The sequence below is a fragment of the Talpa europaea genome (assembly GCF_964194135.1).
Source record: "Talpa europaea genome assembly, chromosome: 1".
NCBI classification, from domain to species: domain Eukaryota; kingdom Metazoa; phylum Chordata; class Mammalia; order Eulipotyphla; family Talpidae; genus Talpa; species Talpa europaea.
In genome coordinates, this window is record NC_140073.1 from 151,645,156 (window position 1) to 151,789,334 (window position 144,179).

General features: G+C 40.7%; 1 protein-coding gene across 1 annotated transcript; it reads right to left on the minus strand.

Moving 5' to 3' along the window:
- Positions 1-11,428: 11,428 nt before the first annotated feature.
- On the minus strand, positions 11,429-96,469 carry SPHKAP (SPHK1 interactor, AKAP domain containing; the record flags this gene model as incomplete). The annotated part of the gene is made up of 11 exons (XM_084227861.1): positions 11,429-11,572; positions 19,346-19,530; positions 19,621-19,673; positions 21,896-21,982; positions 23,729-23,914; positions 29,780-33,515; positions 34,618-34,873; positions 40,439-40,573; positions 42,113-42,172; positions 75,038-75,145; positions 96,311-96,469. 11 exons carry the CDS (start codon positions 96,467-96,469, stop codon positions 11,429-11,431), a joined length of 5,109 nt encoding a protein of 1,702 aa, XP_084083987.1.
- Positions 96,470-144,179: the final 47,710 nt, after the last annotated feature.

Genomic DNA, 144,179 nt, shown 5'->3' on the forward strand with positions numbered 1-144,179 from the left:
AATGGCATGTGAAGAGCTCCCTGTGTTTGGAGTAAAGAGAGAGAGTTGGTCATGCTGCCTGAGTGATGTTGATGGTCTGGGTGGAGGGGTTGTGACATGACCCTGCAGGGCAGAGAACCCATGAAGTAATTAGACTGAGAAATAAAAAAATGAGTGTTTATTAAAGCTATCGAGGTGCTTGAAGTCACCTTCTTGGACTGCATTCGAGGACAGGCACCAAGTATGATTTATCCTAATGACAAGCAAGGGTATGTTGCAATAAAAAAGTCTTAAATTCTCAGGTTAATAATACAGAAGTTTATTTCTCACTTATGCAAAGTCTGCTGTGAGTCAAGTTTAGGTCAAGTTCCAGGACAGCTGTTGCCTCTGGATGGCTCTTAGTAAGATCAAGTCAATTAGGGCTCTTATCTCTGCATGTTGCTCAATGACTGTCACATGGCAAGGGCTTACTAGGTACTCAGGAAATTCACATAGCACCTTTTTTTGTTGTTTTTACACCTTCTGTGTGATTGTGAGTGTATAGGTATGTGTGTGTATAGTGGATCTAATTCTCTCCAGGTAACTGTTCATCAGCTCATTAACTGCAGGTTTATAGCTCCATAGGATGGTCACCTGTGGGGGTGGTGGAGCAGCTGGGTCACCTCAGCTGGGGTCACAAGGACCTGCATGATCCTAAATACAGTGACTGTGTCAGTAAAGAGATTCTTTCCAATACCGTCTGACCTTCAGTGCTTCAGCTTTTTTTCTTTTAGACCCAAGAAAAAAGGCAAAGAAACCTTCTATATATCACCCTGTTAAAAGGTGAGCCTGGGTAAATTCTCTGGAGAAACAGTAATGCCTGGATTTCTTCTCTTGTCAGATGAATATCACTGGCAAGCCCTCCCTGGCTCTGAAAAATGGAAGCTGGACTGGGAAGGGAGGACAGGCTGCCCCAAGGTCCAGGCATCTGGAGAATCTCACCAGTGATCTCCAAGCTGCTGCATTTCCCAGGCTGACTGTGAGGTGTCCACCTTGTAAGGAGGTTCATTACTGGAGACTTCCAGGGGGCGAACTTCCAAGGACCCTCTCTCTAGATCCATGAAAAGGAGGACATTTTTGAAGCAGAGTTGGAATGGGGGTTGACGTATTCACATGCTAAATTGTCACTGGATGTACTTGATATGTATTTAGAGTTCACAAAATTTCCAGTTGAAAAACTTAGAAGCCCGTATCTAGGTATTCAGTCATAAAGTTGTTTAAGAGCTGCAGTGAGGCCAGATAATCACCTTTCGTTGAGTGTCACGCCCACGTTTGTGGACCTGCTCATCTTCCTTGGAAGCATTGATTTGACTTTCAAGCAAAAATACCTGTTTCAAAATGACATTTGTCCAAGTTAGGTAAATTTGTTCATTCTTGTATTATCTCCAGGTTATTAACATCAAATTAATAAATAAAATGAAGACTTCACTTTCAGGGACACATAAGTCACATTTCAATAGCCTTAAGGGACCAGTAGCTATTGTATTGGCAAATGTAGGTGTAAAGGATACTCTCTCCAACTCATGCAATCAGGTGTATTTTAAGGTGCTGCTTTGTAGCCAAATCAAGGCAGTGCTGCCGTCAGGCCAGTTAATAGCATTTACATTTTCTGGGCTTGGCTTGGATTCTTACTTTCTATCGGCTTATTGACACTAGTTTGACTTAGGCTAGCAGCTGTCAGCCTCCTTGTTGTTCAGGGCCTGCAGATGGCACTCAATGTCTTTCTAGTGGGAGACACTGAAATGTTGGCTCAGTCATTACTAACTACTTCTTTGACTCTGAACTTGTTTTACCTTGAGTGATTTTTTTTGTACCAGCTCACTGAAAAGGAAGATTGAAGTGCTCATTAACTCTTCTGATTTGCTCATGAACTTGATACACTTGGTCTTTTGTATAAATTCAGCTTTGTGCCTAAAGAAAGTTAATTCAGGATCGATGAAGTATTCTAGGCAATGTTGAACTTGGATCTCTTGACTTCATTTTTTTTTTTTTTTTTTTTTGCTTAGTTCAAGTCTCTTCCAGCTCTAAATTCTCTGGTTTAATTACATTGGAAATATGTCAAAGAGGGGATTGGTACAATTTTAAAGGAACTTCCAATTTTAAGTGCCTTTTTCCAGAAGCTTGATAAATGTAGTTTTGATTTTCAAATAAAATTTTAACTATCAAAATACAGTGACAAATACAGTGACAAATGAGTAACTATGTGGAAATGCATATCTTGAGGGAGGTTGCTTTAAATCACTTTAGCATTCTCTTTTGATATATCTTCAACTACTTGTGTATGTTACTAAAAGTTCAACAAACAGGAAAGATGTTTTATCTGGGTTGAAGATTTTAGTCTTAATGTAAGGGAAACAGGTGAATAACAGAATTTTTAGATATAGCCTGGTCTGACTAATATGGCAGAGACCTGCTAGAAACTTCTCTTGTGTTTGGGTATCCTAATAAGAAAGCCCTGTGTGAAGCAATGGATTCATACACCATTGTTTGTGCTCATTCATGTCATTTTAATGGACCATTTTGTATCAAGAGGTAGCATTTCTCCTTAGAAAACATCTACCTTATACACACACACATACACGATATAATTATTCATTTGAACATGCTGCTGAGAGGTGACACATCACTGACCATCATAATGAGAAGAGAAAAAGGAGGAGAGAACTCCTGTAGTCCTTGATGTACGAGCCATTTGTCAGGGCCAGCTTTCAAGCGCTGCAGTTATTGTTACACAAGCAAGCTTATCTGGGACATGAGGACCTTGTGCTCAGTTTTGGTGTTCTAGGGCAAGGCTTAGGTGTTTGTTTAACAATTAAAGTGGCATTCAAGTTAAATCTCAGTCCAGAAGCCAAGTCCACTGTCAAAGGATTAAGCTATCCTTACAGTCCCTCTAAGGATAGTTCATGCGGGATAGTTGAAGCTAACACTTTTATACTTCTTTCTCCTAAGCCTATCAATCTTGAGATTGTCTCCTTCCCCCTACCTTCCCTTCTCCCTTCCCTCCCCCTCCTCACTCTCTATATTTATATGCACCTGACAGAGAGGCCTATATAAACCAATCAAAATTTCTCTTCTTTATTACCTGAAAAGGCTCTTTAGGTGGCAGATTTCTTCTCATTTATATTTTTCTCCTTTACTGGAATACTTGAGAGTTGAAACTGCTACTAGCCAGGTATCTTTGCAAGGGTCACCTACTGTTTTCCATGAAAGAAAATATATTTTCAGGCCAGGAATGCCAAAGAGTTTGAGGAGTTACTGTGTATGCCCCCACTGATTGCCAAAGTCCCTTCTACCAAATACAAACGTTGTTTAAAGTCACGCTGCATTCACTCAGGAGAATCTCTTTCCTACTAAACTGTGTCTTCTATGTAGAGATTCTGGAACTGTCAGTGTTTGCATGCTCAGCAGAATATGTGCTATAATATGTATTGTTTCCAAGCCCACTTTAGTATTTTCCAGTATAAAAAAGCATCCTCCATCATGTTCAGAGTTTTGTTAATTGAGGGCATCTCGAAGGCCAATTTGCCAGTATACATTTCAGTATTTAAAGTGGATTCTGAACTTAAACTTAGCATGTGGATTCTGAATAATTATTTCCAGGAACTCCAGACAAGCACCAACATGTGGTACTGCTGAGCTAAATAAACACACTGTTCTAGGAAGAAATACTTCATGAATTATGATTTCACAAATGATCATTAATGAATATGTCTGGACTGGCCAGAGTGAGAGCAAAGGAGGAAATTATACTCATATTTTGGCATTTATATCTTCTCTGGATAATAAACACTTTGATCGATTATGCTTGCCATATTCATATTAAAAGGAGCCTGAGAATGACCTACTTTAAGGATAGGGAAGCTTATGTTTTCCTTTGGTTATTAAATAAGAACAAAATTTATTATTTAATTATTCCAAATCTGATTGCATTGACTCTGGAATGGTGCGACCAAATACATCACTGCTCTCAGCCTGGTGCATCCATTTTCTAAAAATGGAGTGAGGAGAAGAGAGAGCATCCGCGTCCGCACTGCTTGCATTCCTGGGCAACAGACACGCTGACCTTCCCGCATATCTTGCCCAAGTGTTCTGGATCTTCTGTGATCACAGTCATAACTGGATAAAGCTGTGACTTGGGATTCAGACACATTTTTAAAGTTGTTGATACTGAAGGAAAGGAAAACTGAAGATATTTACATTTATCATAAAGTATTGAATATGTGGCAAGTAAGTAATTTGTAATGGTTTTTACTTTTAAACTTCACAAAATCCTTGGAATTTAAGAATTTAAGTGAATGACCCAAAACTGACCCAGCTCGTCATGAGGGAAGGGAGTTGAACCCAGAAATGTCTGCTTCAATACCATGCATAGTTTCCAAAACAACACTCCACCTCCATTAATTAAGAAATACCCTTCATGGGCCTCGCCTGATGGGGCAGGCTGTTGAGCACCATGCTGTGAAGCTGTTCGCAGTCTCTGCAGTGCTGGTTCGATTGCCACCAGCCAGGGCGATACCCACATGGCGTGGCAGACTTCTCCTGTCTCACCTGCTGCTCTCCTTCGCAGTGTATTTTATTAGTCTGCCTGTTCTGTTCCCCACTCTGTCTCTGGTGAATCCTCTCACCCTCTCGCGTGTCTGACCTGTATCCCAGTTTTTGTATGTATGAATAAATAAATCTTTTTTTTAAAAAAAGAAATACCCTTCATTTGGGAATTTAATGTATGTGGCCTCTAGATGCCAAAAAAGAGCTCAAATACCCTCTATTTATGGCTGTATCTTAAAACAAAACTCAATATTAATAGTAATGGCTCAAATTCCACCTCATTTTAATCTCCACTTATATCCTGCAGGAACTCCATCGAAAATCTCTCAGTTATTTCTAGGAGTCCCTGGAAGTGTCTTTGTCAGCTCAGAATTTACTCATGGTATTTTGCTCTGGACAGCCTTGCATATGTCCTTGGCCTTGAGGGAGGCCACACGCTTTGTAAGTCATTCATTCAGGTAATGTTTTGGAATACTTTGTACCCATCACTGGGAGTAAGTCAGTGTTTGGTTTCTTAAAGTGTCCAAAGCTGGAAGTCCTCATGATGGTAACTGGCAGCCTCTCTATACCCCGACATCTCTCATTGACCTCCTGAAAACAGTTCCTTCAGCTTTCGTTGGAAGATCCACCCCCCCACAGTGTTTAGACACCTGTTCTCCCAGAAGAGTGTGGGGCGGGGATCATAAATTGTCTGTATTATCTTTCTCAGTCTCACCCCTCGGCTCCCCACTCTTTACAAATGGTCTCTATTGAGGTCTTGCGGTGGCATCAGGTGCTCTCTGAGTGTCTCCCTCTCTCCAGCATTTGTATGTCTGTTATAAAGGGAAAGTTTAAAGCATGTTTGACTTGGCATAGTTGATTGTCAAAAAAATGACACTTGAAATGCATTTTGATGAGTTCTAATCTTCCAGTCTTCCTAGCTAGCTCTGCCTATGTTATCTTTTTCTCTTGACCTTCAGAGTTTAGCTTTGCTATCATCTGGGAACTTGTTAAAAATGAAGAATTTGGGGGCCTCCCTGGTGGCACAGGGGTTAAAAACAGTGCTATCACCAGCCACTACAGCATGAGTTCTATCCCCAGCCAGGCAGGGAGTGTCCCACATGGTGCAGCAGATCTCTCCTGCTTCCCCAGATGCTCCCCTCAGCAGTGTATTTCAGTAGATCTGCCAGTTCTGTTCCTTGCTTTCTGGTGAATCCTGTCACCTTCCCCTCCCCCCACACCTCTGGCTTACGCCTGAGTTCTTGTATGCATAAATAAATGAATCTTTAAAAAAATGCAGAATTTTGACCATCATTCTAAACCTACTAAATCCAAATCTGAGTTTCTACTGATAATCCCACCATTTAACAAGGACCAGTGATTTGTATACATGATAAAATTTGAGAAAGTCTGGTTTCTGATAGCCTCCCACTCACTAAATTTATGCTTTAGGTAATGGCGAGCTAGGTGGCTTTTCCCAATCTCCAAACATTAAAAAGAACTAAATAGAATTGAAAATGAGCTTGAGTTTATTTTTTAATTTAACACACATGGTCTTTAGATGCCCTCTAAAAAGCTAAAAAAAATTGGACATAAATAGGGGTATCTCTCTTACAGTCATGAATTATTGCAATAACTTAATCAAATGGGTCTGATTTGATCTTTATGTCATGTTGCTGGGTATCTATTGTAATATATTTATAGGGATACTAGTTACTAAGGAGAGAAGCCTGGCTTAAGTGCATTTCATTCCATAGAAAGATACCAAGATAATTCTTCAGAGAGCTCTTGAATCAATTTATTGACTGCTGAGCTTCAATATTAGGTAAGGTGTTTAAAAAGATCATGAGAAAGATCTTTCCACTCCTAATTTTTGATTTGAGGAAAACTCAATTCAGTAGAACTCTGTGTATATATATACATGTGTGTATGTAACACACACTCACACACACACATACATAGACATGTGTATATACAAATATACAAATATGCATTTACCTACATGCATGTGTATACATAATAAGTATATGTGTGTACCACAAATGCTTAGTGAACAAGCCACAAGTATGGAAAAGTAAGTAAATGGTTGCATTTATCCCAACAAATCTATCTAGTTAAACTACAGTAATCAATCAATACTTAATTAACAATCTACAATCTATACTCAGTCACATATTCAGCCCTAAATCTATCACTGTTGCCAAGGAAGTAGAAAGCAGTGATTGGATTAGCGTAGGGCATGCATTAACACTGCTAAGCTGGGGAGTACCAGTGTCCTTTGAAACAAGGAGATACGAGGATGGAATGGGGCAAATGGGGCTTTCCTAAAGCCATTATCATGTATCCATGATAGAAGAATTTCAGTCTTAGGCAGAGAAAAGGGCTTGTGTGAGGTCCTTCAAGGTCATGGATCACTTGCAGGGGAAATGGCAAGCAACTGTTATGGCTAGAGTAAATAATATCTAAAATCTCTGACCACTAAGACCACAAGAACCAGACCATAATTATGTCGCACTGAAGCAAGTATGAAATTGTTTCATAATCAACACTCTTTCAAAATAAGACATGTATTCTTACAGAGTTGAGATATGAGATCTGGAAGATACAGATAATCAGAGTTTAAATGCAAAAGTCTCAAAAGAGTTTCACATAAAAAGACTTATGTTCTCAAAGATCTTAGCAATTCTTCTTCCAGCTAGAGCTGACTACCCTCAATTATAGGTTCTATTTGTGGGTCCCTGAACTTGATACTTGAAAACTTCCCTTGAGAATTACCTGTCAAAAGCATGCTTTGTCCAGCTCAAAACTAGGTTTATAAATACTTCAGCCTTTTTTAACACTGCCTCTGCAGAGTCATACACCACTTTTTTAAAGAAGTCATCAATTGGGGTGACCTTTTCAAAAGAGTCAGGAATTCAGGAATCAAATTAATTCTGTACCTTGGTAGTATTGCTAGTTACAAAGCATGTTTTTGAAAGATGTCAAATAGAATACTTAACAACAAACTCTGTAATGAAGGTATATTGATGTTTAGTTATAGATCATAAACTGATACTTGAAAAGGTGAATGATTTTCTTTAAAATACACAGGTGCTCAGTGGCAAATAACCCTTTAGGTTAGAGACCCTAATCCCAAATCCAATAATTCTTCATCTGTGCACTTTCCTATCAGGAATAAAGTGGACTTTAGCAGAAACCTCTCATTTATTAAAACATAAATTGAATAACAGAACCCAGATCATATTTTAAACTACTCAGTTGTAATTGGGATTGTGGCAATAGTTTATTAATATTGATGCCACTAAAACATTAAAAAATATGAAGAACACACTTTCAAAATAAATGTGGGTAAAATGTCATATTGTTTGGATGGATCTCACGTTTTATTTGTATATCCAAGGTCATTTACATTTGGGCTCCAACCACTTCCAAAAGCCCTCCCATTGCCCATGCTGTGTTTTTTTTTATTAATTAACTTTTAATTGAGGCAATATTTGCTTCCCCCCATCAGGTATTACCACCCCATAGTCCAGCACCACAGGGAGATTAATGGAGTTTCTGTCTCCCGATTCAGAGAAATGTCGGGTGACCCCACAGGACCTTTCAAACCCCACACAGGTGTCCCACAGAGAGAGCACATGTTTGGGTGCCCGCAGGTAGCTTAGCTAGAGCAGCCGCCATGATCAGGTGAGAACTGCAGATGCAATTCCAGATAAAGAAAGAAATATTTGCTCTGCTTCCCTCCCCTCCCCCATAGTAGCTGCCACTGACAGAAAGAGAAAGGCAGGGGGAGAAGGACAAAAACAGCGATGAAGATGGAGTCCCTCTGCCTGGCTCCAGCTCCTTAAGCCAGAGTCAACATGGGGGCAGTGGTGGTGCAAGAGCGGGTTCACGCATGAGTCCCCCGCTGCTCAAACCCTTGCAGGTGCCTACACAGGCCTGTTCCAGGTCTCACCCTGGTGGCTTCTACGAGCTAAGATCTGCACACTGGATTCGCGTTAACCTGACAAAAACCTTGGAAAATCCATTCTGGGCCTCATCCGGCATGAACTCACCCTGTGTTTCCACTGATCAATTGGAGCAAAGTGCTTGCTAGCCCAACTTTACTTAAGTTTCAGGCCCATCCTCAGCCTCGTCCATCCCTCCTGACAACACCTGAGCTCGGGATAAAATGGTCTGTCTTCTGCTGTCCCAGCCGCCCTCCACTCACTCATCTCCACCCACTCCCCACAGCAGCTTCTTGCTAGCTCTGTGCACTCCTCTATAAAAGATAACGCCCTGTGCCCCCGCCTTGACACCACTGCAGAGTGCTCCCGCTGATGCCATAGTCCTTCCCCAATGCCAGGCCCTCCCCATCTTGTCCTAACTCTTTTAAATAAAGTCTCCCCTTGCTAAAGTCCAGAGTTTGTTTTTACATGCCACTGCCCTCTGGCTGATGGGAGAATTCTTCTTTACATAAACCCATCATGCCTTCTTACTAGTGAGGAGGAAAGCACCCTTGTTTCCCATTGTCTTATATTACATAAATTCTAATGATTTACTTCCTGAATCCTAAGAGCAATGATTCATTCACCTCTAAGCCTGGGGGGTTTACTTGCCTCTTGTTGCTTTAGCTCCAGATCTGTAGACTCTTTGTCTTGTGCCTCTTTCTCCTTTTCCCCAAACTTGCTGTAAAGGCCACAACCCATGGGTGTCCTTTAAAGGAAGTGGGGAAGGAGAGGACACAGGATGCTGGTCTTCTGGTAGCCTCTGGGTTTCCTAGAGTAAAGCTGCAGGCTGCTCCTCTTTACCCTGACACCCCCATGGCCTCAGTGTCTGCCACTTAGCTGCATTATTTATATCAGGGTTCTTCAACCAATGATGGCATTTGCTCCCCAGGGGACACTGGTGATCTGGGGAACAATTCTAGCTGTCCTAATTGCTAGGAGGTGGTTATTGGAATCTAGTGGGTAGGACCCCAGGGTGCTGCTACACATCTTTCAGTGTCCAGGACAACCCTCTTGACAAAGAATTATTCAGCCCCAATGTCAATAGTGCCAAGCGTGAGACATGCTGATTATTGATGCTGGCAAATTTAATCAAAGAACACTCACTTTTTCAAGAACTGAACATGGGACAGAAACATTTATCTATGACCTAGATGTACCTTCATTCCATCAATCTCCTATTTTTTTTTTTTTTCTTCTTAAACTTTTTGGTGAAACAAGGATCCACAATTATGCAACAAAAGTTTATTGATAAGTTTGCAACATTGGGTACAACATATATAACTTCATCACGTGGTTACAATCCAGTATTTGTGCTTTGCAGGATAAGTAAACTCATTTGAGCACAACAAAAGTCTACACACGATATTCTGGGGTTGTTTAAAAAATAAATATATCATTTCCATTTAGTCACACAAAGAACTTCCAGTTTGAGATGATGGATACATTTTAGAATTTGATATTTGGTTAATGTGTCACTGAAACCTAAATTTGTGCCATTTGTCATAAATGCCTCATGAGCCCTGGCAATGATTCCCAGGGGGGTGACTGTGTGGGGCGAGCTTCCTGATATTTCAGAATGTGGATGACATACGAGGTCTGCATCAAGGGAGCCGGGCCTTGTTCACAACTACAATTACTTCAGAACCTTTAAAAAAGTGTGAAAACAGTATCTCAGGAATTCTTTAATAAACACCTTCTTTGATCAAGAAAATAAAAGCCAATATAGCTTATTTATTGGAAGGGACAGAAGACTCATCAGGGAGATACCTTTATCTTTCAAAAGAGTAAATCTGTTATTAAAATACTTAAAATATGACCCAGTTTTCTTTTTTCCAAATGAAATGCCAATAGCTTTGCACCAGGAGAAGTCTATGATCCTAGCTGGTCATATCATATCCTGCATCCATCATCCAAAGACCAGGTCTTCCCTGTGGGTACCACACACTGATGAAGCAGGGGCTGCTGAGCTCATGTCAATATCTGACTTCAGGTAAGAATCCCCTCATGTGAACCTTCAGTCAACTATATATTATGTAGGATAACAATCTCTCTATCATTTACAATAAAAATAAAATGGAAGTTTATGCTTTATATAGTTGAATACACAAGCAACTTTTTTTTCTCAAAAGACTTTTTTTTTTTTTTTAAATAAGAAAGAAAGCTTTCCCTTAGGGTAAGAATTCTATAATCATGTCATCCAAGCAATGAAGAGTCAGAAATGACAATCTTTGATTGATCTTCCTCTCTTTCTCACCTGAAGGCAATAGTTTCATGGGCTGCTGTTGGGGAGATTCAGAGTTTTTATCAGTGTGCTGAGTGAGTAAGGGAAATCACCTCAGTAGAAACCATTGATAATTCTCTTGCTTTTCTGTTAATGTCCACTGAGGTTGGTCTCAAAGTGCAATCATTCACATCAAAATTATGGAAATTTGTCAGCTATATCTTAAGACTTTATTTGGGCTAATGCCTCCTTAAATTGCTCAGAAAAGCAAAGTCAAGGTCACAAAATTATTCTGACCAGTGACTTTGTTTCTAGTTGAGTTATATAATTGGAGACATGACATATCATTTCATATCGTCAAAAATATGTAAGTACAATTTCCTTGGTGTTTGGACCTCGTTATAAGCTTTTAATTTGAGTCCCATTAAGATTTCATTAAGGTCTGTTTTTCCAGACATTCTAATACAAGCTATTTTGAAATCAGCCACAGGTAGTATTGATCTGTACAGACCTATATTTTGATTTTCTTCACATTTTTCCATGTGCAATAGTCTTGAGAAGCAGATTTTTTTTTATAGCTCTGCTAATGTGATGTGATGTTTTGAGAAAATTTAGAGCAAATCACTGTAATCTAAGCTGGAATAAAGGAAAAGAATACTCTACAGATAGCACTGCCTTATCCCAGCTCCAACAGCCAGTCGAAGAGACTCGGGGTGCCTTCCTTTTGCTCCTCATGCATTTTGCAGTACTGGACAACTGCGTGGAAGATATCCCCCACTTTCCAGGACTTCTGATGGACCAGACGCACGACATCTAGAAACTAAAATGAAGCATAGAGTTAAGACACACATATCACAGAGGATCCTCAAAATCATCTCATTCAAACATCCTTCCAGAGGCAAAAGCTCTCCAGGCTATTTTTGAATATCATTAGTGATGGGGGACTATTTTCCAGACAGTCTGTTTTCTTTTTAGACAGTTCAAATTATTAAAGAGTTATTTCAACTGAAGTCTAATTTTCTTCACAACAGTGGTCATCCATGTGGGATACAAGTTGGAATTCTTCATTCCAGACTAATTCTTCTGGATACATGAACAGTTTCCGCAGGCCTACTTTCTTCTCTGGGTTGGACCCTTTTTGAAAGGACTGTATAGCATGTACAGCATGATACCTGGTCCCTTCTATCTGTATCACAGATAATCTCATTGAATGTGTACAGAAAGGCCAAATAAACAAAGTGACAAACATTTGGGTTTGGTCACCTTATTCCACTTTGAGAAATTCCCTTCCCCACCATCAAGATCAAAAGAGATTGGATTTTCATTACAAAAGGAATTGCAGTCAACAGTCCTGTGAAATGGTCACTGACTAATGAAGAATGAGAGCTTGAGAGATGAAAAGTTGGGATTTGACATCCACATGTTCTTCTAACATCCTGTATAATGCTCTTTGTTCTACAGCACCCTATGTATGTAAGTGGTAGGAGAATATATAACATTGATATTTATTTAGAACATTGGGCAAGAAGATACACTGGGAATCTGGTACAGTTTTCTGATAAAGAAAGATCTATTTGTTAAAAAAGATGAACTGTTGTGATTTAGTTACTTTTCTTCAGTATTTCCGTCTAGGACTTTTTTTGCTCTGTTCTTTTGTGTTTGCTCAGACTTTCAAGATGAGCCAGTAACTAGAATGTCAATTTTTTTTCTGATCTTTTCCCTCTGTTCAGCTTGGATTTGTTAATTCATTTCAATTAATGGGAAGCTGTCACATAGAGCTACTATTAAATTGGGCTTCTTCTCCAGCTGTGATGACACTACTTGCACAGTTACAGAAATCAGCACTTTATTGTACATGCTTGCTTTGTGTTGGCTTAATCAGAATAAAGAACTTTTTTAGGTTGTAAAATGAAACACTTAACTTTTTACATGGAAATATAAACACTATCTCAAAGAGTTTTAGGATGATGTAAAAAGGAAGACAGATGGCAAGCCAATAGCAATTATATTACAGATTGTATTCTCACTGGGACAGGACAGCATCTCAGCCATCATTCCATATCTTGTGTCTGCACCTAATAGGTGCTAAAAAAATTTGCTAATGACAGAAGGAATGACAAAATGTAAATTAAATACATTCAAAATGATCAAGATTATTTGAAATGTGGAATACTATCCAGATTCATCAAGGTTGAACTTTGTCTAAGAATTTATCCTTGAGTTTTATGTATTTACACATCTATTCTAAAAATATGAATGGAGGTATCACAATCACAGATTTCAAACTACATTACAAAGCTGTAGTAATCAAAATAGCATGGTATTGGAATAAAACTAGACACACAGACAGAGAGAATGGAATTGAGAGCCCATAACAATCCCACACTTACATGGACATAACCTTTGACAAAGGAGCCAAGAGTATGTGATGAAATAAGGAAAGCCTATCAAAAAATGGTGTTGGGAAAATTGGACAGCCATATGCAAAAGAATGAAACTAAGCCACCTTCTCAAACCATACACAAAAAGTAACTCACAATGGGTTAATAATGTGGATGTAAAACATGAAACCATAAAATACATAGAAGAAAACATCAACAAAACACTCCAAGACATTGGCTTCAGAGACATATTTAGGGACTTAACTCCAACAACAGAGGAAACAAAAGCAAAAATAAACAAGTGGAACTACATCAAACTAAAATGCTTCTGCACAGCAAAAGAAACTATCATTACAATGAAGCACTACTCCTTCACCACGAAATGGGAGAAATTATTTGCATACCCTACATCTGACATGATCTGTAAGTCCAAGATTTACAAAGAACTCAGGCAATTGAACAAAAGGAAAACAAATAGCCCAATGGGAGGGGGAGGGAGGAATGGGCAGAAGAACTATATAGATATTTCTCTAAAAAAGGTATGCAGAAAACCAACAGGCACAGGAAAAAAAATAAATGTTCATCATCACTTATCACCAGGGAAATGCAAACAAGAATCATGCTGAGATGCCATCTCACACCTATGAGAATAGCCTATATCAAAAAGGCCAGAGATAACAAATTTTAACAAGAATGTGGAGAAAAAGAAATCCTCTTATACTGTTGCTGGGAGTGCAGACTATTCCGGCCCCTACCAAATACAGTATGGAGTTTTATTAAAAATATTAAAAATAGATCTACCATCTGATCCAGCAATTCTACTCCTAGGTATCTATTGGAATTATATTAAAACACAAATTTGAAGGGAAATATATACTCCTATGCTCATTGTAGCACTATTTATAATAGCCAAGTTAAGAAAGAAACCTTAGCGTCCAAGGGAAGAAAGTAGATTAGGAAGATGTGGTGTGGATACACAATGGAATACTGCTCTTCTACAAAAGATAAAACATTGTAATTTGAACCCATATGGATGGAGATTATATTAAGTGAAATAAGTCAGAATGAGATAGGCAAACAGCAGATGGTTTCACTCATATGTAGAATACAGAGGAAGAAAACAAAGGAATAGACAAAGGCAAGACAAATAACCCTGGAAATTTTATTGTAGCATTGAGGGTGTCAGAGGGAGAGAAAGGTGGGGAGCAAAAGGTGGAAGTATTCCAAAGGACTCTTGTAGGAACTACAGGTGCCTTGGTGGTGAGTATGAACCTATACCTCTAAATCATAATCAGTGCTTTGAACCAATGTTACCTCAATAACAAAGTAGTAGAAAAAAAAATAAATGAAGCTACTTTATTAAAAAAAAACAAACTAAAAATACACAGGCAAATTTTGGGGTTACATACTCAATAATTTTCTATTAATAGGGTGCTTCACAAAAATGACTGGAGACTGAATCTAGGCAAAGAAGAACCGAGATTGGGGCAATGGCACTAGAGAAGGGGCAAACATGGAGCTTGTCTCTTAGGGCACAGTGACTGGGTAAAATGATGTACTTTGAGAGGGCAGGACACTCTCTTTGCACTGCTCACTACAACAGTAATGGGGTGCCAGCTCCATTCAGTTCCATCGGCACTAGTGATAGAATTTCAGACACTATTAGTTATCCGATCTTCCTTGCCGAGCTTTAGGTCAGTCAGATTCCTGAAATTTTAGAAAGAGAGCATAAACCCTTTAGGTAAATGTTTTGTTTAAAATGCAAATAACTTCAGAAAGAGGAACTTGTCTATTATTAATTTATGGAGATTCATCTAAATAATTTTCTGAGCTGGTACTTATATCTTGGTGTGTATGAATGATCTGAGGCATAATTTTTATATTGGACAATGTGAGGCCTAAGAGAAAAAGAAGAAAGGCTAGAATGTCTTTACATGATTCAATGAATCATTTTCGTAGTTCTTCCTGGTTGTCTGGTGAGCAGGAGCTCTAGGTAAGAAGATCTGCCCATTGTTTCTTAAGTCTCATTGAGAGTTGTTCATAATCATCACCTTCTCTTCAGGATTTTCCTCAAGGTCACTGATGGCCTTATATGAGTCTTATCCCTTGAGGGTGTCTCTTATAAAGATGCCGTCAATACAAAGTCACAGAAACATAAAATTAGCCGTATCGCCTTTCATTATTCTTTCTGTAAACTCTGGTTCTCTGAGTCACCACATTATTCCCAAGTTTTGTCACTAAGTCATGGCTCTAAGAGACAATCCAAGCTTTGGGGAGATGCCAGTATTTTCTAAACCCTTCCCAGAAGGCTCTGCTGCAGACCTTTCTACAAGCCTGATACCAGTCTCTTTGCATCTATGTAGGATCTACTAGAGGAGGGTCCCCCTCTGAGGGAGACCACAGGATGTTGTTGACTGACCCAAAGTTGCCAAAATGCCTCATCCGTGAGCCCATCCTGCCAGTCATGTATGCAATGGTCCCAGGCTAGAATATGCCTCATGTTTTGACATCATTTAAATTTAACATAAGGCCAATAACCCAAGACAATTTCTCGTGTTTACAAATAAAGAGAATGAACGTCTCTGTCCCCTTCCCCAATATCATATACTGGAGCCTTAACCTGAAATGTGATGGGTATTAGGAGGGGGGTCTTTGGGAAATAATTAGGGTTAGAGGAGGTCATGAGGATGGGGCTCTCATAATAAAAGGGACACAAGAGCTCACACTGCCCTGTGAGGACACAGCTGTGGAACATGCCTGCACCTTTATCTTGCACTGCTGGGCCCCAGAGCTGTGTGAAATGAATGTCAGTGTGTAAGACACTCAGTCTCTGGTACTTTATTATAGCAGTCAGAGCTAAGACAGCCTAACTCTTCCTTGTTTTTCCTTCCTTTGTTAAGTCTTCAAAACTGAGATTTTAAGGGCAGTATTTTGGGAAATGTGTGGTTAACAATCAATGTTATCAATGTTTCCCTCTCCTTCTCCTTTCAGCACTTTGCATGTGGAATGGAGTCAAGCGGGGAGAGGGCTTGACAGGCCTTCTCAGAGGACTGTGGGAGCCGTAGTGGTGGGTGGGAAGTGGTAACATACATCTGAAGGAGTGTGATCCTACACCTCTGGATCATCTGTGGTGTTGTAAACAATGTTACCTCAATACAAAAAAGAAATTAGGGGGAGGCCACTCTACTTCTGACCCCCATTTTCTTAAGATAAGCAGGCATCTGTTTCCTCTCTTCATACATTCTGTTTGAGGCATTGCCTTTGAGGAAAACAAGTAATTCTCACAGCTGAAAGAGGAGAAAGGGCCAGTCAACAGCCCACTCCAATTCACAGAAACCCACTCATTTTAAATAGAAGGGAAAGATTTGTAAAGCAATGATGCTTCCTATCCCAAACATGAGACAATTAGCTGTAAGTGGAAGATGAGGTGATGGGTCTTATTGATCTAAAAGCTTCTTAAGTTCATTCTGGATTTATCATTTTCATAGAGTGAAGTAATGGTGGGAAAATACCAATTGGTGTCATAACTACTTGCTTTTTCCTTTTCTGTTCCATTTTTTTTTGTACCTTGAATCAAGTAGGTTAAATTTAAATGATGTCAAGGTCATTGAAAATTAAATTTGCAAGCTGTTTTAGATTTTTTAGGTGTTAGTATTCTCAACCATATTCTCCCTGGAATACAAAAAAAACACTTCAAATTCTGCCACTCTTGGGCCTCCCTGGTGGTACAAGGGGTTAAGCACAGCACTGTGAGGCTATCTGCAAACTCTGTAGTATGAGTTGATTCCTGGCTGGGCAGGGAGCTGACCATGCTGGCCATGGGGCAGCAGACCTCTCCTGTTTTGCCTGCTGCTTCCCTCAGCAGTGTCTTTCAGTCAGTCTGCTGTTGTGTTCCCTACTGTCTCTGGTGAATCCTCTCACCCCCTGCACCTCTGGCCTGTACCCCTATTCTTGTATGTATAAATAAATAAATCTTTTAAAAACAAACAAATTCTGCCAACTTTCAGGATATTTTCACTGAGGCGGTCCCCAGCTTTAGTGTTCATCAGAGTCACTTCATTTGAGGGAAGGTGTTAAAAATGCATATTTCTGGGCCCAATCCTCAATAACCACTAGGTCCAAGAAGGGGCAGAGGGGCATTATTGGTAAATAAGTGTTTCCTATGATTCTGTGCATTCGATTCATCATTAAGGTGTGATAAATATATTTTTTAATACGGACAAAACACAGGAAAGAGCAAGTTTGAAAGTGAAGATGTCATTTACTGGGTAGGAATGACAGTGCCCTGGATGGCTACAATATTTGGAATTTGACTTTTCAATGGACTCAAAGCTGGGATTAGTTACCAGTTGACTATAAGTGCAATTCAACTCCAAGGCTAAATTCATAGACAGTGGTGGGGAGGATGAACTGCTTCATTTTCATTTATGACATTCTCTACCCATTTAACTCTTGTCTGTATTTTCATATAGTAGGAGGATTAAAAGTTGGGAACCTATCAAGGGATATATGTTAACTAAATTAATCTATCCCCAAAATTCAAAATTCTTTTAAATTCCCAGGGTTTACATCTGTGAATGGTGATTGGCAGTTGAATGTTGGAGAGAAAATGACATTTCTGAACTTCACGGAGATGTTACTTTAACCTTCTCCAAGCAATGAATTGCTAATGAGACACTGTTGCTTTAGTCTGATAGTGTCAAGTAGGAAGCCACCTTCCTCTTAAAACAGCAATCCTTAATCCCTAGGCCCATGAATAAGATGAGATAAACATAGCCTTATTATGTTGCCTTAATGGCAAAATAAATTCTTTGGTTAACTTTGCATTAATCAAAAAGAAGACTATGTGATGGACCTAATCTAATTGCATGAATCTTTTAAAAATCCAAGAGTGGCGGTGGCTGAAAAAGTAAGAGATTGACAGCATGAGTACATGGAGGGGCCACAAGACATCTGGGCAGCTTCTAGAAGGTGAGGTTGGCCCCCAGCTAACAGTCAGCAAGGAAATGGGGATTTCAGTTCTACAGCCACAAGGAACTGAATTAGAACAATCACTTGAACAAAGTTGGAAGCTTATTTTCCCCCATAGTTTCCAGATAAGTGGCCAGCCAGGTTGCCATATTGATTTCTGTCTTGTTAGTCCCTGAACAGAGAGCATAGTAACATTCACCCAAAATCTGACCTGCAGAGTTGGGTGTGATGGTTTTAAACTAGTAAATTTGTGGCAGTTGGTCATGTAGCAATAGAAAACTAGTAAGCCAACATTATTATTATTATTCTTAAGTCTCAACAGCATCCTGTTATATTATGGAAAATTGATCTTGAACGCAGATGGATTTATGCCTTAATCTTATTAACTGAGATTGTACCAAAGTTAGTGGTAGGTCTTAGAGATATGGAATCAGTCATAGTTGGTATTAATCTTGATGTTGCTCAGGGCTCTGTTCACCATCTTCACATTTCTGGCAAGTGGAGAATGATAATGAAGAAGTCCACCTAATGTAAAGTTTGCTTTGTAAGAAATTAAAAATGTATTCTCCTGGGCCTTCCCTTGAGGTGCAGTGGTTAAGCGCTGGGCTGCAAAGCTGCCTGCAGACTCTGCAGTGCCCGTTCGATCCCCGGCCACTGGTGAGGGTCCCACATGGCACGGCAGACCTTTCCTGCTGCCCGCTGCTCCCCTCAGCAGTGTATTTCATCAGTCTGCCTGTTCTGCTCCCTGCTCTGGCTCTGGTGAATTCTCTCACCCTCCCACACTTCTGACTGTACCCAGTGCTTATATAAATTAAAAAAATAAATAAATAAAATGCATTCTCCTGACACCATGCCACATCTGTTTTAAACATCAGCGTGGCCTCACATTGATTTCTAGTATAAACCAATCCTTTCTTTCTACCTTGTATTTAAATGAATGCTATGAAGAGGTTGATTCCAGAGCACAGGATTATCAAGAACAACAGACTTTTTGATAAATTCCCACTGCCTCAATTTACTTTCTCACCATCACCAAAGAGCTGAGACAAACTGAGCATCAAAGAAATAGTAATCATGATTATATCTGGGCAGGTGGGAAGTATCATAGCTGAAAACAATTTTAAGGTTAAGAATTTGAGAATAAATAATGCAAATTTGAATGAATTAACTGGACAATTACTGAGTTTCAGCAGTGATTAAAAACACAAAGCTCTAGCAATATGCAAACCTGAACATGATACCTTTTCAATTCTGCTCTCCTGGGATTTCTTAAAGTAGATGGTGGGAATCCCAAGCTCAGAGGCAGCGATCCACTGCAGAGTGGCTCGAAGCTCAGCGTCAGGACACTCTGGCTCCAGGTCAAAGTTGATCACCAGCAGGCTGCCCTGGTGGCCAGCTGCTCCCACCGGGAGTCCAGGGGCCGGTTCTGCACACAGACACAACCACAGCCTCACTACACTTGCTACAGGGAGCTTGCAGGCAAATTGTGTGTCAGAATTACGGGAATGTGGCTTACCCTCTACGTTTTCTGACTGTCCTTTAAGAATCTCCTTCTCTTCTACTAATTCACTTTGGGAGAAAACAACAGTACATGATTGGTCATGTTTAGGAAGAGTAAGCTGTAAATGGAAGATGAAGTGATGGGTCTTATTGATCTAGAAGCTTCTTAAGTTCATTCTGGATTTATCATTTTCATTGAGTGAAGTAACGCTGGGAAAATACCAATGAGGCTATGACAAGGACTACTGGGTCTGTGATAAATATCCCCGCCCCTGTAAAACAAACAAAAGGAAAGGCCTGATAACCTAGTGGTTTAAGTTGGGATGATTGGCATGGGAGACTCTGAGAGAAGCATCCTTCTATCTCCATCATCTGTCTTCCATGATCCTTCGCAGATTTAAATAGTCAAGAGGGGATTTTGTGGGACACTAGCTCTGGGATGAAAATTTATATTTATCTCTTTCATATTTTATTGTCACTTAAGGGACACATGTTCCCATGTTGATGTCATTATTTTTTCAGAATTTGACAACAAACATTTCAGTTCAGGAGAACATGTTTTCTATATGTCTAGCTGGTCCTCTGATCTGAAATAAGGGGAAAAAAATCAACATACTGCAAAATAACTCAATTGCTTGAATTTTTTGTTTGTTTCCTTTTATAGAAGGGTGGAGTTGGCTGAAAGTAATCTAGCACTAGCGACTCTCAACAAAAGTGAATATTTCATTAGATTTGGTCACGTCCAATATATGAGATGTTTTTATAAGTGAATACTTGTTAGTGAGCCTTGTGTCCAGTGTGAGAAGCTATGACTGGACCTGACAGCAGGAAGGAAGGGGTAATCTTGAGAACCCCATGGTGCCCTATACCTTTGTCCTGGCAGCAAATGAAAGGACTGGGCCTCTTTAACATGTGTCTTTTTATGAGCTGATTCTCCCCTGTAGTCTCTGTTACTGCTAGGACCTGGCTGGTAAACTCCACTGCCTTTCTGATGTTGAGAGAAAGTGCAGTTGCTCTTTCAAGCATATCTAATCATTTGTAGAAGAATGCCCAACTCCCCAAGGGTCCAGCTCTTCTGCCAGGTCTCTATGCAAGTGACAAAAGTGAAATGACACATGGCAGCCATGGTTTCTGCTGCTAAGGAGCTGTAGGGTGCTGACTTGGGTGGGGGTGTTGATGCCATTATTTTTTTATACTGTGACAACAACATTTTTGTGTAGGAGAACATGGTTTTCCCTTAACACAGAGAGCCTGAGGGGTCCTAGGCTCACATGTGGGGATTATGGATTCAACAATAAGTCAATAAACATTTCCTGTAGGAGAGAGATAAAATCCCCCCAAAAGTAGATATTTGTTTCATTTTTTGGTTTCCTTTTAAAAACAATACCAACCCACAGCAAGGTGTACGTGCATCTTGACTTGTGAATAATGGCTCTGTGGAAACACAAAGGATGCAACACAGCTTGCAATCACTGAGGCATATCCTGCAGGTGGGATTCTGGATAACACGGTGAATTAGCAACACTTTAGCTATAGATAGTAACCAAGGAAACCAGACAGGGAACAAAATGAGTCCTAGATTTCATGTTCATTTTTGGGGGGGATTTCAGAAATCTCCAAATAATAAGGGAAGTCATGATGGTCAAAAAAAAAGATGTCAATTGATTTATTTTTCCAGAATAAGTACAAATTCTAGTTGAAATCCTAAACTCATGCTGCTGTCCCTTTTGGTGCCATATATTTTAATTTACTTTCAATTCTTGATCAAATTTGATGCTAGACCTATTGGGCTTCCCTAAGTATTTTTCTCCCTTGGTTTTTCAGAGATACCTTATGTGGTAGAGAGCAGAGTCCCTGGGTATTAATGATCCACAACCATCATGGCCCCATTTAGTAATGGGCACACTTGACATTACTAGCCCACATGTCTACAATTAAAGGAAGTCATTTACTCTACAGACATGTACTGAACAACGGTCTTTGTTGGTCATCATAGTAACATTTAAATGGACTTTTGCTTCCATGTGTTCAACTACATAAAATGACATATTTTTGATGGTATGGATAAGTTTCACCCGAAATGATTAGATCATCAGGGGCAGATTTGAAGTCCAGAAAGCAGGTGGTGGTAAAGTAGGGCTAAGGTAGGCCTGAGCTCTTGCTCCAGTGACATGGGACCACGGCAGTATGGACGTGATGGGATCAGTGTTGGCAACTGTGAATGATCAAAATGGATTGCCGATGGAATTGAGTAGCGGTCTCACAATCACTGCATCTCAGTGGCTACTTACTTAATCATAGGAGAAGATGGCATGCTTTCCTGATAAATGTCCAGGTCCATAATGCCAAGACTGCTAGTGGCACTACTGTTGCCATTGCTGACAAAGCAAAAGTTTACATATTAATGCCAGTCTCCAGCACCTGGCCACACTGCTGACACCGACATTCCAGCGTTCTCGGAGGTGGTTTCTCTGGTTCCCACAAGAATATGGCTTTTTGTCTAGGACTCCTGGGATATTTATTTCTGACTGAATTAAGGGGAATCCCAATAAAAGACATTTTTTGGCTCAAGCAGGTCCTCATCACCATCACCACCACCACCATTACTGTCATCATCGTCATCATGTTCTGGTTTCTGCAGTGATATCACACCTGGTGGGTCACATCTAGTGTCCTTCACTCTATCAACTGGAGAATCCTTGGGTTTACCCATAGAGACAAAGTTATCTAAGAATGTGGGCCAAGGGACACACTGGGATGCTTCTCTGCCTGATTCATGGCTTTTGACAGAAATCAGGGGATAAACAACATCCTCCCTTTACCATTCAGGAGATATTTTCCGAGGAACAGTCCGTGGGCTATCCACCTGACTCAATGTTTTCCTACAGCATACAGAGTTCACAAGCACACTGAAGTGCAATGCCAACACTTTATAGCTCCTGTATCTTAAAATCTTTGAGACGGAGCCACAGCTCATGCCTTAGTGCCATGGAGGGGAAGGGATGGAGTGCTGCATCTTTCCTAGATCACACAATCACCATATGGTCCAGCTACCAACCTGGATCTTAGATGATAATATCAAGACAATTTTGGTGCTCTGCCTGTACTTGCCAAAGGGAAGGCATTCAATTTCATGAAACCCACTGAGTTTTCTCATATTAGATGCCTCTGCCCAGTGAGGTCTTGGAAGGGTGAGCACTATTGTGTTGCGTGACGGGACCATCTCTTCCTGGAGGACAGTGATTAACCAACAGAACATTCCTGTTTTGATTTCATGTGGTGGGACTGAATAAATTCACTGCTTGGAATCTGGTGACTCAGACATTGCACTGGAGATAATTAACTCTATAAACTTCTGCTGAATCCAGAGAGTAAATTCTATTTGCTTTTTGTCTCTATATTATAACATTTGGCAACAGTTTTTTTTTTTTTTAATTTTAGACAAATTGTTTGGCATTGGGAAATTTTCCTAAATCTAAATAGGCTGAACTGCCAGAAATAATACTTTCAAGGAACCATCATACCAAGCTGCATCTGAAACCTATTTTCCAATAGACCTTTCTGGAAGGCCTGCAGACTTGGCCCAGTGCCAAATAAGACTTTGGGCAGAAAAGTGGGGATTCTTTGTGTTTCAACCTCACAGGGGGTATAGTGTTCAGTTTGTGCCTCCCGATTGGCTTGGACCTCCTTTCGCTAGTTTCCAGAGTGGTAATACAGAGGGCAGGACAGAGAAAGGGGAGGAACAGTCAGGCCCAACAACAGGCAGCGTGAGAAACACTTGCCCCAGCTAAAGCCAGCCTGCATTGCCTCTGAAATACAATTGAGCCAGAGAGAAAGACCAAACACACCAGGTGTAATAGCACTGCTTATTTAAAAATTCGTGGTTGTCATCGTGGAAGGCACTCACTGGGACTCGCAGAGAAGGGAGCTCAGGTGAGTCTTAACCTTGGCCAGGTGATGGAAGCCATACCTGGTGTTAAGACAGTGCTCAGCACGACTGTGGCAGGCAGGCGCCTTGACCTAGTGTGCACATTGCTTTTTGCTCGCCCTTGTACTGCAAGTGTGTTTTTTAAGAATCTGCCTCGAGACCTACTTCCCTGGGAAGTCAAGTGAAAAGCAGGTACCTCATGGATCTGTCACTGAGCTGCAGAAAGCTGCTGGTGTCGTCTGGGTTGTCCTCCTCGTTGGCGAGTTGGGACCAGCTGTCTGTGCTCTCCCCGCTGCTGCCCGGGGGGTTGGGGGACTCATCAGGGTCTCTGCCTTCTGTGGAGACTTCAGCCTCTGGGGTATCTCTGGTACAAAGGCTGTCACTGCAGGCAGCAAGATATTGTTACCAAGAGTGCAGGCGGGAGACTGACCCTTTCTCGGGGAACTCCTGGCACCGTTGGGCTGGCAACCTGGCCAGAGCAAGCATGATTTCCTTGGACACAGGTGAGGGGGGGTCTTTCTTTTGGGTTGACCCTTCTTCCTGTACCCAGGCCCCACATGACTTTTCAGGATCATTCCCCACCAGCTCCCTATCTCTTCATTTCATCTCTTTGCACCCCCCCTCTCCATTCATATCCAAGACACGCACACTGACCAGCACACAGAATTATTGAAGGGCAGCAATGTTTAAAATAAAGAAATCCAGAATACGCTCCTAGAGACCTGATTCAGTGGTTTTGCGGAGAGGCCCACAAAACTGCATTTAATAAGCACATCAGGTGATTCTTACGTAAGGAGCCCATGCTGGAGTCACCCCCCACCCCCCACCCCCCGCCCTCATTGGTAATTTACCAAGTCATTCTACCTATAAACACCTCTCAACACTTTCTAGTTGAGGTCACCTTTGCAAATCATTCCCTTTCCTGAAAGCTCTGATTGATATTAGCACAGCTTTTCTGGACTGGTGCTTTTTCAGATCACATATCTTTCAGAGCATTTAATCCTTGATCTGACAGGCCTTTCTCCTTGAATCCATTCTTCCTTGCTCTCCCATGAATATCTGCCTCTCTGGACAGTCCTTTTCTGGAAACTGTTTCTCGGTTTCCTTTAAGTGTGACAATAGCCAGCTCCGGTCAGTTCACTGCCCTTCCCTGCAGTCTGTCCCTGAGTATCACATTGATTCTCCTATTATGAAAACAGCTTCCAAGTCCGAATGCCAGCCGGGTCCCTCTTCCTATTTCTGGGGTTCTATTTTCTTTGCATTGATTTTCTGAACATATTCAATCTGTCTCATCAACATCTCAAAATCAGCATTTTACAATGAATTCTAACTGCTCTCCCATCCTCTCCCTGTTTCTTATTCCAGTTGGTTTTTCTAAGTGAGCCCAAAACCTTGGAGTGTTCTGCTTTCTTCTTCTTGACATTTGCATTCAGTCAAGATCGAGCATTTTCAGTTCCATCACATTTTGCATACTTATTTCCATTTTTTCTTTCTTTCTTTATATCATTTATTTATGCAAGAACCGGGGTACAGGCCAGATGTGCGGGAGGGTGAGAGGATCCATCAGAGACACAGCGGGAAACAGAACAGGCAGACTGATGAAATACACTCCTGAGGGGAGCAGCGGGCGAGACAGGAGAGGTCTGCTGTGCCATGTGGGTTTCTCCCTGGCCTGCTGGGATTGAACTGGCACTGCAGAGACTGTGGACAGCTTCACAGCGCTGCACCCAACCGCCTGAGCCATCAGGGGAGGCCCTCCATTTTTTCTTTTAATTATTATATTATTTTATATATTTTTACATCATTTTTCAGAATGTCTCTTATTTCCATTTCTGTGCTTTTGAAATTATCTTAATTTCCAACCTTCCAAATCTGTAGTGAAGAATGCAGAAGCCCAGTCAAATCCAACAACATATGGAAGGTAACAAGAGTTGGTACCACACATGAGACCTTGAGATTTGAGACATGTGGATATTGCTCTGTGCCCCTTGACCTGGACTATATTATGCTGAGCTCCTAATAGTCAAGCCTCATCACTTCTTTTCTCTCAGAACTTCACATTGTTTGAGATTAAGGTTTCCCACACACATCTTTGGCCAGTCAGTCAAGAACCTTCAAGAATTCCCTAAGGTGAAGCCTGTCCTCTATAGTCTTTCTAGTTTTACTGCCTCTACCCTCCTCACTAGACAACAAAAAAAAAACTATTTGATGTTCTGCAAACATTTCAGGGCATTCCTAACTCTTGGCTTTGGTCTCACTGCTTCCTCTGAACAAATGCTGCAGAACAGGACACAGTTTTTACAGTCTAATTACCACAGATTCCAGTTCTACCACCGGCCACCTATTCAACTTGGACTAGATAATAAAGTTTTCTAAGAAAACAAAACCACTTTACAAAGACTTTTGGAAGAAATTAATTAGAAAATAAAACCATTTATTGTATGCATGTTGCATAATTCCTGGTTCCTACATTCTACATTATTGAATTATATAATTGCACTAATATCCATAAGTTTAATCACACCCTTTCCTGAACTTTGCTCCTTATAAGCCATCAAATCTCAGCCAAGATGCTCACACCTGAATTTCCAAGGCTAGGGTCATTTCTTCTTCACCAATTGTCAAAGCAATTTACCTTTTTTTTTTTTTTTTGTTTTCTTTTTCTTTTTCCCACTGCTTTCCAGTTTTTTACTCTAGTGCATATAGTTACCTGAATATATCATACATTATTAGAATTGTTATTATTAATAATTGTTATGTTTCTATAACATCAGATATTCTTTAGATGAATATGTTCTTTTCGAAGTGTCCAATGTCACAATTAGGCCCATTCAACTATTAATTTAACTATCTCCACATCTTAAGTCCCAAATGGGAAAATCTGAGGTGTCACCTACTAGAAAATTAGCCATGTCCTGCTCACCATGGTATTGATGTGTGGAAGTTTCTAGCATACTTTGCTGCTAACCCTAAAGCTAATATGTTTGAATTTCCATTAGTTTGCATAGCACTGTAACACACACACACGCAAACACACACATGCACACACTGAATATGAAAGCTCTGGATTAGGGCTCAGGTCATTTATGTACTCAGAGTTGCTCACTTTGCTTAAAATTATAAGCAAATTCAAAAACCTTCCCTGGGGAACAGGGAAGAATATGCTAGGGAACATGCTAGAATATGAAAAAATAGCTCTGTATCTCTCTTGATGTCTCTGTATCTTTAGAGTTAGTACAAATTGTTCTTTAATCCTGGTGACCATGCTCTTTGCTCAGAATATCTCCAGTGTAGAGAAACGTAAACATATTCATGGAGTCTTTTCTCCTGATACTACCTACATCAAAAAACAATAGCATAAAAGAGGACAACAATAATGATGGAAAAAATGCAATATTTGACAAACAAAAAAGCACATGGTCCCCAATTTGGGATGCTTCTAATCAATGTATAATGGTTTGACTCATGGCTTTTCAGCCTTACTGAGGAGTGAAAGCAATACCATTCAGTAGGAACAAGAATTTTGAATTAATAATTTGAATTCACACTTTGAATTATGAATTTTGTTCCTTTTCTGGGCTGATGATATGCAGCAGGACTCTCTTTTTCCCTCTCCACTCTCTGAAACAGGGCAGCTAAGTTAAGAATGCATGGCTGCCCCCCAACAGGGTGCTATTTTCCAGGAAACCTACTCTGGATAATTTAAACTGCTCACACTTGAGGGATATTTCTGCATGGATGTGGTGACCTAAAATACAACAGGTGTTTTTATTGGGGGCTGACTTGCATCGTGAACTCTGAAGTTGCTACTTTTTTATCAAGTTAAAAAGTTTTTTATTTTGGTATATTTCTTTTTTATGAAGCTTTTAGTAAGAGTTATGAAAATGTTCCTCAGATTGTAGCCTAAAAATATCTTCAGGAAATGACATCCCCACCCCCAAGCAAAGCACCTGTGTAACCCCCCTCTCTCTTGGGTACCAGTGGGTGGAAACTCTTTTGCAGGGAATTAAGCTCTATATTTAGCTACTTTGACACATTAAGTCTCATGATAACAACTCTTAGCCAAGAAAAAAAAAATGAAGTAAATATGACTAATTTACACCCTTTGCAATCTTGGGAATACTCCTGTTTTTACACAGTGCTCATGATGTTCTGTAAGGTTTCTTTGGGAGAAAAAAATCTCCTGGAATAAAGGCATGCACATACTCTAACCTCAGTAACAACCACCCCCACAAAGCATACACTGATCAAATTCTTACAATGGTCAGAGACTTGACTATGAGACCATTGGATCATTTTTAAATGGAGTTTAGAGTGAAATAGCCTCTATTGATGCAGTAATATTATTCTTCCCATCAATTATATGAGTAAACTGAGAGATTATGGAACCTGATCAAAGTCATAGGATTATCTGGTTACTTAGTGGGGTTTATTTTCTATCACAATCTTCTACATACTCCACAAAGGAAACCATATTCCCTACCCAGTCCTTATACTTTGGAGACAGATAAGATCTTGAATGTCTTTCATTATGGGGGAAGCCAAACCAGAAATCTGTATCATCAGTTGAAGAACAGGTGCTCAGGTCATTATATAGAACATAAGCCTAAACCATCTGGAAGCTTTATGTATGCATATTTCCCATGTTTTTTGAAAGTCCCCAAGGTGTAATCTCTTTTAAATATAATATTAGTGACAATTACACTCAAAATTGTTTAATGAACTTTATTTAACTTCATTGCCAGTTGCTATTTGATGTGAACCTACGACTGGATTTTGTTGAATTAGTAGTTCATGAAAGCTCCAGACTATAGAACTTTCTTTGACTAAATTCACAGGTAGTTTATGATCTCAGAGCTCAAGGAAAGTCAAAGGCAGAAACCTGAAATCTAAAATAAGGTTTTTCCATTTTCCCTTATCTCACATTAAGGTTTAAAGAATTACACATTGGTCATTTCATTTCCTCAGCTCTTTGATCACATTTAAGTATGTGCAATTCTCCAGGCTCCCTAGAGATGGTGAATACTAAGGGGAGGTATGGTAAGACTTAAATAAACATTGTCTACAGCTAGAGAAGTATTGCATCTAAGACCTTTTCTTGGGTAGCTTGCCTCTGCTTTATTTGGTTTAATTTTGTGTTCTTTTGCTTGTGTGTTTTCATGCTTTCTTTGCCTCTTCTTCCTTTGGGCATTCTTCCAGGGTTTCATCCAAATAGAAAATTATACTCTAGGCACTAAATAGTTAAGAAAAAAGTAGTCAAGAGCCTCTGGACCACCCCCTGCTCATGTGCTATAAGCCTTACAACAAAGTGCAGGGGCATCCATACCTCTCTTTTGTTCCCCTGGGGGATGTGGGGAGGTGTGGGGGACCTTAGAGAGCAATGCCATTTGAGCAACGCTGTATTCAACATGTTTATTGTAGCTAAACATTTAAAAGTCACAGGCTCTTTGTGCAACAGGTGTATGTAATCTTTGAAAAGATTAAACCAGTTATTTCTCTGGCTTATGTTTTTCCTAAAACAGAAACTTAGGTTTTTGTTTGTTTGTTTGTTTTCTTTTGTCTAATTTCACTCTAAACTCCATTTAAAAATGATCCAATGGTCTCATATTCAAGATTCTAATGAAATTTCTGCAGAAAATGGGAGTTGTAAAAAACTAACACTGCTTTAAGCAACCTGAGAGGAAAAACTAGCAGCTTCAAGTTCAAGAAGCATTGTCACCCACATCATAGAAGAACTATTGAAAAAGCAAACCTTCAGTTTTGTTTGCCCTTATGCTGCCACGATTACACTAGGCATCTGAAGGGCCAGCACTGTGGAACACAGAGTCCTTGCAAAGCTACTTAAAATATGACAGAAAAGGAAAACTTGAAAGGAGAAACCCAAAGAACACCACATCAAAATACCAGGTGCCAGTTTTAAAATTTATTTAAATTTAGTCTTCTTCAAACGAATAAGTTGATATAATTTCCTTACTGGCTTGGAAACGTGCCATGACTTTTACAAGCTGGTATGCTGTGGAAGATTCTTTTTAATGGGAAGAACGATACCTTATTTCCTCTGTTATATATGTGAATTTAATTTGCTTAAGAAATTAAAAAAAATGCTTCCAACTTCCTATTATAAGTGCATATGAATAGAGAGGTTATTTGTTGTCTCAGAATTCAGTTCTTGCCTCAGTAAAGTCCCTATGATTTAGCATAAATCCTAACTAAGAGCCGGCTCCCCAGGGAGCCTGAAATCACTCACCTGTGTTTCTGGCAGGCACTCAAGGCCCCGTCTCCACCTCTTGCCACTGCTGCCCCTTGTTCTTCTTTCAGAGGCTCTTCTGCTTTCTCCAGGGGGCTGCCTTGGGAAAGGAAGCCTTCAGGGTCTCCAGCACACTCTTCTCTCTGATCTGCTTCAATCTGAATTAAAGGCACTTCCCTTGGGCAAAGTGATCTCCTGGTGTGGCTTACCTCGAGGCACGAGGAAATTTCCTTTTTAGAATCTAAACTGTGGCGAGTGGTAAGAGGAGCAGGTTTGCTTGGAGACGACGCGGGGTGCTGGGGGCTTTCGGCCACCGAGTCCCTCCTCGGGTGATCCACCGACTCCGGCCCGCGCCACCCGCGACCGCCCTGCGCTCTGCCCGGAGCGCCTGGCCCTGACGACTTGGCCGCGCGCAGTGCAGAGGCGGACCCCGCGGGCCTCGCGTCGTCCACGATGATCTTGTTCTTGCGCATGAGGGCCTCGATGGAGTTTGCCCACGTTTCGTGAATCAGCCTGCTGGTGATCTGGTCCGTGCCGCTTCTCCGGTACAAGCAAGAGTCCGATTTGCAGAGCCCAGACTGCCCAGCGCCACTGCCCAGCTGCACGCTTAGGAACTCCTGCGGGCTGTTGGCGGCAAAGCCGTCTAAGGAGCTGGCTTTGATGGGCGCATTCACGGTCAGCCTGGTGCCCGGGGATCTGCTGTCTGGCATGGAGGACTGTCTGTGGCACAAGGGCGAGCGCAGAGAGGGCGAGAGAAAGCCTGCCGCCCAGTCCTGGCTGCCCCGTCGGGAGGCGGGCCCGTCCCGGCCCTCCCTCTCCATGTCCCTCAGCATGTACCTGTAGAACTCCTCGGTGATGCTCTCCGTGCTCGACTGCTTCGAAGGACAGGTGGGCCTCACGCTCAGGTGCTCGCCTTTGCGGCAGGCCTGCTGCATGGCCGAGCTGAGGATGCTGCTGGCGTTCTTGCCTGCGTAGTAGTCCAGCAGCAGCTCGAAGCCCCGCCCTTCACTCTCCATCTGGCTCACCATGAACCTGGAAAACTCTTCCGTGATGCTCTCGCAGCTCGACTGCTTGGAGACGGAGCTGGCCCTGCTCCCCGGCTGGCTCAGCGCCCGCGCCAGCCCCAGGCTGCCCACCAAGGCCCTGGCCTGGGGGTCCTCCTCGGGGATGCTCTCGCAGCTGGAGGCCTTCAGCCGGCTCCAGCGCTCCCCGCTCAGCAGGCGGCTGCGGGGGCAGCCCTGGGCCTGCCAGACCCCGTCCACCATGGAGCATTCGCTCAGGTTCATGATCTTGGCGGCCACCTCATTGGCAAAGGCGTTGACGGCCTCGGGGACATCCTCGAGGTTCACGGACTCGTCCACCACTCTGTTCATCAGCTTCTCTTTCAGCTCCGGGTGCTCGTCGGTTTTCCGCTTGATCTCGCTGAGCCGGGGGGGCTTGTGCTTCCTCAGCGCGCCGCCCGCCTGGCTTTCCTTTTTCCTCTTCAGGGGTCGGCAGGGGACGCTCGGGGTCGCCAGAAACTCACTCCCTCTTCTCCAAGCACAAAACCAGGGTTGTTTTCCATTGGAGTTGTCAAGGCAAATCGCTGCGATTTCAGTTGCCATGGAGACGATGGTCTCGGCTAACTCTTCGGCGAAGTCTGCAATGCAGTAGAGGTCTGCGGGTCTGGCCTGCGGCGGGGCCAGCGTGGGCAGCAGCGCGCCCGTCCCCAGCAAAGACAGGCTGCCCGGACCCTCGTTTACAGGCGAGGCGCAAGGGGGCTGGTCGGGGGCGTTTGGCCAGAGGCTGCCCTGCTGCGCACCCTGTGAGCCCGCGCTGCACTTGAGGGCTGAGGGTGTCCTCTCTCCCTCCGGAGAGCCTCTGCACTTGCTCCCTGGTTGACTGAGCCTGCGATGGGCTCTGGCGTCCTCTCTCCCTATTGCTTTCAGGTCTGCTTCTGTGGGGGGTGTCTCCACAGGTGGTGAATCAGGCCCACTGGGACCACATGGCAACTCGGCTGGCAACTTGGGGCTCCTGCAGAGACCTGGCTTCTCTGGGCCTTTGGCATCTTGCTTTGGGTGCTGGTCATGTGCAGGGTCGTTGATAGCAAGGCTCGGGCGGCGGGAGCTGCTCAGTGGCTGGCCGCTGGAGTGTTCAGGGGCTTTCATCCACACTTGCCTGGCAGCTGGAGCAGGTGGCTGGGCCTCTCGTTCTGTTCCCCTCCACCCGATGGACTCCTTCGAAAGGGCGGTGGCACATTCGCCAAGCTGGACTATATGGTGCATCTTCTTGAATGTGGAGCATATCACATTGAAGAGCAGTTGGTGTGTCGTTTCCATTAAGATGTCTAATGTTTCCGAGGAAGGCCTGCCATTTGCGGGGCCCATTATTTTATTTTTCTGGTGAACTTCATCAATGGAATGCTTTAGGATAATACTGGACAGGGTCTGTGCCAGCTCATTCCCAAGGACATTTTCTGAGCACAAGGGCTGAGGCTTGGAAGCGGTTTCTAGGATTCTCCCGGTCATGGACTCCAGGAGGTCACCGATGCTGCTGTAGGTATTAGGCTTGGTTAACACCAGAGCAGTCTCCCTGAGCAAGGCCTCTGCCATGGCTTCCCTCCCCAGCTCCATGCTCCTCCCAGTGCTGGAACCACAGCCTGCAGAGAAGGTTGCAGAAGTCTCGGCTGTAGGTGAGAGGTTGTTTGAAGCTGCAGGGCACTTCACCTCTTCTGTGTCACCCAGGCCACAGACAGCCACTGCGCTTGCCACTTGAGTCATGCCACACAAAGCAGATGGAAATGAGTATTCGCTGATGGAAGGTTCCTGGAGTCCTTGCAATGTTTGCATTTGCAGAGGCTCATTGCCTCCCAGAGGATGGCTTGCCACCAGGGATTCTTGCTCCATTTTGAGTCTTTCTGTGGCCTGTGGACAGGAAATGGTCCCAATCACAGTGGCTGCACAAGCCAATGCAATTTCTAAAGTGCTCTGGGGGTGTCTGCTGGAGTTCTCTGCAGGGAAGACATCTGAGGTTTCTGCAGAGACTTCTGTCTCCAGCCACGAGGAGAGGCCTGACTCAGGGGCAGCCCCACTGCCATCTGGACTCTGGATGATGACAATTTTGGGAAGCTCATTCCAGGAGCGCGGGACCACTATGTCCTTTGTGGAACAACTGTTGGGTGACAGAGCACTTGCCACGGAACCACCGACTGTAGATTCCCGGGGTAGTGTTGGTTGAGATAATCTAATAAATGCATCTTGCAGCACGGATTCTGCTAAATTGGTAGCATATTCACCGGTTGTAGCTTCTCCAGCGGGAGGAACAGAGTTCATTCTGTACTCATGGTCTCCTGGATTTAAGTCGCTTCCATGTTCAGAGGCAAACCCACAGGGAGAGGGTCCATCTTGCTTCGCCATCTTGGAGAAATCAGCGTCACTTGCGGTATAGAGAGCTTGTGATTTTTTCATTTGACTTTTAAAAGCTTCTGAATAATAATAACTTGTGACTGGTCTCTCATAATCCACAGCTTTGCCTTTCCTCTCTGGTGGGTTGGCTAAGAGATCTAGATTCTGCAAGGCTGTGTCATCTGCTACTTTTTCCAGAGAGCCTTCTATTTTCAACAATGGTGTAAGATATTTGTTAATGTATTTGTCTTCCAAAGTATAAAGTGACTTTTCCTTGTAATTCCATTCCTCTGGGATAGATTCCTTTGGCTTACTTTCCAAAACACTGGCAGAGACATCTATATTTTCATAACCTAGTGACAAGAAAATGAAGGCCATGATTACTTTTGGGAGATTAGGTTCTTGTGAGTCTAAAATAATTATTTCTAAAAATGTCTTTTTTTTTAACATTGGGTATTTTTTCCCCAAATAACATTTTGTGCATTTGTTCAAGAAAAATAAACCTGAAAAGGATTTTGAGTTTCATCTTGGGATGACACTGGACAAAATGGCTTTCAGTAGGGGGCCAATGTAAGCCCTATGGTGGGAGAAGGCATGGGAGATGGGGAATGGCCATCATCCTGCAGGGGAGAGGAACCCCAACTTTAGAAGTACCCAGTGCATACAGAGGAAAGAGGCTTAGAGCAAACTTGATAGTGAATTTTTTTTTGCAAAGGTTTACCCAGAAGTTTGCCCAGGACATGCCCAGCAACAAGGCCCAGTAACATCTGGAATATTCCTTTCTCTGCAGCCAAGAGTGGGGAAGAAGAAGCCATTAAACCTCAGAACAGAGATCTCTATTCATGAGTCAGTCCAAAAAGCAAATAAAGAATAATCGGCAGATTTTGGGTTATTTTCCTTCTGTCCTCACAATAATAATACCATAAATATGTAGTTAACTACAATAAACACATAGTTAAATGTAATAAACGTAATAGTGTTATAGCATTACCATACTCCAAACTATAGGTCAGGAAACGGGGACTCAGAAAAATTAGACCAGTAGTTCTGGGGTTCATGGCAATGCCGAGGCTGTGCTGGGATTCAGGCCAGACTAATTTGGCTTCCACTCGTCGGTGGCTTTTATGAAAGTCTTAGAGAAACTTATTTTGCTTCCAATGATAGGATCCATCTCTGCACAGGCAGGAGCGTTTCCCCTTGAAACACACATTTGCATCAGCACCCCTAAGGCATCTTTATGGGGTCTGGAGCCACCTAAGCACTGAATCGGCTCGAGCATTAGTCATCCTCTTCACCGTGTCTGTGTCTTCTTCCCTCCCTAAACTCAGTAAGTGAAAATGGTGATGATGTGTCAGCCAAACTCATGTGCCCTGAAACGCTTCTGAAATTTCTGCCAGACATTTTATGGTGTGACTCACGTCAGGATGTACATTGGATTTATTGGCAAGTTCTCACCATCCCTGGATTCTTCCACCTCGCTCTCCTCCTCCAGGTGCTCCGAGGCGGTGAGAAAATCTTCCTCGATGGAAGATAAGGAACAGTTTGTGTCATCCTCCACTTTCAAAATGTTTGTTTCCAGGTGGAGCTGCCGCTCCTGCACCAGCTCTAGACCAATCAAGAATTTGTTGATTTCAAAGATGATGCAGTTGGTGCTGTTGGGTCTGTTCCCTCTGGCACACTGGACCAGGCAGATATCTGGCAGCCAAGGACACTGGAAGGGGAGAAAGAGGGCGTTTATTAAAAGAGAAAATGAAAAACTACTGCCTCTGACCTTTATTCTTCCACCAATCTGTCCTGTTGGAAGCAGTGGGAACTGTTTGACATATCTTCTGGGCTTTTATTGATGAACTGCTTGGAAAAAAAAAAAAATCAGGGGATGTGTGTTTGGGAACACAAGGTACCCAGGAGAAAGTTCAGCTTAGGGGAAAATAAACCATTGTATCATATGTTTTTGTTCTCTTCTGTGGAAACAACAATTGCATGGGGCAAAATGAAGCAGCAGAGAAGACTTTCTTCAAAGCTCTTAAAATAGGGAGAGAGGCCAGAACGGAGTTGGATCACAACTTCACTGAATCAAAAGGCAATGGAGACTTTAAGAGTGGTAGGAGGACTGTGGGCCATCTGTGTTTGCTAATTGGCTTTACGAAAAGGATAGCTAGACTTTCTGGTACCTTTATAGCAGGAGGTAGCTTTGCAAATTGGGACAAGGCACCTGCAGAAGTTAGGTTCCCATCCTGCCATGGAGCTCAGACACTATCTTCTTGATGATTGTATTTCAAAGAGAGGGCTCCTATACCCTTTAACCATTATACCTCCCATTAGTTTTATGAGAAATAATTTAAATATATCACTATGTAAGTTAAGAAGTAAGCACGATGACTTGATTTATATATAGTGATACAATTAACATGATACCCATCATCTCAGATAGATACAATAGAAAGAAAGTGAAAAAAGAGAAAAAAAAATTCTCCTGTGATGAGAACTTCAAATCTCACTTCACAAATTTCAGCCATCCTGCAGCAGCATTAACTAGAGCCATTAGTTACTCACGACATCCCTCATACTCATTTATCTTGTAACTGAAGTTTGTGACTTTTGACCATCTTCCTTCAATTCTTCCTATTTCAGTCCCACACCCTACCTCCGACCCTGGTAACCACAAACCTGATCTGTTTTCTGTGATGGTTATTTTTTTTTTGATTCCACATAAGCAAGATCATATAGTATTTGTTTTTCTCTTCCTGTTGCAAATGATAGGATTTTATTTCTTTATGATTGAATGATATCCCATTATAAATTTTATATATTTCAGTATTTTTCCTTTATATAGTTGGCATTCCATGAATATATTATATGTTTTATTACATATAGTGGGACATATTATATGTTATATATACTATGTTATTAGCTAATGGGGTTATATAATGATACACTTTCTATATAATAAAATATTTCACTTGAACAATAATATGTCACACTTTTTTAAATCTATTCATCCCTGGACATCATCATATGGACAGTTAGACTGTCCTTTTCTGGCTCATGAAACTGGTGAGAAACTTTTAAAAACATTTAAATCTCACAGGGCAGAGAATTCAGTGATAAGTTTTCTAAAGCAAGTGTTCTAAGCGAAGGGTGGTCAGGCAGGACTTAGAGGCATAAAGAAGATTGTCCAAAGTTTCATCAAGCTACACAGAGAATCAAAGCCACCTTGAGACCCCTCTTGTTTCAGTTGAGTCCCAGTTTCTCATACCAGTATCTCTTTCTGGTTTGGTGACATTCAAACTCTGTCAGCATTTCAGATGTGTTGCGAGTGTTCTATCAGCTACAGTAAGCTTGTGTTGTGCATCGGAACAAGCAGTCAAAATGAGATTTAAAGAAATCCCCTTCTAGAAGAGAACTCCAAAGTGCATTACTTTTCATCTAATCTCTAAAAGGCTGGTGTATAGGGAGGTGAGTGGTAAGGAGAACAATACTTGGATGGTGCCTCGTTTGACCTATTCATTCTGATCATTTCTAAGGTTATCAGTTCCCAGTTCTCCAACACCCATTTTACTCTCCAGGCTGTTGTTGGTTAGAACAGCATGAACATGTTCCAGTCGCTCATGCTGATCCCTGGGGAATGACCAGTATGTCTTTTCCATTAGGGTGTTTGTTTATGTAAGAGGAACAATGTGCTGATTTTTAATTTTAAGAGAAAATTTTAAGGGAGAATTTTAAGAGAAATTTTTAAGAAAAAATTATTTGACTGGAAAAAAGAGTTAATGGGCAGAGGGAAGATAAAAAATAAATCTCCATGTGAAACTTGAAATACTTTGTCTAAATGTCTTCTTATTCAAAAGGATTAGTGAAGTCATGATTATCTGTGGTTGGAATTAATTGGGTCTAATACTAACTGACTTGCCATTTTAGAATCTTTGAGTCTGAGTGTCTGTGTGTGAGTAGTGTGTAACTGCACAGACACAGGAATACAAGCACACAGAAGTTCATTTTGTATTCTGAAAGTAGTGTGTCTTTTTCTTACATAAATGTCATTTCTGAATCTCTTTCATTGAATATTCTAATGAGAGTAATTCAGGACAGATGAATAATATAAAATGACAAATCAAATCATTCTCCAGTGCTCTCAGAAACAGCATTCCTCTATTCTTACATGCTTAAGACTCTTTTTCAAGGAAAGAGCTCCGTGGTCTTGCTGTGTGTTGTAAACCAGCAGCCTCAGCTTCTCCTGGGAGCTCCTTAGAAATGCACATTCTCAGGTCCCACCCCCGCATTGACTAAACCAGAAGCTGCATTTTCAAGCAAACTTTTGGGGATTTGTATATGCATTGATATTTGAGAAACACTAGTCTATAGCCTGTATAAATTCACAAAGGATTTGTGATCCTCCAAATGGTAAGGAGTCACTGCTATAAAATAATAGCAGCTGACTTGATTCATTTTCTCTTTACTGAATTCATACATAATATACTGCCTTGAAATTTGTTAGATGCATGGCCTCCCTGGTGGTGCAAAGGGTTAAGACACAGCACTATGAAGCTGTCCACAGCTACTGCAGCACAAGCTTGATCCCCAGCCAAGGAGGTAACTCACATGGCGCAACAGACCTCTCCTGTCTCACCTGCTGCTCCTTGCAGCAGTATATTTCAGTGGATCTGCCTTTTTAGCTTCCCACTCTGTCTCTGGTGGAATCTCTCAAGCCCCACACCTCTAACCTGCACCCTAGCTCTTGTATGCATAGATAAATAAATCTTTTTTTAAAAAAGAAATTTGCTAGATGCTTTCTGAGGGCCTATTATATGCAAAGCATGGTGGGTATTCCTGTCAAAACATGAATCAGATAATTTCCCTAGGGTTAGTAGAGTATAGCATAATATACTATCAGTGAAATCAAACATCAATAAATATAAATACATGATTGAACCACATAAAGTTGCCATATTTACAGGTCAACAGGCTTGAATATTGGCCAGTTCATACGATTCAGATTAAATACACATGACATAAACAACATATATTGTGGTAGTGTAACAGGGTGGTCCCCAGGAAAGGGGGAGGTTCCCTGCCCCACCCAAGGGAGGGTGGAGCTGAGCAGGAAGAGGAGAAGCTGCAGAAGGGACTGAGGAAGGAAGCAGGATGGAACCAGGAGACCTGGAGGAGGCACATGGAGCCTAGAGACACGTGAAGAAACTGCGCTTGTCTTTTGATCATGGACTGGGTGACACAGATGTGGGTGAGACCCATGGGGAGGTGACAATGGCAGCTTTTATCTTGATGTTGATTTTGCTCTTTTCCTTCCGGGCTTGTCTGGTTGTTTCTGACCCTTTTCTGAGGGTCCCCACTGGAAGATGCTTTAGACTTGTGGCAGGCTTTGGGGCCTTGCTCTGGGCCAATCCCATTTGGATGGACTTTTACCCACGAGGGGACGGGTAACTTTGGGTGCTTCATTTAGAAACTAGATTATTTGCCTTTCCTGTATTGTTTCCTAATTGTATTAAAGTTCCTTCCCATTAAAGTCTCCTATGTTTTGTGTTGATGCGGCGGATGGCAGAACCCATTTAGAATAGGCAGGTTTGCGGGGTTTGGGCTGCCCCTCTCCCTGTCCTATAACAGATTGAGTCAAAAGGGATATTGACAAATCAACATGAATAGTTAAGTAGTATTTCACGACAGACTTAGAGGAGAGCTATTATTAAATGTGCAAATTTACATAGCTATGGTATGTGTAGAAAGAAAATAGATTTTTCTTAACAATCTTCTTGAAAGTAAATAAGAATCCTGCAAGTTCCTAGATAAAATAAGCCCTAAAAATGTAGCCTGCAAAATAATGGCAGATATTATTTTTTTAATGGAAATCTTTTTATGGAAATCTGTTAAGTGTTTTGCATATTTATTAATGCCAATGCAAACACTATTTCTGCGAGGTCTGTAGTGCTGTTACTTTGTGACAGGTGAAAAGTCAGAGGCACAAAAAGGCTAATTGGTCCTTTCAAGTCACATAATACGTTCATCTCATAGAAAGCACAGTCACAGATAAAGCTTACTCTTGTACAGAATAAGCATCTCAGAAAAAAAAAATGTTTTTCTGTAGAAAAATAACTGATTTTATTTATATTTCTCACTTGGCATTTAACTTGACTAATGGTTTTTGTAGTTATTATATTTTTGTTAAGGTTTTAAGTTATTCTGAGATTTCTAAATTTTATTCTAGACTAAGAATGGTTTGACAAGTCAAATCATTATCTTGGTACTGCTATCCTATGTTTATTAGGTTGGCTGGCTTAAATAAATAACACCCAGAATGAAGAAATTATAGATTCTAGAAACACATGATATGAGTTTAAAAATTGGTATTATTCCTGAAACAGAGGACACTTCTGTTTTTTATTATCTAGAAATCTAAAATGTTTAAATCATCTTTTTTATTCTTCAATAGTTCAAGCTCTCCAAACACTCACAAGCCCATCCACCATTTCTTTCTCTGCTCCAGATGCTTCATAAAAATCAACACACAGCCCATCTCAACTTGCTAATCAAGACTAGAACAACACATGAGAAAAACGAATGCTCCTCATTTTAATGTGTAGCTGTGTGTGTATCATTATCATTATATCTTATTTGAGAAAATTAATCTATATAGTGACCTTTAGAAATCTTTTATATATCTTTCTATAAATTGATTAAACAATTTACCATTTTTATTTTTCTTTAAAAATTATTGTGTATCTAATAACAGTCAACATTAATAGGTTGAGTGATAATAAAAATATTGTAATTTCTTCTTTCTAGTAACATTCTTTTCCTCTGGAATTTCATTCTTTGATTCCTGGAAATTCCCTTTCATCTTTGGGACTGCTATTCTCTATTTATTAGGTGGGTTGGTTTGGTACATCTTAAATAAACAACATCCGAAAAAAGATATTGTGGATTCTAGAAATACATGATATGAATTAAAAACTGGTATTGTTCCCAAAACAGAAGACACTTCTCTTATTGATTATCTAGCAGATTTGTAGAAAATCAAGCTGCCAGTCAATGTGTAACGTGTCTATTCTAGTTTAAGTGTTGCACTTGAAAAGATAATAAATGTTAGGAGTGATATAAGGGAAACTTGATCAATAGTTAGGAGACATACCCATGAAGGCATTCGTGAATACAAAGATCACTTTCATTTTGTTGCAATGGGAATTTATGTATAGCATCTATGAGGCATTTGACTTGATTTATCCTGAGAACTGACCACAGGTTTCTTAGAAGTGCTTACATTTCTTACCTGTGAAACTTCAAAATCAGCCTGGAGGTTTCCAGATGTTAACCCACTTAGAAGGACAATTTCATTTTCTTTTGGCTGTTGGACATTCATGGAGCTAATAAGTTTTGGAAGATCTGGTGAAACATTGACCAGTTTCTGTAGAGCAAGAATCTTTGTTAGCTTAGACGATTTCTTTTCATTTCCAAAATACTACACCAAAACTATGTTACTTCAAAAGTAATATACTCATTTAACTAGTTTGAGATTTTTAATCTACTAAGATTTTTATTAATAGATGGTGCGAAATTGAAGCACAAATGCTTGGATTGGAATAGAAAACTCCTTCCATGTAAATATTTAAAACTCTTTTCTTATAGATTTTCCAAAGTAAACATTTAATAATTACTGCCATACCGCAGATACAGATAGTAGTTTAGGAATTTGTTTTTCCTCCTAAGGCCTTGAATAAAAGACTTGTTGAGTAATATCCATGTGTTCTAATAAAGCCAATAATAACAAAATAGTGACTTTAAATTTGCTCTGTGTATTAGGTATGATGCTAAAGACTGCACATAGGTTACAACCCACCACATTTAAGCCTTACAATTCTAGGTACCACTGTTATGTCCTTTCTACACAAAAGTAACCTATAATCCAGAGAAGATTGGTACCTTGCCCAAGCTTATGTAGCTAACTCAGTGTCAAAGTGCTTGCTCTTAGGTCAGCAGAAGAGACTGTCTTAAATCACACACAGTTCTCAGGATGCCAACATTCTGTGACCCTTCCTGTTCTGTTTGATGGACTCTGCACCATAACTCCATCAAATAAAATTATATATACAAGTTCTTTTGAACATTCCTCTCATACTACAACAATGAGTGATATTTGGAACCCAGTGAAAATCTATAATGTAAAATCTCTTTGGGCCATTGGGTTTGAGAAACTTCTGGTGCAGCGTCATTGAAAAGAAAGTATTATAAGAATAACTGAGTATTTGCAGGTCTACTTATTTTTGTTAATGAAGCTTCAGATGTGACTATTACACACTGAACAGTGAATTGCAGCCATCTCCATTTTGTGCATAAAACAATAATCATGTCACACCCAAATAATTCTCTCCATTGTATCCACAGGCTTTGCTTCCAAGGGACAGACTGGGTCTTCAAATTATTGCATGCAGTGAAGGATTTATTTTAGGATCCTCACAACCTTGGATAAGCCTGGCATATGTGCCGCAGCAAAATGCAAAGATTTGAGCCCCAGGGGAAAGTAAGGGAGGGCTATCAGGTAAGAGATAAACCATTGGGTGAAAGAAGCAGGAAGGCAACAACCTGAGAGGAAGAGAGACTCTGGTATCAGGCAGGTTTTGAGAAAACCTGGGAAAAGCCATCAGAGAGGGTGTTTGAGAACAAAGAAGGGGAGAGCAGAATAAACCACTTTAAAGGCAGTGGAGGGGGCTGGGTGGGTGGGGGAAAGCCTCTGTTTGGACAGCAAGTCTGTCCACTTGGGAAAGCAGGTTTCACAAAGATAAGGAGGGCAAAGTGCTTGGGAAGGTGGTGGGTAAAGTCAGGGAAATGGACTGTGACAAAGTCATTAGAATAGATTAGAAAAGTCCCTCATTATTTGCAGATGAAGTCCTGGGGGGTGGGGAGTCTCCCCCTAGTGCAGCCAGCCTTTGTCAAGTTCCAGGGTTACCTGCTGCAGGTGTTCACAACTGCCCTCATTCTTGTTTACGTCCAGGTTCACAAAGCAGACCTGTGAAAGGAGCAAAAGCAGTCCATGAAGTGAAGTCTGGTGGTATTTCTCCAAAAAAGCAGGAATCAGTTGGGACAAATGATTTGAGAACCAAACACATTTTATACAGAGGATCTGGCATAGAAACAGCTATTTTCTCCTTGGATGTAGATCAGCACTGGAGTCATAATCACTGCTGGTTTCACAAAGTACTTTCTTCCTTTTAAGCTTCAACAGACAAAACCTAGTCTCCTTGCAGGGATCCGATGTCACAGACCCAACAGAACCTTCAGAACTATAAAGTTACCAGGACCTCATGAAGAAAAAAGATGGTGACCCTTTAGGTTAATGCTGATAATTAAAGCCATTACTTCTTTCCTCTTCCTTCTTTTTTCTTCTCATTTCCTGCTCTCTTTCTCCTCTCACTTTTAATAGAGTGTATGATAAGTGGAATTCTCTTTGCTTCACAGTTTGTTATTTTTAATTTATGTCCTCTTGTAGAGTTTCCCTCATTCTTAGTTATCTAATGTATAAAACACAATGCTTAATCAAAATTAGCCAATAAAAATTGTTATGATTTAAATCGCCAACACATCACATAGAAAAAAATTCTACTAGGGCTTTAAAATGGAGATAGGGAAGAGAAAACTTAAAATTTCAAACAGGTAAGACATTTTCTTGAAAGATGACTAGGATATTTTGGGTGGAAGGTGATAATCCAGGTTTTCACAGTTTGATACCTACAATTTTGAAGGACCTCATTTATGAAAAAGCATAACATAAATTGATAGTTCTAAATGAAAAGTGAAAGTGGAACATTTATCTATTTAGACAGAGCAAAGAAATCACAACAAATCTCAAATTTAAAAGGCTGGCAAATAGCACAAATATGACAACTTTCAGTAAAATAACATTGTAACATTGTAACTACCCAATACACCTCCAGAATACTTTTTTCCTACATGTTTAGTTTCTCTTTAATCATCTCTTCACATAACAAAAGTTTTAAAACATCATTTTTTTCCCCTAAAGATAATAGAAAGTTTTACTCTAGTAGGATTAATAGACTTTTTTTGAGTTTCACAAACTTTTACTTTTCTTTCTTTTTTTTTTTAAAGATTAATTTATTTATGCATACAAGAACTAGGGTACAGGCCAGAGGTATGGGGGGAAGGTGAGAGGATTCACCAGAGACAGAGTAAAGAACAGAACAGCAGGATTGACTGAAGTACACTGCTGAGGGGAGCAGCGGGCAAGTCAGGAGAGGTCTGCTGTGCCATGTGGAAAGCTCCCTGCCCGGGATCAAACTCATGCTGCAGAGGCTGCGGATAGCTTCATAGGTTGTGTCTTAACCCCTTGCGCCACCAGGGAGGTCCCTACTTTTCTTTCTTTGGAATGACACCTAGGAGTGGAATTGAGGGTCTTATGGCAGATCCATTTTTAATCTTTTGAGAAACCTCCCTACTGTTTTCCACAGGGGCTGGAGGAGTTTACATTCCTGCCTTTCTAGACCATAGTCTACTTCCCTTCACCCTCATTAGATTGTCAGTTCATGTGGCAGGCCCTGTTCGAACTGGATTCTTAGTGTTCAGCGTGGCCTGGTATTTGGTAGAACGAGTAAACGCTTGTTTATAAATGTCTGTCCATTACTCAGAAAGTGGCTCCACTTTATTCATGCACAGACAAATATGTGTAGAATTATTTCCCTTATTTAATGAATGTCGTCCAAATGATCAATAAACAAAGTTTTCTTCCAATAAAGATGTAACAGAATATAAAGGTTTATATACAGAGAAAGATATATGCCAGTTGTATGTAGTTTATATACAGATTAAATTAATACAAATAGCATATACTGTATATAATATACTATGCTACATATACTCTTTTTTTTTTTAGAGGCATGTATTTTCATTTATTTATTTATTAATTTGTTTGTTTGTTTATACATGCACTGGGTACAGTCAGAAGCGTAGGAGGGTGAGAGAATTCACCAGAGCCAGAGCAGGGAGCAGAGCAGGCAGAGGGACCGAAGTACACTGCTGAGGGGAGCAGCGGAGAGGTCTGCGCGCCATGTAGGACCCTCCTCCAGTGGCCGGGGAGCAGCCAGAGATCGAACTGGTGCCGCAGAGGCTGCGGGCAGCTTCGCAACCCAGCGCTCAACCGCTGCGCCACTGGGGAGGCCCTGCTACATATACTCTGTATATATAATATATATCTGCTATAGTATAATAAACTATATAATGTATATAAACAATATACAACTATGTAGATTTAACTCTGATATAGCCATGATATATACTGTATATAACCCTTTAAATCTATATATACACATATGTATGTGTGTGTATTGACACACACATATATATATATATATCTAGAGAGAGAGAGCGATAAAGAACTAGAGAGAAGTCTAATTGGGCTAATATTAATCCCACTATTGTAACTTCTTAGAAGACTTAAATTGACTTCTTTGTCCACTGAAAATAGTTTTGCTAAAAAGTAGAAAAAAGTACAAAGTTGAGAACCACAGCATCAATAAATGTACACAAAAGACAGTTCTCAGAACAGCAGCTCCTGTCCCTCCATGCAGGACACACAGTGTTGTGTCTGCACGTGCCCTTGTTCGGCCCATCTGTAGAATTCTAGAAAATAGGTGGAAACACTACCCTTGTTGAAAGAACACAAACAGCACTTTTCCTACCTATTTATCAAAACAAGTCTAGTTGCACAAACTTTTGAATTCATATGTATTTCTCCTATTGTTGTGGTTTGAAAATGACATGTAGGAATTAACAGTATGGACAAAATGATGCCACTTTATGTTTTTTGACTTTTACATATGTAATAAAATATTCTTTAAGGTTATTTATGTACAGCAAATTTAAATGTTTATAGGCAATATGCTCTTTTCTCTATTTATTATCATGAATGATTTAGTCAAGCTATTTCAATGATTTATTTTCTTTACAAGCCCCTTTTCATAAACGGAGGACCATGTAGGCAGATTTTAAATATGAATTCACTATGAAATTTCATTAGTGGTATAAAATATATTTTGGTGAAGGTTCTACTTTGGTAAGAGAGAGGTTGACATCTAATGAAATAAGTAAATAATTACAAATGGATTGTAATTCATTCACAGCAACTTTTGTGAGGTAACTAATAAATAGGTTATTTCAATACAAATGGAGTCAGACAAAAACAGTAGTGCTATGTCATTAAAAATATAGATTTGGATTTAAAATTTTTTTGAAGATTTATTTTTATTTATATATATATAGGAACTGGGGTGTAGGTCATAGGTGCAGGGGTGTGAGAGGATTCACCAGAGACAGAGTGGGGAGCAGAACAGGCAGATCTACTGAAATCCACTGCTGAGGGGAGCAGCGGGGAGACAGGAGGTGTCTGCTATGCCATGTGGAGTCAGCTCTCTGGCCGGGGATGGAACTCATGTGGCAGTGGCTGGTGATAGGTTGACAGCGCTGAGACTTAACCCCTTGCGCCATCAAGGAGGTCCAGGATTTTTTTTTAATATTCAAAGTGCAAGTTTATTATTAAAAAAGGAAAGGCTACTTGCACCAACATAGTGGACAGAAAGAGCCACCCCTGAAATGGACAGGTTTGTGAAAAGAAACACCTGCATAGTCACAGGCAGGCAGGAGAGCTGCCCAGGTATGGCGGTTCATGGGAAAAAAAGTGGAATGAAAGTCAAGGTCAAACTCATGTTGCATGTCAAGCTCATGTTGCATGTGGACATTTACCTTTTTTTGGTGTATTCATCTCAGTGAACATTTTGGAAGTTCGGATCATCCAGTGCAGGGGTTGAGAGGTGCCTTAGCCTGTTGTACCCACTCAGGGCAGATCACCCTGCAGAAGGCTCTGGCCGTGGGGACTCAGTGGAGGACGGGGGATGTTTGACTTCCTGTGCTGGGTATTTTTTCATCTTTCCTGAAATTATCTAAAACCATTTAAAGAAACCATTCTTATGGAAAGTTGCTTAGAAAATGTTAACAAAAAGCCTGCTGTCAGTTTGCCTTTAAAATCTGGGCATTTGAATGTTGATTATGAACAAATATGTACTTAAACTTTATCTTAGAAGAAGCTGGACGCCTTCTGCAGAAGCTCCTAACAATGCAGCCATCTGGCCATGTGGCGATGACAGAAACTCTTAATTTGATGGTCTCAAAATGCTGATCTACAAATCCTCCAAAGGAAAAATTGCCTCCTTTCTTTCCCCAACCAAAAGACTTCTGCTAGATTCAGGACCCTGACCAAAATTAGCTTTTGAAGAATAGACATTTCCCCTGATTAGTACTTTGGGCTGATGACAACTAAAATGGTAATTTTTACATCAGTGTTGTTATGCCATAGCCTGTCAGGCCCTTTGGAACACACTTGAGTGTTTGGAAAAATCCTGCATTGTATCCAGTTATTACTGTGTCGAATGATTACAGCAATCACTCAAAAGGAAATACACAGTGTTGTTTACACTTGGGATGGTCAAACTTCTCTGATTGTTTTATTGTCAATATTTTATAAAATTTTGAAGTGCTGTGTTGGGGATAACAATTCAAGCAGTTTGTGAAAAGAGATACCAGATATTTCCAAATGATTACAGATATTTTAACTAGTTCTACATCAAGCTAATTTTATTGATAGCCTAAGTTTTTTAAAGTGTGCTATGCAAGATATTTATTCCTTTTATTCATAATTTTTGTCATTTTAAAAGATTTCTTTTTGAACAAAAGGACACATATTCAATGTCTAGTAAACATTTTTCATTTTTTTAAAAAAGATTTATCTATCCATGCATACAAGAGCTGGGGCACAAGCCAGAGATACAGGGGGTGAGAGGATTCACCAGAGACAGAGCGGGGAGCAAAACGGGCAGACTGACTGAAATACACTGCTGAGGGGAACAGCAGGCGAGACAGGAGAGGTCTGCCTAGCCATGTGGGTTGCTCCCTGGCCGGTCAGGAATCAAACCCGTGCTGCAGAGGCTGCAGACTGCTTAGCAGTGGGGTGGTTAACCCCTTGCGCCACCAGGGAGGCCCAAGTAAACATTTTTCAAATAAAGAATGTATTAGATTTGGCCTGTTCTGTACTCTGCTCTGTCTCTGGTGAATTCTCTCACCCTCCCGTGCTTCTGACTATACTCAGTGCTTGTATAAATAAACAAACAAACAAATAAATAAATCTTTTTTTTTTAAAAAGAATGTATTAGATTTATTTGAAATCTCCCTTTTAAAGATTTGCTTGATTGATATATAATTCACATACTATGTGATTTATGCATTTAAAGGGCATAGTTTGGATTCAAATGTATCCACAGAGCTGTGCAGCCAGCCCCACAATCACTTTTAAAATATTTTCATCATTCATGAAAGGAAAATTGTATCTATTAGCAGTCAGTTTCCATTTTCTCCAGATAATTTGCCTACCCTGAGGCCACCACTAAGCTACTTTATATCTGTATATGTTTGCTCTTCTGGATATTTAATGAAACTGGAATCATGCTTTTCTGTGGCTGGTTTTTAAATCATAATGTTTCTAAAGTTCATCATGCACAGTGTTATCGATAGGTCATTTGCTATAATTGCTGAGTAATATTTCATTATATGGATACATTGCATTTTCTTTATCATTTGGTCAGTTTATGGATATTTTGGTTGTTTCCATGGACACATTATTTTTTTCAAATTTCGCCTGGTAACTTAAAAAATTAAAAATCACAGGATTAGATTTTTTTTTAACTCTTATTTTATCATTTCTTGACTCCTTGGTGCTGAATGCGTTCTCTTGTCACCTCCCCCTACTGAAAAATGTGATCTTTGGAGAGGGATGAATCAAGTTCCTCCTGGAACAAGAGTCTCCCTTGCTGTGTGTTTATATCTCAGAATGATGCACCAGGAAAACAGACTGGGAGTCCTGAGCATGCTTACTCCTGGAGTGCTCTGCAGGCTGACTGGAGGGGCCCAGTCACATCTTTGGAGGACCCTGTTGCTGTCAGTGTGCATTTGTTCCCTTCTCACTATCAATCCATTTCTCCACAAAGAAATTTTCCAATTTTTCTTGGAGTATATTTTCCAGCATTCTTGGATCTTGGTGGTATAAGGGGACTATGAGTATCTCATCCCCTAGTATCTGAGTTTAAACTGTTTTCAGTGCTGTGATTTTACCCCATGTACCACTATGGAATAAAACTTAAGTTGCACTAATCTTTTCTAAAAGTATTGACTGAGTACCTACCATGCACCCATCACTCTGTTAGCTGCTGAATGATAATGAATGAATGCAATGAAGTAAAATAGTGGCCTCTTATGTAGAATCCAAGAGGTAGTTGAGTTTTAGCTTTTTTTTTATGATCATTGCCAAAGTATATCTCTCCTTTCAGCATCCAACTTCATGTTTGTACATACTTTTTAATTAGTAATTTCTAACTACTAATCATTTCGAGATGTGAGTTGAAGACTTTCAGTGTCCTTAGCTCTGCTACAGCCTAGTCACTGGTTTTCCACTTTCTTAAAGGTATGACATCATTCACCCATTGTTCCATTCTCTTTATTTATTTTGGTTTTATACATTTTTTATTTTACTTCAAATTAAGGGTGGCTTTAGAGATGGTGATTGAGTCATATAATTAATCATCTATACGTAATGGAAATACCTCAAACATTTTTATCCCAACAAAGATATCCCCAGAATTGAATTTGTGCCAGTTATTAAGTGAATATATTTTTGTTCATTTGTTGCATTGGGATGATTACTTTGGCAGTGATAGGTAAAATGAAATAATTGGCTACTGGAGTAAAAGTGATCAAGGCAGTAGATTGGAAGGGAGTGAAAATGCACTTCAGAGGCAGACTCGAGAGGACTTGATGACTATGTGGGTAGGCATGAGAAAAATTTATATGGATTTAAAAAAAATTAAGCCAGGGTTATAGTAATAATAATAATATAATAATAATAATAACAACAACTACCTTCAGATAAAGTCCTTTGTCATTGTTTTCTGCATGCTATTACTTAATAGTAGAGAAATATGTCTCTATACTCACGCATTTGTTAAAAATGGAAAATTAAAAATACCAAGAGTGAGTTTTAAGAAAAATGATATAGAGCCCCTTTCTTTGTGAAAGTGAGTACTGGATCTCCATGTTGTAGATACAAAGCATATAGAAAAGAAACAGAAAAAAAAAATGATTTTGTGAGCTAATTCACAAAGAATTACATAGGCATAAAGAGAGACATGTGATGAAACAGCTGGTGAGCTGTAAAAAAGGGTTGAAAATTTAAAAGCTTTTGTTTTGGATGGGAGTGAAACAAATGATGCGTCTGTGGAATTAGTTATGCATTAGGGAAAATAACTTGTCTGGGCAATTGCTTTTTTACAGATGACAGGTTTATTAAACAAAGTCTAATAAACAGCAGAAGAAATTATGAGCGTGGCAGAAATTACGTGTTGCTGAACAAAAATAAGCTTTACAAACTGAATTCTAGCTGGAAATACTATTGGTTGGCATGTTGAAATAGTTGTTAACATTTTATTTATAATTTAAATGGAAAAGTTATTTGTAGCATCTGGTGAAAAACAGATTTATATCCATCAGTCCGTCCATCCATCCAGCCATCCATCCATCCATCATCATCCAATCATCTATCTATCTGTCTGTCTGTCTGTCTTGTATTTATCTCTATCTATCTTCTTGTCTATGTAGTACCACTCAGTTAATTATCTTTGTTCTTAGTGATTATGGTCATTTGATTTAACCAAAAGCTGTTGGGTTTAGTTGGCAGAATATCAGGAAAGGATTTATGCTGTTGAGAGAAGTTGAATAGCTTACTGCCAATGACTCAAAACTAGAAAAGGCGGTGTTGCTGCTGTGGTTGGTGTGTCACAAACTTACTATGAAACTAACAAACACGGTGGCAACATTTTCCAAAAATTCTAGAATTTCAGTTCATGTAGAAAGTTCATTATGGGCTAGTTTTTGTTTGTTTTGGTTAAAAAGTTAAAACTGGACAATGTTATGAACATAGCCGTTAAATCTCTGAATCAATATGCTCCTGTAGCTTGAGTCAAAGAGAGGTTGCTGGATGAGCTGGTGTGAAATACTCTACAGATTTGGTGTTTTGGGGATAAAGTGCTAAAGAGTTTGAACAGTTCAAACTTATTCCTGTATCTGAAAAGGAACTGCTAATCAAATGAAATCTTTCCTGTTTCCTGCTAAAAGAGTCATAGGTCTGGTGCAGTAAATAATGCAAAGTAAATGTAAACAACAAGTTTTGCCTCTCTAAAGCCTATCTAGATGAAATTACCTAACGGAGGTTACATTTTAACAAGGCCAGCCAGCCGCCAGCCAGGCTGATTGAACCTGTCTTTTGTCACAAACTTTTGTGCTTACTGACCGGAAGTTATCAATGTAAGATGGTTATGTATAAAAGAAACCCTTTGTCCCTAGACAGGTGCTCAGACCTTATGGGGTTACCCAGGTCTGAGATCTCATGCATGAGTAACAAAGCTTCTCCTGATCTCACCATTCCTGAAGTATGGCTTGTTCTTTCCCTGCCTGGGTAAAGGCTAGAATTTATTTCTGCAACATATCCATGATTGCACTGAAGATTTGACCACTTCATTTGCCAAGACAGCTCATCTACTCACTGAAAGTTGTCAGAATACACAAGCTCATTGATCTAGTCACTGGGAAGTTACAAATTTGGAGATGCCATTTGGGAAGAAATAACCTAGTTCACTTTCATATACTGAAATAATTCCCACACTGTAGTTTTGAAGACAGATTTATAAATTATTTTTCTGGATGATATTAAACTGCATGTAAAATTAATGAATACTGCCTAATTTCTCTCTTAGTATTTAAACTGTGAAGGAAGTGTTGTGGAGATTACTAATATATAGCATCCAAAGTGCTAACATCTAAACACAACATTGGGCCACCAGAACTGTATAATTCTCCCAGATAATGACTGAAAGGTCAATGCAGGAGGCCAGAATGCAAAAGCCTACCAGGAAGCCTACCTAGGGGCAGGAATGCAGAAGCCTGCCTAGAAAATTCAGACAATGAACCCCTCCCCACCCTAGAATCTTTTCCGCCATGCAAACCCATTCTCCCACCTGACCTCTCCTCACCCTATAAAAGCCTGCCTCTCCCTGGCAATGAGTCTGGCTTCACCGACCCCCACCTTGGGTCCGTAAATCCCACCCAGGGCGCAGTAAATTCCCGTCCCCCCTTCGAGAAATTTAGCATGGCTCTTCTTTTCTTTACCGCGCCGAACCTTTCAATGATGATCTTCAATATAAGAAATAGGTCTACCCAGATTTGGTAGAACTCGTGTTTGAAAACAACTATTTTCCACCACAGAAAGTAATAAAAGTATCACACCTTGCCAGAGGAGCCAGGGCTGAAAAGAAGATAGAGCTGGAGTCAGATGAGAATTCTACTCCTGTCAGTGATTTTTTTCATTGTTTTGGGGTACCCTCCAGTCCCCAGGTTTTGTTTGTGTGTCCTGCCTTAAGGCTATTGCTTATGGTTGTGCAAAGTGTGTGCTGTGTAACATGTGCTGCTAGTCATGGTAGAATTGTAAGATGGAATTCTGAAGGACGGAGACAGGACATAGACTTCAAGGAGGGGTGTCCTTTGAACCTGCGACCTCAGGGGACACTCAGGAGGCATCTGTCACAGAACAAACAGACCCAGGTTGCAAAGATGACACCCTGGCCTGAGCTCCACAGAATGTGCAAACGGAACCTTGTGACTGTACAGACCCAGCTCCGCCCTCAGAGTTCCAGCATCCCTTCGGAGAGAACCAGACGCCAACTAAGCTGAGCTATGAACAATGAGGAGTTGTTAGTCACCCAACTGGGGAATAGAGGGTTTTGCAGAAGTCACATTAGTTTGTGAAAAGACTGCCTTGGAATGACTCAGGTGGGAGGAACTAAGGAGCCCTGGGGTGAAGCTTCAAATGGCCCCCTCAATTTCAGGAGACCCCTGTTGGTTAGGTTCTAGGACATACCTCAGGGTGGAACTCAAATATGCCCTTGAAAGCAAAGAAAAAACTTAAGATTTCTGGTAGTACCAGAAGGAAGAGAAACACTTAACTTCTAATAATTAGATCATTGCATAAGCCAGAGCAGCTCCAAATGCTTCATTCACCCCCATATTTTCCTTTATATTTTGCCACCAGCTGATTTTCTATCATAACATGATTGATTCTGCAGTTGAAATCTACCTGTGCTAGAAACCTCGAGGACACGCGATCCCAGTGCCCACACCTGACCCTGGCACAGTCACCTCCCTTTCTCTCTGCACCTCTCAGCCTCGCCTTTCTCTGCTCCGGCCTCTTGATGCAAGGTAATTGGTTTTCTATAAAATAGCATTTTGGGCCTCTTTGAAGTTTATCTTCTTTTAAAAGGTTATTCAATTACCCTCTGTCTCCTTTCAAGCCATAGTCAAGCTGTTTGACTCCGCAGATGCAAAGTTCTTCACATCCAGACAGACCAGAGCAGGAGGCTGGAGACTGACCTGAAGCCTCAGCTCTGTGGGCAGCAGAGCCTGGGGCTGTGCCAAGCCCATGCTCACACCAGAGGATCACACGCATTCCTGTGTCCACACAAAAGGGCTCACGTTTCTCAGCCAGAACAAGGGCTCTACAGGAACTTTTTCTTCCATGATAAATTCTCATGAGAGCACAAACAGAACAGACAGTCTCTTCAAATTCACTTACTGTTTTTTAGTGCCCATTTAAACAAAACCAGTAAATTGAAGGGATCATACTTCAGAGACTGTAAATATGCTTTCTCTAAGGCATGATCCTGTCTACTAGCCTTTCTTTCGCTTCTTTATCCACCTGTACTGCTTTGCTAAGCTTGCTCCTTATTGTAAAACATTTCCAAGATCGTTATTCTTGACCTATTTTGAAAATTTAGCCCTGTGAATATGACTTTGATAGCACAAACCATAGTGTATATCTTGAGAGAATTTGATAACCTTGACTTTGTTCATAGTGTGATGACATGAGGGCAGCTTCTCTTGGACTGGGGTACAGAGAACTAAGAGAAGGCAGACACTTGGGCACTATCTAGGCTCAATTAATGGAAACCTATTGGCTCACTGATACCTGCTAGAAATTTTGATGGGTGCTTCCCATAATACTAAAAATAGATATATTCTTAAAATCCCACAATGAAAGAAAATTATAGACACTCAGGATCAAGTTAACAGGGCTTGCAAAACATAAAGTTACATTCAAACAGTACTTGGGGGACTAGAAATCTGGGGAAGTAGAGATACTGGATTTCAGATGGTCCATTAAAATCATCTTGTCTTAGAGAATGACAGTCCACCCTGCAGGCTGAACCACGGAGCCATCAGACAGAGAGACAATCAGAGACAGACAGTCCTTTGCTTTCTGTCACGTAGTAAGGTCATCTGGTACAAGCCCTGAGTGAATGTCATTCAAAAGGGAAGCCAAGACTTCAAATGAGCACTGAGGCTTGTTTCTGTTTTCTCTGTTTCATACACTGGAACCAGGTCAGGTTGCATTTTAAAAGGTTTCTACTGCAAAGAATTAAAAATAAATTTTAAAGAAGACACTGATGCAAGGCTTACTCAGAGACCTGTATGAATTATTTATAAATATACACACATAGTTGCTGAAATTACAGCATGAGTTATTAAATATATAGAAGATGGAAATCTGCACTTTTCTTTGAGAACAAACAGATTTAAAAAAAATGTTTGCTCATGCAAGTTAGAATAGATTGGAATTAATTATTTTGAACACCTTAAAATTTTAATTTTGGGTTTTTCACATTTTTAGAAGAGCTTTGTTAAAATGTAGAGCTTCAAACATTTTTCCTCACTTCTAGAGTTCTGTGTTCTATTCCTTTGGATTTTAATATTACCATGAGTTTCATTCTTGATGAAAATCAATTACCAGTTAAAGATGAAGTAGTTGAGTTCTGGACTCAAAAGTCATGTAACTCCTATAACACTTTCTTTTAAAGAGGCATCAGATTTTTCTATAATGCACATATTACGCCTAGGTTATGATTTTATGTATTGGTCTTTTAATGGGTTTATGTACCCGCCCAGGATTCTTGTGCCTAGCTTCATCTAGGTATTGATTTACTATTTTTTTACACTACGGGTTAAAAAAAAAAATCACATCTTCTCAGAAATCTGCTTAAGGTATTTACTTTTCCCCATTGTCTTCTCTGACCAGAAATAAAGCTGCGTTTCCTGTGATCCCACCCCCTTCATTCCTATCTTTGGTGGTAACATATCACACTGAAGCAGAGCTGGGAAAGTGTGAACAATTCCCCAGCACCTTGGACACCTTAATGTAGCTTTATTTATCTGCTTTTAAGACACATGAGAGTGTATTTTATTTGGGTGGGGGGATAGGATAAAGGGAAGTGTAATCTTCCTTCCCCTTCTCCTCTTCTATTCTTTCTTCCATTGATAATATCAATAGATGCTGAGAAAGCTTTTGACAAAATGCAACACCCATTCATGATAAAAGCCCTTGAAATCCTTGGGATACAAGGAACATACCTCAACATCATAAAGGCCATCTATGACAAGCCAACAGCCAGTATCATTCTCAATGGTGAAAAGCTGAAAGCAATTCCATTAAGATCTGGAACAAGACAAGGATGTCCACTCTCACCATTGCTTTTCAATATAATACTGGAAGTCCTAGCCAGGGCAATAAGACAAGAGAAAGACATCCAAGGAATCCAAATAGGAAAAGAAGAAGTCAAACTATCACTATTTGCAGACGATATGATATTATACATAGAGAACCCCAAAAACTCCACAGAAAAGCTAATTCAACTCATCAATCAGTTCAGTAAAGTGGCAGGATACAAAATCAACACGCAAAAGTCAGTAGCCTTCCATTTACTTAAATCATCTACCCCTTTCTCTGTCATTTCCATGTAAAGTCCCTGTTTCTTCCACACCCTGATTGTGGGATAAGAACTTCATATACAGCATATGTCAGTGTGCATCTATATATGTACATTTGCAGGGTTTGGGCATTGATTTTTAAAAATGATATTATAGCTCTTTGTTGTTTTTCTATTTGACTTTTCTCATTCAACAATACGTTCTGGAAATCCCTCTGCTGGTTAGTCAAGCAGCTCCAGTGCAGGCTTTAGGATGACATCCTGGTGCATAAGGGGAGTCACTTGGCTTAGGGTTTGTGGGTTCTTTTGTTTCCACTGTAGGGAATGTCTCACGGAGATTCTTATTTTCAGTTACTGTGATGGGTTCGATATGAAAAAACAGGATTTCTGGGTGGAAGAGTACATGCATACTTTAAATTTGAAGCGATGATTTGGTTCTATTGAAGTATTTGGAACAATTTAAATATCCACCAGCAATATGTGGGAGCACCCTTTCATTGCTTCTGTGCCAGGGGTGTAGATAGAGCTCTTTTAAACTCCTGTTGTCCTCCCTAAGAAGTATAATATCGGAACCTGCTTTTTGGAAGAAGTACAAGGACCTCCCGTTCTTATTTTCACTCTATTTTTAACAGAATAATTCAGTCCACACTAAATTTTTCATTACATTTTAATTTTTTTAAGGATTTATTTATTTATTTATACAAGAACGGGGATACAGGCCAGATTTACGGGACGGTGAGAGGATTCACCAGAGATAGAGCGGGGAACAGAACAGGCAGACTGATGAAATACACTGCTGAGGGGAGCAGTGGGCATAACAGAGAGGTCTGCCGCGCCATGTGGGACCCTCGCCTGCCTGCCGGGATCGAACCGGTGCAGCAGAGGCTGCGCACAGCTTCACAGCACTGCGCTCAACCGCCTTAGCCACCAGGGGAGACCCAATTATATTTTTAATCAACATTTTCTATAAGTTGGTGGACTATTTCTATCTGCAGGTCTATGTATATTTAGTTCAGGTAAACATTACTTTTTTATTATGTAATTATGCTTTATTTTTTAATCGTTCCTTTCTCTCCTTCTGAAGCTTTTTATCATTCTCTTGTTAGATTTTTCCATCTATCTCCCTACTTTTGAATGCTTTTACTTTCTAAAATAGGGATTTGAGATATTTCTTTGCTTTATCTCAACTACACATTTCATCTCTATAATGACTGTTTTTTTTTTTTACTGAACATCTATCTTTTGAAATTTTAAAATGGTGGTTTTTGGTCTTAAGATTAATTTTTATGTTTGAGTAGGTTCATGTGTTCTATGGTTTCCAAGCTTGGCCAGTTTAGAATCCCCCACCTCTGCCTGACTCAAAAAAGATTGCTGGTTGAAATATGAATTGGCCAAGGAAATGCATGGGGTTCCTTAAGCCACCTCCTCCAGGAATAAAATTCAGGAACATTTTGAATTCTTTTCATCTTTAGATTGTCACCCCCCATACATTGTGCCAAGTATATGTTATACCCTGTGGGCAATTATTAAATTTATTTTAAAATCATTTAATATTTGATTAAACTGTGACCACCAGAGTTCTTGAATACAAGTAACTGAAATGGATTTTGACTAACACAAACAGAAATTTACTACATCAGTATTGGGTAACTTATAAAAACAGAGGGTAGAAGTTCTCATGAAGCATGGAAAATTGTTTAAAATGTCACAAGAAGCTGAGGGGCTGGATTCAATCCAGATCAGGTCATAGGGTGTCTGATTGGGTGCTACTGCTACTGTTACCTTAGTGCCTATGACTTCACAGCTGCCACTAAAAACAGGTGTCACCAGCACTGCTGGAATCATCAGCATCCCAGGAATGAATCCCACTTGGTTGCTGTGTATGATGTTTTTAAGGTGCTGTTGAATTTGGTTTCCTGTTGAGTATTCTGTAGTATTATATTGAGAGGTTCTGTATCTACACTCATCAGGAAATTGCTCTGTAGTTCTCTTTTCTTGTAGTGTCCTCATCTCGCTTAGGAGTTGGATGAATGTTAGCTTTGTAAATTGAATTTGGAGGGTTCCCTCCTCTTCTGTTTTAAGAGATGGAAAGGGCCTCCCTGGTGGCTCAGGCGATTGAGCGCAGCACTGTGAAGCTGTCTGTAGCCTCTGCAACGCAGGTTCGATCCCTGCCGGCTAGTGAAGGTCCCACACGGCACGGCAGACCTCTCCTGTCTTGCCTGCTGCTCCCCTCAGCAGTGTATTTCATCAGTCTGCCTGTTCTATTCCCCACCCTGTCTCTGGTGAATCCTCTCACCCTCCCACGCATCTGGCCTGTACCCTGGTTCTTGTATAAATAAATAAATAAATCTTTTTTTTTTTTTTAAATAAAAAGTTGGAGAAAGATTGGCATGAGATCTTTAAATGCTTGGTAGAATTCACCAGTGAAGACATCTGGTCCTGGGTTTTTCTGTATTCGGAGGTTATTGATTACCAAATCAATCTTCTTACTCACTATTGGTCTAATAACGTTTTCTGTTTCTTCTTGATTCAAGTTGTTAGGTTCTATGTTCATAGCTCATTTTTTATTTTGTTCTTTGAATGTCAGGTTGTCCATTTGAGATCTTTTTCTGGAGTTTTAGAGTATAAAACTTCCTCCTGGAGCTGCTTTTGTTGTATCCTCTAAGTTCTGTTTGTCCACGCTTGTTTGTGTCACAGCTGCTCTTCTGTATATGCCTGGTACATCCATTTGGTCTTTAGCGAGGCTCAAATCCACTGGCTCCTTACTGCTCCTCTGCTGGATTATCTATCCATTGTTGAGAGTGGAGTATTAAACTATTCCTTTTAATTTTCTTTATCCTGTTCATTTGTATTTCCTTATTTCTTCTTTTAGCTATATTAATATTTGATTTTGTATGTATAGGTGCTACAATGTTGGGTACTTAAATATATAACTATTAGATCTTCTTGATGATTTTGTCTTTACCATTACAGAATGACCGTCTTGGTCTCTTGTGATTACTTTTAGCTTAAATTCTATTTTGTTTGATATAATTATAACTACTGCTTTTCACTATTTTCTTGGAGTATATTTTTTCTCTCTTCATTTTGAGCCTACTTAAAGACTTAAAACTAAAGTGATTCTTTTGAAGATGGCATATCATTGGACCTTGTAGTTCCTATTCTAGAATTTAAGAAGATAGATCACTTCCATTCATACTAGATGAACCATATAGAGAAGCTACTTTTGCATGATTTGGTCCTGCAGTTCTCAATGGTAATCTCTCCAATATAGGCCATTTCTCACAGTCTTTTAATAATTGGGTATTAGCACTCTTCCATTAAGAGATGGGATCAGTGTTTTTCACCCTTAGGTCTGGGTGAGTCTGCGTCTACAGTAGGAATTACCTTGGTGCATCTGAAGACAGGCCATAAAAGTTGATACAGGTTCCACCTGGTACATGAGACATGTCCCTTGGGAACCCTAAACCACTACCTAAGTCTTGTTGCTGTAAAGACTCCACGCTGGAAAAACACTCAGAAGACTACAGAAAAATAGAGAGACATGCAGGAGGACATCTTCCCAGCCCAGATGTCAGACATGAATAAGTGAGTATCAGATGATTCCAGCCTCCGCCTTCAGACAGGCTTAGCTGAGGCCCAGTAGAGCTGATCTTCAGCTGAGTCCCAGACAATACTGGGCAGAAAGAACCATTGCCTGTGTCTTGTCTGCACTCCTGACCCACAGGGTCCGTGAGCATATGAAAAGTTGCTTTATGCTTGAGGTGCCACCATACTAACCGCAACAGGTAATTATAGAATCAAAGACTTTTCAGAGATGGAAATAAACTTTGAGGGCATCTAGTCAAAGAAGTTTGTTTTACTGATGATAAAATTAGCTTGGAGGAGAGAAAAATCTGACCCAATGCCTAACAGCTCATTTGTGTCTGGGCGGCTATCTTTTCCTCCTTGGGATGTGTGGTCAGGCAAGGGGTACCTCATGGGAGTACCTTACTGAATTGGGAATTATCTCTGAATTGCTTCCTATAACCAGATACTCAGGGTGAATAAAGCAAGAACAATGAGTTTTGAGGTCCCCAAAAGGTACTATGTAACCTATGATTATACGGGGCAGAACAAGTCTACACCAATGATAATCACATACACGTTTGACCGGGTGTGTGGATATTCCATGCAGGTTGGGAGGATGTAGAAAGTTTTCCAGTTATAATTCAGCCAGAAGCATGACTACTGCAGAAGCATGTCAATAAAATTTAGGTGTGAAGTCAAGAAAAAAATGCATTACTAATGACTACTTAATGTCCAGAAAAAACTAAAACACGGTTATGTACACAAATGCCAGGCCCATCTGAGATCTCTGCATGTAAATATATTGCCCATGTTTTCAGCTGTAACACAATCCTCTCAAATGCAACACTTCAACAATCACATAGTTTCTTCTGTGCTGTGAGCTCCACAACCATTGCCATGTGACCACTTCATTCTATCCATTAAGCTCAACCCTACTGCCCTCAGAATCACATGGATGGAAGGTTGACATGCCTCAGCCCCTCTGTGAGTGATTTTAATAAATGCTACTTTAGCAGATATAACTATGATCACTTAAAATTTTTTTTAAAGCATAAAATCAATAATGTTGGGTCTGAAGTTGGCAGTGATATAGTGCCAACAAGAAGACCAAAGAATGAACTCAATGACCTATCACTTAAGGGACAGCCACTTTGTAAAATATTAGAGATGATATTGAAAATTTAAAAAAAAAATCAAAGCAGGCTCTATGTTAATTTTGCAAAACATCACAGGTCTGGTAGACCAGGGTGAATGGTTGGAGATTAACCTCAAGGTCAGTTTCCATAATCTGCTCCTATGACCCTATGTCAAGCAGTTGTCTGCACTAAGACAGGTTGTATTTCGGATGATTTGAAAAGATATGTTAGCAATGCAAAAATCACTGTAAATATATGCTGTGATTAAAAAGAGTATTTAAATGTAAAAATCTTTCATAATGGATGTTAATTGATAAAATCTCCAATCCATGATTATTAATGCCCTGCATGTTCTGTGTTAATGTCCATGAGAAAATTAATCTTGAATTATTTAAGAATTACCTCCCCAGATATTTGACCCTGGCTTTATTTTATTTGAACCCACCTGCCTGCCTTTTGCTCCTCTTTCCCTTCCTCTCTCCTTGCTTCCTTCTTGTTCCTGTCCCTCTCACTCACTCTCTCTTTCTCAACATATAGTTTGCCAAGAGACTATGTCCAGCTCAGTTGCCACTGTAGTTCCAGTAAGCAGCACATGCATATAAAGTTAGGAAGAACATAGTAATGGAAGTAAATTCAAATTATAGAATATCAGCACAAAAATGAACCTCAAAGGTGAAAGGATTTTTTTAATACCTACAGTTTTGCTCTTGCACCACAAATATGGCATAGCCCATTGTCTTCTGGAATACACCAATGGGTGTGGTTTTTCAAAACCAATAAGGTCTTAGAGCTCAGGTATGTATAAACATGTCCTTGCTAACTTGCTGGATTCTGAGGCCCAAAATGGGGAAATGCATCCTCTGAGCACACCCTCTGAATTACCAAGGATTTGCTTCTCCCCACCCTCAAGAGTTGACAAATGTTTGATGCTTTCTCTGAATTGCAAACCACACATCAGATATTTCTCAATGACCATGACCATGGATTTTGCAATTTCTGGCAGGTTGTGAATAACAGGCTACAGTAAGATGGGGTGGCAAATTATGGTTTACAGGACTAAAAATACTGTTAGTAATTACAGCTTTGAGAAAAACAAAAGCTAGATTGATGCAGGAACCAATACCGTTTTTGCAAAAAATGCCAGAATACTCCTCAGAGGGAAAAGGAAAGGCAATATATCTGTCCAATTCTCAGATGTGAGGCAGGGGAAGAGGCTGAGAAACATGTAATTTCTTAGGACACTTTGAGTAGTTAAATTAGAAGCTAAGAGGTGAAGGAATAAAATACAACTAAAGGGAAGCCAGAATAGGAGAGTTTGTGGGAAATGGTTATGAAAAGGTCAGTTTGCTAAAAATTTCAAAACATATCATGGGTTTAAGTAAGGAGAAATGGAGATCAACTAATTAAAGTCTTGATGGTAGGGAGTAAGGTCTTCTAAATACTTGCTGCAAGAAACACTGGAGAGCTTCCTCCAACAAAACAAAAGTAGTCTTGTTCTTATCCTCTTGAAATGCAGAAGAGTACTATTTATCTTTCAACATTCATCTGAGAAGGTGTGGGCCTATACCCTTAAATCATGGACAATGTTATAAGCCAATATTACCTCAATAAAAAAGAGAATACAATTTAAAAAACCAACAAAGAATTAATATTTGCTTTAGAGCAGAAAAAGTGAGGAAACTTTTTTTTCTGTAAAGGGCCACATAGCAAATATTTTAGGGGTGCAGGTCATAGGTCATGTTTACACAACTCCTGTGGTGAGGGGTACAGTAACAGAGGATATGGAATGGAATGGGTGTGACTGTGTCCCAATAAAATTTGACTCACAAAACAGACAGTTTGCCAGATTTAGTCTGAGAACTACTAATGCCAACTACTTTGCCAACCACTGCTCTACAAAAATCAATGCTATGGCATCATTAGATTTTACTTTCCCAGTGAACCCTTCCACTCAGCCCATGACACAGACAGGAAGAGTGGCTGACGTGTTGGAAAGACCTAGTTCCAGGCATTCACTCCATCACTGCATATGTTGAACAACTACTAAGCCTCTCAATAAACACCCAGACACACTTGTTCACTTACTATGAAATTTGGCTACTTCATAGTAAACCCAATAAAATAGAATTTTTAGCGGAAGCACTTTGTAAACTAAAGCATTATAAGGCTCTCATTATAAACAGGTACAAAGTGAAAAATGATTAGATAGGCAATTAAAGTAGGACCCATAAAAAGAAAGCAAATTTATGGAATCACTAAGTAATCACTTGTGTAATTAGGGGCCCTTTGTCCCTCTGTAAAAAGGACCAGCCATATCATTCAATTTCCACGATGTCAGAGGGCTAGCGATGACTCTAATCAGCATGCAGATGATGTAGAAAGGGTTAGGCAAGATTGTTTAGATTGCTTGGGTGTTATTCCTGGTTCCACCTTTACTACTGTGTGACTTGAGTTTGTCACCCCAGTCAACATTGTCTAGAGAAAATAATACTCCCTAACCCGAAGAGATGTCTGAATTAATGAAGCCATCTAATTTCATCAGAGAACCTGGTCAACCAGAAGTATTCAGTAAATACCAGCTCTTTTATTGAAATGATTCACAAAGTCATGTAAGTTTGGAATGGAAGAATCTAAAGATGTCTTATAAACGTGTGAATCACATATTTTTTTTTTTAATAGAGGCATGTTTTATTTGTTTGTTTGTTTGTTTGTTTATACATGCACTGGGTACAGTCAGAAGTGTAGGAGGGTGAGAGAATTCACCAGAACCAGAGCAGGGAGCAGAGCAGGCAGAAGGACCGAAGTACACTGCTGAGGGGAGCAGCGGGTGGCAGGAGAGGTCTGCGTGCCATGTGGGACCTTCCTCTGGTGGCCAGGGAGCAGCCGGGGATCAAACCAGCACCGCAGAGGCCGCGGGCAGCTTCGCAACCCAGCGCTCAACCACTGCGCCACCGGGGAGGCCCGTGAATCACTTCTATGATATTATGTCTGTGGGTTCAACCCATCTCTGAACATTTCTTTCATTAGGAAAGTTATTACTTTGCACAGGGTAGATCATGCATTCAATATTTCTATCCTCTATATAGTAAAGTTATTTGTTCAGAGAGAAAAGATAGCAGTGTTTGGGCTGTACTGTCTCCTTTTAGTACAGCTCCCCATTTCCAATCTCCAGTGAGGTGATGGACAGTGTGTTGGAACCTTAGCAACTCACGCACTGGGTGCAACTTATAGGATGAGCCATCACCTAGGCAACCTGACTCTGCATGGATTGGCTGGCAAATCCATGTCCATTTCATGTTGTCTGGGGCAGTGTGGGTTATCACATTGCTTCCTGGGGTTGCTAATTTGTATGAGAATTTAAAAAAAATAACTGAACAAAACAGGATGTTAATAAACAATGTGCCCACAAAAAAGGTCAACAAATGGTTGCAGACGTGAGTTGGAGTTTGAAGCCTATGTGAATTTTCCTGTAATTATCCACCAATAAATACACTAGATTAATCATTCAATATTTTTATATGTTCATACATAAATATTACTTATTATAAATTGCTCAAGTTTTCTTGGGTTTTGTTTTCAATCAAGTGATGTGATATAAATTTTCATGCACCACAGGAATTCATTATTTCTTTGTCATCTCAAATGTCCTGTGGAGCTTTGCTTGAGGCCACCTCTAAAATGGTCACTGTTAATTAAGTTTAAAAAGCACTTTCTTAAACTAAAAACCCAAGTGGACTTTTCCTAAGCAAATTAATTCACCCTGTCACTTCCCAGGCATGTGACCAGGGCTCAAGTCCAATGTTTGGCTGTTCCCCATTCAGACAACATCTCTTCATATCAAAGAAATAGCATTCATGAAGAGTGAGAAACGACTTTGGTAGACACAGGAAAAAGGCCATTTTTTCAGACAAACTTACTGAACGAGGAAAATAGTCAATAAAACTGAGCTGTTATAGATTAGCTCAAAGCCTGTGGCATTGATTGATGAATTCTCTTGGCAGCCATTAAAGTAAACCGAAAATACAACCCTAGTACTTTTGCTTAGTTCTTAGCTAATCCAGACAGGATGTGTTTTCACAGACTAAGCAACAGAACAGCAATCTGCTGAGTTAACAGAATAGCACACTGAAGGTCAATGTAAAAAAAATGCAGGAAAATGATGCTGTTCTCACTAATTAAGCAAAATATCACTTTGTTTCAATACTTCATTGTCAAGAACAATGAATAAGCATTTGAAAAGAGTCTTATAATTGGAAGGAACTTTAGAGTTCACACAGATCGTGTAGCTTAGGGATTTGTGCTGATAAAGAAGGATGATCCTTAATTTTAATATCAGTTTTATTTTTTAGTCTGCACCGCCCTCATCTTATTTATCATTTCTATTGGACAAAATTACAATGACAACAGAATTTTCTCTAGCATAAAACTTGCACACATGACTATCTGGTTGAAAATAAGCAAAATTTGGCCTCTCTGGGGCGCAAGGTGTTAAGCACCACACTATGAAGCAATCCACAGCCTCTACAGCATGAGTTTGATCCCCAGTCAAACAGGAAGACCTCTCCTGTCTCGCCCGCTGCTCCCCTCAGCAGTGTATTTCAGTCAATCTGCCTGTTCTGTTCCCCACTCTGTCTCTCATGGATCCTCTCACCCCCCACATCTCTGGCCTGTACCCCTGCTCTTATATGCATAAATAAATCTTAAAAAAAAAATAAGCAAAATTTTTGGTGGATTTCAAGGACACATACCTAAATTCTCTTGCAGGTTGATAACAGGATTATGTTGGAACAAATGAATAGTGTAAATAGACAACTGGGTTTGCTATGCAAGTAATACTACAATGACTTAGATCTCCTGTAATGTCTAAGAAACTTTCAGCCAACAACTCACAGAGTACTAAGGGGAACATTTTACAATTTTTCTTCTGGGCTAACTTTGAAATTATATTCCTCAATATAAAATTTAAAAAATTCTGTTTAACATGTTTTTAAAATCTGCCCTAGTCATTGAGTAACACCTGTTAGAAGTTTTCAGAATTCACAACAGCCTCTTCTGAAGTTGGAATACATGCATTACAGGAATTAATTTTTTTTCCCTAAGGAAAATTCTCACTGCACAAATATTCATCAACTTTACACAAAAACGATATGCTGTTCCTCAGGGACAGTAGATGTTTTAACTTTCAAGAGAGGCTGTCAACTCCACCCTCAATAAGGTAGAATGCTCAAGATTCTCAGGTTACCTTTTTTTTTTAAGATTTATTTTTATTTATACAAGAGCTGGGGTACAGGCCAGAGTTGCAGGAGGGTGAGAGGATTCACCAGAGACAGAGCGTGGGGAGCAGAACAGGCAGACGGATTGAAAACACTGCTGAAGGGAGCAGTGGGAGCAACAGGAGAGAGGTCTGCCTCACCATGTGGGCTTCTCCCTGGCCAGCCAGGAATCGAACCAGCACCACGGAGGCTGCAGACAGCTTCACAACGCTGCGCTCAACCCACTGCACCACTGGGGATGCCCGCAAGATTATCAAGTTACCTTAAACCAAAGACACGAGACTCCAGACTCGAGAGTTACAAATCCTCCTGGGGTCACAAACTCAGACATTCACGGGCCTGGAAAATAACATGGAGTGAAACAGAGGTTTCACTTAGTGAAACTAAGGTTTTCTAGTTTAGTGGAAAATAGAAACCTTAGTGAGCTCCAGGTCTGGGGGGACAGCCGAGGGAGCGCCGATGGCCTCCAGAGCTAGCCCCTAGTCAAACAAGCCAAGTTGGCAAACTCGATTAAGGCAAGGATTTTAATTCTCCAGAAATTGTCTTAAGAACAGGAAATGAAGAAAAGGTTATTTGAGACTATTTACTAAAATGCATAACAGAGTATCTACAGCATTTCAACCATAACTTCCTCACTCCTTCCCTCTCCCGCCTCACCTTCCTCCAGTTCAACCTGACGGAAGGGTCACCTGATTTCTCCCACCATCTCCCAAGCTAAGGTCACCATTTCTCATGGAGAACTGCAGGCTGCCAGCACTTCTCGTTCCTTGGAACTCCAACTTGAAGAGAGCCAAGCAGACGTCAAATCTTGGATTGTGGAATCAAGTAATCGAGGGTTTCTCTCCTCCACTTAGGCCCCGACCCAGGTGCTACACCGGATGTGGTGGGCTTTGCTATACCAGGGCCCTGTCCTCCAGCTAAAGCAGGTCTGGCACAGTGAGTATCTGAGCCCGGTGTACCTGAGTATCCAGAGCAGTACCTTAGAGAGTTGTACAGCAGGAGAGACAGTCTAAATGAAAAGAGCTTCTGAACTCCTCTGCAAAGCACTGAGGTTATTTGAAATAGTGTCAGGGGAAGTTCAAGTCTGTGTTCACTCTCAAAAACAAAAGGTCCTCACAACTCAGGGTGAGTTTACTGGAGAGAATCAGGAAACGAGGTCTCTGAGAAGTGCCTTTATAAGGTTAGAAGAGAACTCAAAGCTGTTCTCAAGAAGCAAACCTGCCCAAATTTAATCGACTCAAACTACTGAGCACTTTATTGTCCAAAGTATCGTGGGAACCCAGAGAGCAGCCAGCTGGCAAAGAGTGGAGTCTAAAAGGAAGCGTGTAATATCAGTGAAGAAGGCAGAGTAGATTTGCTTTCAAATGATCCTTTCTTAATTGCATTATATTTGATAAAGGAAAGAAATAGAATTAAATGCAATATATCTTGGGCCTCCCTGGTGGTGCCAGAGGTTAAAGCACAGCACTGTGAAGCTATCCGCTGCCACTATAGCATAAGATCGATCCCCGGTCCAGCCAGAGAGCTGACCCACATGGTGCAGCAGACTTCTCCCGACTCACCCACTGCTCCCCTCAGCAGTATATTTCAGTAGACCTATCCGCCTGTTCTGTTCCCCACTCTGTCTCTGGTGAATCCTCTCACTCCCCACACCTCTGGCCTCTATCCCAGTTCTTATATGCATAAATAAATAAATCTTAAAAAAATAATAAATGCACTATATCTCAACCTAGAAATGGTGGCCTGGGAAGGCATGAGGGTACCAGATTCTTCTTGGTGGTAGAGACAACAGCTGCAGATTGGTTGATGGTTATCTAAGCAGGCAGGTAGCCAGCATTGGCCTGAATTATATCACGAGCCTTTCACTTCCAGCCCTGCCTCCTTTGATCAGGGCTGAGGTGAACTGGGGTCATCTGGGAGAGGTGGAGGCTGTGTTTTTCCATACCTTTGCAGGGGCCAGGTGCTGTTTGGGTTGACACACATGAATGGGAGACACCAAAGGGGTGACTACAGGTTAAAGTTTGAGAAAATTTAGAGTAACATTTGCAGCTGGATGTGATTTTGCCCCCAACATAGTGACTACCCCAAGCCCTCCCAGCTAAGGGACAATGTTGTAGACATTCGGTTGTTATATCTGGAGATTATTACTGGCATCTGGTGGCATGAAACCAGGAGAGCTGCTAAATATCTCAAAAGGCATAGGAGAGCCCACACAGTGCACTCATCCAGCCAATGCCACAGTCGTGCCGTGGGTAAGGGACTCTGCTTTAGGAGAATTCACCTCCCCCTCCACGAAGCTTGGCACAACCACGGAGTCACCAATCACAGGCTGTCAGTGACTGATTATATTGAGCCAAACCCAGGGCATAATTTAGCAAGAGGGAAACTTTCTTCCATCCCTATTACCACTTTAGATACTTCTAGCAAGTACAATAAATGCCTCCAGATAATCCAATTAAATTCCATCAACCTGACAGATGCTATGACCAGCCAATATGCTGGTTCAACGTGAATTCTGAAGTGAGGGTTATTTTTGGTGTTTAAAACGGCGTACTATCCACGTATGGAAGGACAGAAATTCTTCTTTCAGTGCTTCTTTACTCCCTAATAGACCTCTAGGGTGAGTGTCTCTCATTGATATAAAAGAGAGAACTAAGAATATACACACTCAAACTAAAATTCAGCCTCCCTGGGAGTGCAAGGGGTTATAGCACAGCACTGTGAAGCTATCCGCAGCCACTGCAGCACGAGTTCGATCCCTGGCCAGGGAGCAGACCCATACGGCACAGCAGACCTCTCCTGACTTGCCCAGTGCTCCCCTCAGCAGTGTATTTCAGTAGATCCACCTGTTTTGCTCCTGACTCTGTCTCTGGTGAATCTTTTCACTCCCCACACCCCTGGCCTTTGCCCCAGCTCTTGTATGCATAAATAAATAAATTAAATCTTAAAAAAAGGACAAAACCATCTAACAATGGACTCATTAGCCAGGCCCATTTTTAAATTTATTCTTCTTACATATTTTTCAACTTGAAACTCTAAGTTGTAAAAAAAAAATGCTATTATTTCTAACTAGTTTTCCTGGGATTTTAGAGAAACTGATTAAGAAAGACATGTTAATCCAAACAAATAATTCTATGAAAAATAAATAGAAAATTATGTAGTCAATATCCTTGAAGTATAAGGTGTTTTTAATGAGAAACACTATTTATTGTTGTTGGGTTTTCTTGATTGACAGGTTTTCCTCTCAGAGGAAAATTGCTATAACAACAGGAATTGTATGAAATTTGAAACTCAAATGCTATTCTGAGCTACTTTAATAATGCATATGTCTGTCAAAATGAATTTAAAAAAAAAAACAATTGAGAAATGGGCTAAACACCCAGGTTTTAAAAGTACACTCAGATCTATTCATCTGACTGTATTTTTAGAGACAAAAAAAGAAAATCAGGATACATAAAATACTTGACTATGCATCTGAAACTCAGGCTTACATGTTTAAGTAATAATCTCCTGCATTGGGGGGACTCTAGGATGAGGAGCTCACTGTCTGAGCACTTATTTTCAGAGTATCCAGTGCTCAGTTTTAAGACTCCTCTGTGTCTACACACTCTCCCTGGTTTGGCTAATGGTCTCTACTCTGCGTAGGCCATCTTGAAGAGCCCCAGATCTCCTCTCTCTCACCAGATTTTGCCAGCAACTACAACTTGTGCATTCAACCATCTTAACATTTCTATATGGATGACTCAAAGACACCCAACATCACCCCCCTCCTCCCAATGGCTCCTCTCTGCCTCAGGATTCCCCATTATAGCAAACGAAATTACCCTTCCCCCAGGAACTCCAGCAGAATTATAGGAGCTATTATTCACTTCTCTCTTCCCTTCGTCCAGTCCATAAACACATCTGGCCTAATATCGTCATGTACAATTATGTAGTCTACATTTTTGTATTTAATTTTGTTGTAAGCCTTTCAGCCCATATATTTTTTTTAAGATTTATTTATTTATACAAGAACTGGGGTATAGTCAGAAGTGCGGGAGGGTGAGAGAATTCACCAGAGACAGAGTGGGGAACAGAACAGGCAGAAGGACCGAAGACACTACTGAGAGGAGCAGCGGGTGTGGCAGGAGAGGTCTGCTGCGCCATGTGGGTTTCTCCCTGGCCGGCCGGGAATTGAACCCGTACTGTGGAGGCAATGGAAAGCTTCATAGGCGCTCAATCTGCTGTGCCATCAGTGAAGCCCTTGGCCCATATTCTTAAATCTGTTTTTGCAAATCTGGTATGTAAAGGATGCAGGAATCTTTGGGCTACATGGGTCCAACATTCATTATCTGTTCCTGTGCTAGGGGACACAAGCAAGGTCTTTCTAATTTTTGCCATCACACGCTGTTCATTGTATCAAAAACTTACATTGCTTCACTAAGCGCGGACATTTTTCTAGCACTTTGCAAACTGGTCCAACCACTGTGGAAAGCTGTGTGGAGATTTCTGGACCTACTAAACATAGAGCTTCCATATGACCCAGCAATTCCACTCCTAGGTATTTACCCAAAGGACACAGAAACATCAATTCCAAAGAACACCTGCACTCCTATGTTTATAGCAGCACTGTTTACAATAGCTAAGCTTTGGAAACAACCCAAATGCCCAAAAATAGATGACTGGATCAAGAAGATGTGGTACATATATACCATGGAATATTACTCAGCATTCAAAAAAGATAAACACATGCAATTTGCTGCAACATGGATGGCGCTGGAAGGGATCATGCTCAGCGAAATAAGCCAAAAAGAAAAAGAAAAATACCGGATGGTCTCACTCATAGCAGGAATCTAGAAAACTTAAATAAGGGACCAGGAAAATGAATAACTATAAGAAAGTGAAAATCAAAATCAACAAAAAACTATGAACCAGAGACACTTTTAGGGGGGCGGGGGCGGGAGGGGAGGGATTGGGGTCAGAATGGGGGGTTGCAATTGTATGGGGAATATAACAATAAAATTTATAAAAAAAAAAAAAAAAAGAAATGCGAATGCCTTTGACCTTTACAATTCATGTGATGAATACTGTGTCTTCTCTAGTTGCAGATGAGTAATCTGGGGCTCATTCTAGCTGATTTCTGCTATCGGTGTTAGCTTTTTCACTTTTATGCAGGCAACACTGACTTCTCCTTGAAAATTATGTAATAATTATTTTATTAATATCACTGTGCAATGGGTCCTGAATTAGAAACAAAGGTTTCTGCAGGTCGGGGAATATGCATGAGTTTACATTCTTATATTTCACATTTCTGAAGTATGGAGGCATAAAGGGGCATGGTGTCTACAATTCATTCTCAGTTTTTTCTCAAGAAAGAAATTGCATATGCATATTTACACAGAGATCCACATACGCACACATAGAGGAAACAAATAAAGCAAATGTACTAAAATGTCAGCATTTGGGTCATTTGGGAATTCTTTGCACGCTTTCTGAGAATTTTCTGTAAGTCTAAAATGAAGGAATTAAAGAAAAAAGATCCAAGCTTGACTTTATATGGACAAAATATTTCAAATTGCTTGAAAATTTGGTATATATCTGGTACAACTAAATAATGTCAGCTGTCCTTTCATAGTTTTAAAATTATGTATTTCCTCGATCATGAGTCTAGATTTTTCCATAGACTAAATCATCAAATGGGGTGTCTGTACCTTCCTTAACTTTCTCCCTAACGCTTCAGAGTAGACTGGGCTTGGATGTATTTGGAGAGCTAATACAACATCAGTCATCTGAGATGTGTTTTGACATTGCTGCACCTCCAAGACCCTCAGAAAGCTCTCAAATATCTGAGTTTTGTCATCTCATGTGTGGAATCTGGAAGTTGCCTGAAAGTTTGATTTATTTATTTACAGATGTGAGGAAAATATAACACACTTTCAAATACTGTGATTCAACTACATGCATTCTAGAAAAGAGGTATCTGTTTGGAGGCTGATAGTCAAGAATCTTAAAATTCAGAGTAAGGAAGTAATCAGAGACTAACTATAATACTGAAATAAAAAGAATAAAAAAAGTATAGATGGGCCTCCCCGGTGGCGCAGCGGTTAAGCACTGGGTTGAGAAGCTGCCCGTGGCCTCTGCGGCATAGGTTCGATCCCCGGCTGCTCCCCGGCCACCGGAGGAGGGTCCCACATGGCGCGCAGACCTCTCCTGCCGCCCGCTGCTCCCCTCAGCAGTGTACTTCGCTCCTTCTGCCTGCTCTGCTCCCTGCTCTGGCTCTGGTGAATTCTCTCACCCTCCCGCGCTTCTGACTGTACCCAGTGCTTGTATAAACAAAACAAAACAAACAAACAAATAAATAAATAAATAAAACATGCCTCTATTTAAAAAAAAAAAGTATAGGAATTGCCAAAATAAATTTAATGAAGCAATAAGCCAAAAGATGATCCTTAAAAAAAATCAAGAATTAAATTTCAGTAAACTACAGAGAGTATTAGCAGATCAAAAAGTGGCTAAATTAACTTTTAATTAAAAACAAGTTATAAGGACTGAAAAGTCTGATTCTCACCTCTTGAATTATTGACCTATATTGAAGACTGTATTTCAGCTATTGGATACTGGCCTCCAATTTTGTTCTTCTCTTCCCTATTTCCTTTTCATTTTAATAACTAGATTTAAAAAACACCTTGAAAGTTAGTAGATGGGTGATTTTTTTTTTCAGAATGGAAAATCAGAAAGGAATTAAAATTATATAGTTTGAAGGGAGAGTACTATTGAGAGGAACAAACACAGTTTTCATATTTGATATCTTTTGAAAATTTTTACTTATGTATTTATTTTTACATTTTAAAAGGAAAAGGAGAAAGTAAAAGAGAAGCACCTGCATCCTCACCAGCGGGCAGGAGAGCTGCCCCTTGGGAAACATATAAAGGTGACTTGAGGGCCTCCCTGGTGGCTCAAGGGGTTAAACACAGCACTATGAAGCTATCGGCAGCCTCTGCAGCCCTGAGCCCCAGCCAGGGAGCTACCCACGTGGCGCAGCAGACCTCTCCTGTCTTGCCCACTGCTCCCCTCAGCAGTGTATTTCCCCACTCTGTCTCTGGCGAATCCTCTCTCCCCCAGATAACCCCAGTTCTTGCATGCATAAATAAATAAATCTTTAAGAAAAAAAAGGTGACTTGAGGAGTTGCTGAACAGCCCTCCTGGCTAGCGTGGCTGTTGGGCAGGACTTCATACTCTGACTGCTTCTCATTGCCCTCCCGTTTCCTCATTGTGACTATGAAATGAATGCAGTTCCCTAGTGAAATGATTGCCAAAAACCCAATAATGACCAAAACTCAGGGTTGGACATTTGAGGATACAGACCTATGGATGAAAGCACAGGACACCCTGAAAGTTTTCCATGCCAGGGCTTTTCCCTCAATGTCAATTTTAAGTGGTATCTAGAGCTCTGAAAACACTGTCCACAGACACCTAGTTCTGGGAAAGGCAAATCTAGATAGTCAGAGTTCAGGATAATGAATAACAAGTCCGTCAAAATTGCATATGAAAAAGTTGGTCACTAAATTTGATCAGGTATGAATGAGCTAAAGGGTGATGATTAGGGTAAAGCAGGTCCCCCAGGATTATGAATAGTGTACAAAGCTATAAAATATGTTCCTACACGGTCCTCAGAGTCTGTGTGATTATTTGTAAATAGATTTAGGTTTGGGATGATTTTGTTAAACTAAACTTTTAAACTGAAGTTTAATAAAAATATTACTTTAAAATATAGTCTTGGGCCTTCCTGGTGGCTCAGTAGTTGAGCGCAGTGCTGTGAAGCTGTCCGCAGCCTCTGCAGCACCGGTTCGATCCCAGCCTGCCTGCAAGGGTCCCACATGGCCAGCAGACTTCTCCTGTCTCGCCTGCTGCTCTCCTCAGCAGTGTATTTCAGTCAGTCTGCCTGTTCTGCTCCCTGCCTGTCTCTGGTGGATCTTCTCACCCTCCCATGCATCTGGCCTGTACCCCAACTCTTGTATAAATAAATAAATAAATCTTTAAAAAAATACAGCCTTCCTCCTCCCCTTTTAAATTAGACTGTCATTTTCAAGCTGATGTGGAGAATTTGTTTGGAAAAGGAAAGAAGTGCTTCCCCCCCACACACACCACACCCCCCAACCATTTTGGCTCCTTTCCCAGGATTATTTTGATCAAGAGCTCAGCCAAATCTAGAGTTCACCTCACTTATCCTCGAGGTGACAGTTTCCCTTCAGCAATATCCTGCTGGACTGTTTTCTCTCTGCTCCTGAGAAATCTGTGGCAAGTCAGTAAGAAAATTTGGTAATTCAGAAAGCGATGGTAGGACATATTTTTGAGTGATTACTGGTAGTTTTCATTGGGTCCCCTATCAAGTTTAGAGTCATGGACAATTTTTTACTTTTGTGTCAGTTTCAATAGCTATAATTCTTCTAATATGCTTTTTATTGTGTTCAGATATTTCCCCCCTTTTGGGAAGAATAGGAGAAACCATCAAGTCAGGACGAAACAACTCAATCTCACTGTTGTCTAAGAGACTAAGAGTGAAGAAAGGAAGTTGTGTCATTTCCAGCCCAAGCTTGAGTCCACTGGGGCTGCCGGGTGATGTTTTCTCACGCTTATGAGTGGTACTCTGACATGTGGCTGTAAATTTAGCATTTCAAATTGTAGATTTGCAATCCGGACTCTAAAAATAAGTTTAGAGAAGACTCCTTTGACCTTCAATATACAATTTTTAGAGCCCTGACATTTTTCCTTGCTCCAAGTGGGAGACTTCTTAATACAGAAGCTGCTTGTGGGGCGGCTTTGACCAAGGTGTAGCTACTGATTGCCTTTACTCTCCATTTCTCTGCTTTTTACAATTTATAGCCTGGTAGAGATCACTATCAGCAAATGCCCAAATTTTTCAGCTCATCCTGGAACTGAATTTGCAAAGATCTTATCATTGTTAAATTACTTACCAGTTAATTTGTTTTGTTCTCCCCAAAGATTTTTAGATAGCAACTACTTTTCTGGACAAGGATCAAAAATCCTAAAAGTGGTAGACTCACGAGCACCTAAACAGAGATTGAATTAAGTCTGTTGAATGGCCTTTACTTTCCTTGCTGTGAGATTGTGCAACCTGACATGTCATATCCAGTTCTGGTTTTGCTCATTATATATAAAAAGTGTCTCGAGCCCATTTACAGCTCTTTTTTTTTTTTTTATTTTAACAGAAATGCTGGCATGCGACTTACCTCCAGGAATAGCTCAGAGCTGAGGCTCTCAATTTAGCCATGAGAATTACATTTCTCTCCTCTGGAAATATTTCCCCCAACCTCTAATCACGAGCTTATAAGAGCAAGGTGATTTCAGTTAAAAAGAAACAGATCTCTTATACAGGGCATATAGGAAGGGGCATATTTTACATCAATAATGTGTATTCACATTCTATGTCATTATGAATTATATTTATTTGTCAGAACATCTCGTCCCTTGAAAAAGAAGGTTTTGTATTGTAAGGTTCAGCTCCCGCATATTAACATGCATGCTTGTATACTCCTTAGGTGAAAAAGATTTTCAAATAATGGCAATAACTCCTAAGAATGGTAGAAAAAAATCACGGAATTTTCATCTTGGGAAATACCAACTAGCAGGAGTGGAAAAATATATTGAAAAGAATCCCAGGGCTTCTGAATGGTCTTTTACTACTGATCATACAACTCTAATCTTTTTCTCAGCCAACTTGAAAATAAAAATATTGTCTATATCCTTTTCAGAGAATAGATCGGATTAATGTACCTGTTGAAATGAACAAAATGGGAGTAGAAACAAGAGCTCTGAATGCTATTTTGTTGTCAGATAAAACAAGTCATGTATTTTCAAAAGCCTACTTTCCCAACCTTGGGTTACCAATTAAGACACTTCACTCCTAAAGCGCCAATTTAGTCCGACCCCCCTTTACCAGACCTTCTCCCCTCCGGGCGTGGCATTTACTCACCGAAGCGCAGTTTTCAGACTTGTCTTCCACAAAACCAATCCGGCAGGGCGTCCTCTGATTCTGCATCCAGTAGTCTGTGGACTCCAGCAGGCTGTTGCTGCGAAGCACCTAAGGGAACCGATAGAGCGAGCTCCTCAGTGCTGATCTGAGAGGTTTTCTATTTAAACGAGCAGCCTTTCTGAAGAAGCCTGTAGGTGTTTTCTAGTCCTCAGAACATCTGAATATTAGGGGTGTGAGGAAACCTGCAGCCTCCTAGCCCCTCTAGAACGTGTACTATATCCAACCAGGGCTTTGTTTTAGAGAAATATGTTGATGTTATAATACAGATGTTTCGTCTCTCATCAAATGCAACTTCTGGAAATGTCAGTGTACCTGCAACTGTTGTGTAATTTGCATTGAAATGATGGTTTTGGGGTCGAATTCACATGGCAAAGGAGAATCAACTTCATCTTGGTGTTAATGTACTTTCACACTGTATTTCTGATTTTAAAAATGTCGTGCTTCATTGCTACAGAAATTATGATTCCTCAGTTCTTTGCTTTGTTAAAATATCTGTGAAACAGGCTGATCTTCTAGAACACCTAGGGTACTATGTTAAATTTAAAAAATGTACATTACAAAAACTATATTTTTATGTAGAAACAGTACAGCAAAGCATGATGAATTTGAATACATGAATTAACAAAACCAAATGGGATTTTCAAATGTCTTGTTTCTGGACTTGGTTTTTAAAACCATGAAAGAAAAAATCCTATTTCTGAGCCAAAACATTCTGAAGAAGAAATTTCATAAATAACCAAATGATTCAAATTCTAATGTGTCTTAGCACTGTCTAAATATTGTATAAAATCCTTATGATCCTATATAAGATTTCTATTGCTCTTCTGGCTCCCTCTACTTTATTAGGGCGCATGTCTGCTAATATTTGACAACTACCTTCACTTAAGCAAGATAACGTATTTAATCAGCTTGGTTAATGCCACAAGAATAGAATGACACCTTAATTACATTTCACTTACAAAATGTAAAAATGCATTAATTTTTGTCTCTGAATATTGAGTTAACCAAATATAATTCAGACACATTTTTTTCCCTACAACATTTTGCTTTAGTTGAGTAATATTGCTTCTAAGTCTTTTCCTGTTCAGTATTCACTATTACCAAGAAATGACAAATTTTCATTAATGCTTTCCAGAACAGTAGAGACAGTTTATGGATAAGCAAGAGATGAACTTAGATTATTAGTGCAAACAAATGTTGGTGATGGAACGTCTCACTTCATTTAAAGAATTTATCTAAATAGGGCTTCTTAAATTTGAGGTTGAAGAAAGACCTAGGAGTCTGTAAAATCTTCCAGGGGGTCTAGTGGTCAAACTATTTCTCTAATCATTTCAACATATCAATGCGCCTTTCATTTTCCTGGTGTCCTGGGTCCTCAGTGGCTGTCTCCTCCTGGACATAGCTGTGATGGTGTGATAGGCTGACACAGCCTGAATGTAGAAGGAAGAAGAGGACCCAGCTGTCTTCTTTGAAATGATTTAATAAGGAGATTTGTGAACAATGAAAAATGAAATCTCTCTTTTCACTAAGAAGTTTGTTTTTGAAAATTGTTACTAACATAATGCTTATTATTTACCATTATTTATTTTGTTACTATTGTTTATTATTACTAAAATTATTTTAATAATACATTTTAATCATTAATACAAGTTAAAAATTGACAGTTTTATTAGCTTTATTTTCTTTTGGTATTTGAAAAAACTCTACTGATTTAATACTGGTTTAGAACATCCTATCGGTTTTAGGTGCAGAGAATTATAAATCAGTATCTGTGTATGCTTCATTATGTACAGCACTGGAAGTCTAGTTTTCTTTTTTTTTACTTTTTAATTTAATCCTCATTGAGAAACCATAAGATAGGAATTATTTTAAATGAAGATCAGTATTATCACAGAAATTGTCACTTGGAAGTTGAAGACCCAGAAGTCTAGAGAGATTCCTGTTTCTGCTCCCGGATGCTCAAAGCCTGATTTTGGATTTGACTTTGAAGATATCAAGGTCTGTGGATGATACTGGGGATCAAGCACACATGGCTCTACTTTGGGGTGTGTGTCTAAAAGATGATGTGCAGCAAATTTTGTAAACATAGCTATATTTCTTGGGGATATCCATTTAAAATTGGTTTTTCATTAGTGAAATTTCAAGGTGACATTTTCTTTTTTTTTTTTTTAAGATTTATTTATTTATGCATACAATCACTGGGGTACAGGCCAGAGGTGTGGGGTGAGAGGATTCACCAGAGACAGAGTGGGAAACAGAACAGGCATACTGACTGAAATACACTGCTGACAGGAGCAGCGGGCAAGACAGGAGAGGCTACTGCAACATGTGGGTTCTTCCTGGGCGCCCGGGGATCGAACTCATGCGTAGAGGCTGCGGATTGATTCATAGTGTGTGCTTAATCCCTTGTGCCACCAGGGAGCCAGCATTTTATTTTTTCTTTTAAATATTTATTTTATTTATGCATACAAGAGCTGGGATGTAGGCCAGAGGTGCAGGGGTGGGGGTGAGAGGATTCACCAGAAATAGAGTGGGGAGCAGATCAGGTAGATCCAAATACACTGCTGAGGTGAGCAGCGGGAGAGACAGAGAGGTCTGCTGTAGCATGTGGGTCAGCTCTCTGGCCTGGGATCAGACCTCATGCCACAATGGCTGGTGATAGCTTGATAGCACTGACTTACCCCCTGTGTCACCAGGGATTTTCTTTTAGAAGAAGAAACTTTGTGATGTAAGTTATAATAATGGATGGATGAACTTGGCAGGTGTTACCAGCATTTCAACATGTCAGAGTGATACATGTTTTAACATTTATTTGAGTCAGCTTTACTTTACTCCCAACTTTATCCACTATGCTTCTGCTTCTTGCCTTCCTTTGATCTTTAGAATTTGGACCCCCCCCCCCATCTTTAAAGCAAAATCCTTGTTCATTCCACATGGTCAGAACATCAGAGATTTAAAATGGAGGCATTGAGTGAACATACCAGTTAATGATACTTGACCAAACAGTCTAATAAATCCTTGTAGTAGAAACACTTCTTGACCATTTCAAAGCTCACTCATCAAACATTAGACTTGTACTTCCTCTAATCTCTACAATATTCCAGACACATAGTATTAGCGTTACAACAAAACATGTCAGCAGAAGAAAGCAACTGTCCTTTAAACCAGAGCACATGCATTATTGCTTGTCCTAGGTCATCCTTAGGAGAGAGATGGTTCACACATGACAGCTAGATCTTTTAGTAAAACAGTGGGCTTGGCTGGTATATCTCCCTGGTAAAGACAGAGGGGGAAGACATGGAGGTGCCAAAAGTCTTTGGCCTGATGCTCATACTCATGAGCTTCTCCAGGTTGTGCAAGAGGCTGTCTGAGAATGAGCTGATTGAGGGAACTGGCTGTCCTTTGGATTTCCACAACATTTAACTGCTTTTATATGGGGAAGTAAGCAGAGAAGGGTTAACCTGGCAAGTCTTCTATTTTAAGGATATTTTTGCACCTATTTCTAAAATAAATAATAACAAAAATATACAGAGACCTTGACCTGTCCTGGCTTAGGAATGAGGAAAACATCAACAGCTTTATGGACTTGTTTTCTCAATAGAAAAGGCTAGAAAGATTTTTCCACTTGGCTATCCAAGTACATACACAATGTTTCCTCAATTGTGAATTGTTCTTTTTTGCTTTAAAGTAAACAGAAATGGCAGAGTAAAGAAGCAGAATTTAAAATGTCTTCAATGTTTTAGAAGAAATGCTTTGAAGAGAGCTTCTTTGGTGCAAGAATTCCTTTGTTATATGATCTTAAAAGTTAACTCTTATTCATCAGAACTTAAACATTTATCCGATTGTTCCAATAGTTGAAATAAATGTTCCTCCTATTCAATTAATATTTAGAATATATTGCTTACTATCACTTAAATCCTTTCATCATTTTCCAAATAATATTGCTTTTATTGAGAATCCTCTGGGCTAAGGCCCAAGACATCCTATCTGAATTAAATCTCTAGCTTTATGAGGTTGAATTTTAGGGCTAATATGAAATGTGTTTAAAACAGTGGTTGGTACATGGAAAGACTCAATAAACACTAGCTGGCATAAAAATTATGATTCTCTTTGCCCAGGCTTAGAGGGGTCAATAGAGGGGTCACTTTGCCTCGACAGTGGAGAATTGGGACCCCAAGGGGCTCTTGGACCCCAGAGCATCCTTAGACGGTACTTCATTGCAAGGTGGTAGAATTAGGAGATTCACACAATTTCTCATCCTTGGGTTCTACCAAATGCACATCTCTGCCTTTATCCATCTCCCTTGAGGTCTTGACCTATGTGGTCGGGAGGCGTGAACTGCAGTTCTTACTCTCCTGTGTGCATGAGCAAGTCACCCAGCAGCTCCCAGCCTGAGTTTGCCCTTTGGACACTTCAGTCAAGTGGTCAGAAGGCCCCTTCCAGCACTCTCCCCTTCCATTTCTTTCCACTCCTCCAGCCTCCTCCCTTCCCCAAGTATTGAATACATTACAAGCCAAATGAGCAAGGACCATCAGTGCTCAAGCTTCAATAAACTACTTAGCATCATAAGTTCTGCAGTTTTAACCTGGGGAAAGCTTTTGGTAGAATGGTTTAGACAAACCATTAAAAAATAAAGAATGCTGAAAGGAAGAATATGTGCTTGATCATTTAATGATTTTGAAGCTTTATGACTATGACCTCCCTGTGGAGAGAGTCATTTTCTGTGGGAGAAAAGAGAAAAGCTCACCAGGCTCTCCATGGCTCATTTATTCATCTGTTATGTTGCGTTGCAAGTTCACTCATTGCAGATGAAGAGCTAATAATGAATGTACTGTGTGTTCTCAAGTTTGAAACAATAATGGCACATTTTCTTTAAAAATTTCATGAGTGTCCTAAATAATAAAGAAGAGACTTTTGCTCTATCTTATAGCTACTTTCCTCTTTATATGGAGAACAAGTTTTAGGAACTTGGTATTAATACGGAATAGGTAGGGGGAAAGTAGCCACAGTCCTGGACAGTGTTGGGCAACGTCTTAAATTTTTTAAAAAGTTATCTATGATGATTCCTCAGACCTATTTGTGATATATTCTTTAAGATGCAATAAAAGTCATTATTGATTTGGAATGATTTAGATTGGAAAGGATTAAGTCGAAGACAAATCACTTAAATTATACAGTGAGTCATAGAGATTTGGACATAGAGCTGAAATTCTCTCCCATCTATTCTTTACTAATTTTTTTTTAAATTTTTTTAGAAGAAAGGCCTGATTTTCTTTTCTTTTCTTTTTTTTTTAAGATTTATTTTATTTGTACAAGAACCGGGGTACAGACCAGATGCGTGGGAGGATGAGAGGATTCATCAGAGACAGAGCGGGGAACAGAATAGGCAGACTGAAGAAATACACTGCTGAGCAGTGGGCGAGACAGGAGAGGTCTGCTTGCCATGTGGGTTGCTCCGAGGCCAGAGGGGATCGAACCGGCAGTGCCAAGGCTGCGGACAGCTGCACAGCACTGTGCTCAACCGCCTGTGCCACCAGGGAGGCCCCTAATCTTCACTTATTGAGTGAACTTGGGCCAGTCATTTCAGTTCTGTGGGTTTTCAGTCTTGCATCTGTTATAGGAGGATAATGAAAGCAACTTTATAAAGTAGTCCAAAGTTTATTTCTTTAATTCACCTAACATTTGTGTACATATCATGGATTAGTCTCTGGGTAACACAAATGTGAATAATGTAAAATTCATCTCCATATTGATGAAACTTAGAAGCTGTCATGGGAACCAAATAGTAAATAAGAGCATTAGAATACACATTTAGTGACAAATGAGAGTAGGTACTATGAAGAAAAAGAATGGTGGGGAGACTGAGAATGATAGAAGGGGATGATCCTTGGGAAGGACAGGTGTGGAAGGCTGGATACCCACAGGGGCCCTAACTGTTCACCTTGTAATTGTCTCTCCTCTCTCTCTCCAAATCCAAGTCCATCTAGCTCACTGAAAAAAGAGTAAAAGATAAGTATGAAAGTTTTAAAGACCAATCTGGTTCCAAATTCCAACTTCCTTAGTTAACTTCAATCTAATACAAGTCACTTGACAAATTTGAGACTCAGTTTTCTTACCTTCAAAATACACTCAATGTTGCCACTCACAATAAGGAAATTTTAACAGATATAGAAATAATAAAGGAGCAATAATTGATTATTTCACATGTCCACAAATAGGTATTGTAATTATAGAGACTATTATTGCACTATGCCATTCTTTCACCATAGCTTAACCTCATTTGAATTGCACTCAATCAACATTAGTATTTTACCTACTAGTCCTATCAGAATCTAATTTAGGTCCTAGGAAACAAGGAAAAAGGACACTATTTGCTGTTAGTGAGCCCAAAATTCACGGGCTTATTGTGAAACTATGGTCTAGCATTCAAGATCCTAATTCAGCTTCCATAATACCTTTTAATCATTTCATGAATATTTGTCAATTTCAATGTTTGGGATATTGCATTATGGCCAGTTTTAGTGTTTTCCCAATGCCTGCATTTCAGAGAGAAAATTTGTGAGCTATGTGATTTATTCAATAGGAAGAAAATTTCAAAGTCCGATCTCTGCATTCATTGATCTTTTATGTTTCTGCAAGGTTTTTATTTCCCTCAGGGAGTTTATGAAATGGTCATAAAGAATTTTAATGTTGCACAAGAGACTCATTTTCTAGTCTTAGACTACAAACACATTTCATTTTCTGATAATTGTAAGTATAAAGATATAAAGCATTTGCAAAAATTTTAAGAGAAGGAAATTCTGTATTTGTATAATATACACTTCATGCTAAATGATGAAATGCTTTTTAAAATAATGTCATCCCTGATGGTGCAGGAGTTAAAGACAATGCTATCAAACTATTGCCAGACACTGCAGTTCGATCTCCAGCCAGGGAGCTGATCCATATGGTGCAGTAGACCTCTCCTGTCTTGCCCGCTGCTCACCTCAGCAGTGGATTTCAGTAGATCTGCCTGTTCTGCTCCCCACTCTCTCTGGTGAATCCTCTTACTGCCTGCACCTCTGGCTTACATCTCAGTTCTTGAATGCATAAATAAATAAATCTTAAATAAAATAAAATAATCTCATCAGAACAAGAAACCCATTATTCTTCAAAAAAACAGATTTAGGTTTCTCACCCAATTAGGTGGATTTGGAGCTCAGATCTGTGGTGCTATGAAGCTATTGATCTGTTCCGCTGTCTGCAGGCTGGGCAGAGCCGGGGTGGGGGCAAACACCCCTGGCCATCTACGTCCTCAATGTTCCAAACAATTATTATTTTAAAAAATATGTGTCATGATGTGGAAAATATTTGGAAGGACCATCCAGTAACTCATCCTTTCAAAAGTGACACAAACGTTTCATGAATGTGTGGAGGAGAAAGTGACGTGGAAACTCAGAGGAGTTCTAGCAGAAAGGGAGTAATCAAGGGGGTCAGTAGATTTCCTGCCATCACCCCCAGATGAATCCAGGGGCCTCCCTGGTGGCGCAAGGAGTTAAGCACAGCACTGTGAAGCTATCTGCAGCATAAGTTCAATCCCTGGGCCAGGGAGCTACCCATGTGGCTCAGCAGTCCTCTCCTGACTAGCCTGCTGCTCCCCTCAGCAATGTATTTCAGTAAATCTGCCTGTTCTTGTTCCCACTCTGTCTCTGGTGAATCCTCTCACTCCCCACACCTCTGGCCTATATCCCAGTTCATGTATGCATAAATAAATCTTAAAAAAAAAAAGATATGAGAATCCAGGCCACTTCATCTTCTTGGTGGAATCTGGTGCTATCAGATTTTGCTTTCAAATTAGTTTAATACCAAATGCAAAACAATATTTTGTTGTAGTTTATTTTTCCTTTAAAATTTTAAGATACTATTTTCTTTTTTGACAGTCTTTTAAAATTAAAGTTTTAATTTGGATCCTATTGGTGTAAGCCATAGTCATGAAGCCTAAGGCATTACTTAGACTATATCTGGGGAGAACTTTGCAGAGAAGGATTAGGCTGTTGATCCATGGGGACCTAACTCACTCATTCATGTAACAGCTACTTGTCGAGTGCCTGCTGCTTTTATATATTCTGCTTATTGAACTGAGCAGTCAAATAACAAAACAAGAGTGAGGATAAAACAGTCTTGATCTCATTCTGTTGGAGAGGATAGAGTATGACCAAATCGATGATATCTATGTGTTCAATAGATATTCACATATACTTAGATATAGAAAACTACATGAAAATTATAGTGAATATAGTCAGAGGAAGGGATGAAAAAGTAGGAAGTAAGGAATACTATTTTTGAAAGTAGCACCCAAAGGTGACATTGAGCAGAGATCTGAATGGAGTGGGGTGCCAGCCATCTAGGGGAGAGCCCCAGGCAAAACACCAGCAGAAGAAAAGCCTCCAATTGGGTGAGCTTGCTTATTTGAAGAACAGCAAGGAGATGGTAATGGCTGGAACAGAGGGAGGGGTGGAAAATGCATTCTCACTGGTGGGAACTATTTTATGGTTTGATGTTCATTAAATAGAAATTTATTGTTAGACTGTGTTAATATTTTTTTAATGTCTTGGAGCATTCTAAGATTCTAATAGAGTCTTTTATTATGATTTTTGTTTATTTAGTTATGGGTTTAAATTTTGCTTAACTGCTACCTTAAAATTTTAGTATCTTAAAAACTTAACAACATACACAGGGTTAGAAGTCAGACAATTTTGTGTACTTTAACACACTTTATATTGATTTAATCTGTGATTTAGCAAATGTTCCGGGAATTCTATAATTTTTTTTCCACTCTGGTATATACAATCTTTCCATTATTTCACAGGAAACTCTGATGCTTATTTACAGCACAATAAATACCTGAGATGAGACAGTGAAGCAAACTGGAAATAAAAGTATTGTGTGGAAGAAAAACACTGGCATGGAAACTCAGTGGTCTCATCTCGGTTGCTCAGAAGGTTTAATTAATTGTTAAGGTAACATTTTCCTTCACTGATGATTGTATTCTGGCTACCTGCCTGAGTTATTGTGTACTTTGACAAAAGAAGCAACTGTTTCTGAAGCATGAGTAATTATGTTTGGTTATTCCTAGGACATATTCTGAAATATAATTGTCTTGTTTGATGTGAAACTATTGACACCTACTACAATTACAAAATCCTGGGACTGATTATTAGAATAATATTGGAAAATAAGAATCTCTCTTAAGACCTTGCAACAGAACAACTGTTCATTTTCAAGGAGAAGGAAAGAGGCTATGAAGCACCAGATCAAAGTTGGTAGGAAGGATGGGGAGGAAGTTGTTAGCAGTGGATCTGAACACACAGGTAGGAGGGGCCACTTCTGGATAAGAAATATGGTGCCATTGTCATCCTTCCTGTAAACATATGATAATCACTGACCTTGAGATAGCATTTTTATAACATCAGTGTCTTTATCTATAGTCTTTTAGCAATATGTACTTGATCTAACTGAACTTGCCATGGTATATAAACATGGGATATACTGATTTATGGGGCCTTCGTCTCTGACAAAAGTTATCTATGGATGTAACTCTCTGAGCATAAAATGAAGATTTTTCATGAACAAAGGGGTTATCTTTGAAATCAATGTCCCCAGGTATGTAATTTAGAGACTTTGGCCATTCATTACATTCATTAACTTGGGCAGAGTTTTCAACCTAATGTGATAAATGAAGTAGCACAATTTCAGATCTCGCCTTACTTTCTTGTATTACACAATTCCCTTTATTATGGACACTGTAATTCAGTACACAAGAATGTTCTAAGCATGCAGAGGATAACTAACAAGTATCAAGACATACTTGTTTACTTCTGCCACATCACACAGATGTCAGCTGGCTAAACAGTGCTCTAAAAGCTAAACAGCGCTTTTTCTTTGTTGAAAGTGATAACTGAGCTTGAGTCTCAAGATGCAAAAATTAAGGAAACAGATATACTCAGGGAAATGCAAATACGGTATTATATATGTGTGGTCAGCAATGGTTTAAACAGAATCTAATTACACATAGAAATAGAGGACAACATATTATTATATGTTTGCTATTTAGAGTCAGTATAATGCTGTGATATTGATAGGCTCAGTGAGAGGAATAGGATTATTAGTGTTTGGAGAAGCAAAATATAAGAAAAAACTTGCATGTAGGAAAATGTGTGATGTGCATCAAAACCTATCATTAATTTTGGATTATTTTTGTAGATATGCAAAATAGAGGTAGTGCAGAATTTCCCACTGAACTAAGGGACAGGGGACTTAATGACCATGTATCACTTGAGTGCTGGTACATACCTTTGGTTTTCGGCAATTATAAGAAAGTGCCAATAGTTATTTCTCAAAACTCTTCTCTTCTTTGGAAAAGTTACTGGAAATAACTACCTTTCAAGATGTATGGAGTTGTACACAAAATTTGCCATGGGACACACCTGATTCTTGGGTGGTCTATATCCTGGAGGGTCAGAGCCCTCATATGGATATTTCTTTCATAGTGTGTCCCATTCTAAAACTGCAGAGCGAAGTCTGGTAGATTTGGAAACACAGAGTGGGGGCTCATCTCTAAGTTGTGAGTCAGAGGACCCCACTAGAGCATGACATAAATTTATCTGAGCCTTTGCAGCATTTTTCCCAAGAGCCAAGTTACAGAAAGCTAGAGCCAAGGAAGAGGAGTGGATGAAGATGTGGTCTGCATACAAAATGGAATATTACTCAGTTATATAGATATATAAAGGTGAAATATATATGAAAAGGTGAAATCTTGCCATTTGAGACAACATGGTTGGAAATGGAGGTGAGTATATTAAGTGAAATAAGCAGAAGGAGAAAGACAAACAGTGGGTGATTTCAATTACATGTGGAATATAAAGAAACCAAACAAATGTACCGACAAAACTACATCGAAACAAGCCTTAGAAAGCTGACTAGGGAACTGATGGGACTGGAGGGGGAGAGTGAGATTCAGGAGCATTCAGGAGATTCAGGAGCAAAAGGGGAGGTCCCCAATGGACTGTGCTGGAGGATTATGGGAGCTTTGGTGGTGGGTGTGTAATGGTAACATACATCTGAAAAGGTGTGAACCTGTATCACTAGATCATACACAGTGTTGTGAGCTAATGTCACCTTGGTAAAAATAACACAATTTAAAAAAATCAAACAAAACCAAATTTATCTGAGCCTAATCTCCCCTGCCCTGGCACTGGCAGGGGCTACAAAGCAGGCCCTTTATTGAAAGGGCAAGTCTGCCAGGACACAGGAAAGGGGAGGCTACCAGGAGGGTGGGTAGGCAGCATCTCCTCCAAATCACACAGCTGAAAGTGTTTCTTAGATCAGAGGCTGGAAAAAAATAAAAACGAGGAAGTCTGGAAAACAGGGACTCGAGTTGGCAAGTCTTTTTTAAATGCCCAGAGATAAAATAGAGAATGAATGCCAGAGTAGATATTTTTAAAAAATTAGGCCCATTCCATTTCTGCATAGAGATAATTAATACACAATATAAATAAGGTTTGGGGTAGTTATAAGAATTCACATGAAGATCACTTGCCTAGCTCTAATACCGCAACAGCATTCTCAATGCCACAAACTGTTCTCAGCTATTTTAGGTTTTCAGAGTCCTAGTTTTTGGTTAAAAAAAGAAAATAAAGAATAGGCACTGCAATATCCTTCCAGGAGTTCTGCACACAGCAAACATGATGTTCAAGGAATTAACTGTAGACAAGAGAGTAAGACTAGCATATTGGAATCCTAAACACTTGTTGGTGGTGGTGAGAGTCCTGGACACAGATTCTCAAAAGTATGGACCTGTAGGTGTCTATACTCCCACCAACAGTGAAAGGGGGTTCCTTTTACTCCACACTCCCCCACACTTGTTTTTGGTCTTTTCAATGTGGGCCATCCTCAAAGGTGTGCAGGCGGTGTCATTGTGGTTCAGTCCTCATAAGTGCCACCTGCTAACTCATTGCGCCACTGAAGCCGAACCTGTGACTCAATTCCAAGGGAAAACAGCATGGCGGCTTCTCAAAATATTAAAAATGGATCTACCATATGATCCAGCAACTGCACCCCGAGGCATCCACTCCAGGAATACAAAAACATTAATTAAAAGGGATCTCTACACTCCTGTATTCTTTGCGGTACTATTTACAATGGCTACATGATAGAAACAGCCTAAGTGGATACATGGATCAGGAAGATGTGGTCTGTAATCACAGTGGAATATTACTCAGCAATCAAAAAATAAACTCTTGCTATTTGTGACAACATCGGTGGAGCTGGAGGGGATTATGCTAAATTAAGTTAGAAAGAGAAAGACAAATACCAGTGATCGTATTGATATGTGGAATATAGAGACATACTAAGGGTCAAATAAAGCCAAACCAATAAAAAATCCTAAAAATCTGAGTGTAGTACTGAGGCTTTTAGAGGAGGGGGTCAGGACCAAACTGGGAAGGGAGCACCATGAACTCTGGTGGAGGCTCTGGGTCCTTGGTGGTGGGTGTGGCATGGTAACAACATCTGAAATGATCTGCTACCTCTAGCCATAAAATGTTGTAAATCATTATTAGCTCACTTAAAAAAAAAATGACATTTGGAATATGTTGAATCATATTCAAACTGCAAAATAAGCCAGAATTGATTAAGTCTTAAATGAAGTTTCCTGCATAGGATGCCTGGATTGACATTTTCCAAAGGATGAACTGACTTTTTTGCTTCAGAGTGGACTAGCCTGTGAAAGGCAAAAGGAGATTGTTAGCATTTTTACCGTTTTGCTGAAGGTGGAGGAAATTTGTCCCTGAAAAGCCTTCATTATCTGCGTCCTGGCCTCAGGTGGCTGTGAAACCTACTGGCTGCCTGTGTCAGGGCACACAAAACTGAATTGACCCCAGAGGGAAATTTGCAGCTGGCTCTTTAAATGCAACTGGGCTGAAGCAGGGACTCCTTTCCCCAGGTGGACCTCCAGCCCTTTCCTGCTCACCTCAGAGGCACCACCATGCATGTTTGTCTTGGCCCAAAGACCCACAAATGATCCTTCACAGCCATGGAAGGAGTTCAGCTGACCTTGACGTCCCTGCTTCTCACCTCCACTGGTCCTGGAGTGGCCACATCTCCTCTCCCCTTGTCCCCACCCACACCATGTCCCACATTCACCTGCCATTGCTTTAAGGAATCTTGGTTAGATTTCTTCAACTATCACTTTAAATAACATGGTTCTTTGTTTATTTTTTTAAAAATCTTTTATTAAAAGCCTCTGGCTAGGTCTGCAGAATGGTGATAAAACAGGACAAATGGACATTGGACAAAATTAAGATTGGCCATTTTTTGGTATCAGAAGCTGGTCCTGAAGCCCTTTGCCGGGGACCAGATCAGAAGAAACAGTTGACACAGCTGTCAGTGGTTTGTACTGCAAGGGGAAAAGCCTAGTGTTTTCCTCTTTTGAAAGGTGAGGGCCTTCCTGGTGGCGCAGGGGGTTAAGACGCAACCTATGAAGTTATCCGCAGCCACAGCTGGCCAGGGAGCTACCCACATGGCACAGCAGACCTCTCCTGTCTCCCTGCTGCTCCCCTCAGCAGTGGATTTCAGTAGATCTGCCTGTTCTGCTCCCCACTCTGTCTCTGGTGAATCCTCTCACCCCCCCATACCTCTGACCTGTACCCCAGCTCTTGTACACATAAATAAATAAATCTTTAAAACAAAAGAAAAGAATGGTGAGTGTGGCACAGTGATGCTGGTTTAGTTTTTCATTTACTTATTTCACATGTTAAAGTGCTTCTTTCCTCTAAGGGACCAGCTTCTGTCAATAGAGAATATTGCAGCTATTTTCCTTCATGTGCTTCCTGGAAGTGCCTGGGGGGCTTTGGGTCAACAGACACACTTCTGACTAATAAAAAAATGTGTCTAGGCATATGGACCACATCCTGCAAAGGCCTCCCATGCCCATGCCTGCATGCCTTAATTGAATTGATTCAGTTAATTACACTCATGAAGATTATAGCAGTTTAGATGAAAGTGCATTTCATAGACTAAGATGCGCCACCGAGGGACATCCATTCTGTCATTTCTTAGCCGTATCTGTGCCACTGTTGACAGAAATTTTTAATCAGTTTAAAGGGGACCAGTCAGGGTAAGGAATGTTCTAGTAACTTCAAAGGGCTGATCGATGTCATATTAAGATCAAGCTCTGCCTCTGGGAACCTGGAGTGTTTTCGGTCAGCTGCCTTTGATAAATCCAACTTTAAGGCAGACTTAATTAACATGACATAAAAATAGGAGGATATTTGTGGTGTTGATTTTTCTCCGCATTTGGTTCTCTGCAAATAGCAAAATCTTCACTTCATAAAGTAAAGCAGGGATCAAAAATGTCCAGCTATTGTGGAAAAATGACATTGGCTATAAATAATGCTGTAGTAGCAGAGGAAAATCCAGCAGATTTTCAAGGGAATGAGAAGACATCCCTGATATGTTCAGATTAGTTGTGTATTGTATTTAAATGAAATTTATCCTGGTGTAAAGGTCATTCATTTGCAACCAACTACTATTTACTGCACATCAGCTCAGTGCCTTGGGTTTACATGAACCTTTTTGTATGCAGATATTATACCCACCTTAAGGCATTTGAATCAGAGACATTACCTTCTTTGTTACCAGGTGTAAGATCACATAGTAAGAAACCTGTGGCTCTAACTCAAGCCTTTGGATTCCAAGTCCAGGACTGGTTATGTGACACTCCACTGTCTCTCAGTAGAAAGACAATATAAAGACTTTTCACTAGTTGACCAGGTACAAAAGAATAACATTTATGATCATTTCATTGCATGGAAAAATCCCTGATTTAGTCGAACAACGACAGTTGTATTTATCTTATGAGGGGCTGTCTGCTGAGACAGGAGCATCAGGCAATGTCCGTGGGAGACACAGCCAAGGGCTTGGGGGACCCCAGTGCCCTTCCCCACCAGCCACTCCCTTCCCAGTTTGTTCTTGCACTATTTTGGAATTCCCTCCTTTGAAATGCATTATTTTGACAAATTGCATTACTTACATTAAAACTTCTTCTGGGCTGGTACTTCTGTTAGAGGATGGTCCCCAGGGAAAGGGGAGGTTCTGTTACAGGGCAACCCCAATGTGAAATGGGTTAGCCTGACTGTGGTCCTCCCCTGCTCTTAAAAGGGACTTAAAATGAGACTCAGCTGCAGGCATATGCAAAAAGGTTAATAAAGGGTTTATTTACAAAAAGGGGAAAGGAAGAAAGGACCAACTCAGGGAGAAAGAGAGAGAAATTGGTGAATGTGTCCTACCAGCTCTGCTTAGCTGGAACCCCAATAGCACACTGAAAGCCAGTGGAAAAAACAAAGGACTCCCAAGGCCCACATGTCTGGTTATACCAAGCCTGGCTGCTTGACTCCACCCTCAGTTCCCAGCACCCTCCCTTTGGTGGTGATGACATTATGGGATTTGTAGTCTTTGGTGCCTTTGATCTCTTTGGTCTGGGGTGAGGGTGGGGCCCAGAAAACCTGTGTTTGTGGAGTTTGTTCAAGACATTCTCTCCCCCCAACAATTCCAGGTTCCCTGCCCCACCCAAGGGAGGGTGGAGCTGAGCAGGGAGGAGAAGCAGGAGAAGAGACTGGGGAAGGAAGGAAGCAGGATGGAGAGCAAGAGGAGACCTGGAGGAGGCACGTGGAACAGAGACATGTGAAAAAGCTGCACTTGCTTCTTGGTCCTGGACTGGTTGAAACAGACATGAATGAGAGACTGTGGGGAGGTGAACAATGGCAGCTTTGATTTTGATTTTTCTCTTTCCTTCCAGACATGCTGGGGGGCCCCTTCTGCCCCTTTCCTATGGGGCCCCCATAGAAGGTGATTTAGACTTGTGGGAGGCTCCGGGCCTTGCTTTGGACCAACCCTGTTTGTTTGGAAATTGGGTAACTTCAGGTGCTTGATTTGGGACCCATATTCTTTGTCTTTTCTTTGTTGCACACTCGTTGTATTCAAGTTCCTTTCCATCCAAGGTCTTACACACTGGAGTATGTTTTGTCTTGATGAGGCACATGGCAGAACCTATTTAGAGCAGTCAGTTTTGGGGGTTCTGGAGTAGCCTCACCCCATCCGGTACACTTCGTGAATTAGAGTATCATAGAAGTTAGTTGGCATTCCCACTTGGCCAGGTTGGGAGTATCTGCTTGGAGCTGCATGATGAATGAAGTCTGAAGTTGTGTCCAGGTTGAGCAGGCTGTTATCAATGTCAGTTAAGGGAGGGGCTACAGGAACTACTGTAGCAGCAGCAGAAGTCAAGTAAAAACTGATTTTTGTGATCATTGGTAGATTCAGCTAAGTAGTTGATGGAGGTAATGATAGAAAAGTTGGAAAGGAGGTGCCACAAGACCAGAAACCAGGCTCACATGATGCCAGGAGCTGGAGGTGGGGGTAGAAGTGATTAGCATAGTTGGGAAACCAGCTATAGGAACTAAAAACCCTTAGGCACCAAGGCACAGGCACATGCAAGCAAAGTGTCAGATGCTGTTAGTGTCTTAGGGCCAAGACCAAGGAGATTGAGGCCATTTTAGATTCTCAGGTCCCTTTCAAATTCTATGTGACGGGGCCTCCCTGGTGGCACAAGCAGTTAAGTTGCACTGCAATGAAGCTATCCACAGCCACTGCAGCACAAGATCGATCCCTGACCTGGGAGCTACCCACATGGCACAGCAGACCTCTCCTGTCTTGCCCGCTGCTCCCCTCAGCAGTGTATTTCAGTCAGTCTGCCTGTTCTGCTCCCCACTCTGTCTCTGATAAATCCTCTCACCCTCCCGTGCCTCTGGCCTGCACCCCAGCTCTGGTATGCATAAATAAATACATCTTAGAAAAAAAAAATTCTACATGGCTATAAAAAATCAACAGTAAACAGGCCACTCCACCAAGGAATGAGCCCCTCCCACAGAGAAGACTATTTCAGGGCAGTCTCTGCACTAGTGAGGGGCCGCAGCCCTCCTGCCCACCTGTGACTACACAGGTACTTCTTTTCGCTAACTTTCTCCCTGCAGGGCAGCAGAGGCTGCTCTCCTCAAGGGTGCCCCCCTGTGGCCATGCAGGCCTCTCCCTTAGCAAACCTGTCCCTTTCAGGGGCAGCCCTTTGTGCTTGCTGTATCTGTGCAAGTGTCCTTTATTTTTCTCTCCCTTTATAATAAGCCTGCCCTTTTGGATATGACTAACCACTCTGTGTCATGGAGAAACTCACCTGGGAAACTCATTGGTTCCTGTGAAAGGGGAGCTCTGGTGAACCCAAGGACCCCGCTCTCCGAACCCAACAACTCCAAAAATGACTTCATAGTGACGAACACTTTAGTGTGAATTTTTCTGCTAAGTTCCCTAGCACTTAGAGAAAGGGCAAAGGGAGAGAAAGGGTAATTTTGAAGCTAGAGCCACGATAGCCATATGAATTATCGTGTACCCCAGGGCACTTCTGAGGACACCACGGGGAGGGGGGGATCTGCTAACAAGACACGGGACAATATACATGGAATGTGCTGTGTGGATGGTCACCTTAGCTCTGGGGACAGGCAGCCCACTCACGAAAATACATATTAAGGAGTTTCTCCTTCCGATAAGTATACCAAAGTCTTTTCCCTGATGCTAAGCCTTTTTCAATAAGTGTGGTTCTCAGTGATCACATTTCCCCCAAAATAAAGAGGAGCTGAAACAATTGCACCTGGGCAGGATTCCAGAAATTCTTAGAGAGTCCCCATGATGCATATGAAGGAATTCAGTCGATCTGCAATTTTCAAGAAGCTGATTATTCAACTAATGCATTATCTTTTGGACCCTTGTTTTATTTCTTCCACTAGTTAATTTAGCAATATGTCAGTTCTGATGAGAAGGTTTGATAGGGAAGAAGATGAAGCTATTACATGAAATGAGTTTGGGGAATTACCAATGGGTTTCAATTATCCACATTACTCTTACTGAAGGTTGATTGACTGTGAAGAGCGGTAACTCAAACAACCTTGCTATTTCTAAGGCAGAGATGTCCTTGCTCCTTTTGCCTCTTTGAACAGAGCATACATTATATCCACATTTATGAACATCTAGATTCTTACTTCCCCAGTCCCATTATCTGTGATTAGAAAGATTAAAAAACAACAACAACTTGATCATTGATCATTTAGTGGTGGGTGTGGTATAGTAACAAACACCTGAAGCTATGTGACCCCTAAATCACATGCTGTGTTGTAAATCAATCAATAAACAATACAATTAAAAGAATAAAAAAATGAAAAAATCAGCTGCAACATAGATATGATAAAGGACTGAAATAATTCAATATTCAATGTCTTTTATTTAGAACTTATGTACCAGATCAAAGAAGAAGAAAATAATGGTAAACTGCTCTTTGCATGGAAAAGAAAGCAGAGGCCACACAGTGTGTGATGTATGGCCTATGGGTACTAACCTGTCTTTAAATGCAAAAATGTATAAGTTTAAAAGAATATTTGAAATGAAAGACATTGAGATGCTCTGTGAATGCTACCAGCTCACAAGGCATTGACTTCTCCTACACTGGAGCTGCTTTTTGAAATTTGTTTGGCTCTTCTCTCTACTCATTCAAATCTTGATCATACTCCAAAGTGACTATTGAGATCCACTTTACTGTTCTTTGGTCTATTGTTACAGATGTAAGACCTTGTTCTTAGATATTCATACCCGCAATAGTTGTTTTTTATCCAACTGATACTCTCGTGAGATATTTATGTATCTTAAATAATTACTTCACTTGTGAATTTACTGTTTGTCTTTCCATATGAGGAACCAGTATCATCTCCCAGACTAGACTATAAATTCTTCAAGAGTCAGGGGCCATTTATGAGCTATCCTTAGGTAGCCCCATTCAGAAGTCCAACTGTATTTAGGTTGGACCAGAATTTTTGATTTGTAGAAAAGGCAATTTCATATGATTCCACCTATTAACAGTTATAATAGAATTAATTGTCTAGTGAATAGTTATACTTAAAACTTTCTGCAGTTATCCCTGCTCCACTCAAGAAAGGGTGGCACTGAGCAGGGAGGAGAAGCTGGGGAAGACTGGGAGAAGGAAGGGGGGAGACCAAGAAGGAGACCTGGAGGAGCCACGTGGACTGGGGAAACGTGTGAAACTCGCTTGCTTCACGGCCTTGGGCTTGTACCAGGGATATTGTCTTTTTTTCCCCAATGAATGCGCTGAGGCATGAAGGGTTAAATAATTTCCCTGAGAATACACAACTGGCAGTGATAGAACTGGGTGTTCCAGTTGGTAGTCAGTCTCAACTCAAGAATTCTAAAGGCCATTTGGACCCTAACCTATAGGAATACAGTTAGTTAAAAATTAGAACAGGGCCTCCCTGGTGGCGCAGGGGATTAAGCACCACACTATGAAGCAATCCGCAGCCTCTGCAGCACTAGTTCGATCCCAGGCCGGCCAGGGAGCAACCCGCATGGTGCAGCAGACCTCTCCTGTCTCGCCCGCGGTTCCCCTCAGTATTGTATTTCAGTCAGTCTGCCTGTTCTGTTCCCCACTCTGTCTCTGGTGAATCCTATCATGCCCCGCCCCCGCCGTCTCTGGTCTGTACCCCAGCTCTTATATGCATAAATAAAGAAATCTTAAAAAAAAATTAGAACAATTGAAAGATCATAGTGAAGTCAGAGAAAGACAAATACCAGATGTTCCATTCACACATGGAATACAAAGAAACAAAATAACAAACAAAAGTAAACCCAATAAATTTTAGAAATCCGATTGCATAATTGAGGCTACCAGGTGAATTGAGGGTGGGGGTGAAAACATCAAGTGGGGAGGGGCCCAACAGTCTATGGTGAAGGATTGTGGGGCTTTGGTGGTGGGTGGGGTGTGGTCACACACATCTGAAAAGACATGAACCAGTACCTCTGACTCATACACAGTGTTATAAACCAATGTTACCTCGATAAAAATAAGAGTTTTAATTAGAAAATTATTTAGTCTTGGGAAATGTGCAGCATCTGGTGGAGACTTTATAATTTGGAGTTACAGAGTTAACATAAGACCTACAGTTTTAGCTTTTTTATAAGTATAATTTAGAAATATAGTGCCTCAGTGTCCTGAATTATAAGCTGGAATTTATATCACTGACTTCTCCATATGAATTTTTTAAAGGGAGCAAGAAAAATGGATCATATAAAATGTGTTTAAAAGGAGCTCTTAATTTATTAGTTTTATTTTTATATTTGGTTACATCGTATGCATGCAAAAACTTTTATAAAATTATATTTAATCTCACTTTTCTACAGTCAATACTTGTTCTCTAATGCAGATATTTATCAATTTCTTTGTTACTTGAAAGCTATAAAACCCACACAAGCAGATACTATATAAGGCTGTTTAACCAATAAATTGATAACGTCTCTCCATATATAATGCATGCCATGTACACATCACATATATCATTCATACACATGCAATCTGTTTAGTAATAGAATTTGTCTAAATTTCAAATATGTACTTTTTACAATTTAAATTTTTTAAAAAATAAATGAAATATTCCAGTTGATTTCCTTTATGTTTGGATGACAAAAATGACATTTTCCTTTGGAGTACAGCATCAAATAAAGACAAAAACATTACGTGGGTAATTGGGAATTTGGCTTTAAGTTTCTGAGCCTTAAGTTAGCTAGAACAATAAGTCGGATGATGTTATGTCTGCAAGTGTCTTAAAGCAAGTTTTGCTTATCAATTTTCAAGTCTATATTCTTGGAAATTTCAATTCTGTTTCTCTTAATAAATAAAATAAGCCACATATTCCCTTCTCTTTAAGAAACTATCCAAAGGAGAACAGACCTGGATTTTTCTTAGTCTTGGGAGCGTCCTGCAAAAGCCAAGTCATTCCCGATATGTGGCGATTTTCCTGGTAGGAGACCCACAGGGCTGTGCCCCCAGGCCAGGTGTGGGCGAAGTTTCTGGGCAGAGCTTGGGGTTCAAGGGTCGAAGACTGACTTTCTAGTCATGCTCGTCTGAACCACATGAGCCAGCCAAGGTTTCCTCTTTTCATTACCACCAAGGGTTATCTGGGGAAGCAAATTGTGGGCCATCCTAGTGTTTGATTTGTGTTGCTTCTGCTTTAGAAAAAGTTCGTAAACCACACTGTGGCCACGCGCGGTCAGGGAGGCGAGGGGGCCGGTTACCTTCCTCCGGGCGGTGATGGAGCTCCCCGGGCTGCGTCCCCAGCTGCCCCCCGCGCCGCCCTGCTGCGGGGCCGGAACCTCACACGCCAGCGGGGACTCCACGTCGCTGCTTGTGCCCCAAAACACAAAAGAGAGCATGTTCCAGTGAGTCACCTCCATGTTCAGAAAGGAAGATGTGGTTTATCAAAACGCAACCTCGGGGCCTCCCTGGTGGCGCAGGGGTTAAAGTCTCAGCGCCATCAAGCTATCCCCAGCCGCTGAGGCCTGAGTTCCATCCTGGGACAGGGAGCTACCCACATGGCTCAGCAGACCTCTCCTGTCTCCCCGCTGCTCCCCTCAGCAGTGTATTTCAGTCAGTCTGCCTGTTCTGCTCCCCACTCTGTCTCTGGTGAATCCTCTCACCCCCGTCCCTTGCACTTCTGTCCTACACCACAGTTCTCCTTTGCACAAATCAATCAATCAATCAATCTATCAGTGAATCAATCAATCTTTAAAAAAAAGAAAGTTAAGAAAAACCTCATCCTCTGGCTGACTCTGGCACTTACTTGCCTCACCCTTGGTGAAACTAGGATGAGCTAATTGTGAATATAAAGCTGCATCCAATACTGCAGTGCCAATGACATCTTTTCAGTTGCCACGTTAATTTCACTCTCCAATGCACAAAAGAAATACTAAATTTTATTTTTTAAAAAGAAGGGTAACTACTTTTAATTAGAAGGTGGGATGGTATGAAAAGGGCGTGGACTTAAGAAAACCCACCCTCTTTTTTCTAATTGAAATATATTTGCCATGTGACATTGCATAAATTGAAGATGAAAGACATGATTATTCCAACCATCGCAAAGAAACCCTCAGTATGAAATCAGGTCACCTCTGTAATGTTTCTGTGACTGGTGGTGGTATCATACCTTCTCGGTCTCCAAAATTCTAGATTTATATCCCTTTCCCTCTTTCTACAAACCTAAGTGTGTCTGACTATATACAGGATGGCATGACTTTTTAAAAAGATTTAAAATCATTTGTGGGCCTCCCTGGTGGCACAAGGGGTTAAGACGTAACACTATGAAGCTATCCACAGCCACAGCTGGCCAGGGAGCAACCCACATGGTGCAGCAGACCTCTCCTGACTCGCCTGCTGTTCCCCTCAGCAGTGTATTTCAGTCAATCAGCCCCTTCTGTTCCCCACTCTGTCTCTGGTGAATCCTCTCACCACTCACACCTCTGGCCTGTACCCCAACTCTTATATGCCATAAATAAATAAGACTTAAAAAAATAAAATAAATAAAATAAAATCATTTGTACATCTTTAAGGCAGGAAAAAAATTAAAACCAATAGCTTTTCATGATATGACTAGAGATTTAAATTGAGTCTAATTGTAATACAAAAATCTTTCTGAATCTTAAGGAAACATTTCTCTTTTGAAAATTTGAAATTAAAAGGATATACTGATATCTCAAGTCTACATATTTTATTTTTGTTGATGTTGACAACATAGACCATATGAAATTCATGAAAATACATTATGGAATAGGATCTATGTGTGTAATTATCAAACCAACATACATTTTTTTCTTTTAAATACCAAGTGGAAGATTGGGTCAATAACACACTTCTAATTAATAAATGACCCTTATTAGTCATTTTTTTTAATTGTATTGCAATTAGTCATGACTCAGACAATGCATGAATGTAGCTGGTTCGCATTTCCATTATTAATCATTACAGATGACATATTTTAGGCAGTTCTCCTGCCCGTTTGTGACTGTGCAGGTGCCTCTCTTTTTCTTTCTCCTTTTCCTAATAAGCCTGCCCTTTTAAAATGTAAATAAATAAATGCCATTTTTCAAACGACTGCTGATGGTGAAGTAACAGATTGTAGATCTGGGTAAAAGTTGCACAGAATAATTCAAATAAAATCTGTCTTCATTCAATTTTTTATGTGTTATCTTTCATGTCATTGCCATATTGAGAACAAAAATGAGCCAAATTTAAATGAAAGGATAACACCCACTTATTGTAGACAGTGGTAGTGAAAGGAAGGAAGAGAGGGAGGAAGGAAGGAAAGTAGATCCAGATCCTGGCTACAACTGTGTAGTTACTATACTGCCTACCTTTTTGGGGTCTGTCATCACTTATAAATAAAAGTGGAATACACAGTGTGGTTCCTTCTATCTCTGGAAGTCATTTGTAAAATATCATGGCGTGTCTAAATTTTTAATGCTATTCTTACAGGTTTCCCCAGCATGGGGCCTCCCCCTTTCTAAGCTGCTATTTAAGTAAGAGACTCAACCTCAGACCCAACTCCAATGTTCTTCTGAGGCTTTTTGGCTACAGGGCAGCTTGACTTTAGGCAAAACTGAACAGGTTATTGTTGGAAAACAAGACCACAGAACAAATGAAGCTTGCTCTGCAATAACTTGCCCATGAGTCAGGGAAATCTCATATTCCTCCTTTCAGTCTTCAATGATCTGTGAGTTGAGCTTCTTGAAAACCCTCACAATCATGTGTCCTATTGCAACTGTGTCTCAGAGGCAGCTCTGAGATGCTAGAGGATCACCTCCAACCAGGCTTCCCCTGGAATGGTGTCTGGGCTTAGGGCATCTCCCAGGTCTCTCTGCAAGGTGAGAAATCTTGGGGGTAGAGAGTAGCCTGGCTGAGAAATAAGGTTGAGACAGACTTGATCTAAAGCATAGTACCTGAGCTTACAGAAGTAGAGCTTAGACAACCACTGATGACTCCAGCTAATGGGTAGAGATGGTCAGATCCCCAATCAGGGAATAATGGCAACATCAAGAAAGTAAAAGATCACCCATGGAAAGTCTGTGTTTTCCCATAAAGCACATTGTATCTGAGTGTAGCTAGGCAAGATATTTTGGTAATTTTTATGCACAAAAATGTTTAAGAACTCTTCCAGTGGAAGGAAGCAGTGGCAAATCTACCAATACATGTATTGGATATAAAAGTCTTTCACTTTTGAGATGACTGTGAGATCCTGGAGGGAATGAAGGTGAGGAGGGAGGGAATATGAATGTGTTGCTTCCAGCTGGACTCCTTCCACTTCTTCTAATATTAAATCTGTATAGCAGTGATACCAGAAAACAATGACATAAATTTGTATTTGTTTATTATTGGGAAAAGCCAAGGAGGCAGTGGAGATGCACTCAACAAGTGCTGGGCACAGCAGGGCACCAGCAGCCAGAGCAGAGATACAGCTCGAGAAACACACAAAGCCACTTGATGATGCTTAATATCCAAAAGTAGATGTTGAGAGGCTTTTTATTCTAAACCAGGTGACATGGATGTGAATTTCTAGTAAGTGGCCTTACAATGCAGCCTAATCTTTTTCTATGTCTTTAGATTGGAGATGGAGTTTTTGAGTATTTGCAAAGATGCTGTCCTTGCGCTAGGGAGGCAGTACTTTCGCTGCAACAGGATGAGGCAGAGAAGGCAGCAACATGAAATTCAGACATATATTAAAATTAGTTCAAACTGATATTAAAAGATTGCTGTCAAGACAGAGCAGATTCTTATAACTTGCTCCTAATGGGGGAAGCTGTAAGTTCTTCCCTGGGACTTTCCTTTGATTTTAACAAGTGTTGACATGTTTATAAAATATATCCTTTCAGGCTGATTTCATGCTGAAACTGTTCTGCTAAACATATTCAATAAGGAGGCGGATCAAGGTGGGAAAGGAGATACAATAGCAGAATTTGAAGCAGTGACTTCAAAAATTCTATGGGAAGGGAAGTGGGTTCCCTCATAGAGAAATGTCCTCTGTGGATGAAGTGCAGTGCCACCACAGGCTGCAAGCCATGTGTGAGTGAGTAGGTTACCCACTAGTGGAATGGCTTAGGGAAGTTCAGTTACTTCCTCAAAGGGAAAAGAATGCTCCCCAACTAGGAGAAGAATTCCCCAGATACTGGAAGTTGAATTGTCTGTCTCTTGCTGCTCAAAGTTAGGTCTGTGAATCATCAGTGTTGATGTCACCTGGGAGCTTGTTAGAGACCCAGGAACTGGGGTCCCTCTCTAGAGCTAGTGGTTCATAATTTGAATTTTGACATTAAACTCAGATGATTCATATGCTCATTAAAGTTTGAGAAGCACTTATATGCATATTAAGGTAAATACACAATCTTACTTGCCTTCGGGAATGTACGCATGATGTTTCTGCTTTTAGAAACCCTCTTCCTGGTCCTCCTCCTTCTCCGGGGGAATTCCTAATTTATCCTTTGAGTCTCTGCTTATAAAGCACCTCTTGCATCTCCCTCTTCCCATGCCTCTGCTAAGGAGGCCACTACTTTCCAGCACACCTCAACAGCTGAGGTACACACAGACACACTCTCTTGCCTCCCTCCCGTGCCCCGGAAGAGAGTGGGTGCTCTTCTGCTGGACCAACAGGATCCTGAACCAAGTCTTGTTGTGGCACTTGGTCAAATTCCATGGAATTTTTTCAATATGTGCCTGTTTCCTTCTTTAAACTGTAAATAATGAGAGGAGAGACACCCTTTGGGACCTAAGGCAGCACTATGCCATGGACCTAAGGCAGCACTATGGATGGTCAGTTAGAATTTATTAATGCTTTTTCTTTTCTTTCTGAGCATCATTGGTTGACCTCAAAAGATTATGCTCAATAGAATGTTCGAATTCAACTCTAAATTTTTTCCAGTGGTGACAGATGGTGGGATAAGCCTCATCTGAGAAGATAATTTAAAGAATTTCCCAGGATAGTTCTAATGAAAAAAGATCCTGCTGTTGTTGCTAAAATGTCAAGTAAACACAATGTAAAATTGAAAGAATTTTAACAGATTTTTAAAAGATAAGATTTGTTCCTATCTGTTCCTTGGGTTGTCTCATTTCCATTAAGAAGAACTACTCTTGAGCTTTATATTAAGTCCTTTAATCTCAACCCTGGGAGAAAAGGAAAGCTCACTTGCATTTGAAGAGATTTTGAGCAAGGAATCAAGATGCTTTCAATAAAATCGATTTAATGACATGCCACAAATAAGAACTTAGAGGATTTTAAAACACACCATCATGTGGTTTAAAATAAAAGTTTGCACAAGTGAGTATGTTTCATTTTCCTTCAGCTGAAGGGGTGAGACTGTTACATGAAGGGATTAAACAGTCTTTCAAAATTGGTTTGATTTAAAGAACACTTCCTGTGTTCATTCATCACACCTTCATCTTCTGACCAAGCTGTTGACAGGGACTTCCTCCTTGAGCAAACATTAGTAGGGCTCCCTCAGCCTTTTTGTCAACCAGACCTTCACTGTGACCTGCCATATGCCATGGTCGCTGTGTCCAGTTTTAGCAAGGACTCCTGCTTAAGTCAGTTTAGAGAGAACCTCTCCACACATGATATCTAATCAGTTCCTCATTCCTCACCCTTGATCACTAAGACCTTAGTCGACCTTCAGCAAGGATCTGCTAGGACAATGCAGCAAAGAGCCCTTCCCCTTAATATCTCTACTTAGCGATGGCTACCCACTGACCCACTTACTCTGCTCACTGGCTAAACATTCCCATTTGTCTTTGTTGTATTTGGTGTTGAGCTCATTTCTCTCTGACATCTCTCTGCCCTACTGCAATAGTGTAAATAAAATCTATCTTGCATTTTTAACAAGTGCATTTTAGCAAGCGTAATTTGTTTTTTTTAAACGTACTCTTCTCCTTCTCTGGCTTTATCTCATAGGTAAGAAGTCTCCATGGTTTTGTCTGAGTCTCTTTGTTTCGCTCCTATATTCATATTTTTATTTTCTAGGGTGATACATCAGAGTTTGATTTTCTCATTATATCATCTATTTGAATTAAATGCCCATAACTGAAAAACCAACTTAGTCCTAATCAGTCCTGTAGGATTTTAGTAAAAGTATGAGAAGACATAATTATCCAAATCTCCAAGATATTTGGAAACAATTTCTATGCCTTTTTCAATATTTACAAGTGGCCAAGTAACTGTAGAATGGCAAATTTCAGATTTTTCAAACTTCAGTAAAATAACAATAATATAATAACAATAAGGGAGTTAAAAAATATTCCTTACTACCCTTACTCTAACCATTTTCCTCAAAGAAAAGCAACTGTGATGATACAACAAAAACTATGATACGCTATCTAAGAATGAAGGATATTTGTTTTTTAAAAAGGATATTTGCTTTTCATACACATGCACTATCATTTTTGGTCTTGAAATCAGTGAAAATGTTGCAGACATAAGTTTTGGTACAAATTTTATGACATCATTAAATAATAGTAAAGAGAATATAAGCGGGTTACTCATAATTAATCATAAAACAAGTGGTTCATTCTTAGCAAAAAGAATAGCCTCAAATTAGCTATCCTCTAACTAACTCACCCTACTGCATGGGAGAAAATATTTTCATTCCATACATCTGACACAGGAATATCCAAGATCTACAAAAACCTCATATAACTAAAGAAAAAGAAAACAAATAACCCAATCAAAAAATGGGCTGAATGCACACTTCTCCAAAGAAGGTAAACAGATGGTCAACAGGCACATAAAAGTATGTTCATCATCACTTATCATCAGGGAAATGCAAATCAAAACCACAATGAGATACCATCTTACACCTGTGAGATTGGCCCATATGCAAAGACCAGAAACAAGTGTTGATGAGGATGTGGACAAAAAGGAACACTTGTACTGGTTCAGCCCCTGTGGAAACAGTATGGATGTTTCTTGAAATGTTAAAAGTGGATCTACCATATGACCCAGCAATTCCACTCTTAGGGATCTATTGGAAGAATAAAAAAAAAAAAAACATGAATTTGAAGGGAAATATGCAGTCCTGTGTTCATTGCAGCACTATTTACAATAGTCAAGCTATTTAAACAACTTCAGTTCTCAAACCCAAATGAATGATCAAGCGGATGTAGTATAAACATATGATGGGATACTACTCAGCCATTCACAGTAAAATGGGTGTGACTGGAGGGGATTATGCTAAGTGAAATAAGTCAGAAGGAGAAAAATAATGGATGGTGTAACATATGTGGACTATAGAAATGCCAAGCAAAGAGTCAGATAAAGCTAAACCAATAAAAAGCGCTAGAAATCTGACTGTAGAATTATGCCAACCAGAGTCAACAAAGCGGGAGACAAGACAATGGACTATGTGAGTTTTGGTGATGGGTGTGGTATGGCAACAACACCTGATGGGGGAGATTCTGTACCTCCAAAACATAAACTACATTATAAGCCAATGCAAACTTAATACTAAAAATAAATCAAAAAGCAGTTATGATTACACCATTATTATTTAATTTAGAAAACAATGTATAAATTCATATGGTTGGTAAATTCCTTTCCTTATTTTCAGTACTACTTGTGCTGAAAAACTTTGACCCGGAAAATTATATTGATATCATTCAATTAAAACTTTCTCATGCAGGCAACTCTCAAATCTCTCAGATATATCCAGTGAAACATAAATCCCATCAGAAGTAGATACTACGCAAAATAGCTAGATTACAATATAAAAGACAATCAAATAATAAACTTTTTATTAAAATATGGTCTAGATAAAATTTTCCACTCTACTTGGATGAAATTGGATACATAGCTCAAATCACTCCAAAACCTTATTTTTCCTCATTGATAAAATGTGCATTGTAACAGAAGCTCTGCCAGACAGAAGCACAGTGATGGCACAGGGTAAGCTTCCAATATGAAACTGAGAAATGATGCCACTTTGAAACCTGTAAATTTATTTACTCTAAAGAGTCCCCTTGTTAGGTTTTCAGTACATTGATGTTAAATTAATCACACTATATGCAGCCCTTTTGAATAATGCATAAATGTTTGCTATGGTAACAGTTCTCTTTTCTGTTCTGGGACTTCGGTTTCCTAAAGATACTCAGTAAAGATTTCCATCCTTATGCTGACTCTTGACTATTATTGTGAGATTATGAAATGGAGACTAGTTAAGACCATTTTAAATACCAGAAAATACAGAATTTATCTCAAAATATAGAAAGCTATGGCCTGTTCAGACAAACAGTTTTATATCTACCAACCTGGGAAATATCAAGATAATTGAAGCCAAGCTCTAAAACTTCCAGAAGACATCTGACATTTGTGAAATCAGCATTGTACAATGCAGCAATCTCACTCCTAAGTATCTATCCAAAGAAGGCAAAAGCACTGAAGAGAAGGGATGTATGCACTCCTGTGTTCACTGCATCACTATTTGCAACAGTCAAGTTATGGAAACAACCCAAGTATTCAAGAACAGACCAGTGAATTAAAAAAATATGGTATATGAATACAATGGAATACTACTCAGCAATAAAAAAGACTCATCATCTGCATGGTGGCAGCAAGTTCTTGTCTCATGTTCGTGCCATGAAAACTGAGGACATGGGTCATGAGGCGTGAGTTTTAGAAAGTTTATTCAGTGATAGGGAAGCAGCAAAGCTCCCTGCAATGACAGGGAGGAAGCATCTGAGTTGGTGCCCCCCACATGCTCTTGTCTAGGGTCTTTTATGCCAACTAGAGCTCCTCAAGTGGCCTCTATCTATTGAATACATGAGGGAGGAGGTAGCTTGCTAAAGATTAACACACAGGCAGCTAAAAACTTGGAAAAGTTTGCTGGACTTGGATTTAAAGACACAGGGTTATCACCTGCCTCCCTCCTGCTCTTTTTATGAACATTTTTGGCCGTCTCTCGCTCACAGGCACAGGGCTTATACATTTCCATTCTTCTATAATTCTTCTTCTGCCACTTTCATTCTCCATGGGGCTTCTGCCCTGTCTAGCTAACCAGAATCTGTCTCAACAACGGATGGGACTGGAGGAGATAATATTAACCAAAGTAAGGCCAAAGGAGAAAGACAAGTATGTTTTTGTTTACTATGTACATGACTTACTATATGTCCTTTCTCCTTGCTTCTCCTTCTTGCAGGCTATATCCTCCATTAATTTAAGAACCTTTGTTGGTTTTTCAAGATGCATTACCCATCCAAGGTAATGTCTGGCCGATAGCAGGAGCTTAGAGAATATTTGTTGATTCCCTGTGCTAATTAAACATAGTTTCATATGCATAGAAAAATAATGGTTAATGGCATTATCAGTGACTTTTTTCTCTTGTTCCTTACTATATTTTTTAAATATTCTAAACTGGACATCGTTATTCGTAGTAGCTAGAGATCTTTATCCTAAGATGTATGATTTCTATGTATGAATCCTAGTGCTTAGAAAAAATTTGGAAATTAAGAGTGTTACTATAACTGCAATTATAAGGACTTCAATTATTAAATAACATTTTCCCTCAAAATCAAATTAAATTTGCAATCTAAACATACAGGTTACAGCATCAGTGATGCGTTCTCCTGGGTCCTGCCAAAGGGAACAGACAATCCAGCTGTTAAAAGTGGACTTAAGTGTTTGGTAGAAGCAATAAGATCAAGAAAACCAGCCAAAGCTGCCTCAAAATAAAAGTAAAGCTTTAGTGAGGCCAGGGAAGAACCTTTTATCGCAGATAATTGTCTATGAGCCTACATCTTGCTTCCCTTATATCTCGGGGGAATGAGACTGTCAAGTGATTTCATGGTTGTCTGTGTAGATAAGTGGCACACTGAAATTTAACTTGGACAATCCTACAGAATGCCTCACTGATTCTGGATAATGAGGCTTAGATCAAAAGGAGAAGGTAAGTGAAGTGAGTCAGAAGGAGAAAGACAAATACAATGATTTGTACAATAGACAAAGCAGCGAAACAACCAAACAAAGCAAAGTCAAACCCTTGCACTCTGAGCGCAGAAAGGTGGCCCAAGGGGGAGGGCGGTGGGGCAATGGGTGGAGGGGCCAACGGGTTGGTGGTGGAAGGTGACTGGGTATCTGGTGGTGGGCACAGTGAGATACGTCAGCCACTAAGGTGAGAAAGGACACCTGAAATGCAGACAGTGTTGGGAACTAATGTTTGAAACAAACAAATAAAAAAGAGCAGGAGCTCTTGGAAGCTGCTAGATGGAGTATCTGACACAGTTTAAAGATGCCCTGGACAGAGCCCCTGCTCTCCTGATGGGGAAGAATGGGCAGTGCCAAAGGCTTCCTTTTTCTTAAACTGCACTAACTCAAGAAAATTTGGAGTTCTTTATTGGGTACATTAAAATATATTTTTAAATATCCAAAGTTGGGCCTCCTGGTGGCACAGGGGTTAAGTCTCAGCACTTATATCAAGCTATCACCAGCCACTACAGCACGAGTTCAATCCCTGGCCAGAGAGTTGACTCATATGGTGCAGCAGACCTCTCCTGACTCGCCCGCTGCTCCCCTCAGCAGTGTATTTCAGTCGATCTGCCTGTCCTGCTCCCCACTCTGTCTCTGGTGAGAGGATTCCTTCTCACCCCCTGCACCTCTGACCCTGCACTCCAGTTCTTATATGCATAAATAAATAAAAACAAATCTTTAAAAAACAAAATATCCAAAGCCCACAGGAAGATTTCCAGGAAGAACTAAAACGATATTTTGTTGGAATGGATTGAAGTATGTTCCTTTAAAAAGAGCAGGGGGTGACTGGTCATATGAATCCTGCTCTCAGACATGTTGGCAGGTTGAGTCGAGCCTAATGTGTGTCTGTTCTCCATGTACCTGGGTTTTGTGCTATTAAATTACAGATTATTTCCACATAGTTCAATTCGCTTAATTTCCTAGTCCTGAATGCATTTTCATTTCACCACAGTAAAAAGAACAGCTTATTAAAAATAAAAAATTAGAAATAGAATCTTTTTAAAAAGAGAGCTATCGAAAGCATTTAGCAATGAGAACATAAAACTCACAAGCAGGGAGCCGGTCTGAAGTGCACAGGATTAAAATACTTTAAATCAGCTGCTAACACTTAAAAATGGAAAGAATGTACCTAAAAAAGCCTAAGTTCTTGTCTTTTCTTGGAACAGTAGTAAATCAGACTGTAGTTGGTGAAATTAGGGACCTTTCTATGCAAAATTCTTTTTGAATCTTTGGCACTCATTATCACTGGCCTGGATAGTACTAGATCATGTCGTCTCTGGATGACAAAGGTCAGTGACATATGTTTTATAAAGATTTTATTTATTTATTTTTGCATAGAACTGGGGTGCAACCTAGAGGTGGGGGAGGGGGTGAGAGAATTCACCAGAGACAGAGTGGGGAGCAGAACAGGCAGACCTACTGAAACACACTGCTGAGAGGAGCAGCGGGGGAGACAGGAGAGGTCTGCTGAGCCATGTGCTCCCTGGCCACAGATCGAACTCAGGACTTTGAGGTGGTCCTTCGTGGTGGTAGCACTGAGCTTAACCCCTAGGCCACCAGGGAGGCCCCCATAACATATATTTTAACTCAGATATTCTTCCTTTTGATTTTTAAATTATCTATGCCATCAGTTACATTTGTCTTCAGATTTATTTATTTTTTAACTTGTTTTGCATTTTAAAATAAAGTCCTTTTATACATGATTTTCCAAAGGCTTAGAGATGTCTTCTGTTGTCATAGCTAAACTACCCAGCAGTTTCATATACAACTGTTAAAGAATCATATTCATTTGCCTACTGGGGACAAGAGCTGCAGGAATCACAAGGAGTAAAAGTATCTTTCCTTATCACTGTTAACAGGTGTCACTCGCCACTTTAAGGCACTTCACTATTTCACAGTGAAAAAAAAAATGGGTTTTATGATCTAGCTGGAGTTGAAATAAAATTGCCTGGTTTTATTTCCAAATATGTTTGTCCTTGTGGTGAGAAAGAATATATGATTCACTACTGCACCCCTCAGTGCTTAGCGCCAACTGCCAAGTAGTCTCAAAAAATAGGTAAGGTCAGAAAATGGCCCTTTATCTTAAATGGTCAGATAATGGCAAAGACAGTCTTCCAATTCCAACTCTAGGCTTCTGCCTGTAAGATTGCTGGCCCTGGGAGACCAATGTGAGTGAAATGATCAGAGAGCTGCAAATACTCCATAGACACGTAAAAGGACATCTGATGACTTTGTATGGAGACAAAGCTTACATAAATTATAATTACGGTTCTTAAAACCAGTAAAAAGATAGGACGCAGAGCAGCACTCATACAACAAATATGTGCTGTGAGAAGGTCAAAAACTAGTATAAACCTGTTGAAATTTAGAAATGTTCTCTTGCCGTGGACGGAGTGGAGATGCCAGCATGTGCTGGAAGGCAGAAGACTAGGGTTCAGGTCCGATCTGACACTTCCAACAGTTTATTTGCAGCATTTGCTTCATTTTTCTGATCCTCAGTTTCTTCATCTGTTCAATGGGGCTGATTCTACTGATAGTTACTTTATAGCGTTTTAAAAAAAAAGATTTATTTATGCATACAAGAGCTGGGGTAGAGGCCAGAGATGCAGGGTGTCAGAGGATTCATCAGAGACAGAGCAGGGAGAAGAACAAGCAGATTGAGTTGAAACCCACTGCTGAGGGGAGCAGCAGGCGAGACAAGAGAGGTCTGCTGTCCCATGTGGGTCACCTCCTGGCCAGGGATGGAACTCATGCTGAAGTGGCTGTGGATAGCTTCATAGTGCTGCATCTTAACCCCTTGCACCACCAGAGAGGTGTTTTTGTTACTGAAAGGAGAGCCTCTCAGTCAGCAGTGGGTGAGCCTGTAGGTGAGCGACCTCTACTCCGCTGTTGGGAGAGGTCCTTGCCTTCTGTTGCTTCAAGTCCTGGGACACTGTCAGCAGGGGAGGGGTCTCGTGCCCATTAGATTCATAAGAGACAAGACACAGAAGTTTGGCATCTGCGGGCCTTACAATTAATGGCTTCGCTGGGGCCCCAAGCCTGGCTGCACCTGACCAGTCTGTGCTCTTTCTCAGGTGCCTGCTGTCTTCGTAATAACTGGCTTTTGTCATACACTACATTTCCTAAACATGGCTCTTCTTTTCCAGGGGTACTGGGGCCCAGAAGAACAATGCAGACCAGTGTTAGCGTGAGAGTTCTCAGCTTGCTGCACCACGTCAAATGCGACTTCCCTGAGAGGAGAGGGATGTGTGCTGGTGAGGAGCCTCACCCAACAGCACAGCCAGGCGGAGGCCTCCGGGAGAGAGAAACAGAAAACCTCCTCTGTGATTCAAGACTAAGACTAGATGTGCCTAATTTAAAATCTGTGTTCCTTGTCTAACTTTGATGCTGGAATCCCTGCTCGTGCCTCAGTCATTTAAGGGAAAGAAGGTCACAGGACCCTGAAGGGAGGGGCCGCCAAAAGAGTAACATTTGACCATAAGAAGAGATAAGAAGCACAGCTCAGTTTGGCAGGAGTGATACTCCAAGTCAGGCAGCCTGCAAAGAGTTAGGGCCAGAATCTGAGGCCTGGGGCCCCAGAAGGCTCAGGGGATGCAGGATTAAGAGGAGACCCTGGGGGTCATGATGTGGCTATGTAATCCCTTTAACCCCACACCCCACAACCAACCTGGATTCCTGGGGAGTCTCCCGCTGAGAAAGGCAGCAGAGAGGCAGATAGCTGAGGTTAGTTCAACTACCCATGGGGCTGATGGAGGGGACAGAAGAGGGGTTATAAACGCCAGCAGATTTGGAGAGGAAGGGAGAGGAGAAGGGGTGGGGCCGGGGGAAGAAACAGAATTTATTATCCATTATGGAGAAAGACACACTCGCAGCAAGTTGTCTTTAAAATGGACAGAAGTAGGGCCTCCCTGGTGGTGCCAGGGTTAAGATGCAGCACTATGAAGCTGTCCACAGCCACTGCAAATGAGTTCGATCCCCAGCTAGGGAGCTGACCCACGTGGTGCAACAAACCTCTCCTATCTCTCCCTCTGCTCCCCTCAGCAGTGTATTTCAGTGCATCTGCCTGTTCTGCTCCCCATTTTGTCTCTGGTGAATCTTCTCAGCCACAAACCTCAGTTCTTGTATGCATAAATAAATAAATATTTTTAAAAAATAAAGCAATGGGAACACAGATCAATAAATAGCTGTAACCTAAATGCAACTGTTACAGGTTCACATCATTGCAGCTTGCAGAATACCATCGAGTCCCAAAGAACAAGACTGAAGAAACCTTGACTTGTTCTTGGAAATTGCATTTCATCCTTTTTCAGGGGAAGAAGAGCACGGAATTTTACTGAAATCGAACAGATGAATGTGTTTCATCAATATTAGGACACTATAGCCATTGGCACAGCAGGTCTACGCTGTTGCCTCATTAGATGCCATTGAGAAAAGTAAACTAAGAACAGAAAGTGAGCAAACCCAACTAGAAATTATGTAAAGAGAATTCCAGATGACTTAGTACCTTAGAGCAGTTGTTCTCAGTTCTGAAGTGTTCAAGAATGCCATAAACTTGTTTCGGACAGAGATGCTCTAGCTCTAATATTGGTTGCAAATTATAGCTACAAAAGGGCAATAGAACTTTGAAGTGGCACAGGCAAAGAAGGCAAAGAAAATCTCAAAGTCTAGGAGTCACTGTTAATTGCAGCTCAGGGAGGAAATGCAGCAGGTGTGCAGTTATTAGCCTGTTTCTCTGCAGAGCAGAACTGACTGTGTCCTATATAGGAGATCATTGTGGTCAGCAATGTCTTCCCTTGTGAAAGACTTAGGCTCAGACATGCTCACTAAGAGGATGCATCTCTTTTTCCCCCTCAAAGCCTAATTTAGGTTAAGGTTGCTATCTTTTATATATACATTCAGAGCATCTACATTATGATTTCCCAAAGAATCTGTCTAGCACACCTTCAGTGTAGCTACACAGCAGAATTGTGACAGAATGACAAGCAGGAAGAATCATGCAGAAGCTTTATTCTGTCTGTGTTCCTGGCTTGTCCTGTGCAGTTGCTTGGATGACTCAATTATTTTCCACTTATCCCCTCAACCAAAATGATACTGCAAGGAGACACATTAAGAAATAGTCACAGCTGTATATCCCAGACCTCCTGGTTACTGATTCAGATTTACTTCTGGGCATCTCATTTTCTAAGGGAAGATGTTGTAGAAACACACAAGCATTTAATTTCTACTGAAATGCTCAGTCAAAATGGGATTTCTTTCTACTGATATGTTAAGAATTCCATTGTAAGCAAGGGAATTTTGTGAGCAGAAAGAGTGTCATCCTTCTTAAGCAACCATAAAACTATGAAAATCTGCATGCACATCACCAAGCTTTGTGTGATGTGCTCAAGAAAGAGGAGTGAATAAAGCAGATATAATCCTCAGGTTCTTTGGGAACCTTGTATCAGAGGACAGACATGCAAAAAGCAACATGTGAAAGTAAAACACATAAATTATTAAGGAAAATAACTGTTGACAGTTGCTCTTATAAAGTGAAGACTTTCACACAGGTTGGCTAGTATTTTTCTATTTTCAAATAGTGAGAATTGTACCAGGAAACATTAATATACATACAAGGTCAGTGGTGGTAAGTAATTTTACCAAAGACCCAGAGTACATCAAAGAATATGATCTTAATTCTTCCAATTCTACATCTTGGGATTCTTTCTGTTACAAAGCACTGTCCATACAGAATCTAAAATAAATTAAATGTTCCCAGACAGTTGTATATTGAATATCTTGGAAAGAAGATATCCCAATAATTGGAAAGCTCTATCTATCTATCTGTTTATCTATCTATTTATCTAACCTATCATCTATCTACCTACCTACTTGTTCATCCATCCATCCATCCATCCATCCATCCATCCATCCATCCATCCATCCACCCATCCATCTGAATAGTTCATGGTTCTCCAATCACAATCTTAAAAAAGCAGTACTCAATGAGAATAGAATGAAACAGCTAGATAATGAACAATGACAAACTTGTTACTCTCTTGTTTTTTTTTTTTAAGATTTATTTATTTATTTATTTATTTATTTACACAAGCACTGGGTACAGTCAGAAACACAGGAGGGTGAGAGAATTCACTAGAGCCAGAGTGGGGAACAGAACAGGCAGACTGACGAAATACACTGCTGAGAGGAGCAGCGGGCGCAGCAGGAGAGGTCTGTAGTGCCATGTGGGACCCTTGCCGGCCGCCGGGGATCAAACCGCTGCGCCACCAGGGGAGGCCCTCTCTTATTTGTTTTTTATAGAAATTTTTTTAAAAGGAATTCTGAGTCTATTTGCCTCCCTGCAGATACGCCTGTTACTTCAGCCTATTTAAATTGAGGGTGAAAGGCATTATTTTGGGACAAAGGGTGTGGTAGAAAGTTGGAAGCAGTGCACAGGCAGAAGGCCAGAAGAAGATGTGGGCAGTATATCCCTGCTGTGCTGTATATGGAGAGGGAGAGTCTACTGTGACCCCTGAAATTTGGGTGACTCTTATTGTGTCACAATTGCTAGGAAAGCCTTCACTGGAAATAAACACCTCGGCTGAAATATTTTTGAAGACTAGAGGGCCACAGAGGGCAGTTGTATTTTGTTAGGTTGAGTAATCATGATTCTTGAAAGGAAAGTTACAAGAAAAACAAGGAACCAAATTTTAAACACTGCTACTATTTATTAAGCCACTGTTATTAGGCGGCTGCAGAATGCATAAGACTGCTGTGGAAATGCCAGGGGCACAAGAGCATGCCAAGCTTAGCAAAGCTCGTTGTGAGTGATATGCTTACAAAAGGTCAGGGGCTATGCTTCAGAATGGACAACACAACCCCAGCATTGTTTTTATCCATGACTTTGAATTAAAGCAAAGCAGCAGGGAGAACAGAGTTGTGATCTAGTGGATTTAATCAGTGACTGAGTTCAGTGTTGATCACTGTTGGAATAAAGTCATATCTATTGTCCAAACTGTCTGCTAACTGCATTCTTCACTTTTCTATTTTCAGAGCTGAAAGGGCTATGTGAAAATAAACTATGCTCATGTAAGATAACTGTCACTGCACTTTAGATCTTTCTTTTCCAGCATAGTCTGGAGTTAGTTAACTTAGGCAGGGGTGCGAAGAACCAGAAACAAGTTTAAGGTATGTCCTAGGACATAAGGAAGGGCAAACTGAGTTCCATTATTAATTCTACAGAATGAATATGGGACCCACAAGGAAATTCAGAGAAACATCAAAGGATTCAGAAGTCAGCAGGATTTGAATTGGCAGTGAGAAAAGTAAAGCTGTTCTGACTTAACCAGTTCTCCCAAGACATCTCATCCCTCTGATGCTTTTGGTCTCAATTCATTCTCTCACTCCAAACCTTTCCCCTGAATTTCAGAATTGAATACCCAACAATCTGCTGGATGTCTCCATCCATATGTTTTGCATCTATCTCAAATTTAACTTATTTCCATCTGATTTGATTTTCTCCGTGAATATTCAGCTCAGCTCTTGCCACTGGAATCAATACAAATTATCTAAACTAATACACCTTGGGATTTATCTTTGAATTATTTACCCCTCACCTTCATATCTGACACATTATCAAATCCTTCCATTTTTACTCTGTAAATAAAACTGCAACCTATTCCCTTCTTTGCGTTCTTGTTATCAGTGAAAGTATTCAATGCGCCCTTATGTGTGATAAGTGAAGATACAGTGATTGAGGGGTGAAGACTGAGGGATTATTTTAAATAAAAATAATCCACAATCTTGACTTTGATTATTCCAGAAACTATTTTCAAGTAACTTTGCAATGAATTATATCTGGACTTGTCTCCCTCCTGGTGTGGCTCTCTTATAGACAGCAGTGGTCTCTCTGGAAGACAGTAGAGGAGTGGACATACACAGCACCTGTGGTTGGGAGCTGATGATTAACCACATGTGGGATGCTTGCTGTCAAGACTTGGCATGTAGATGGTGGTCTTACTTTCAATATACTTTGCTATCTATTCCATTCTCTGATCTCTCATGTAACAAGCTAGGGAAGAATATCAAGGATGTTGGCTTGATATTTTCACCCAATTTCACAGCCTCATCTGCTCAAAGCAGGAATGGGACTAGAATGAATTGCCAAGGTTCCATCCTGGGCTCACTTCCCTCCCTGTTCTGGCCACCACAGTACACACGGAGATACCAGAAGATGCCAAGGGCTTGCTACCAAAACAAGGCGAGGGGATGAAGACTGACGGGGTGAAGTCATCTATAAATGAGTGGGCATATAGTTAGGAGTCCAGTCTAGACTGTAGGACTAGACTGTCCTACAAATTTAGGCATTAACTAGGTTCCTAAACGTGATGGCAAAGCAAAACTTGTACGAGTAAAAGTTGAACAGGTAAGCTAGACTTTGTTCAAGCCTATTGCAACTGGGGAGAGAGACTGAGTTAAAGTCTGAACTCTATTGAAACAGAGGGTGAGAATCATTTCAGGAGCAGGGGGTATGGTGGCTGATGGGAGAGGGAGGCTACTAGTCCATCTGTGCTTGTTAATTGACCTTTAGCCCTCCAAAATATACTGTCTCATATCTTCATGACACCAGATAGTTTTATAACTTGAGGCAAGGTGCCCACAGAAATTAGGTTCCTTTCCTCCCACAGAAAGTAGGGAAGCGATCCCTTTTGATATGCACATTTAAAGAGATGGTGTCCAGGTCCTTAAGAAAGACATTCCTGCATTGTAAATTGACAAGAGACTTTAAAAGAATGTATACTTCAATGGGGCTGAAAGGAATTTAAAGGTACATGTTTTCTAAGGAAAATGCTGTAAGAAAGGTAAGTCTGGTCTTAGAGGTAAGAGGATGATCTTGGACATGAAATTAAGCTGAGAGAAATGTCTTTCCAGATTATTGGATTATAGGGTTTTCTGCCAACAAACTCTTGGTTTCTTCTCCTTCCTCATTTTTTACAAGAAACCATGTACTTCACTTCTATGTCCTCCCTAGTATTTCTAAGGACTGATTTCTTGTTTGGGAAGGCACAGGGACTATGGCTGGCACTAGGAGCCCAGGTCCATGGGCACAATTGCAATCAGGGAGAGAGACTGAGTTAATGTCTGAACTCTATTGAAACAGAGTGTGAGAAAGATTTCAGGAGCAGAGGGTACAGTGGCTGATGGGAGAGGGAGGCTCCTAGTCCTGAGTTAAAGTCTGGACTTTAACTTAGGAGAAGAGCAGTGGGACCTGCCAGCCCCCCCTCATCTGTCAGATAAGGTCTTTGATATAAAAACCTTCATTGCTTTGGGAAGACAGAGTGAGTCAAAGAACAGACTGAAGAGGAGGAATTTCAGCTTCTTGGGTGTTTTGAATGAATCAGTAGAATTGGTGGGTCCAGGAGCAGGGGGATTGTAATATTGTATTAGCCAAGACCATCTTCTCCAGGACCATGAAATTCAAATGTTCTTTAAATCTATGTGGCCCTCTGGAAGGAAATACTTCACTATTTGGCTAGAGGTAAACTTTTGTATACCAATCATAGGTGCTCTCAATTTTTACAAGAAACTCTTCAAGGGTTTGAAAAGGTTTATTGTTCATAGTCTGTAGATGATGAAAGGAAGTTACAGTCTATAAGCATTCGCTCCAGAGTGGAAAGCCATGAGTCAGTGAGAGGGGGATCCAGGATTTTCACCATCATGCTGTATTCTTAATAAAAGAGCAAGCTTTCATGTACCTTCTGTACGTATATGCTATGCTAACTGTGGAGGACATTAAAAACAAGTGAACTCATCCGTAAGCTGGGCTTTCTTTTGGACAGGTGTGTGTTGTTTCAACTCTTTGATACCTTGGTTTCACCTGTCTGTCTCTTTCAAGAGCTTTCTAAAGAGTAAGCATACATCCCATTGTGCCCAATTGGGAGTCACTGCTATATTACATGGCATGACGTTATAGAAGGCTAGAAGTGAAAGGGAACTAGAAGATCCATGTAAATAGGGTATATGCCATCAGATCCAGAAGGAGATTAGGAAGCAACAAGTCAGTTACGGTGCCCAGACAGCCATGGCCATTGATTTCAAATCACCACTAAACACCAAGATTCTAGGTACTGAATACATTGCTCGCCCATTTCCTCTCCTTAGAATTTGAGACTGTGTTTCCTTGAGAATTATGAATTAGGTGTATGGCAACATCATCACAGGTATTGAAGGGATCATGCATTCTAGGATAAAGAATGATCTAAAATTTACACTTAAGACAGTATCGAATATTTGTCCCTGATTTTCCATTTGTTCAGGGTGATGGATCAATCTTTCTGAAAAAGGTGGTGTGGAAAGTAGGACAGAGCTGTAAATGTGCTCTTGAATTTCTCCTTCCTGTGGACTTAAAACACTGCCTCTCACTTGTTAATGGAAGATCATAGTGTAGCTGACAGCTTTGAGTTGTTTGCTCCATTTAAATATCAGTTGTTTTTCCCCTGAACTAACATAGTTAGAGATGAAATCTTGAGATTCTAATAGGGCTTAATAAAATGTTTTTAGATTAGGGCCTCCCCAGTGGCACAGCGGTTGAGCGCTGGGTTGCAAAGCTGCCTGCAGCCTCTGCAGTGCCGGTTCGATCCCCGGCTGCTCCCTGGCCACGGAAGGAGGGTCCCACATGGCGCATAGACCTCTCCTGCAGCCCGCTGCTCCCCTCAGTAGTGTGCTTTGGTCCTTCTGCTTGCTCTGCTCCCTGCTCTAGCTCTGGTGAATTCTCTCACCCTCCTGTGCTTCTGACTGTACCCAGTGCTTGTATAAATAAATAAATAAATCTTTAAAAAAAAAAATGTTTTTAGATTAGATGCAGGTTTGGCTAACATAAACTGACAGGAAATATGAATTAAAGTATTTCATTTTAGGGCCTCCCCGGTGGCGCAGCGGTTGAGCGCTAGGTTGCGAAACTGCCCGCGGCCTCTGCGGCGCCCGTTTGATCCCCGGCTGCTTCCCGGCCACCAGAGGTGGGTCACGCATGGCACCCAGACCTCTCCTGCCGCCCGCTGCTCCCCTCAGCAGTGTACTTCGGTCCTTCTGCCTGCTCTGCTCCCCTCTCTGGCTCTGGTGAATTCTCTCACCCTCCCGCTCTTCTGACTGTACCCAGTGCTTGTATAAACAAACAAACAAACAAAGAAAGAAAGAAAACATGCCTCTATAAAAAAAAAAAATTAATAATAAAAAAATAAAGTACTTCATTTTAAAAAAGTTTATCTTAGATGAATTTATCACTCAAATTGTCATATAAAAATTCAGTATTGAAATAGAATTTGGGAAGAACAAGCAAAAGAAGTAGGAAGAGGAAGAAGGAAAGAGAAGGAAAGGAAAAGGAAATCATACACTATAAAAATTCAAGTAATTTAGGGAATAAGAGAGGGTCCCTTTTTTTAAACTTCCAGTTCTAGGTTAGATAGGTCCCATGGAGAAAATTATTTCTGTTTGCAAAAGTGATAATTTCAGTATGTCTTAAATTTAAAAGATAATCTTGTTTTTGGGCTGCTCTTGTATGTTCTAATGATATCAGTGTTTGCATAATCTGTTCTTCAGAATACGCCCCCCCCCCATTTGAAATAAAGTTTGGATTTTCAATTAATGCAAGAGTAAGAAAACTGCCTGGAACCAAAAGAACTTTTGGATCACCTACCTCTGCTCCGTAGTATTGTGTGTTTTTTAAATCTAATTATTTCCTTTGCTTAATTTCCTTCTGCTTCAAAGTTTTCACCTAAGAAATAGAGCAAATTATATCCATCATCGCTAACTCAAAGAAGGGTTGTGATCAAATACTTTCATCTATGGGGTAACATGATAAAATATAAACCTGACTGTATATACACACTAGTTACTAATGAGTCCAGCTTTCCTTCCATTACTACTGTATATGGTACAATGTACACATAAGAAAACACACTGGATGAGACCCTTGGATTCACATTGTTTTCATAATACCTGGTTGTGTGACTCAGCAAGTCAAATAAATATATATATATATATTTTTTTTTTTGTGAAACAGATCACTAAAGGGACTCTACCAACACTTATAGATCTAAAATAATTATCCTTTTTTCTTTTTCTTGAACTGCACTACTAGTCAGAGAACTCTTGGTTGTGGGTCTATAAAACAACTACCAAGATAATTTTTCAACTCTCAACAGCTTGGCTTCATGATTGGAGGCATATTTTATTTTTGAGAACCAGTGTTTTAAAGGACTATTTGATATAATCCATATATTTTATTGAACATTTAAAAATAAAAAATATTCATCACCAAAACTAATTGGAGTTTTCACAGAAGTATTATGAGTTAATAACTCAAATGACCATAAGTGACTCCAATTTTAAAAATCATGCTTCAAAATTTATCAGGTATATGAATGAAATAATATTCACAGAATATTGCCTGATTACAATATTAGTCATTTATATCTTTGATTTACTGAGAACTTCAGGAAAAGATTAAGCCAACATATAAAAAATATATCCTATAATTAACTTTATATATCAGTAAGCCTTCTTGTTTTCTCTGTCTAGTTGTTCAACAGAATGCCATAAATTCTTTATAATTCTTAAGAGAATGATATATAATCACCAAATAAATTTTGTTAGATACTGAAAATACAGATATACACAACAGAAATCTTGATTGATCACAATTCGATTCCTCCTGATCATTGCTATGTTTTCAAAAAGCTTGCATACTGTGTCCAGTCACCGATTTTTCCCCCCAAAATTTTGTGGACAAGTGGTATAACTAATATATTTCCACATACCACTTTTAAATTTTAGTTTATTTTTTACATATTAATACATATGACTTGTAATAAAATATTGATAGGAAGGAAACGATTTTCTTGTATTCCAATAAAATAAAACATAAATTAACCCATCTACTGGAGTTAAATGAATATTTTTATATGAATAAGGATGTTGTTAAAATAACTGATTTGTGGAAATGTGATGTGTGTTGGTGAACAGTTAACGTTCAAAAGCTTTAATACTGGAGCTGATGTTAAATCTATATTAGCATTTTCCTAGGTTTCTAGAAGAAGCAGAGCAAAAAGCATTGCATTTGCTTTGTTCTTTATTAGATCAATTGCCAGAACTGCACTAGAAAAAATTGTAAGGAATCATTGGCTAACTTATTCCTACTAGTTTAGAAAATGTCCCAGCTTTGAATAGAAACATAATCCTGATTCAGTCACAGCAATATTGATGTAGGCGCAACCTCTTACAGAAAGTGTCTCTGTTGGACCCACATAATTCACTAATTCATTTTTAATCACCTTAGGCAGCAATATAATAGACTTTGGAGAACGCAATTCTACAGTTTCCGTGGCTTTCAAAATGTCTCAAGCTTATCCCTAAAAATCATCGGCGATTTTTTTTAAGTTATAAAAAAGTCTGCAGTACAGAAGGTCCTTTTCACACATCTGGGCAGAATGGAGAGAGTTACTGGAAGTTTGACCTCTTAGGCACCCCGGGGTTAGAGATTCTTCCCCCAGGGCAGTTTCTGGCAACGCATTGAAACCAGGCTGGTCCTTTCAGAAACCTTTGCTACCCCACAGCCCCGGCAGGTTGCAGAGGAAGTGCCGGAGGGATGGGGCAGCTCTGTTTCCTTACCGAATAGAAATACTTCAAGTCTCTAGATGGCAGCCTTCCACGCGTTCGAAAAGCAATCTCCGCTCGCTCTGCCACCCCACCTGCGCTCCCACCCGCATCTCAGCTCCTAGGCCAGATAGTAGCGGCTGTCTGTGCGCCCCTGCCGTGGATGTTGGGCTTTGCTGCTCTCCGAGAAGGGAGTTTAAAGTGTTTATTCCAGGGCCTGGTAATCTGGGCCGAAAGCTGCCCAGATGTTCCCCGGGGGAAGGGGACGCGAGGGGTGACAAGGTGATGGACACCCAGCCCCTGGCCTGGGAGCGGGCTGTGCGGCTGCAAGGGGGGCACCTGCATTCGGGGCACCTGCATTCAAGCGGCCGCAGCATCCTCTGCTCGGGGCGTGGACTCGGCGCCCCAGCACAAAAAGCGCAAAAGCCACCTGCCCACGCACAATCGGCGCTATCGCCTCGATTTACCCTGACGTTTGGGTAGGGGGAGTAGAAACATAAAAATTGCAGTTTCATAAATTCGCAAAGGACTGAGTGGGAAGGAGCACAGAACAGAAGCGAAAGGCGAGAAAGAGGGAGGAAAAGCAAACCAGGGCAAACACGTTGTTCCTACCTGGCTGCGCTTAAGGTGGCGTCCCTGACCTGCCCGCGCAGGGACCCCAGGACTGGGGTGGAGGCAGAAGAGGCGCTCAGCAGCCCGAGGTGGGCAGGGGGGAGAGGCTGACCGGCCAGCGACGCGGGGGCAGCTGAGGCCGGCGGCGCTGGGGCGGACACAAGTCTTCTCTGCCCAGGTTCTCGGTCAGGTGCAGCCCAGGTGTCGGTCAGCGAGTGGGGACCCGCTCCCGCACCTCTACCTCCCCCACCACATCGCCCACCCGACCACCACAGACACTCCCCAAGGGGAGATGCACGGGCGTGTGTGGGGAAGGGTGTGCTTTGCCCAGTCCTGCTCCCTCCTGCTTTCACCCCTGCCTTGGAACCCGTCACCCCCTGGCGCGAAACCTCCCCAGGCTGCTCCGCCGGCCGAGCAGAGCTCAGCCCTTCGTCCCCAGACACCGGGAGGGACAGTCCCCCAGCCCGTGCAGCTCGGCGCGCAGGCAGCACCCCACACCCCAGCACCGCGCCCCGAGGGAGCCGCGATTACCCCGAGACTCCCACTGCCGGGCAGGACTTCTTCCCGGGCGCGGAGTCCTCGGTCCCCCGCGGGGCAGCCGGCGTCCACCCAGGCGCCCCGGGCAAGTCCGCGAGGACCCGGGCGCCGAGCCGAGTGGAAGCTGCCTAGGGCCGGGCCAAGTGGGAAGCGGGTCTTACCTCGGCACCGACAGCAGCGAGTGGACGTCCATGGCTGGTGCGCGCGGAGAAGGGTGCGAAGCGCAGGCCGGGGCGGGCGGGCGGCGGGACCCCGAGCGCAGAGACGCGCGGATGCGGCCGCGCGCGCGGGGACGGAGGCGCACGAGCTGGGGCCGCCGCGGCGCTGTCGGAGACACGCTCCTCCCCGAAGGGAACACGCCGGATGCCGCGCCGCAGGCCCCCGAGGGTCCCCTCCCTGTCGCCCCTCGGATTAGGAGAGAGGTTGGCCCAAGCGCCCGCCTTCTGCCCGGCGATGCCCGCCGCCCCGGCAGCTGCGGGTCAGTAGCCCGGGGCTCCTGCTCAGCCCTCCCGCCCGGCGCCGGCGACTCGGAGGGAAATTCTCTCTCCGCGCCTCGCTCTGCGGGCCCCTCCCCGCCTGTCTCTCGCTCCACGGCCCTCTGAACTCTGAAGTTGTTCACCCGCTTCACCCGCATCCCCGCTCCGCTTGCTCCAGGCGATGCCCGCGGGCCCCGGCGCCAGCCCCTCCTTGCCCCTGGAGTCTGAATTTAGTTTTGTTTGCCTTCCTCCCTGGGGCACTTGGTCTCTCTGATCCCCCCCCCACCCCCCCACCCCCCTGACCACCACCACCTATTTTCTCTTTCCTTCGTTTTCCCCCCCTCATTTTCACCTCTTCCTCTAATTGATTGTGCTTTCCTTGTGACTCGCTCCTGCCTGGCCGGGTAGGCACCTGTGTGCACAGAGAGACCTCAGCGCTGACAGTGGCACCTCAAGGGCCAGCACCCAGGCCCTCAGGAAGGATGTCAGGAAAAGCCTGCAAGTGCTCACTTCAGTGACATCAAACAAAACCAAAAACCTGACCATTGTTTTAAAAAGAAATATATTGATAGTGACAGGTAACTGATAAGACAGGGTGCTTTGACTTTGATTCATTCTCATTAAAAAATTATAATATGCATACAAGAACTGGGGTACAGGCAGAGGTGCTGAGGTGAGGGGGGAGAGAGGGGGTGAGAGGATTTACCAGAGAAAGAGCAGGGAGCAGAACAGGCAGATCTACCGAAATACACTGCTGAGGGGAGCAGTGGGTGAGACAGGAGAGGTCTGCTGCGCCATGTGAGTCACCTTCTTGGCTGGAGTTTGAGCTCTAACTCGTGCTGCAATAGCTGAGGATTGCTTCATAGTGCTGAAGCTTAACCCCTGTGCCACCAGGGAAGCCCCCGCATAAATAAATAAATAAAATAATAATAATAATAAATATTAAACCACTGGACTTCCACAAATGGGAAGATAAAGTACATGCACTTGACACCATTCCCCCTGGTCAGTACAACCAAAAGCTCTGGAGATGACAAAGCACACTTAAGAGGATGAAAGGTGGAGAACGGTCAGACCAGCCAGGAGCTTAGGAGGAATGCTACTGTGGTGTCTCATGTATCCCAGACTTGGAGTTGAAGAAGCTGGCAACCCAGAAATATCCTTGAGACAAATATCCTTGAGAGGAGTCTCTCTGGCCACAGGACCAGGAATTTGGTAGACCAGCAACACAGAAAATTTGCAAACAGTAAAAGCTCCTCCCTGGCTCGAAAGGAGAAACCTGTGGCCCAGTCCACCTGTGCCATCAAAGCCCCTGGGGAGACCTAGTTTCTATCATTTCTGAGCTCTAGGGAGTAAGCCCCAAAACCCAAGCCATGCTGGTGTCAGAGAAGACTCAGTAGGAAGTTGTGGGTCCCTATGAGCTGGCCACTCATGGGCAACTGTGATCTATTTGTTATCTACAAATCCCAGCAGAGCATTCCTTGGCCACCTACCAAGTATAGCTCATATCGTGAGGCAGGTCCCAGGACACCCAGGCCGCTGTTGACCTGATTACGTGACTGTCTCCATGGCGGTCTCGGGATAACTCTGCCTGCGATAAATCATACTTTGCTGACACAAATGTCTCTTGACACATGGTCACAATGTCCCCTTCCCTGTCCCTTGAAAAGCCTTGTCCCCTATTCCTATCCCTACCCTTGGGACCCTATTCCTCATACCATTGTTGCATGATCAACTTTTACTATTCTGTATGATTTCAATAAATGGCACAAGAACTTCTGCTCAAGGAGCAGTGTCTTGCCTTGCAAACCTGCTCCACAACTGTTGTGTCCCTCATGGCATTCCCTCTGCAAAGCAGCAACAAAGTTCCTGTTGTAACGGGGAGTGAGGACATTCATCTCTGCAGAGAGTAGCAGACTGCCCCCCACCCTCGGCATCAATTCAGTCAGCTCTTCCCTAGGGAGCAGCAGGAATGAGACCCTTCCCGCTGCACTGGGGTAATACAGATGGATGTTGGAGAACTTTCACCACTGCCCAGAAGTAACAGGCCACATGCACCCTTCTCCCAGCCACTGGAGACCACCCAGGAAGAGAACTCAACACTCACACCACACCCAGCTCCCAGTTAGGGAGGCTTCCTGGACTAGTCACCATTCCTGCCTAGCTTTAGGGGGTCTCCTTCCCCCTCAGGTGGCAAAGTCAGACCAGAGGGGAACGCACACTCTAGGGCCACCTGGCAGGAATGAAGGAGCCTCTCCCCACTAACCCACATTGCTCTGCAGGACTGTCAAGAAAAGCCAAATAGAACTAATATTTAAATGAGACTCAGAGTCTGCTAATAAAATACCCGACATGTGCAGGCTCTAATAGAAAATGATTCATCATACCAAGAACCAGGAAGATTTCAAATCAAATGAAAACAAAAATCAGTAGATCCTAACTCTGAGATGGTGCAGATGTTAAAATTATCTGATCAAAATCTTAAAGTAACCATGATCAAAGTGCTTCAGTGAGTAATTATAAGCACACTTGGAACAAATGAAGAAATGGAAAGAAAACAAAAAATATCTTAAAGTAGAAAGCACAAAGAAACGCCAGTGGAAATTCTAGAACTGAAAATATAGTAATCAAAGTAAAGTGCTAATTGATGATGTTAACATCATAATGAGGTGGACAAAGTAGAAAAATCAGTGAACTGGAAGATCGAACAATAATAAATTATGCAATTTGAACAAAAGAGAAAATAGGCCAAAAAAAATCAGTCTTAGTAATAATGTGTGAAGAAAAATGACTGAGCATTTCCAAATTTGGCAAGAGACATTAATTAACTCTAGATTCAAGAGCTAAGCAAAATTCAAATATGTTGAACACAAATAAATTCACACAAAGACATATCATAGTCAAACTTCTGAAAATTAAACAGAAAGACAAAATTTCAAACACGATTGCAGACAATACCAACTTTCCCATTAAAAAAAGAAACAAAAACAAAAACAAAAACAGTTTAATTAATGATGGATTTCCCACCAGAAGCCACAGGCCAGACGTGACACATTTTTTTAAGTTCTGAGGAAAAGAACTATCAACACAGAATCCTACATCCAGCAAAATATTCTTCAGACACATTTGTATCTAAAGCACTGGCTACAAGTAGTAGCTGACAGCATTTTTCAAATGATGAAACATTACTTAAATGTCAGGCATTAATAATTATCATCCCTTATACCACATGGAGTTTAGTTTCAAGTTCCTGTGCAGCCTACACTTCAAACTGGCTCTCCGGCACACACTCCTCTCCCCACTTGCTTGTTCCTAACTGCTTCCTCAGGAGCCACCATTAGAAGAAGTAGAGGTAGCTGGAGACTCTCAGGTCCAGGGCTTAGGCTGCCCCTGAATGGGAATCCTCACCTGATTTCACACAAACCTTTCTGCATCTGACTATCCTGTGTGTAAGGAGGCATTGAGGACCTGTAGGCTGCACTGAGTGTTGCAGAAGCATTGCTCAGGCGTGAGACACCCCTGGAACAGACGTTTAACTAGAGAGAATTTACAGGTAATGAATAAGCACATAAAATAACCTATTAGCCAAGAGCAAATTAAAGATGCAGAGACATTTCACTATATATCTATTAAAATGACTAAAATAAAAAGTAATGACAAGACCAAGAGCTGCAGAAGATGCAAAGAAAACAAGTCCTTCTTCATTTATCCCTTGCAAGTAGGGAGGTAAAATGTGAAAATCATTGGAAATCATTTGGCAGTTTCTTAAGAAGATAAACACTTAGAGCCATGTAACCCAGCATTTTTGTTGCTGAGTATTAATCTCAGAGAAACTTAGACAGGTGTTTACATACCATCCCTTATTTGGATATTTATTTATAGCAGCTTTATTCATAACAATCAAAAACTACAAATGACACAAATGTTTTTCAATATTTGAATGGATAAATTGCCTTCTCTATGCCATGGAATACTACTCAGCAATAAAAAAGAACAAGCTATCAATGTAAGCACCAACCTGGATGTATTTCTAGAGAATTATGTTGAGTGAAAAAACAAGTCCAATGTTTATATTCTTATGAGATTGTATATATGACAAACTTGAAATAACAAAATTACAGGTGGAGAACAGATCAATAGTTGCCAGAATTTAAAGAAGGGAGAAAGGCAGGAAGGAAATGGGTATGGATGTAACGTGACAACACGAGATGCCTTGGTGGTTATGGAAATAATGAGCATCTGGACTGTGTTAAAGATAATACTCTGCCTGTGACATTGTGCTGTAGATTTTGCAACATGTGACCTTTGGTGTAAACTAGGTAAAGGAAATACATAGTCACACTTTTTTCTTTCTTAAAATTGCACGTGGAACTATAAATACATCAAAAACGTTTTAATTAAAAATAAAAAGATTTGGGCCTCCCCAGTGGCGCAGCGGTTGAGCGCTGGGTTTCGAAGATGCCCGCAGCCTCTGTAGCTTCGGTTCGATCCCCGGCTGCTCCCCGGCCACCGGGGAAGGGTCCCACATGGTGCATGGACCTCTCCTGCCGCCCGCTGCTCCCCTCAGCAGTGTACTTCGCTCCTTCTGCCTGCTCTGCTCCCCGCTCTGGCTCTGGTGAATTCTCTCACCCTCCCGCGCTTCTGACTGTACCCAGTGCTTGTATAAATAAATAAAGAAAGAAATTAAAAAAAAAATCCATAAAAAAAAATAAAAAAAATAAAAAGATTTATTTTAATAGAATCTGCAGTTACAGTACATGGAATAAATCATACTGAGTATATAGAGAAAGTCCAACCTTTTCTAGATTATGCTGTGTCTACTGAAAAAGAGAATGACTGATTTCTAAATATCACAAAAAAATGGAAATTTAAAAACGTATGGGGTGGAGCAGTGGGGCGGGGGGTGGAGTGGGGAGAGAGAGAGAGAGAAAGTACAAAGCCCATAACTTTAGGTAATGAAACATTCCCAATATTTTAAATGCTCTCAATAAATCATGCATAAAGTAATTTTGAAATACTTCATTAGAACAGATTTCTGAAAGAACAAATCTATTTTAACTTGAACTTAGATAAACAGGACACATCAGCAGGGCAGAGGGCAGGGTGAAGTGTCTGAGCTCCACCCGTGCCTGTGTGCACTGATTTTACCTGCACATCATCTTGATATGTTTTTCTGACCTAGGATTTTTGTAGTCTGGGATTTTTGTGGTCAGTTTTCTATTACTGCCCTAACAAAGAATCACACATTTAGTGGCTTAAAACAAAAATTCATTATCATCTTACAGTTCTGGAAGCCAGAAGTGAGGCTTGGGTCTCATCAGGCTAAAATCCAGGGGCTGGCAGTCTTTGTTCCTTTCTGAAGCCCCTAGGAGACAATCCACTTCCTGCTCATCTTGTTGGTGGAGTTCAATTCCGCCAATTGTGGTCATAGGGTCTTTTGTTTCTTTCTGTCTATAAACTCAAGAGATTCCTGATTCCAGGAGCAGCCACATTGCTCTCAAGAGTGGCATCTCCCACCATCAGCAAAGCCAGAAGGAGCGGATCAAATCCATCTCCCATGCCATCTCTCTGACTCACTCTTGTGCCCTGGTCTTCCATTTGTAAGGACATACATGATTAAGATAGGTTATCCGGATAATCCAGGATAATCTCAACTCAGAATGTTAACTTAATCACATCTGTGAGGTCCCTGTGACTGTATAAGGCAACATATGCACAGGATTTTGGGGACTGGCATGAACTCCTTTGGGGAGCTGCTGTTCTGTTTACCACAATCAGTTCTTTTGGTGGACTCGACTGGAGGGTAGGGTAATGCATCTCCAGTAGAGCGGCATAGCAGAATATTTGCTCCCTAGTCTCAACCCAGTACCAGAATGTTTTCTAAGATATCTCTGGTCTTACCCCTCCCCGACATGGAGATTTTGAAGAATTGTGCTTGGGACTCCATTTATACCGCTCTTTCAACACACGTCCACTGGGCTTGCCTCATTGTCCAGGTACTGCTGGAGGGAGGGCACACTCATGATTCCATTTGCTCCCATAAGTTTATATTTTGAAAGAGGGAGAAGACTAAATGAAATACTTACAGATGGTGATGCTCAGTGTCAAGTACATATAAGAAAGTAAATTTGAACATTTATACTCATACCAAACCAGATTATTGAAATATTCCTCAACCAGTCCCAATGTGGCAATGAACTTAGTGAATCAGGAAATGCAAATAAAATGAGAATATATTTTCTCTATTAGCTTGGCTTTTCCCTCTTGTCTATGTGGGAATGAACATTACAACTTACCACTCTCTTTCATGTTCAGGTTGAGCACAAAGAGACAGATTGTATACAGGTTGAGCTGGCAAAGTCAGCTCTGTGAAGTAAGCACCATAATCTTCTCCACTCTCTTCTCCCCATCTTCTATGAGTCTCATCATGTCCTCATGAATATCTCTAATGATCAGACCCATCACTGACTAATATTGAGGTTCTTCCCCCAGGATATGTAAAAGGCATGATATATATCATATGTATGATATATTTTATTATATATTATATACACTACCCTATATATTATATATTTTATATCATATATATTTATATTACATATAGTGTGTGTGTGTGTGTGTGTGTGTGTGTGTTTCCCCATTCAGGATCAAGGAAAATATTTCTGCACCCAAAGTCCTAAAATGCCTTTATGACTGAGACTTGGAGCTTTAATTTATAAAACAAAGTAGAACGTTCTTATGTTTTTGCAATTGCAGTTATCATTGCGCTTGTCAAAAAAATAAGCAATGACATTCCAAAAAATTTAATTGGGGATATTTACAACTTTTTCTACATTATGTTAAGCTGTTGAGAAATTTGTATTTACAAAAGTAAGTGGAGACTATGATATCATGGAACCCTTCAAAACATTCATTTGACTTGAGAATTTTCTGTATAGTTTCTCAGCTTTGTCAGAGTTGTCGTTTCTGCTGCCTGTGACACTATTCTCCAAAATGTTGGCTTCTCCCTCCGGATTATGAAAGCAGAAACAGGGAGGTGGGGGAAGAGCATATGGTTCTGGAAGGCGGCCATCAGAATGTGGGCTCCTGAGGGCGTGGGAGGGCGCCAGGTGCTGTTCTTTTATGTGGTCTCAAAACATAGTCAGAAATCAGTTAATTTGGTTCAGATTTCTGCAACAAGTCTGAGGAGCTAGAATGCAAGGTTCCAGATCCAACATTCAATGACAGTCATGAACTGTGAAGGGCTACAGGTCCCGCAGAGTTGCTAAGAGCACATGGAAGGGCCTGCGCTCCACCTGGGTTGGCAAAAGCAGGTGACCTGCTTATTTCTAAGGACACAGACATAGGTGGGGAGTGAAGAATGCGATGCTCATCAGTTTTAGGAATTTGGAAATGTGCTTAGAGACAGCAGCAACATAAGAAGACACTCCCAGGAGCCCAGCTGTGTTCACCCTTGTCTGTGTAGCCCCTTAGTGTCACCCCCTGTGCCTGTGCCTGTAGCAGTATTGGGATTTTGACCAATGTGAAGACAATTTGATGTGACCTACACTCAGATTTAACAGCAGACACCTGGACACCCAATAAACAGCCATGAAAACTGCACTTGAATGAGGGTGACCCATCATCTTTGCATCCATCCATCTCAATCTGGTTCCATAGCAATGTCTATGACCCCCCAATTCTATTTCCAGGAGAAGCATTCTTAGGGCTTTCAGAGGTAATTCTAACCTGCAAAGTCTACACTTGATTTTTGCAAATACCGTATTTTACAGGAGAGAAAACAGACCCAGGGAGAAGATAACCTGTTTAAGATGTTACAGTGTGTTAGATGGAGAGTAGAACCGGGAAAGCGAGTGTACCCAGTCTTGCGATTGAAGTAGGCCCTATGTCTGAGGAGGTGAAGTGGCCCAGCCCCTCTGATTTATAAATAGTGTAGGGAACCAACATCACAATTAAAAAAAAATTCAATTAAAGAGGAATGTCAGGTCCTGTAGTGAAAATAAAAATTTGCTTTTAACAGATAATTAAAAGATTCTTTAAAGATCCGTAGAGTTCCCAGCAAACCATATAGACTTTAATAACTTTTAATTGTTTCTTTGTTATACAAATATTTATGAAGCCCTATTAAATAGCAGGCTCATTTTAGGCACTAGGTTTATATCAGTAAATAAAACATGCAGAAACTCTCGCTCTCCTGTTTGCATTCCAGTAAGAGGACACAGATAAATAAAACACATATAGAAATAAATAAATGTATTACAATTTATTCATTTACTCACTGAAGAACAACATTTGGTTTGTTTCCAACTTTTTCACAATTAAGAGTTCTGCTGTTAAAAAGCAGAATATTTTCATCTCTCTAGGGTGAATACCTAACAGTGGGGTTTCTGCTTTCTTGGTGAGTATGTGTTTAGCTTTATAAGAAGTGTCCTATTTTTCAGAGTGACCACGCAATTTTGCATCCTACTAGAAATGTATGAGTTTCATTTGCCAATATTCTCATCAATATTGTGTCAGTTTTACATTATTTTAGCCACTCCAGCAAGTGTGTGGTGCCTTAAAATTTGGTTTTGATTGGCATTTAACTAATGAAATGTTAAACATCATCCCTGCATTTCTTTCCCATCTATACATCTTTGGTGAAATAAATGTCTGCTCAAGTCTTTTGCTCATTCTGTTTTTGTTTTTGTTTACTTTTTTATTGGGATATTGTTAAGTTTATATAAACATATATATCCATTCTTGATATAACACTTTGTCAGATATATGGTTGATGAATAGTTTCTCTAATTTTCTAAGCTGCCCTTTCATTCTCTATGCAGAGATATTCACAGACAGAGATTTTTCATTATGATGAAGGCTAATTGATAATTATCTTCTTTGATGAACCATAATTTGAAGTCATATTTAAGAGTTTTTTTCCCTATCTTAACTTTTATTTTTTCCCTAAAATATTATATAACTTTATATCTAAATCCACATGCTATTTGGAGTTAATTTTAACTTTTGCACAATTTTATTAAATTTTCCTATGTATTTGCCATACCCAAACACAATATGTTAGAAAGTATATCCTTTCTCCACTGAACTGAGTTTGTATCTTGATCAACAAACCATAGTTTTGGATGTGTATTTCAGGATTTTCTATTATGCTCCATTGACCCCTGTGCTTATCCTTTGTTAGTCCTATACAATTTTTATTATTGTAACTTCATAAGTCTGAAGGTAAGTTAGTGTTAGTCCTCCCACTTTGCTTACCTTTATCAAAAGTGTTTCAGTTATTCCAGCTCCTTTACTCATCATGCAATTTTTAGAACTAACTTTTTGATGTTGTATTAATTGACTCAGATTGCTGTAACAAAATACAAAAAACTGGATGGTGTTTGTCAGAGATCTGGAGATCAGAAAGTTCGAGATCAAGGATCAAGGTGCCAGCTGATGATGTGTGTCCTCACTTGGGGACAGCATGGGAGGGGGGAGAGAGAGAGAGAAAGAGAGCAGAGTCTGCACAGTGGTTTGAACCCCCTGTGGTGTGCAAAATAATTTATGAGTGACAAATGCATAATGGCTACAACTTATCATGGTTTTGATTATTTTTATTGTTGACAACTTGCAATAGTGGGACTTTATTTCAAAAATTTAAAAGATATTGGCCATTAGTACTAATGGACATTTTCATGGAGGCATTTATTCAGGAGAGGCTTGTAGATTTCCAGTTACAAGCAAACCAGCACTTGTAGGAGGGAACTTACAGCGTCTTTCATAATCTGACTTTTTTCCCAAAAGAGACTTTGCTTAGAGCCTGGAAAGTACTTTAGATTTTTTTTTTACATCTTTTAAATACAAATAATTCTTGCTGTGTTTCAATTAGAATAAGGCTCAAAAATAGCTAGTTTGGTTCTTAGATTTTCCAAATGGGAAAAATGGCAGAGACAAGGGTAACTTTTCAAAGCTTTCATAGGTAGATGGTATCAGAATAAGGCTAAAACTTTAGCAAAAATGTTTTTACCAATTCTGATAGGCATAATAATGACCCCTCCCCCCTAGATGGACATGGCCTAATTCCTGGAAACTATGAATATTTCAGGTTATATAGCATAGGAAAATTAAGGCTGCAGATCAAAATAGGTCTTCTAATTATCTAACCTTGAAGTGGGAAATTATTCTGGATTATCCCAGTGGGCCCAATGTAATCAGCTGGATCCTTATATGGAGAAGAGGATGCAGAAGGAGAGAGAGTCAGATACAGACTTGAAGTTGTGAAAATGCTGGTTTTGAAGATGGAAGAAGGTACCCTCAGCCAAGCAATCAGATCCCTCTAGAATCTGGCAAAGACAAACAAATAGATCCTCTCCTCTAGTCCCCAGGGAACACAACTCTGCCAACACCTTGATTTTAGCCCAATGAGACATACCCTGAATTATAACATAATAAATTTGTGTTTTATTACTATGCTAGTAGGACTATGATGTACAAATAAATCATAATATTGCCTGAAACTTTTCAGATTCAGGAACATTAATGTGTTTACAGTTTCTCATAACCTGGTAAACTGGATGTACTTTTTTCTTAGCTATAATGATCAGGGCAGGTTTTCAAAAATGATTTTCAGATGTCCGTTCAACTGTGTTTACATGACAGCAGAAGAAAACAACCTATAAAAATAAATAAATTAAATACTGTAAAAAATTACTAATAGATTGAGCGAGCAAATATGTATTTGCAGTATATTCTCATGAAAAAAGTATCATACAGAGGGTGAAAAACTAAACTTCTAGGCATCATAGAACATGGGCTGGAAGATGGAACAAATACAATGCACAACTGAAATACACTGGGGAGCAGGCAAGAGTTGGCTACTGTAGAGTCACTGGCTGAATAAATCCACCTACTGATGGCTCACAGATTATCCTAAGGTCAAATGAAGTGGGTTCATTTGCAAAGAAGGAGCAATTTGGCATAAACATGAGAATAGAGTGATCAGGTTTCATTAAAAATCCTATCATCTGTATCGCAAGCATATTAGCTTCCTATTGCTGCCATAACCAATTGCCAACAACTTAATGGTTTAAAGCAGCACAATGACTCATTCAATTTTGAAGTTTAGAAGTCTGAGAAGAACCTCATGAGACTAAAATCATGGTGTTAACATAATTGTTTATTTATTCATTTATTTTTGGCGAATCTTCAGAGAATTTGAATCTATTTCTTGCCTTGTCCAGACTAGAGGCTGCCAGCATTCCTTGGCTCATGCCTATGTAACTCTCGTCTTTGCTTCTGTTGTCCCGCAGACTTCTTCCTCTTTTGACCTTCTTGCCTTTGTCTCGTAAGAACCCTGTGACGACATTTTGAGTCCACCCAATTATCGTCCCATCTCAAGTTCTTTATTTTAATCACACCTGCAAAGTCCTTTTGCCAGATAAGGTAGCAAATTCACAGGTTCCAAGAATTAGGATGACAACATCTTTTGAGGGCCATTATTCAGCATAACATGGGGAATTATTTGTCTAGCTTTATTTTCTATAGCTAAAAGTTCTAGATATTCTGTGTTCATGGATTGAAAGAAATATTGTTAAATCATCCATACTACCAAGCTTAAGAAAACAAGACACTAACATGAAAAGCTCTGTGCACTCCCATGTTCATTGCAGCATTATTTAAATAGTCAAGAGACAGAATTAACCCAAGGTTCAATCAATGGATGCATGGCTAAAGAGGAGACACAAGTAATGGGATACTACTTGGGATCATTTTCCGAGACTTCAGTCTGTGTGTCTCTGTGTGTGAGATGGTGTTTGCATGTTTGCATGGTGTTCCTCTTACTGGTAGGGAATCTTACTTCTCATAGCCAGTGCCTTGCCAGTTTCAGTATCTTTATATCATCTGTAATGGCATGGAGAAGCTTTGCTGAGAATGACTCAACCCACATTCAGAAATGAGAGCTAGAAGGTGGAGGGAGTTGATGATGCTTTTCTCTGTCAAACTAAGGAAGGAGAAAGAAAATAATGTGTGAGTAAAAGTTGCAAACTGAAGTTTTTTAAGACAGAAAACTAACAACTAGGTTATCTTTTAGGTATTGATCACATGCCATTTTAGCTTTGAAGGGGAACATGCAGGATGTTGATGGATAGTTGCAAATAAAGGAGATGACTTTTGGTAAAACCTGAAAGCCTTTTATATTTAGGATTATGATTTTCTTTTCTTTGAAGGCATTTGTGAGTCTACTAGAAAATGAAATCAGATAAAACACCATTGGAAGGATTTGAGTTGCTTATTTTCTATAGTTTTATTTTAAATAGTATAAAGATTAGGAGTAATCCTTCTGCTGTTACTAGTTGAAGGAGCCTGTGCTCTCATGAAAAGAATAGGGAATGGATTTTTAAATTTCTTATCTATTGCCAAAACAACTGATTTGATAAATCTTGGTAGTTTCTCCAACTCAATTCCATTACCTCGGGATACAGAAAATGGTGAGAGAAAATAAAACTTAAGAAAATGAAACTGAAAAAGAAGACTTCCTCTGGAGGAATTCAAACTGAATTGAACAAAAACCAAAATGATAACAGCAGTAGAAACAGCAATATGTAAAGAGTTTCAACAACAAGTGATGGAAAAGATGCAGCATTGTGGGAATGTAAACTGGTGTAGCCACTTTGGAAAGCATCTGGCTTTACCTTAAAAAGCTAAAAATGAAAATGCCAGCAATCTCCCAGCAATCTCACTGCTTGGCATCTGTTCAAAGAACATGAAACCATCAACATCAAAAATTATATATTCTACAATGTTTATTTAAACATTGTTTACAACAGCCAGGACATGGAAATAACCTGTGTGTGCACTGGTAGAGGAAAGGCTCAAGAAGGTGTGGTATGGCCACACAGTGGACTACTACTCAGCCATAAAGAAAAACAAAATGTTCCCATTTACATAAAATGGAAGGAGATTGAGGGCATTGTAGGTAATGAAACAAGCCAGAATGACAAAGACAAATATTGGATGTGTTCATAACAGGTAATTTGACAAAGCAAAATGACAAAGAAAATACTTATACTAACTAGTGGATGCTAATAAACAAAGAGACTTCTGAGGTGAAGAGTGGAGGGGGAAGGGAGAAAGCCAAAGGGGCATGCAAGATGGTGCTGGGGAAATCATACATACAATTGCAAAGGAACTCAATAAACAAAAGAGAAAAAGTAGCCTATGCTTCTGAGAATGAAGATGGCAAAAATAGTTTTAATGCAGGAATTCAAATAATAAATAAATCTCTTGAACAAAATTTCAAAATCAAATGGAGTAGAATGAAAGAAATCTTCCTTGCGGCTATACATATAAATACAAGAGAATATACTAAATTATGGAAACAATAAATGTGAGTGTTGTGCCCAAGATCAGCAGACTTGGCAAGCATAGCCTCCAAGAACCCAAAGACAGCCAAAGCAAACACAAAAGGGAGTTTATTACAGACTGGAGTCCAGGCTCATGGCACCTACCAACGCAGCGGCAGATATCGAGAACCCAGAACAAAGGAAGCAGGGGTTTTTTATAGGGTTAAATCATGCTGGCAGTTACTCATTGGCTACAAGGATGCATTTTTCAACTTTGCCCAGCTATAATTCTAAGCTGACTGGCCTGGCCGAGATGCAGCTCCTATTAGGGCAAGTTCACCCTCATTGGTGACCGGAGGGTGAGGGTGGAGTGAGGGTTGAAACTGTCGAAACTATCTCTGGAATACAGTCGTCATTCCCGGGACAGCAAAACCTAAAATTCTAAAATGGAAGTTACGCATAAAATAACAAAGCAATGGCTAAGAATACTTATGCCTTGTTCCACAGTGAGGACATCTCTAAAGTCTGTAATAGAAAAGTGGTTACATTTCTCGGGCCTAGATGTTGGGATTAAATAATTGAGACTTTGCTTTCCTGCCCATGTTCCAATTAGCTGGTTATCTTGGTCACAAGATTTGTGCCATTTATTTAATTCCTGAAAGTCCTGCAATCGGAATTTATTTCACACATCAAATACTTGAGCAAACAGATGGAGAGGAAACAAAGCAATGTTTTAACACGCCATCGAGGGCAATTGTCCATCATGGAAAACACACCGGGTCTGTCGTCTAGGCGGTGGGTATACCAGCCAGTGGGGGTATTGTTGGAGTCAAGCATTTGATGATACACAATCTGCCTGCTGGCTCCAAGCACAGCAGAAACCTCAGTCCGCCCAGCACCCTGGGACACCAGACACCTCAGACATCCCAGTGCTCTGTTCAAGATCTAACAAGACCAAATTAAATTTCAAACACATTATCACTGATGGGAAGGCATGGATGCAGAAAGTACTTTTGCTTCTATTTGAACACCTTCAGAAAGAAACTGAGAATATGGGTCTTCCTGGAATTTCCCCAAATGTAGTTATGGCCGCCCCGAGATGGGGAGAGTGCTGTCAAGTGCTTAAGACCCTGTTATGAGGAGCAAGAGATGGATGTGGGTGAGCTGTTCAGAGGCCTTTGATTGTGGGTTTATGGACAAAATGCACCATGACAGCTCTTGAGTCAGACCATTTCTGTGCTAATAGTGAAGCATTGCCCCTTATTACTTTCTCACCCTCTCCTCCTGTCCATTAGCATTTTGAAATATTTAGAATCCTCGAATAAAATAATCTAATCTATTGCTTTGATTGAAATATATGAACCATTTATTACACATAAGTATGATTTAAAGTGGAAATATATTCCTCAGTAATGCAAACAGGAGACCTGGATAACAAATAAATACAAATACATTTTTGGGACTGCTGCTTGAAAATTGATTTGATGTCCATTACTACTAGTTAAACATTCCTTCACAAGGACTTTCTGTATTTTTCTTTATCCTAAAAGAAATTTGAGAAAATATGGAACACATTTTTATAAAGTCTAGAGCAATAAAATAAAACAGAAAGTCTATAACCTCAACAACCAGAATTGGCATTGAGAGAGCAGATGCCTGTCCTGGCTGAAAAAGTGAAACCCAGCGTGAAATGAGGAAGATAACACCGCGGCCCATAAACTAGCCCCAGGAGAGACATCTGGGAAGCCAGCTGCCAGGCTGGAGAGAGCATGGTTTCTCGCAGGTCCTGAAACCACTGTGAGATGCCATAGAGACCCCATCTCTGAATCTTTCTGGTTGACTCTTTTACCAATGACGCCCCAGACCTATTTTGCATTTCCATCCTTACCGCAGCACCTTTGCTACCGAGCTCTCACCTGCCTGCACCCAACCCCTAGCCAATCCCATGTGTAGTCCTATCTTGGCAACAGCACCTTATCCCTTATCGAGACCAGATCCTGCCCCCACAGACTCACCTGTGAACATTTCAGTGGAAACTCAAGCCTGCCCGGCTCATCTGCTCACGTCCCAGTCACTTCCCACAGTAAGGCCATCGCAGAGTCACTTGACATTCACTTTCATAATAATTTGCTAAATCTCCTGTAGTCCCCACTAAACTGGAAGCTCCAGGAAGGCAGCTGCATCTAGTGCTGCATAAACGCTGTCCTACAGCTGAGTTGCCTAAAGGAGCAATTTAATACCATTGCCTACATTCCAGGAAGTTGATGGATCCTGCTGGGAAATTCATCCTGTGGGTCCTTCTATTGTTGAAGTTAAATGCCAAGGAGACTGGACTCAGGTGAAGACTGTCATACAGCATGGTGCTGGGGCGGGAGCAGCTAATGCAGACCAGGCCTATCCATTGCTTGTCCACCTCCCCCCCCCCCCCACTTACTCTCTCTGATTCTCTCTTGCTAGCTTCTCCACAAACATACCTCTACCTTTCTCAGTGAGGCAGCCTCAGGAGAGCTGGAAGAGATCGAATTCTTGCTTGATGGATTCAGGTTCCACAAATGAGTGTTCCAAGGAAAAGAAAGTGGAAACTCTCTTAAATGCTGGGTCTGGAATCTGGCATCCTATCATCTTCATCATAATCTGTTGGTGAAGCAGTCACAGAGCCTACCTGTGATCACAGGGGAGTGAAATGAATTCCATCTTGAGAGGTGGAAAACCATGGAACATAGGGGAGGGGAGAAGTCAGCCATGGTGTCTTGGAGGTCAGATTCCACAGGCTGGGCAGGGTCGCCAATGCATTGTCAGTGCCTCATGCTGCTCCTACCTGGAGTAAATACTCAGTGAATATTTGTTTTATGAGTAAATGAAGGAGAAAACCAAATAGCGGCAGAGTTTGGAGAACTGGAACTTGGTAAATTGTGGGCATAAGAAAATAAGCCTCTTCTCTTTAAGTCTACTGGGAATTTCTAGGACACTCGAGGACACAACAGTGGTTGGTGATATGAGACTGATCTCAAATCGTTCATAGGCATTTTGCACAATCAAGGGATGGCTGGGATGCGAATACCCAGCAGAAGAATAGACTAGAAGGAGGTCTGCAAGCAGGAATCTTGGAAAGCACTCAGTACAACACTGTTTCTTCAAGCCTGTTTTTCCTCCTCCCGATTCATATGATAGTCACTTCTTTCAAGTTTCTTTAACTGGTTTCCCTTCAAAGGAAATTACTGAGATGTCATGTGTTCAACAATTCAAGTCTCATGCTTGCTATCCTGAGAGCAGCGCTATTCTCAGCCAGCGCAAGCACAGGGACGTGTTGTCTGCTGTGAATTTCACAGTCAGCTCGAAACTACCTTGGACCCCACATCACGCCCTTCTTATAAGGGATACATGAGGTTGGGAGCTGTCTGTGCAAGTTTTCCCAATTCGGTCAAACCTGAAAATGTGAGAATCCTTTGCAAAAACCCTATCATTGAAAGATTTCTGGCCCAATTTGCAAAAGCAACTCATTTTGTGGACTTTTCAGGTCCATGACATTTAAGCAAACCAAAGTGACTCCAAGATTATCCCATGACCAGGAAATTTTCATTTTTGCCATCATGTCTTTTGTTGTGGGGGAGGAGGTGGGGGTGAGGGGGAATAGGAGACTAGTCACATATTGTATAATGCTGGTAAATCACCACACATGGCACTTAAAACATCCCCCGACTAATCAGGGCAGAATTCCTTACAAAATGCAGGAGTTTATCTCCATAAATAGCACCATTACCTGGAAATTGAGGCTTGAAGAAGTTGCTCTAATTTGCTCAAGCACTCTTGTTAGTTTAAGCACTGATTGAGCAACATTTTAACTAAAGCTTTTGTATTTCTGAAGATGTGTAGAAGCACTCATGGAGAGCACAAAGCTCTCTGTCCCTGACTGGGATCTTGAAGGCCAATGTCAACTCTGGCTTATTTGTAAATTATTTTCATTCCCTAATTTATTTTTTTTAAGATTTATTTATTTATACAAGAACTGGGGTACAGGCCAGAGGCACAGGAGGTTGAAAGGATTCACCAGAGACAGAGCGGGGAGCAGTACAGGCAGACAGACTGAAAACACTGCAGAGGGGAGCAGCGGGCGAGACAAGAGGGGTCTGCCGCGCCATGTGTGTATCTCCCGGCTGGGAATTGAACTGGCACTGCAGAGGCTGTGGATGGCTTCACAGGGCTGTGCTCAACCCACTGCAGCACCAGGGAGGCCCCAGAAAACATGTTAGGTCCCAAAGTAAGATTCTTTTGTGAGAAAGAAATACTTGCCAGGGCATCAAACGGTCTTCTCCAGCTAAAGAACAAGACACAGGAGTCTGATTTCCATGTGCCGGGAGGGGTCCGACACTACAATTCCACCCTCATTTGACTGAAGTTTCAGATTTTCCATTGCTGGCTGAGACAGTCCTAATATTCGTGATGTCATCCTGTTCATGATGACATGAATAGGTCTTTTCAGGAACAACCTGCTGACCTATATAAAAACCTGCTGACCTATATAAAATAACTTTTAGCACAGATGGTGTTCTGTTGAATCAGCAGTGATAAACCTTTTTACCCTGCACTCAATTATTAGAAGGCCAGCATGCAAACATTTACGCTCCACAGGGAAAAGTTTGCTCATGTCACAGATAAACATGGGCATTGCTGTTGGATCCTTATTTGAGAAAAGGAAAGTTTTTTAGTTTATGTAAGAAGATGTGACAAGAAATGAAAAATTATTTATAGAAATAATTTTTAATTGATATAATGCAAAGTTTAATATACAGTTTTATATGTTTTTAAAAGGCAAATGTGATAAGAGGTGCCTTCAAATTGTATTTGGAGGTAAAGAAACAGGGACATAAGGTAAATGATCTCTAGTGAGGGAAAGAGAGATTAACTTTTCAAAGATTAAAAAGACCCAGCAACTTCATCAGATGTGTTAAAAATTATTGGTGGCATCAGAATCACCAGGGGCTTGAGTGCCCCTGCACCAAATATAAGACATGAGTGATTGGTTTAGATGTTGTATTTAGAGGAGTTAGTAACACTTTTGCAAGTATATGAAAAATTTGTGAAAAATCACTAAATAGAGGAACTTGTGGACTCCTAGAATTTTGCAAAGAGTCAGAGCACCCGTCTATGCTCCCAAACTAATCATCAGTGGTCTTAGAAAAACCAATATAATTCCCATTTTATGGATGTGGAAGGAGAGTCAAAAATTAACTTCAATGGTGGTACCAGAACTAGAACTAATCTTTGATTCTTTTTAATTCTTAATATTAATCCTTTAAATTATGAGAAAATTTAATTACAAGAAAAGCTATATCATGAATATTTACTTTTTTCAGACATAGTTTTTTCAAGAGCTTCTTTTATTCTGTTAAATAAATGTTAAATAATGTTAACAAAATTCATAAAATCATTGTATAAAAAGCATGTCCCATAGAATTTGTCATTTCCATTGCTGATAGGGTTTGGTTTTTTTTTGAAGATGTATTTATTTATGCATACAAGAACTGGGGTACAGGTCAGAGGTGCGGAGGGTGAGAGGATTCACCAGAGACAGAGCAGGGAAAAAAACAGACAGACTGACTGAAATACACTGCTGAGGGGAGCTGCGGGTGAGTCAGGAGAGGTCTGCTTTGCCATGTGAGTCACCTCCCTGGCCAGGGATCGAACTTGTGCTGCAGTAGCTGTGATAGCTTCATAGGTTGCCTCTTAACCCCTTGTGCCACGAGGGAGGCCCTGCTGATAGGGTTTTTTTTTTAAAAAAAACTTTTTATTGATGAAATACTGCATTATAACATTATACATTTCAGGTGTGTTTCATAAAAACTCAACATCTGCATATACTCCATTAAATTCACCTCTCGAAGTCCATTTTTTCTTATCCACTGCTTCCCTCTGGTAACCACTAATTGCTTTTTTTTTAAAAAAAAAATATTTATTTATTTATTTATTTATACAGGAACCGGGGTACAGGCCAGAGGTGCGAGAGGGTAAGAGGATTCACCAGAGACAGAGTGGGGAACAGAAGAGGCAGACTGACTGAAATACACTGCTGAGGGGAGCAGCAGGCAAGACAGGATAGTTCTGCCACCCCACGTGGGGCCCTCGCCAGCCTGCTGGATCGAACCCGCGCTGCAGAGGCTGTGGACAGCTTCACAGTGTGGTGCTCAACCGCCTGCGCCACCAGGGGAGGCCCACTAATTGCTTTTTTTAGACTTAAAGTTCAGTTTTGTTTTATTCAATTTATCTGTTTGGTTTCTCTACATACCCCATATGTTAACAGGTTATTTTTTTTTTTGTTTTTTTGTGGAACTTTTAAGGTGACTTTTTTGAGGGCAATTCACAAGTAACAAAAGGGTCAGCTTGAATTTGAGTTGTGACAGGTCTAGACACCTGGCAAAGGCATAAAGCGTCAAAATGAGATGGTAGTCTTGGAATTTTCCTGTTCTCCCCTCATGGGTTGGGACTCAGGTATTCGGGCCTTGTTCGCCTCGGACAAGGGGGTTCCCAGGCTCCTGCACCTCCTCTCTGTGCTTCCCTTGCCAATTGACCACGGACCTGGCCTGGCTCCAGAGCCCAAAGAGTCGGAGCCCAGCCAGAGCCTCCAGTCAGAGCCCAGAGTCCCACTGTTCTCCTCAATCCTCCCAGAAAGCACAACCTTTTTAAAACGTCTTCTAGGCCCATGTTCTTACTTTGTTTCCTCCATCCTTTCTTTTTCTCATTCTTCATTCTCCCACACACTCTCAGTCAGGGGAAGAATCCTTGTTATCAGAATAACTCTGGTTACTCACTGCTTAAGGAAGATGAGCTCTCTGGATTTTACCTCTTTCTATTTGGAGACGCTTATTATACAGGCAATTTTGTGAAGGGAAATCACAGGAAATTAAGGTGATATTTTTCTGTCAAGTGTAAAAGAAAGTATACCTGTAGGCAGTAGGTTTAGAATGTAACTGCTGACCCACTAGTAGGAAGTTGTTCTGTAAATTATTCCCTTTTGAAAATGAGAATTACAGCCTTTTCCATGAGATGTCAAATGAAAGTAACGTGCGAGTAATATTAGATGACTCACACGGGAATATTCTCCCTGCAAACCAAAGGAAGTCAACCAAGAACAAATAGCATTTCTGTGATCATAGCGTTTGCCACTTAAGAAAGCAAAATTAAACTTCTCTGTGTCCTTCCCTATGTGCGAAAATAAGATGGTGGCTGCTGTGGCAGGCACGCAGCCCTGGTTGTTGATAAAAGCCAAGGAGGAAATCACGGGCTGCCATGTGTGTTCACAGCATGTGCCATGGTTGTTATTATTCCAAAGCTAAGTGTAGAGACACACACGAGAAACATGAAAATAAAAGGATTTCTCCCTTGATAAAATATACCCTAAGGTGGCTTTAAAAAAGTGAGTTTTTAGGGCCTCCCTGGTGGCTTAGGGGTTAAGTTTCAGCATTATCACCACAAAGGCCCACCTTGTGAAGGCCCAAGTTCGATGCCTGGCCAGGGAGCTGATCCACATGGCGCAGCAGACCTCTCCTGTCTCGCTGCTCCCCTCTGCAGTGTATTTCAGTAGATCTGCCTGTTCTGCTCCCTACTCTGTCTCTGGTGAATCCTCTCACCCCCTGCACCTCTGGCCTACACCCCAGTTCTTGTATGCATAAATAAATACAAATAAATCTTAAAAATTTTTTTTTTCTTGGAATCTGTGTAGGTAAATGACAACAGGCACAAATGTAGGTCTTTATAAAAGTTATGTGTTCCAAGGCAAACTTTTGAAACAGGGTTACCTGTATTTGCAAATACAGCTGAGATGGGGCAGTCACAAAACAGTGATAAAGAGTCGTGTGATCTAGCCAGGGTGTTATGCGGAGCAGCGCTCAGGCAGAGTCTTCCAAGTCTTCCAGGAAACCCAGTCCTGGCATGGGTGGGGAAGTGAGTTGTGGAGCATTTGTTTCCCAGGGGACACAGAGCACCAGGTACAGACTTCAGCTACTGAACAGATAAATAGACTACAAAATTATCCTTTGAATCCTCTTTCTCACTCCTTTACAGAGCTATTTACTTAGAGGAATTAGAAGTAGAAGGGTAGAGGAAGGAAGATAGAGCAAGGAGGTTTAATGGACACACGAGGAGGCACACTTCTGCATGTGGTTGTTACAGGAGTATTGACACTTGGGCGGATCATTTTTTAACCCCACCCTGTCTACATGAAAAGATTATTCGAACAATAACCTTGAAAAGATGTATTATGAGAAAAAAGAAATGCCAAGAATGAATATTTTTATGAACTTCTTATACAATTATGCCAGCAAAAATTGAAAGAAATTTTTATTAAAATTTCCATTTTATGACACAGAAACATTAATTCCAAAGGGCACCTGCACGCCTATGTTTATAGCAGCACTATTTACAATAGCTAAGCTATGGAAACAACCCAAATACCCAAAAATAAATGAGTGGATCAAGAAGATGTGGTACATATACACAATGGAATATTACTCAGCATTCAAAAAAGATAAACACAGGCAGTTTGCAGCAACTTGGATGGAGCTAGAAGGGATCATGCTCAGCAAAATAAGACAGAAAGAAAAAGAGAAATACCGGATGTTCTCACTCATAGCAGGAATTTAGAAAACCTAAATAAGAGACTGGGAAAAGACTAATCAATATAAAGTAAAAATCAAAATCAAAAATCACAAGCAACTATAAACCAGAGACACACTATGGGGGGGGGGTCGGGGAAAGGAAGGACTAGAGTCAAAATAAGGGGGGCGGTGCAATTGTATGGGGAATATAACCAAAATGAAAATGCATATATTGTGCAAAGATGAAAAATGATGTAAGAATTATGTAAAATAAAATATTAAAAAAATAAAAAGAAAAATGGAAAAGAAAAGAAAAAAGTTCACCTTTTTTTTTTTTAAATAAATAGCTTTGGTTTCATTGCTAACTCAAAAAAATTTCCATTTTAGTTTATTTAATTTAAATTAAATACTACAGCACAAAAGAAGGAAACATGATGAACTGACAGTTTTAAATTTTATTACAATATTGTTTTTAAAAAGATAAATCTTATACTGCAGTTTAGTCTACAGAGTAATTAAGAACTTCATCATTTCATTTTAATCTGCATTTGTCAATGTCTGTTAAGGATAGTATTATGCTAAAAGAAATAAGCCAGAAGGAGAAAGATAAATAATAGATGGTTTCACTTACATGTGGAATACAGAGAAACAAAATAAAGGGTCAAACCAAGCCAAATAAAAAATAAAAAATAAAAATCAAATAAAAATCAAATCTAGCTGTAAAGTAGAGAATACCAAAGGGGAGGGCTGTGGTAGAAAATAAATGGTAGAAGGGGCTGCATGGACTCTGGTGGAGGACTCTGGTGCCTGTGGTGGTGTGGCATGGTAACATGCCTCTGAAGAGGTGTGAACCTTTTTCTGTGAATCGTATACAGTCTTGTATATTAATGTAATCTTAATAAAAAATAAATTGTATTTGTATCTCTACTGATCTGATTGATGAATGT